At 43.3% G+C, this 144,179-nt stretch overlaps 1 protein-coding gene across 4 annotated transcripts; it reads left to right on the forward strand.

Annotated features, from left to right (window-relative positions):
* Positions 1–1,571: 1,571 nt before the first annotated feature.
* TRIM44 (tripartite motif containing 44) lies at positions 1,572–111,763 on the forward strand. 4 transcript variants are annotated; one of them, XM_035012576.1, is made up of 7 exons: positions 1,576–2,502; positions 23,149–23,226; positions 46,818–47,057; positions 59,257–59,276; positions 66,511–66,633; positions 67,141–67,222; positions 107,231–111,763. In XM_035012576.1, the coding sequence occupies exons 1-7, from the start codon at positions 1,834–1,836 to the stop codon at positions 107,240–107,242; spliced, it is 1,224 nt and encodes a 407-aa protein (XP_034868467.1). In that variant the 5' UTR covers positions 1,576–1,833; the 3' UTR covers positions 107,243–111,763. The 4 variants fall into 4 exon arrangements, with proteins under 4 accessions (XP_034868466.1, XP_034868468.1, XP_034868467.1 ...); XM_035012577.1 differs by lacking the exons at positions 66,511–66,633; positions 67,141–67,222 and adding an exon at positions 24,907–24,972 and having other exon boundaries at positions 1,575–2,502; XM_035012575.1 differs by lacking the exons at positions 59,257–59,276; positions 66,511–66,633; positions 67,141–67,222; positions 107,231–111,763 and adding exons at positions 24,907–24,972; positions 50,145–51,225 and having other exon boundaries at positions 1,572–2,502.
* The last annotated feature ends 32,416 nt before the right edge of the window (positions 111,764–144,179 follow it).

Here is a 144,179-nt window from a genome sequence, read left to right on the forward strand (position 1 = left end):
GTGGAGACAATGAAAATTATTTCAAATGATTTTTGTCCCACCCCATGCCCTAGCATTTTTGGGAAAATCATAGGGAAATGCTAGCTCAAAATTACCTAAGGGAAATCAGTTGAAAACAGATACTACTCCATTCCCCTCCATCTGCTCAACCACACCTCAGCCTCTCCCTGGACTAGATCAAAATGTCCTTTTCCTCTCCTAAATACAAAACAAAAGCTCCTAAATACAAACACAAAAGATATGGGGTGGATTTAGGGGTTGCTTATACTACCAGCAGCCAGCCAAAAATGCCCAATGTGTTAAAAATTAAGTTTAGGGGCGCCTGGCTGGCTCAGTGATGGAGCCTGCAACTCTTGATCTCAGGGTGGTGAGTTTGAGCCCAACGCTGGGTGTAGAAATTACTTAAATAAATACATCTTTTAAAAAATGTTTAAAACTTCCTTCAAAGTGTCATTATATGCACTAAATATAATTTGTGCCAATAATAATAGTTAAAATCTAGTGAATACTTCCAGAAGACAGGCACCTTTACATTTCATCCACAAAGGAGCCCCATCAGGTAGATATTATTATTTCCATTTTACATATCTTTTTAAAAAGTGGAAAACAGAATGATCAATTAACGTCTCCATGGTCACAAAGCCAATTAAGTTGTAGTACCAGGATTTGGGAGCCCTTAACAGTGGATCTTCCAAAACCAGCTTTTAAAATGCCACAAAAAGATCCGGCCTGATTCTGGGCACTTCGGTATTGGTTAATAAATAACAGTCCCTTTCATTTCTTTCGGAACCCAATCTGGATCTAGGTGGTCTCTTTACATAAAGGAAAATGGACAAATCCTCTCTCCCCACCTACCTCACCTGACATCTCAGAGGAACCCAAGGCAAGCACTCAGAAAAAGGCACAGAGGTTGCCACCCTAGAGATTCCAAGCCCCTAAGAAGCAGGAATGCAAACAGACTTTGCAAACAGACAAAGTGTAGTATTGCTTTGGATCGAAAATGTCTGTTTGCAGAGCCTGACTCTGAAATTCCCTGAGCCTGGGAGAACAAACACAACCCTTCCCGGGGCCCTCTGAAAATCCCAAGCGATCAGGTTCAGTCTGGTAAAAAAACAAAAAACAAAAAAAACCACTCAGTCCTGGCACCCTGCAGAACACCTGGCGGTGGGAACTGGGATGGGCGGCGACAAACTGGAAGGACCGAGACTGAAATGCACACGTACACCTGCCTAGCGGCCTTGAAAAGTCAGGTTGACACCCCCAGGGCCGTGGGAGAATTTGACCCCGCCTCCGGAGCGAGCGGGAGACCTCCTCCATCCTCCCCCTCCTTCCGGGGCGGCGGAGCGCCCCCTTCCCCCCACTCCCTCTCCCCCCCTCCCCCCGGGGAACGCGGAAAAGGGCCCTTGCCACTTTAAATGACTCAGGAAGTGAAAAGAGGCCGCTGACAGGGAAAGGGAAAGCGGAACCGGGGCGGCAGGGCCAGCGGCGCGGCGATCTCGCCGGGGGCAGCGCGAAGCAGGGCGGCGCGCGGCGCGGGGGCCGACGGGGGCGCGGGGCCGCCGCGCCGGAAGTGCCCGCGCCGCCGGAGGAAGCGCAGCGGGCGCCGAGCGGCCGAGCGGGCGGGAAGGCCCCTGGCTCCTCGGCCGGGCAGGGGCTGGCGGGAGCAGGCGGGAGCAGGCGGCAGCGGCGCCGCGGCCCCAAGCCTGCCTTGAGACCCGGCGCGACCAGTACCCGGGACGGGACCCGGGCGGGGAGGAAGTAGGGAGGAGGCCGCGCCGAAGCCAGGCGGCGAGCTCCGAGGCCCAGCGGCCTGGGCCGCGTCACCGCAGCCACATGGCCTCCGGAGCGGGCGCGGCCTTCGAGGAGCTGCCGCACGACGGCACGTGTGACGAGTGCGAGCCGGACGAGGCTCCGGGGGCCGAGGAGGTGTGCCGAGAGTGCGCCTTCTGCTACTGCCACCGCCACGCCGAGGCGCACAGGCAGAAGTTCCCCAGCCACCACCTGGCCCAGTACGTCCACGGCGCCGCCCAGGCCTGGACCGCCGGAGCCCCGGGGCAGGGCGACGCCAAGGAAGAAGCCGAGGCCAAGGTGGAGAATGAGCGGGACCTAGAGAGCGAGGTGGGGGAGGAGAGCGAGTCCGAGGAAGACAGTGAATCCGAAGAAGAGAGCGAGACGGAGGAAGAGAGCGAGGATGAGAGCGAGGATGAGAGTGAAGAGGACAGTGAGGAAGAAATGGAGGATGAGCAAGAGAGCGAAGCAGAGGAAGACAACCAAGAAGGAGAATCCGAGGCTGAGGGAGAAACGGAGGCAGAAAGTGAATTTGACCCAGAAATAGAAATGGAAGCGGAGAGAGTGGCCAAGAGGAAGTGTCCGGACCATGGGCTCGATTTGAGCACCTATTGCCAGGAAGATAAGCAACTCATCTGTGTCCTGTGCCCTGTCATTGGGACTCACCAGGGCCACCAGCTCTCCACCCTAGACGAAGCCTTCGAAGAACTAAGAGTAAGTATTGGGCATTCAGAGCATAGGCCTGGAGGTCTGTACACCTGGGTTTCAACTCAGGTGGCCTAGTTGTGGCCACATTCGCCTTCACCATGACCTTAAAAGTCTAGCCTGTTCAACTTAGTGAGGGCAGTGCTTATACCCTCTTTTTGGTTGAACTTTGAGAATCAGTTGAAAGTTCTGGACTCTGACCCGATGGGAAATATATGTACACGTGAAACCTAGTGTACAGCTTCTGGAAAACTGCAAGCCTCTGGTGTCTGGATCCCAGTTAAAGCATTCATTGGGAGTTTTGACCCCATTTAAGCCAATTGCCGCAGCACCGCCATCGTTGAGACTAGTGCCTTGACTTGGTAAGGCAGTCTCTCTGCGTACTTGAGAATATGGGAAACCGTGCTTCAGCCAGATGAACCCAAGCAGGTGGTTCCTCTGTAGTGAAGAGACCCCCTGACAAGCGGCGGTTTCTGTGTTAAGGTCATATGTGCCGCCAATTTCATTCAGGTTCTTCATGTGTGACAGTTATTTGGAAAGGAGGATGAGAGGTTGGAAACAAACTCGGAATGGGAGTTCCTGCGTCCTCCATCTCTGGCAGGAGGGCAGGACCTTTATCTATCTCGGACCTTGCTGATCCCCTAGAACAGTGTTTGGGAAGTCGTAGACATTAATTAATCTTTTTTGGGCCAACAAATTTTTACATGATTTGCCTTTTACTTATATTGTGGATCTTTACAGTCAGAGAAATTGCTGGAGTTAACCAGGGAGGAAAGTTTGAGCAGAGTGACCAGTTCATTAGTGAATGTTGTCATGTTATGACGATTTTTGTTTCCCTAAGTAACCTTGCAATTCCTGGCACTGGGATAACAAATACTTTGTTAATGAAAATTTCCTGTGTTGAGATTTTCCTTTTTTTTTTTATTGTAAAATACACAAAGTATATAAAAACGTTTGCACAGTCTAACAAAAAATTATAAAGCAAATTCTGATGTACCCTCTACCCAGATTAAGACAAAGAGTATTAGTAGCAATATTGAAGACCTATGCCCTTTCCAATTATAACCATTTCCCTTCCCTATAGGTAACCATTTTCTGGACTTCTGTGGTGATATTTCCTTGCTTATCTTTATAGTTTATCACATATATATGCATTCCTAAACTTACTTGAGCTTGACACAGTTGATGTCATATTGTGCATTCTTTTGGGTTTTGCTTCATTTTTTTAGCATTGTGTTTGTGAGATTCATCCAGTGGAGCTGTGGTTTGTTCATTTTCATTGTTGTGTAGAATTCCATTTAAGACTATGCCACAAGTTATCTCTTCTATCAGTGATGAACATTCGATTTCCAGATTCTGAGGTTTCCGCTTATTATAAACAATGTTGGTATAGACATTCTTGTTCATGTCTCCTGGTGAACATCTACATATATTTAAATGGAATGTAACCCTAGGATGAGATTGTTGGGTCACAGACTGTGCATATCTTAAATAGCACCAGATTTTGCCAACTATTTTCCAAAGTGGTTGTACCAGTTTGCATTGCCTTGAAGAGTGTATGAGAGTTCCTGTTATTCTGTATCATCACCAGCACTTGCTATTAGAGAATTTAAAATTTTTTGTCAATTTTGTGGATATGTACGGTATCTTCTTGTGGTTTAAATTTGCATTCCTCTAGTTACTAAGGACTTTGTGTATCTTTTATCTCTCTCCTTTTGTGAAGTGCCCCATTGAGGTTTTTTTGTTCATTTTTCTGTTAGGTTGTCTTTTTCTCATTAATTTATAGAAATGTATTCGGACTTCTTTGTTGTTTCTGTGGGTTGCAGATATCTTCTAGTCTGTTTTTTAAAACTGTGCCTTGAATAGAAGCTCTTCATTTTAATATAGTAGAATTTATCAATAATTGCCTTTATTGTTAGTGCTTTTTGTGTCTTGTTCCACTTAGGATTGCTTTTCCCATAGTGGAAATAGGGGCTCAATTTCATTTTTTCCTCTTGCAGGTAGCCAGTTGCTCTAGCAGCATTTATTGAAAAGCCTGTCTTTTCTACATGGATCTGCTGTGCCACCTGTCCATATGCCTGTGAATATGTTTCTTGGGTCTTCTGTTCTCTACCATTGACCTGTTAGCGTATCTCTGTGTGAAAAACATGTTTTCTTAGTTACCATAGCTTTGTAACATGTCTTAGTATCTGGTAGAGCAAGTTCTTCCACTTTGTTCTTCTAGAAAGTCTTGGCCTTTTACATTTCTTAGAAGCATACTATAAAGTTGTGTTAAGAAAGCCTGCAGAACGTTTTTCGTATTGTATTGAGTTTATAAACCAATATATAGAGAATTAACAGCATTCCAAGATAAAGTCTTCTCATATATTTAGGTCTAAATTGCCTCATGATAAAGTTTTATAATTTTTTTCTGAAAAATCTTGTATATCATTTTGACATTTATTGCTGGATACTTAAAATTCTACAGTATTGTACAAAATTTTAAAATTTTTGTTTTCTAATTGTATATAGGAATATGATTAACTTTTATGTATTGATTTTTATGTTAAGATGTCTGCTAAATTCTCATAAATATTCTAATAATTAATGTGTAGATTAATTCTAAGTACATGACCATATTATCTGCAGAGAGGGACAGTTTTTGTTTCTTTCCAGTCCTTATATGTGTTGTTTTTTTTCTTGCCCTAAGACTTTAGTTAGGACCTCCAATATAATATTGAATAGAAGTGATAGTGGGTATTCTGGTCTTGTTCTAATTGATGAATAATTTACATTTCACACATAAGTGTGATAGTAGTTTGGTTTTTTTCACAGATATATTTCATCAGATTAGGAAAATTCCCTTTTAATCCTAGCTTAAGAGTTTTTCTTTTTTTTTTAGATATTTTTTATTGATTTATTTGACAGAGAGATAGAGAGCGCAAGTAGGCAGAGCGGCAGGCAGAGGGAAAGGGAGAAGCAGGCTGTCCGCTGAGCAGGGAGCCCAATGCGGGGCTCGATCCCAGGACCCCAGGATCATGACCTGAGCCGAAGGCAGCCGCTTAACTGACTGAGCCGCCCAGGCGCCCCAAGAGTTTTTCTTAATATTCAGTGGCTACTGAATTTTGTCAGGTGGTTTTCCTGCATCTATTGGGGTGTTCATCTGATTTTACTAGGTTAATGTGGTAAGTTATGTTAATTGATTTTTTAAATTTAAAAATCAGTAATATGTTCACATGCCTCAAAAATCTCTAGTTCACCTTTGTCCTTTTCACCTGGTTTCTTCCCCAGCAACTATTGGTGACCACTTTTCTTAGTTTTTTGCACATCTTTCAAATGTTTCTTCTTCTATTTGTACACAGAAAGATGGGTGTGCATAAATATGGTCTTATTTTCATCCCTTCATGTCATTGTATTTTACAATTAAAGCAGCTTGGCATTTCTGGGATAAATGCAACTTGGTCATGGTGAAGTATCTTCATGTTTTTAATTTTGGTTTATTAATAATTTAGGATTTTTTTCATTTGTATTTATGGGAGAAATTAGCTTGTAAATTTTCTTCTTTGTACTGGGATTCTGCTATCCAGGTTATGTTGGCTTCATAGTATGAGTCACAGTGTATTGCTTCTCACATAGTTTCTCTCTTTTAATGCTCTGGAAGTGTTTGCTTAAGATTGGTATGTTTCTTCCTAGAATGATTGGTAGAACTGACCATGGAAGCTGTCTGGACCTGAAAAGAGAAAGAGAGAATTTTGTTACTTTGTTTTCTATTTTTGATTATGAATTCAATTTCTTTAATGGTCATAGGTCTGTCCAAGTTGTCTATTTTTCCTTAGGTCAGTTTTGATAAGTTACATTTTCCCAGAAGTTTGTCCATTTTGTTTAACTTTTCAAACGTACTAGTATAAATTTGTGAATCATATCCTCTATCTTTCTTCATACTGTAGCTATCCTCTTTATTCGTGTGGGAACAGTAAGCATGTTGGTCATAATCTGTTTTTGGTAATTCCAGTATGTGGAGACTTTATAGATCTCTTCTGCTGTTGTTTTTGATGGTATTTTTCATGTTTCTTTATTTCCTTTTGTGTTATGTTTGCACAACTCTTCATTGCCTTTGAAAATTATTTGTGGGGATTTCCTAAGCCTTGGCATGAAGCTGTATTCTTCGAAAGAGGATTGACTTTGCTTGTGCTAAGGCCTGAGAGTACAATTTGTTTAGAACCCCCTTAAACTAAATGAATTGCTTGAGATTTCTTGGATCAGATTTTCAGGAGGTACCTGCCTAAGTTTACAACTTCTTAAAGATTTCATTTTCATCCAGCCCTGCAGCTCCTCCCCTCCTTCTGTTCAGCTCCAAGGCAACACTCCCACAGTCCCCTTCAGAGGGTGAGATAGTGGCAAGTTTAGTTTGTTTTTACTCTAGGATTTTACTCTTTGGCAGGGGTGAGAGCATCCGAAGTCTGTGTGGAAAGGGCTCTTTTAAATGTCTCACCCTGGGGCACCTGGCCAGCTCAGTTGGTAGAATATCTGACTCTTTTATTTATTTATTTGACAGAGAGAGAGAGCGAGAGCAGGAACACAAGCAGGGGGGCGAGAGGGGGAGAAGCAGGCTTCCCGCGGGGCAGGGAGCCTGATGCGGGTCTCGATCCCAGGACCCTGGGATCATGACCTGAGCCGAAGGCAGACGCTTAACGACTGAGCCACCCAGGCGCCCCACATCTGACTCTTAAGGTTGTGAGTTTGAGCCCTACATTGGGTGTAGACATTACTTAAAAGACAAATTAAAAAACAGTAAGTGTCTCACTCTGAGCATGCCCCAGCTTTGCTTTCTCTTACCTTCTCCTCTTCCACCTCACTTTGTAACCCCTATCAAATGCACAGCTCAATTTCTTGCAGATCAGTAAATGTCCTCAGATCGAGAGCCGCTTCCCATACTCTTTTTTTTTTTTTTTAATTTATTTATTTTGAGAGAGAGCACAAGTGAGAGAGCACAAGAAGGGGGAGCAGCAGAGGGAGAGGGAGAAGCAGACTCCCCACTGAGCTGGAACCCAATATGGGGCTTGATCTCAGGACCCTGAGATCATGACCTGAGCTGAAGGTAGCCGCTCAACTAACTGAGCCACCCAGGCGCCCCTCCCGTACTCTTATGTTAACATTGGAACAGTATTGCTAACGAAACTGTGGACATTATTAGAATTTCACCAGTGTTTCCTCTAATTACCAGGATCCTGTGGTCACATTACATTTTTTTTTGCTTTTGATGAACTTGATAGTTTGGAGGAGTGCTAGTCAGGTGTTGTGTAGAATGTCTCTTAGTTTGGATTTGTCTGATGATTTTCTCATGGTGAAATTGGAATTAATGGGGTTTTGGGCGATATAAATTCTCTTTTTTGCTTTGCTTTTTTAACTTAGCAGTATGTCTTGGAAATCACTCCATAGATATGTCTATTTATTTATCTTTTTTTTTTTTTTGACAGCTACAAATACTCCATTGTATGTCATTTGTTAAATTCTTAATTAATGATAATGTGTTTTTCAACTCTAGGATGCTTATTTGGTTATTTTTTAAAGCTCTGTTTCTTTGAATCTTTTGGGGTCTGATTTTACATTTTCATAATTCTTCTCATATCTCATCATTTTTCGTCCAATACTAGACATTGTGTTTAAAAGAACTATAGACACTAGAATAGTATTTTCTTTTCTCCCCCTCAGAAGTGGTATGCCATTTACTCTACTAGGCAGCTAGGATGAGGGGCTGATTATTTTGATCCAGTAAAGCTTTGAGCTTGATCAGAGCTTGGTTGCAGCTTTAATTAGTTTCAGTTCACTCTGGTTTCAAATGTTTTGAGGCCAGTGTACATTTGCTTATTGGAAGAGAGTAAGGCTCTTGGAATATTGAAAGTAGCACAGCATGATGATGGTGAGGGAACAGGGTCTTGGTTACACTGCATTCATACAGCCAGTATTTATGGAGTATTGGCCAAGGGCAGGAGCTTCTAAGCATTGGGGATATAGCAGTGAGCAGAATGGAGAAAGTCCTGATTCTATTGGAGCTTACATTATATTAGAAGGAAATAGAGAAAAACCAATTAGCAAATAAACATGTAGTGAATGTTATAAAGAAAAAATGAAACAGTGTAGGATTAGAGAGGAACAGAAAGTATCCTAGCTCTGCCACTTGCTTTTTGACATTGGGCAAGCTATGTAACAGTTTGGTCTTATTTCCATATCTCTAAAATGGGTATGAAGTTATGAAATAAAACAGGATTTTCATGTGAATAAAATGGTTTAGTTTGTGATAAGACACTTTAACAATGCTTAACACATTGTAAGTTCTCAGTAAATGTTAGCTGCTGTTTTTATTATTAATATGAAGAGTCTGGTTAAACATACATGTTCTGATAGCTTCAAGCCTAACCAGGCTGTGAGTGGCTGGTATTGGTGGAGGAAGGCCAAATTGTTGCGAAGGGTTGCTGACACTTAGAGTAAAGCAGACTTCAGAATGGGCAGAGAACCAAGGTGAGACTGTATGGCAAGAGGGGCCTGAAGTTTCTGTCTCCAAAAGATTTTTGTGGGTCCAGATTTGAATTGCGCATGTATGCCAGCTCTATCATAGAAATATAGTTACACAGCCCAAATTATGATCTCTCATCTGATTTATAACCTCTCATCCAGATATGTAGGTTTCTCTTACCATAATTTCTGGCTCTGAAAATGGGTCATTGGGTCTGACAAAGGAACTTGATCTGGCTTATGGATTTATTCATATGAAAATTCTTATATTGTCAAGGGGATTTGCATTCATAGCTACGTTAATGAGTCATTTTTGTTGAACAATAAAAGTGCAATTAGATGTTCTCAGAACTCTAGGCCAGTAGTTTAAAAAATTGAACATAACCTACAATAGGGGAAGTATATTTTACATTGTAACCTTGTTTACACACACACACACACACTTTTAAATAACTCAAATGGAACACTGTATGCCTTACCGGATAGGATGTTTTCTGTTATTGTTCTATTCTGTTCAAAAAAATTCTGGATTCTCACACTAAAGTAATTATATTGCCTATTAATGGGTGTGTCCTGTGACTTGAAAAGTACGTGTCTAGTGCACTGTAGGATCACTGAAGGAAAGGTAGAGTTATAAAATGGCTAAAGGACAAGTAGGAAGCAGAGTTCAGCAGATGCTTATGAGCATCTGTGGAGTTCTTAACATGGCTTTATTATGTACAGATCCAAAGGGTTTCCCTTTGCCCTGGAGTGTGCCTTTAAGATGAGTATTTGGGGAGCAGAATGTTTGGTTAAGTGGCATTGGGAACAACTGCAGCGAAGAGCCGGTGAGGGAGCACTAGGAGCAGGGTGGTTCGAAGGATACAGGCATATGCTCAGAACAGCTGTGGCTCTAGGAGGGCTAGAAATGGAGGTATGTCACTGCTCTGTCCCATCATGGTTCATGACTCAGGCTCTTTAGTCAGCTCATAAGAAGCAGCTCTGGTAGGGAGGCAGAAGGTTGAAGGTCTGCCCAAAACATCTAATTATATTATTTTTAATTGTTTGAAAGGTTTGGGTTATCTTCTAATAAAACCATGAAGCCCTGGCTACAGAATGTTGCAGTATCTTATTTATTTGTTTAGAATAAGACAAACTAAGACTAAGGTCTTTAAAGGGAATGGCTTCCTGTCAGAGCAGCCCCATGTGGTTCTATGGAAAATTTCTGGGAGAGACCTACAGTTCTGGGATTGCCCATCTGAGTCTACCCTTCAGAATGTACTTACTTAACCTGTAGTAAGTCTTGGAGTTAATACAGTCACGAGGACAGACAGGGCCCTAGCTTTCATGGAGTTTTCCCTCTAGCTGGGGAGAAAGAGAGGTAATTTGGGATGGTAGTATGTGCTATGAAATCAGCATGTCCTGGTGAAGGAGTGAGTGGCATGGCAGCAGAGGGTTACATTTTGGTGAGGTAGTCTTGGAAAGCATCTCTGAGCATATGACATGTGGGCAGAGACCTGAATTTATGAGATCTAGCAAAGATCTAGGAAAACCCTTCTTTTGTGTTACCAATTGAGTACTGCTTGCGCAAAGTTCAGTGATTTGTAGCAGAGACGATTGCTTTGGTTCCTACAACTTTTCATAAAGGGATTGTTGGCTCTTGAAGTGAGAAGAATATCATAATTCTCGCTGTTTTAATGTTCTGTTAGCACAGGTAAAAATACTACCCTGTGGAGGGAGTATGAGCTTGTGGGGAGGTCCTGGAGGGCTTCTGCAGGGTTGAACATGGGAAAAGCTGTCTCACTGTGTCCTGTTAAAGCATGGACTCTTTGTATAATCTTCATTATTAAAATTATACCTTATAATCTAAAATTAAGAAAAATTCTGGGAGAAGAGTGGTTAAGGTAGAAAGAATAGTGAATGCAAAGTTCTAAGATAGAGGTGCGCTCGGAGTATTGGAGGGACAATAAAAAGGTCATTATGAAGCAGAGGGGAGTGAAGGAGGAGTAAGAGGTGAGGTCAGCAAAGTAAACAGCGTGTTTCTCACCTTGGTACCACATTTCTGAATCATCTGTGGAGGGCAGTTCTTTAGAAAATACCTCTGATTGGCCCTATCCACGCCAGGTAAATCAAAATCTCCAGGATTTGTCAGGTATTTTGTAGAATGTCCTTTTATTGGGATTCGTCTTTTGTTCATCTCATGATTAGACTAGAGTTAGTGGTTTTGGGGAGGAAGACCACAGAGTTAAGGGTGCATGCTATCAAGATGACTTATCACGGTTGGTGTCTGGGAGCCAGAACCGATTAAGAGCTGGCACTTACTATATTACTACTTATGTGGTAAGCACCGTTCTAAGCTCTTTATACATATTAATTTGATTCTCATAACAATCCTAGAGGTCCACTTTATTTATTTTTTAAAAAGATTTATTTATTTGAGAGAGAGAGAGCATGTGTGCAAGCACGAGCAGGAGCGGCAGAGAGGGAGAGAATCTCAAGCCGACTCTGCACTGAGCACAGAACCAATGCATCTTTACCATCATGACTTGAGCCTAAACCAAGAGTCGGATGCTTAACCAACTGTGCCACCAAGGTGCCCCAAAGTACATTTTATTATCTCTATTTTAAAGAGGAAGGAAACTGAAGCATAGGGAGATCACATAACTTGCCCAGGGTCATACAGTTGGAAAGTGGCAGAGCTTAGCTGGGAGTCTTAATAGCTGACTCTTGAGAAAAGGTCCAAGCTTTTCCTTCTCTCTCTCCCAAGAATCCAGTGCCTTCTTTTTCTCTTCCCTGACCTCTTGATCAAAATAGAATGGGTTACTGGGCATTATGTACTATTAGATTATTGCTTTTCAGGGTAAGGTTGCTGATGCAGTAGTCTTATTATTCTTTTTTTTAGTCTTATTATTCTTAAACCCCTCTGAGAATAAAGGACTGTGTGCGTGTGACGTCAGCTTTTCTTGACTACAGCCCACAATATAGAAGTTGCCCTGTCTATTCGTTGGTGTACCCACTTCTCCTCCCTTGCATCTGACCCAAGACTGAGAAGCCAAAGGTGGATCTGTGTCAGTGCTCATTGTGTCTTCTGCTTGAACTTACAGTTCAGTCTGAGATGACCAGCTCAGTTTCATATTCCTGTCCCAGTTGGTTCTTTTAATATCCAGAGCCACAGTCTAAACTTGTGTGGCAGGAAGGAGCACAGATGCTCGTGGACTGTCAGAAGAGAGGGGGCAGAATATATACAAGGAATAGGTGGAACAAAAGCTTTGGTCCTGATATGTGGGGTAGAGATGAGAATGGGGTAGGAAACACAGAATTCTGGCCCTGGCAGACTTAAATCCTTTGTATGTGTGTTTTGTTTTTGTTTTTGGGGTGTGTGTGTTTATGTGTTTGTGTGTGTATCACTGTCATAGATCAAGCCAACATGGCATCAGAGAATATTAATATTAATGTCCTTTTCATATGTCACAAAATGAATGAAGAATTAAAAAAATAAAATCCTTCAGATATGCTAAAGGCTCAATCCATAATGTAGGCCAGATAACCATATTCTTGTTGAACATTTAACTATATCTTAAACTCACTTCAGATGTGTTTAACTAGTTTTTGGTCAGGTAGCAAAGAAATCTGCTTTTAACTTCAATAAGTATTAGAGGAAACATTCATTTTAATGTGTACAAGCTATAGCATATAGTTGGCATTAAAGACTGGTATTTTAGGTTAATCTTATTTATCTGAATAATTTTTGAGCATTTATGGTGAGCTGTGTGACGAATATTGAGAATAAAGAAAAGTTTTTGACATTAGGAAGCTTATAGTTTAATAGGAAAGACAGTCTTTTCAGGTGCTTATTTGTGTATAAATAGAGGAGAGGGGCAAACAGTATACTATGGGGGCTCAAAGAAAAGAGAAACTAATTTCAGCTGAAAACATGGGATCAGGAAAGATTTCTCGGCAGGAATGGTATTCAAGGTGGACGGGATGGATAGGATTGTACTAGGTAAATACAGACTAGACTGCTAGGTAGCCTTCCTGTGTTCCCATAGCAACAGACTATATACATTAACTGTAGCATTAATTACAGTATACTCTGAGATGTTATTTCTTTCCATGTGCCCTGTGGGTTATAGTTACAAACTCTCCTACGGTTACTACTATAAGTTGTTTATCTTTGTTCCCAGTACCTAGCACAGTGCCTGTTGAGTAGTAGATGTACGTGGAATATTTGGTGAATATATGATATGAAATATCTAGTTTCTAGGGTGCTGATGAAGAACTGAAAGAGACAGTATTGCATAATGATTTAGTGTATCAATGTTTACATTAGTTCAGCTGCATCTAATATAATGAAATAATTTGGAAAAATCCAAAATAATCGCAACTCAAACAGATACTTATTTCTCTCTGTGTAAACGAAGTCTGGATGTAAGCAGTCTAAGGCTGGTGTGGAGGAACTGTGATGTTATTAGGAATCTACGCTCTTTCTAGCTCCACTCTGCCGCCCTTAGGGTATAGTTCTTGTCATGGACCAAGTTGACTGCTGGAGTTGAGCCAGCACATCCAAGTTCCAGGATAGCAGGCATAGGAAAGCGAAGAAGGACACACCCCTCCATTTTAAGGAAACCCTCCAGAAGTTGCACACATTGCTGCTTATGTTTCATTGGCTAGAATTCAGTCCTGTGGCCTTTTCTAGTTGCAAGGGAGTCTAGGAAACAGTCTTTTCTTCAGGCTACAGTGTGTCCAGCTAAAAGCTGGGGTCTGTTACTAAGGAAAAATGGGAGAATGAAATGAAGGACCAAGCAGTCTTGCATTAGTTGGCTTTGCAATCTATGGATTTGAGTATTTATTAGCTGTGTCATGTGGGATAATTCACTCAGCCTCTCTGAGTCTTGGTAACAGCATAGTAATTGCTGCTTCTTGTTGGGTTATAGTGAGGAACAAAGATCATACTTCTAAAGAGCTTAGCGTAGTGCCTGGAAGATAGTAAGCCCTCAGCCATGGGTGGCTCATTCTTATTACCATTTTAAAGCCATCTAAGGTTCTGTTCTGAGTTCAGTTCCAAACCAGTCAGTCTGGCAGCAGTAGAAGTTCTGGACACCAAGTTTCTTTGGGTGAAAAGTGTTCAGCCCCCTCTCCTTCTGCTCCTTCTGCTCCTTCTGCCTGCTTTATTCTGGTGGGTGGATATGCTGAAGAAAAACTTGTCTTGGAGAAGAGGCTCCTGTATGTTTCAGTGTCCTGCTGGTGCCTTATGCACTAGCTAACCAAAACACAGCTGGTAGGTCTAATTTTAGGTTCACAAGTCTTGCTGGTTGTCCTCTTTAAATTCTGTTTTACATTCTGAACTGTGGGAAATTTTTATAGAAGCAGAGGGGAGGCAGGGGCAATACATTATTTTCTGGTTAGGAAATAGCTTCCATTTTCTTTCCAGTAGGCAGTCATGGGAGAGATATTGTAGGCACCCTTCTGTTCTCTCTGTCCTTTGGGTCGGTGTAAACCCTGGTGGGGTGTAAGCTGTGAGTGGTAGACTCTGACTTCACGTGCGTGAAGAATGAAAATACTGGTCTTCAGCTGAGGTTATAAAACTGAGACAGTCTAGAAACTCTGCTGTTGTATTTTGAGGCTCTTTCCAGAGATGAGAATATAGTAGTAATAGTTATTGAGTGGTTTTAGGTCAGGTGCTTTTCATTCATTGTTTCGGTTGATCTCAGTACAACTCCCACAATAAGCTATGTTACTATGATTCTCATTTTACATGAGGAAACTGATACTCAAAGAGGTTGAACTTTGCGGAAGGTCACCTAGCTAGTAAGTAGAAGGACTAGGGTTTGAACCCAGGTCTGATGCCAAAGTACATGTTCTTTCTACCACCCCATGTTGCCTCTACTCCCCCATTTTAATTATTTCCACTTACATCTAAACTTTAAAGTTGTACCAACACAGTTTTCTGATGTTTACCTTCTGTATGAAAGTATTTAATACTTTCTGAATATTCTAAAACCGTTTTCTCTTCTACCTGAAGTTTTCTTCCTAGATATTTTACAAAGTATTTTGATTAATAACAGATTGTTTTGTCATTTTTTTCTGTTCATCCCTTCTCTATCTCAGTACTTGGTACTTAATAGTGCTTCAGTATGTTGTCATTCAATTAATAATAACAACAATGATAACTAAAACTTATTGAGAACTTAGTATGTACCAGGTTCTGTACTATAAGCTTCCTACATGTTTTTGTTTTTTTTTTTAATTTTATTTATTTATTTGACAGAGAGAGACTGAGAGAGAGGGAACACAAGCAAGGGGAGTGGGAGAGGGAGAAGCAGGCTTCCTGCCAAGCAGGGAGTTGCTTCCAGGGATAGCAACTTCAGATGTCTGTAGGGACCAGAAAGGTAACGTAAATCGGGAGGCAAACCAGGGTAACCATGGCAAACTGGAGAGAGCTTGCCTGGTGTAAAGCGGATAGCTGCTGCTTAGCTTCAGCCAATTGCTGCCATGTGGGAATGAGACGTGGGGCTCGATCCCAGGACACTGGGTTCATGACCTGAGCCAAAGGCAGACGCTTAATGGCTGAGCCACCCAGGCACCCCTAAGCTTCCTACATGTTATCTCATCTAATTTTTACCACAGTTCTTTGAGGTAAAGTATTTATTAAGATATTTTTATATAGTGGTTGAAGTTAGTAGCATGATGATTTTTTCCTTTGATCTATTCATTCAATCAGGTAGAGTGTTTGGAACAGTAGGGAATTTAACAGTGAGTAGTCCTAAGTTCCTGTTCTCATGGAGCTTATATGGTATGAGCAAAACAGACATAAGGAAGTTCAGCAGTAAATTATATTTCAAACGATGATAAGGTAAATACTAGGGATAACAAACTAGGGGAAGGAGGAGGAGAGTGACTGGGATGGGGGAATAAGAGGGAGGCTATTTAAGGACGTGAGAAGGAGTTGTTTGAGGTAGTGACTTGGGTAGACTTTGAGCCAGTGATGGGAAGATCTGGGGGCATAGTGGCCCAAGTGGAGGGAATAGCATGTGAAGAGGCTCTGAGGTGAAGGAAGCTTGCTGGGGAATAAAAAGGATGGCTGGAGAATAACTGAGTAAGGGTAAGGGATGAGGGAGTAGTAGTTGAGATCAGATTACCAAGTAGGTCGTGATGAGGACTTTGGATTTTCTTCTGAGTAGCCATAGACTATTCAAGCAAGGGAGTGAGTGAGTGACTTAGGTTCTTAGACTCTGACTCTGGTGTCTGTGTGGAGATGGACAGTAGGGTAGCAAGAAGGAGAACAGTGCTCTTGCTTGGCCTGAGCAGTAGTACAGATGGTGAAGAGTAGTTGGAGGTGGCATGTGTTTTAGAGTTAGCTTTAAAAGACTTGGCGATGGGTTTCTCAGAACCAAAAATGATTTTGGATCTGACCAACTGTATAAAAGTGGTTGCCTGACATAGGAGTAGACTTGGAGCTGGAAAATCAAGTAATATTGGTAAAGAATTTTTGTACATGGCATGGTGATAAAAAAATTCAGTTTCATTTCCTTTTGACAAGGCCTTTGCTTTCTGATTTGATTCCTTAGGAAGACTTGCTGTATATTCTTTTAGTCTGTTTCCACTGGTTTCCCCCCAAAAAAACTTTTTGTAAAAATAGAAAGTTGGGTTGATCTTTTTTTTTTCTTTTTAAAAGCATGTTACCAACACAAGGCCAGTGGGATAGGAAAAAACCCAAAACAGCCAGCCAGTATTCTTTCTGAACTCAGCATCTTCTGATTTTTTATAAAGAGAATTCAATATTTAGGAGCCAGCTTAGGATGTTTAAGTGATTAACATTTACAGTTCTACAGAGAAATTACTGTTCTTTTGGTGCCCAGCTGGTTATTAGCATTAGACTAGACTAACTCCCATTAAACAGAGATACTTCTTGTCAAGAGACAAAAGTCGGGAGATATTTCTTGTTCTGATGCCGCTTTCACCTACCATATTCCACCTTTGTTTCTGCTCCTCACACATTTTCAAAGGACGTTTACATTAAAATGAGCTATATTACTTTTTTTGTTTTGGGGGTAAGTGGATGAACATGTGTTTATGAGGTGTTCTCAACCCCTTTAAAGAAAGAGATCCCAGGTTTTTGGTGTTCAAATACAAGGACCCTTAGAGGTAGAAAACCTTCAGAGTGTTACCTCCAGGGATAGCAACTTCAGATGTCTGTAGGGACCAGAAAGGTAATGTAAATCGGGAGGCAAACCAGGGTAACCATGGCAAACTGGAGCTTGCCTGGTGTGAAGCGGATAGCTGCTGCTTAGCTTCAGCCAGTTGCTGCCATGTGGGAATAAGAGCCCAGTACAAACAGATCTTTCAGATTTTCAAAAGAAGCTAGAAATCTTTATTGCTAGGTCATATCTCCTGATTTTTAAATGCTGGCAACTAATTTAAAATTCCAAGTATGCTGTGTGGGATAACACTCTAAAAGTCCCCCCCCCAAAAAAGTTCTGTAGGCTGCAGGCTACAAATTTGTAGATTCTGATTTGGTCCATTTTCTTCCTTCACAGATTGAGAAATAGAAATCCAAAGATATAAAATGACTTTTCCAGGCTCACGTAGGTAGTGGCAGAAGTAGGAATAGAACCTGCGTCTTTTTTCTTTGTGCAATTGTCTTAACACAGAAAGTTAAACTTTTTTGGTACTCTGAGGAAAGCTAATGTCCCTTTCCCTAGAAAAGTACATGTACATTCCAAATTTTGTACACAGTTTTAGGGGTTTTAAACCCCTGAAGTCTGTACATAAACAGGTAAAGAACTCTCTCTTGTACCTGCCGGTTTATATGTTTGCAGTGTACAGGGAACAGTATTTAAGCAAACTCACGTAGAGAAGCACTGAAGAAGCCGTAGGTCTGTCCTCCCTTGCTCACTCCTACCTTTATGTATTCTAAATCTTAGACAGTAGGACTACCTTTAGCTAAGTCTAAGACTCTTCCTACTACTGTCTGCAGTACCAGTCCCTCCAATCATTTCTTTCAGGTGTTTTACATACATATATAGCACCCATGGAGAGTAACAGGTTTTTTTTTTTTTTTTATAAATGTTATTTATAGTATGTATCCTTTCGCAAGTTTAAAAAAATTCAGTATGTTTTGCCTTGTATCCAGGCACATAACAGATCTACTTCATTCTTTTTATTTGCTATATTATATTCCACACTTTGTTAATTCCAGAGCTTATTTAGCCACCCACTGTTGATAGATGTTTAGAATGTTTGCAGTTTGTTCAGTGCTACAATAAATATTTCTGTGCATGCCTCCTTGACACATGAGCTAGGTTTTCTTTTTTTTTTTTTAAGATTTTTTTTTTATTCATTTATTTGAGAGAGAATGAGCTAGAGATAGCATGAGAGGGGGGAGGGTCAGAGGGAGAAGCAGACTCCCTGCTGAGCAGGGAGCCCGATGCGGGACTCGATCCTGGGACTCCAGGATCATGACCTGAGCCGAAGGCAGTCGCCCAACCAACTGAGCCACCCAGGCGCCCTGAGCTAGGTTTTCTTAAGGGGATAGAGAGAGAAATGGACTGGCGAGGTATGTGATTTCAAAGTAGCTTCATCATTTTGTATCAGCAACATATGGAAGTCCCTAGTTTCTCCAAAGCCCCTCATCACTTGATATCAGATCAGAACTTTTTTTTTTCAGAACTTTTTTTTCAATATGATGGATAAGAAATATCTTAATTGCTAGTAAGTTTGTGCATCTTTTCTTTTAGTATGTATGTTAGCCATTTTGCATTTCTATTATATCATATCCTTTGTTTGGATTTCTTTTGGGCTTATTTGACTTTTTCTTATTTATAAGAATCCCTTTTGTATTTTCTTATGTATTGTTGACACCAACCTCTTCGGCTGTATATATTGTAAATCTTTTTCATTTGGATTGTTCTGATCCTGGTTTTGCTGCTGACTGACTAGCTTTGTGATTTGCGGGGCATTGTTTGACTTCCACAGAACCATTTTTGACCATTGTAAAGTGAGAATACACCACCTCTTAGTTACTGTGTAATTGTGAAATGCCAGTGACAGAGTGTATGAGCCCCGTGATTTTTAGGTTCCTCATTTGATTTCCGCGAGCCATTTCTCAGCTATAAATTGTGAATACACTAGTTTATAGGTTTATTGGGAAATGCCAGTGAAAGAGCATATAAAAGTGCTTTGGAGAATAAAGAATAACTTCAAGTGTAAGGCATTTGTCCTTTCTTTGGCTTTGTTATGACTCATCCCCAGGAGTTGGCTTTTGTGAAGCATGCTACATCTTCACAGATTAATCAAACTCTGAGAGGTAGGTGTCACAACATACCACTTGTTTCTTTTTATTCTACACTCTTTCAGGGCAGGGAAGAGGTGTGTAAACAAGGTATGTTCACATTGAACTCCTGTGTTCTTGGAACGTGTGAGGTGGGATGGAGGTGGAGAAGAACGGTATCAGGAGACTCTGACTTCATCACCCATAGTGCTGGCCGCAAGGGCTGACACAGTAGAATCAGGACACTTATGGAACCAAATGTCTATGAGGTTAGAATTAGCCTGCCCTTTCTTACTGTCGTGGTCCACCTCTCAATTAGAACACAGTTTTCAGAGGCAATTGTTCTATTCCACCACAAAAGGGAAGTATGAGGGTATAATTTCCGATCCTGGTTACCTTTTGATTGATGACTGCCCTTTGCAAACAGATAATTCACTAAAACATGATAACCACCCTTTGCTCTGGGGACACTCAAACTCAGATACCACCTTAGACCTAGATAACCCTGTGCCCCTACACTATGCTGCATGCTTTAGAGGGCCCTTCCTTTAGAGGGCCTATGCCCATACCCTTCTCGACTACTCTTCAAGTACCCAGGACCCAAGAATTACCTGACAAAATGTCGTGAACCTGCTTTTGAGGCCTGCAGAGCCTCTTTCTGAGTCTGTCCTCCCAAAGATGGATCAAGCCATTAGACTCTACCCCTGATGTGTGCATTACTGGGTCCCAGGTGTGACCAAGGTGACTGCTTAGTACACCTACAGCTTGGGTGTACTAGCTCGAACATCTGTATACTATACAAGGCTTTTTGAGGTACAGAAAGTGTGTGGGGAAAGAAAGGAGGTGAATCTGGGGCCAGCGTCATCCACTTATACTTTTGCTCCAGCCCTGCAGCTGTTGGAGGCAGGTCTGCCCAGTGGATCCTCTCCTTTCTGACCATCTGCTTATTTTATGGGTAGAAAAAAAAGCCATTGAGGAATGTTTTCTTCACCACCCATTTAGAAACTGGGTATCGCTGACTCAATGTAGACCCCAGTTAATCTCAGAATAATTCTCAAAACGGGGGTGGGGGTTGGAATGGGTGAATTTCCTGAAGGGAGAATATCAGTGCATCTTCCTCTGTCTCTCCCCTGGGTAGGCAGTGCTGCTGATGCTTGGTGAAAGGAGGGAGGATTCTGCTGACACACTGTATTTTTATGAAAGAAGGCTAAGGGTTCCCTTATCTCTCCACACAAGGCACATCTGCCTGCAAAAGTGTCGTCTGCTTCTGAGGGATGCCTTTGTCGTTCTGTGTCTTTTCTGAATGTTTTAAGGCACAGTTTTGGTGCATTCCTTTCTGTTCTCTAGAGCCAGGGGGAAAGTCAATATATCAGGGCTTTTGCTGAAGAACTTAAAATGGGCGCTGGCAGCTGGGATGTGGGGGAAGAGAGCTTTCCAGGGACAAGTGACCTGCTTGTTCAGCCAATGAGAAGCAGGTTACAGAAATGATATCACCAGACAGGCTTTATTGTCTGATCATCTCATAAAAGCAGGATTGTGTCTGGCAACTTAACCCTTTTTTAGGTACTTCAGCTCTCACCCACTCTCTGGTATGTGACCTCCAGATTCTTTTTCCCAGCTGTCTGCTGAGAGATCACAGAGATTAAAGATTTAAATTGGTGATGAAATTTGGAGAGTTGTAAACCATCATTTTAAAACTACAATTTATTAAAATTTAGAACCCCAACTAGAATGGGAATGTCAACTACACTGTTTGGAGAGCATATTAAAGCTCCCATCTAATCATGTTACACCAGGCTTTTGCTGGATAGACTTGGGAGAGAAAAGGAGTTAGAGGGAAAACAAGACTGAGCCGTTAGTCTATTTTAATCTACATAAAGGGGTCTTAGTAAGAATTTGCTGTTTTAGAGGAATTGGAATTGGTTCTGAACATTTGGAAAATATTACTGATTCTGAGACCAATTTTGAGTAACAGATATTTGTAGTGTTTGTTTATATTTTACCTCTTGATTATCCCTTCCCCCATAAAAAATGTCAGTCATTTTACTTCTTCATGCTTCCTTTCATCACTGGTAAGATGCAGGTGATGATCCTACCTGATCCTACACAGGAGTTGAGATAAGAAAATAAACGAATTTATGTGATTTTGGAGTGTGCTACGCACATGTATTATAGTTAGGTCATTCATGTCTTAAGATTGCATGTTCGTTCATTCATTTGTTCAGCAGACTTTTTCAAATCGTTCTTGATGCTGGGCACAGATACAGAGATAGAAGTTGTAGTTCTTACCCTTAAGGATTTTAAAACGTGGGGCGCCTGGGTGGCTCAGTCGTTAAGCATCTGCCTTTGTCTCAGGTCATGATCCCAGGGTCCTGGGATCGAGCCCCGTATTGGGCTCCCTGCTCAGCAGGAAGCCTGCTTCTCCCTCTCCCACTCCCCCTGCTTGTGTTCCCTCTCTTGTTGTGTCTCTCTCTGTCAAATAGGTAGATAAAATTAAAAAAAAAAAAAAAAAAAGGAGTTTAAAATATTGTGAGGCAAACAATAATAGAAATGTCTCATGAATCTATTGCATTTACCATGTTCCAGGCCCTTTTCTGAGCACCTTAGCATATATTAGTTCATTTAATCTTACTATAACGCTGTGAAATAAGTACTGTTATTAGCTTCATATTACAGATAAAGAAATAGAAGCATAGAAGAAAAAAAAGAAATAAAAGCATAGAGACGCTAAGTGACTTGCCTAAGGTCACACAGCTAGTTGGTAGAGTTGGGACTTGAATCCAGGCTGTGTGGCTCTAGAGTCTATTCTCTAAATCTCTGTTGACCAGTACAGTAGTTACTAGCTATATATAGCTTTGGAGGACTTGAAATGTGGTTTGTCTAAATTGAATTGGACTGATTTCAAAGACTTAGTATGAAAAAATGTATCTAATATCTCATTTTGAAATCACATGTTGCAGTGATAATATTTTGGATATACTAAGTTAAGTAAAATCTGTTAGAAATTAATTTCACTTTATTTTTGTGGCTACTAGAAAACTTAAAATTACATATGTGGCTTGCATTTGTGGCTTAACATTTCTCTTGGACTGTGCTACTCTAACTCGTTATAATGCAGGGGCACTTGGGTGGCTCAGTCGATTAAGCATCTGCCTCTCTCTCTCTCTCTGTCAAATAAATAAATAATATCTTAAAAAAATAAATCGTTATAATGCGGTAGTAATAACAGGAGACATTTGTTGAGCACTTACTATGTGCCACATACTGGGCAATACCTTGACACTGTTCTAGTTAAACCTCAAAATAACCCTGTTTATTATCCACATTTTAAGAAGGGGCAGGAGGTTTTGAGAAAGTCAGTAATTTACCTGAGGTTAGTCCACTCGTTAATGACAGACCCCAAACTTGAAACCTTGTATGTCTGACTCAAAAACCTGTACTCAACCAGTACACTGTAATACAATTTCCAATTAAATCTTAGGGCATTTTCTTTGTTTTTATTTCTATAAGAATATTTAATACTGCATACTTCTGTATCTGGTATGTAGACGTTCAAGATAAAAATCACTAGGTCATAAAGTGGACCTCCTAGATCAAAATCTCTTTTCAGAGCCTCAGCCCTCAGTGAACACTGGCACAGTTGAACCCTAAGATGAAGCAGTGAGTCAGCCTGTACAAATTGCATTTAATTTTCATTCCAGTAGTTCTCTCAGGTCACTGGGCAATTTATGTCATGACCCTCTTTGTCCAATAGAGAGAGGAAGAGGGGCAGTGGAGCTTTCCTTAGTCGTTTAGTTCTCTTGGCTAATAAGAAGAAAAAATTGCTTTCCATTTCATTGTTCCATGAAATGCTGTTTGTGTTTGAGAGAGCAACAAAACGCTGTCTAATGATCCCTGACTTTTCTTTCTTTTAGAGCAAAGACTCAGGTGGACTGAAGGCGGCTATGATAGAGTTGGTGGAAAGGTTGAAGTTCAAGAGCTCAGATCCTAAAGTAAGTATTGTTTTGGAATTGATTGGGTATTGTATTTCGTTCTCCCTGAGCTGAGTTCGAGGGATGTTAATGATCATCTATCTGAACATCGCATTGAGATCTAATTAAGCCTGCCTATCAGAGCAGTGTTTTAATATGCCTAGAGATAAGTCATCTGTTTTTTCCCTTCTGTGTTTTATGACTTACAACATATAATCATTAATTGTTTTCCCTGAACTGCAGACAAGTGCGTTTTTAATCTTCCTTTAACAGGCCTTTGAGACTACTGTCCTCTGTGTCCATTAAACTTAGTCAGAGGCATCCAAGGTACTGATCATCTTAATGCTGGGGCCTGGAACAGGCTCCAGACCCATCCAGTTGGTGTTCAGCACTAGTGTCTTGTCTTTCTCCCACTTACAGCAACCAGCAGCCACGGTGAATGCTTCTGTCCTCATGACCTGGAGTGTGGTCTGGGAAATGGCTTCAGCTTCCCAGCTTTCTTTGCAATATGTTGGGAGCTATAAGATTGATATTCTGGGAGACTCCATAGTGGGGTGGGGTGGACTGGGATCTGAGCATGCCGGAGGGAATCTGACTAACACAGCCTCCCTTCTCCTACCCAGAGACTTCCTGTGGCACTACTGGATATTGGTCCCAGCTGGCTCTGCCTGAGAGTCAAAGCCTGTTACAATCCAATAGGGAAAGGAGCACAATTTTGTTTGACTTTTTGTATCCCCACCCCCTTTCTTTTAATTTAAATTTCTTTATATGGGGAAAAGACTAGCATTTCTTGAGTACCCACTGAGAGAGCCAGAACACTGTGCTAGGAGCATTACATATCTTTTTTTAAAATTGTGGTAAAATATACATAATGAAATTTACCACTTTCACCATTTTTAAGTGTATAGTTCAGTGGCATTCAGTATTCCCATTGTTGTCCAACCATCATCACCATCACCATCCATCTCCAGAACTTCTTCAGTTATTCCAAACTGAAACTTTCTGCCCATTAAACACTAACTTCTTTTTCTCCCTCTGCTCTTGCGTACTTGTGATTTTTGTAACAACCTGGTAGAGTAGCTTATTATTCCCATTTTATTGATAAGGACACTAAGGCTTAAAGAGGTGGGGCCATTTGCCCTGAATCTAGTATAATTTATTTATTTATTTTTTGAATCTAGTATAATTTAGAGCTGGGATTCAAATTGACTCCAGTACCTGCGCTCTTTCTTTTATGTCACATGGCAGACCAAGCACTGGGGTTCATCTCCTTTCTACCATCTAATCCCGTTGTGCCCCGATTTTCTAATCTGAAACACTATCGAGGCGGAGCCACAGACAGTGACAGGCTTTTCAGAAGGTGGCTGCAGTCTCCTATCTACTAAATAACTTTCTCTTCATACAGCATTGAAAGTATTGGACATTGGTAATATCTCTTGCCTTCTGGTGTAGTTAGGACTCCAGAGATAGAGGGTATCTTGATAGAAAAAAGTTGGTGTAACCTTTATCAATTTTCTTAGCTCAAAGTAGAAAGACCCTTGGTATAAGTAGTTTTCCTTTAGTGAAGATGAACTAATTAATTATTAAGGATTACTGAAAGCTTTTTTTTTTTTTTACCGAGTTTTTCTGGTTTCTGGGGCAACAGCTATCCTGAAGGAGACAACTGTATTTTCTGTTTCTGCCACACCCCCATGCTTGTAGGCAGTGAAGAGCAAGAGGATGTATACAGATTACACTGAGTGGCTTCTGTGCATGATGATAATACAGGTAAAGTGCTTTGGGGTCCTTTATGAATGCATAGAGTGCCTCTAATAGGAAACTTGCCAGAGGTGAAAAAATTGAGTGGTCCCATGAGAGCAGCTTGTAGAAGTCTCAGGATTTTCCCATGGTGCATCATGAGCTAAAGGATATTTCTTAGGACCAGACTTGATCTTGGATATGTGCATACACACTCACCTCTTTTATCTTCTCTTTATCTTGTCCTGAATTATTTCCACCAATCTCCTTTATTTTCAGACCCCGTTCTGGTCTGCCATATGCATATACTGTATATACCTGGAGCCAGCTTGAAGAAGGTCCAAGTCATTGCAGAATGACTGCCAGATCACAAACAGGTGGGGGGAGGGTGGAAAATGGGACACTATATACATAGTTTTTGCAACAAATAGTTGTCTTCCAAGAGAAGTTTTTAGTCTGTTCTGCATTCCCTCAGAACTCTACCATCCCTTTTTTAAGTTGGCCTATTTAAGAAGGGCAGAATCTCTCAGGCTTTATGACCTGTCATTTCCTGGCACAGGAGCTTTTCATAGAAGCACTGATTTGAGTCATGGAGCACTGAGCGCTATCACTGCCTCACTTCCTCTAGAATTCCATAAAGCATCACAAAGCTTCATTAGTCCAGACACTGAAATCTACTGGGGACTGAGTTAATTTTTACCTCTGAGTTTTGTCAGAGAGGAGTGGAAGATGACTAGATTAACCATTTTTTTAAATTATAAAATAATATATGCTTATAGATTAAAAAATACAGATATTCATAAAGAAAAAGTCAAATTTCCCCCAAGCTAACCACTATTAACAATTTGGTGTGTAACCTTCTAGACATTCTTCCCTGTGGAAATATACCTCTAAGATTTTTTACAAGAATTATACTGCACCTATGGTTTTTATTACACAGAATATTTTGGACATTCTTCTGTGTCAATAATGTAGACTTAATTTTTCTTCTTAATGAGAAGCCTCATTTTGTCCAAAATATTTGTCACATGCCCTTTTTTCTTCCAGACCAGTTGTTCTTAACGTTTAATGTTCATAAAAATCACCTGGAGAACTTACAGAGTGCTGGGCCCACCCCCACAGTTGCTGATTCAGTGGGTCTGGGGTGACTAGAGGCTATGCTGACTCTGGTGATTTTCCTTCTCTCTTGTTTTGATTTTTTTTTTTTTTTTTCATTCCTTTCAGCAAATGGCCAGAAGAACCCTTGTAAATAAGTCTAAGTGATTTCAACTTCAAAAAAAGTGAGATCCATAAAAATCCAGGCTTAGAAAACCAACAAATTGAGTAGAGGTAGCAGAGGAGCAGGGGAGAGGAAAGGGAGGTGGCCTGTGGCTGCTTGAGAGGACAGGATTCCTGTAAAGTGCCATATCCAGCAGAGAAGCAGCAGGGCCCAAAGAGTGAGAGGAGTTCTGGTCAGGATTTACAAGGATCAAGACTCATGCCATGGGACAGGAGTGGGTTGAGTTCCAAAACCAGAGGAACAACAGGAGACACCAAATCCCAGCCACTAGGAGTGAGCCTGAGGACAGGAATCAGAGCCAGTGGTGGTTGGGAAATAAGGCACAGAACCAGATTAAGTTGTGTGCATGCACTACTGGGTTTTACCCCAAAGATACAAATGTAGGGATCTGAAGGGGTATGTGCACCCCAATGTTTATAGCAGCCATGTCCACAATAGCCAAACTATGGAAAGAACCCAGATGTCCATCAACAGATGAATGGATAAAAAAGATGTGGTGTGTACACACACACACACACACACACACGAATATTATGCAGCCATCAAAACCCCCGAAATCTTGCCATTTGCAATGACGTGGATGGAACTAGAGGGTATTATGCTAAATGAAATAAGTCAGTCAGAGAAAGACATGTATCATGTGATCTCACTGATACGAGGAATTCTTTTTTTTTTTAAAGATTTTATTTGACAGAGAGAGACACAGCGAGAGAGGGAACATAGCAGGGGGAGTGAGAGAGGGAGAAGCAGGCTTCCCGCCGAGCAGGGAGCCTGATGCGGGGCTCGATCCCAGGACCTGGAATCATGACCTGAGCCGAAGGCAGACGCTTAACGACTGAGCCACCCAGGCGCCCCACGAGGAATTCGTAATTTTAGGAAACAAACTGAGAGTTGCTGGAGTGGTGGGGGGTGGGAGGGATGGGGTGGCTGGGTGATAGACATTGGGGAAGGTAAGTGCTATGGTGAGCGCTGTGAATTGTGTAAGACTGATGAATCACAGACCTGTACCTCTGAAACAAATAATACATTATAAGTTAAAAAAAAGAGAGAGAGAGAGAAGATGGTAGGAAGGGAAAAATGAAGGGGGGGAGGTCAGAGGGGGAGACGAACCATGAGAAACTATGGACTCTGAGAAACAAACTGAGGGTTCTAGAGGGGAAGGGGTTGGGGGATGGGTTAGCCTGGTGATCGGTATTAAAGAGGGCACGTATTGAATGGAGCACTGCGTGTTACATGCAAACAATCATGGAACACCACAGCAAAAATTAATGATGTAATGTATGGTGATTAACATAACATAATTAAAAAAAAAAAGTTATGTGCATGCAGGTTGCTATGGTGAGCCCTGTTTTAAAGGATGCATATTTCCAGGGATCTAGAACTTTGTATATAATGGAGAGAGTATTTTTAATAACAAACAATCTTTGTTTAATTCAAAGTAGTCTTTTAAATAGTAAGCCATCCCAGTGTGTTTGATATTATCCAGTTTGCAAACATATTTTTTTCAGTCATACTTTTCAGAAACATTTATTGCACAAAGTAGGATTTTTGTCTGTAGATTTCTTATATTTATTATAGACTTTAGGGAAATTAAAAGATGTAGTTAATCAGGCATGTGCATGTCCGTGTCCATACCTGGATTTTTAAGAAATTGAAGGTATTCTGAGTTCTTTAAAACTCTCCTGTGAAGTGACTGTGCAGTTATCTTTCATATATACCCAGTGGAAACTGAAGCTCAGAAAACACATGGAGTCCCTTCCCTTCCTTCCCACTGCCCAGCCTCTCAGAAAGCACTGAACCAAAAACATAACATGCTAAACTCAATCCAACTAACATCTTACTATGCAGTTCATAACAGCCACTCTCTCTGTTAGTATTGATTGCTTTTCTTTCCATCTAACATGCGCTGTTCCTTGTTCCTATGGCTGGTGTGCTTGAAACAAACAGAAACACAGCTGTGTATCATGAAATCATAGTAATCTTACAAGAAGTTATTCTCAAGAAAAGTGCCTTAAACTCAAGCCAAGTGGCTCACATTATTCTCTCAGATTGAAGTGGGATTAAACATGGGACCTAGCCATACTAACACTGCCTAAAACATACCAGGTTTTTTTTTCTATATTCAATGTCTGAAGGTGTTCTTACTGAAGTTTAAAACCAGAGAATTGTCTAGCAACATGAAATTAAATAGATCTGAGAATTGTTTTATTTTTATTTAGCATTTACATGGCATTTTATAATTGCAAGAGAACTTTACAGTCCATTTTAGTAGCTGATATCCTTGACATGGAACATAGCCCAGTTCTTCACTCTCCTGTGCTAATCAGACTCTTGTTAAAATGATAGGTTCTGGGCTCCTGAGTGGCTCAGTTGGTTAAGCGTCTACCTTTGGCTCAGATCATGATCCGGGGTCCTGGGATCAAGCCCCATGTCAGGCTCTCCACTCAGTGGGGAGTTGGCCTCTCCCTCTGCCCCTCCCCCTGCTTGTGTTCTCTCTTTCTCTCAAATAAAATAAGTAAAATCTTAAGAAAATCTTAAAAAAAAAAATTTAAAAAAGACTCATTAAAGAAACGATAGGTTTTGCATGTACAAAGAGTAATGGATATAAGCAAAACCTACTTGAATTCTTGTTGTTAGTATCCTGTTATTTACCAGGGTCAAGCCAGGCTTCATGCTGGTCCTTGCCTTGTCCCAACACAGAAGCATTCACTGGGGCAGTGTTTATGCAGCCAACTGAAGCAGAGAATTGAGCTGCTTCAGTTATCAAGTTGATTCATTCAAAAGTGTTCCTTCGGTTGGAAAGTTATTAGAATTATTGACCTATTTCTACACTTTTCATAAAAAAAAGAAGATGTAAGTAGTAATCTTGAAGGGCATTCATAGTGTTTTATCTCTGTACCCTCAAGTCCTAGCCTGGTAGTTACTAGATGATGTAATAGTAATAGATATGCGTTATCTATTACAGTAACGCTATAAAAGAAATATTACTTGTCCTTTTTTATGGAGGAACAATCCAAGGTTTAGAGGGGGTAAAGAGCTTGCTAGTAAGTGACAGGACTAGGACTTCACATGTGTCATACTTCACGTTCTTCCCCTGCACACAATTGTTGAACCCATAGATGAGTAAATATAGAAGTATGTGCTGTCCTCATTAGCAGTATGACTCTTCACTGACTATTTTTCCCTTACATTCTCCTTCCTACCTGCCTTTACTAGATAGGGCAGCCCACAACCCCAGGGTCCAGGACTGGAGAATGGCCTTTTCCAACAGAAAGTATGGGGAGATGGAGAGGAGTTGTGACAGCCCAGAGCATTTAGCACTGGAAAAATGAAGAATTGAGGCTGGTGCTTCAGTAGTTTCCCATTAGTGATGGAGGACACCAGATGGGAAAATACCTGTGCTGTCTCAGGCCTGAGCTAGGCTCTGAGGCATGGAATCCACCAAGGAGCAAATGCAGCCCCTTTTCATCCTCTGTAAACACTTGGGTGGTAGAAAGGGGAGAAACAAGCTCTTTGCCCTTCTTCACCATACCCCTGCCTTTATCAAAACAAAATGAAACAACTTCCCCTTTTACCCATCCCCCAATTATAAGAGTGTTACATGCTGTCTAGAAAATTGTGGAAAAAACAGACCAGTATATATAGAAGAAAAAAAATCTCCCTGCAGTCGTTTGTAAACTTTGAGTACCTCTTTTTTCAATTTAATTTAATCTTATTTAAATTCAATTGATTAATATATGGTGTATTAATAGTTTAAGAGGTAGAATTCAGTGATCCATCAGTTGTATATAGCACCCAGTGCTCATTACGTCACGTGCCCTCCTTAATGCCCATCACCCAGTTACCCCATCCCCCCACCCACCTCCCCTCCAGCCACCCTCAGTTGGTTTCCTATAGTTAAGAGTCTCTTGTCGTTTATCTCCCTCTCTGATTTCGTCTTATTTTGTTTTTCCCTCCCTTCCCGTATGATCCTCTGTTTTGTTTCTTAAATTCCACATATGAGTGAGATCATATGATAGTTGTCTTTCTCTGACTTATTTAGCTTAGCATAATACCTCTAGTCCATCCACATGAGTACCTTTTTTTAAATGCAGATTCTTGAGCCTCACCCAGAATATCTAATTTGGTGGTTCTGAGACTGCTTTTTTAATATACAGCCTGGACGATTCTAATGCACATGGTCAATACATCACACTTTAAGACACACCTGTGAGAAAACTGGTTAATATCATGGTGCTTTGCCTTTCAAATAGAGATAACTATTATTCTGTGTGTGTGTAAGTATATATACAATTAGATAACTATATGTTTTTGTGTGTATAGACATGCATACATAGTTTGTATCCTGCTTTTTCCACCTGACATCATCCCTTATAAACATTTTTATCATTTGAATCCACTTCAGTCTTTGAACTGCAGCTTGGAAAACTAAAATCCTGAAGGCCAGTCTGCCATTATTGCCAAATGGAAGTTTTACCCATTATGGCATTTCTGTCTTCTTCCTAATAGCATAAGCACACTGAAGTTTGTTTTCCCCAGACATGCCAGTAACAGTCTAAGATTATTCAGAAATTTAGTTAATGCAAAGTCAGACACACAGTCATGCAGTCAGCCCCAAGCAGTCCTTTTGAAGCATCCCCCGCTGCTAGTCAGGCTGTCTCACAGGATGGGACTAAGTGAATACATGTAGGGCTCAGTGGGAAGTCTGAGGCCATCTGCAGTCCCCCGCTTTACAGCAGAGGAAACTGAGGTGCCAGGAGGCCAAGCGTTCCTGCCCGAGGTCACCCAGGCAGTAATAGCAGAGCTGGAGCAGGTTGATGGTTTTTAGGACTACAGTTCTGTAGTTCTCTCAATAAAGAGAAGTTTTCCATTTTTCAAGGATGTGGAAAAATTGGAAGTGGTACAGTCACTTTGGAAAACAGGCTGGCAGTTCCTCAGAAGGTTAAACATAGAGTTGCCATATGACCCAGCAATTCCATTTTTGGGTACATACACAAGAGAAATGAAAACATATCCACACAAAAACTGCACCCCAGTGTTCATAGCAGCATTATTCATACCACCCAGACTGTGGAAGCAACCCAGCAGATGACCGGGTAAGTAAAATCTGGTCTATCCACACAGCAGGACACTATTTGGCAGGAAGGAAGTGCGGTGTGGATACATGCTGCAATAAGGCTAACCCTTGAAAGTGGTGCTCAGTGGAAGAGGCCATTCCCAGAAGACCTCATACTGAGTGATTCCATTTGTGTGACATGTCCAGAGTAGGGCAGATTTCTACAGCTAGGAATAGACTTGTTTCCTGGGGCTGAGGGAGGTGGAGAAATGGGGTGGGGGTGATTGCTAAGGGCCGTGGAGTTTCTTTTTGGTGTGATGAAAATAAAATGTTCAAATTGATTGTGGGGTGATCGCACAGCTCTGAATATACTAAAACCCCTTTAAATGGGTGAATTGTATGATATGGGAATTCTGTCTCAATAAAGCTGCTGAGAGGGTGAGAGATTTCCTTCTGAATCACTTTTGTTAGCCCTTCACTTAAAGTTCCGCAGAAGGCTAAACATTGAGTGGCCATATGACCCAGTAATTCTATTCATCAGTGAATAGTCTTTCTTTCTCCTTTCTTCTAGGCAGGGATGAGGGGCAGAAACCCGATGTTAGCTTGTCAGGGAGAGGCAGTAGTCTATAGTTATTACCCGCGTGGGCTCTGGATCAGACCGCACCTGGTCACATTACCTCCAGTGTTGACCACCAGTTCGACCTCAGGCAGATCCTGTGCTTCATATCGTCATGTCTCAGGTTTTTCATTTTTTTCAGCTGTGAAAGAGGGGAAAATCGTATATACTTCATAGGGTCGTTAGGAAAATTAAATGAGATAATCCATTTAAAGTGCTTAGTATAGCATCCTGTTCAGGGTGGCGGCTGCTAGCCTTTTCCTAGTCCTGAGATCCACCCCCTCTTCCAGCAGAAGGCCAGGGGTCCATGGGGGCAGCAGTCCCACACCCATAGTTCAGGAGGCCTTCGGATCCTTGCTAGAAAAAGAAGCCACGTGTTTATAACTAACTAGATTCTATACTTAGATCAATTAACACTTCCTGGGATTAGTGACACTTTAAAGGACCACTGCTACCTCTTTTGAGTGATAATAGCATTCAGATAAATTGAGTTAAATCCCCACAGTTGGAGCCCCTTGGTTTGGCTGGCTGGCTGGCTGGCTGACTCTGGGCCTTGCGTGGCTGCCTCACCTAGGGTTAGTTCACTGTAGCTCCATTGCCCATTCAAGTTGAGGCAAATATATCTGCCTTGGGAGTTTACAGCTATGTGTCCATATGTTCCCAATAGAAACAAGAAATCAATGCATAGAAGCAATTATGCTTATTGTTATGGAGCAAATTCTCTAGTTAGCAAAACTGCCTGGTGCCAAATTAAAAGAAAAATAAATTAAGGGTCACAAAAGAAATTAAGTGTCACATTTAAGAGCCACATTAGGAGATATGTCCTCACTTTAAACACCACTGAGATTCTTGTTCTCTTCCTACTTCCCCTTCCTGCTTCTCCTGTAGCTTTACCCTTTGGTCATCCTCTTTCTCTTGGGCACCAGAGCTCTTAATTGAAGTACTGTATAAATAAGCTCTAGGCATTTTGAAATTAGGGTAGGCATGGTTTCTGAGCTGCCTGGTGGGCTGGAGCATTGTTAGAAAGCAAAGGGATTGAGCTTTAAATGGCTTAATAAAATTAACACGTTGTGATGTCCTTCTCCCCCTGCTCCAGCTCCTGTCTGCACTGACAGGAAACTTGATAATATACTCTCTGCCAAAGCTTGAAGGGCTTATTACGTGACCAACATGGGGAGGGGAGGGGAGCTGTCAGGACTCCCCCAAAGCAGCCACACTTCATGTTGCCAGTGCAGGATTGTATTTGACATTTAATTTAGGAGCCTGGGTGCTTAGATATAAAACTTTACTGTGATAATAGTGATAAAAACCACCCAGACTTTTATTTAAGGGCCTCCTCTCCTGTCTCCCTTCTTCCCCTTTTCCTGTTAGTTCAATCTCTCATTCAGCTATTAAATAAAACTCAGGTCTGCTCAAGGAAAAAGATGTTTTCTTTGATAACTTAAGGCTAGAGTTACAGAGTACAACTCTCAGTCTACCTCAGGTCTGTATGTAGATGCTTGTGTGTGTATATAAAAGGCAAAATTTGAGAATCACATCTTTCCTGACTGCTTTTAGCCAAAGGACAAAATCCATCTGTAGCTGTAGAGAATGTCCATTCAACCCAGTGATTTAGTTGATGACTACGCTTTGTTGAAGGGCTTCTGTTTAATTCTGTGGCCAGTGAAATAGAATCTTTGATAGCTCCTTAATTCCTAACTCAACCTGATTAGCTAGACATTATAATCTCCATTTTACAGATCAAGAAGCAAAGATTTAAGAGGTTTAATGACCTAAGGCTAATGATGCCAATAAATTGCCTTTCTGTGATTGCTATATAGAATTGTTAGTAGTTGTGGGAGGTTACTCACTTTTACCTATGGAAGATGGGTTGGGAATAGTATACCAGTAGAGAGTTTGTTCAGACTTTCGGGGAAAAAAACTATTGAGTATGACATGCTTGCTTTTACTATGGTGAAGAGCACAGGTGTTGGAGTCAGATGACCCGAGTCCTCTGGCACTTATTACCTGTTGATTTGCCTGAGCCTTTAGTGTCATCTGTAAGCTAGGGTTAATCATATTATACTTTTATTACTGAGTACCCTGAAAACAGAAACTGTTGAAGAGGAGATAAATAATGGAGGATCGGGCACCTGGATGGCTCAATCGGTTAAGCGTCTGCCTTCAGCTCAGGCCATGATCCTGGGACGGAGCCCTGCATCGGGCTCTCTGCTCAGTGAAGAGCCTGCTTCTCTCTCTGCCCTTAACCCCACTCATGCTCTCTCTCTCTCTCAAATAAATAAATAAAATCTTAAAAAAAAGAAAGAATGGAGGATGGTTAGCATGGCCTTTAGGGGCCCAAAAAGTATTTTAGCAACGGTAGTTAGTTAACAAGCCCTGTGGTTCTTAGGTAAGCAGATTGTTAGCTGCTCCAGGGATCTAATACGGTTTTGGTCTGCAGAAGAGAGACAATATGATAGAAGCAGGTTGTGAGGTTGACTATACCTACAGACTGTGTGTGGGAGCGAGGGGCAGAATGTGACCTATCCTTCGCACTCTGTGCTTTGCTGCAATATCATTGAAGTAGACTGTATCTGATTATATCAAACTAGAAAAGGCAAACATTGCTCCTTGACAGCTTGTGGCCATTTACTAAAACTGAGGCAAGGAGCCTCTGATTGACATCCTTAGTCTTCATGCCTAGGTCGTATGAGAAAGTCGTTCCTGTGTTCCTTTGGGAAATTAGCATCTGCACTCCCAAGGTTGTAGGCTCTTTCTCTAAGAAAACTAATTGGGGACTCTTTATCTGTGAAAGCTCAGTGGGAGGTACCATATGAAAAGCACACAATAAATGTTTGTGGTTACTGTTATCTGGACCAGCAGAATAGTTCTGCCGATGTTCCTATGTGCCCAGAGAATACTAAATTCTTTTTATGTATTATTTTGTGTAAACTTCACAAAAATACCTGTGAGAATGATATTATTACCTCTGTTTTACAAATAAAACTTTCACCTTTCTGAGCTTCAGAAGCATTGAGTTAGCAGAGTCAGTACTCACATCTCTTTCTCTGTCACAACAGACTCCATGAGGTTTACCATTTGGACAGCTGTAACAAAGAAGACTGAGACATACATCTCAGTGCCCTTTCCTGAGTGTTCCTGGTGGTGCACAGTTGTTTGGTTTCGATAGTACACAAATAATTGTGGCTTTGCAGGGAAAATGTTTGGATAGAGAAGTGGAATGAAGGTGGAGGGGTGAGTCTTGTTTTAAAATTGCTTTGAACTTCAGCAGATAATATAGACATGCTTTGTATATTCAAGTCTAAAAGGCTTAAAAATAATTTCTGTTTAGTTGCCCCTGAAACTTTCAGTGTCAGTTCCCACCTCCCACTTCCTATGGGATAATTTCTGAAGCAGAAACTGTCTTTCTAGCTTATGCACAGGTTAAGATGGAAGAAAGGCAAGAAAACAAAGTGAAATAGTTCTCACTCATTCTTTTTTTTTTTTTTTTAAGATTTTATTTATTTATTTGAGAGAGAGAGAGAACGAGAGACAGAGAGCAGGAGAGGGAGGAGGGTCAGAGGGAGGAGAAGCAGACTCCCCGCCGAGCAGGGAGCCCGATGCAGGACTCGATCCCGGGACTCCAGGATCATGACCTGAGCCGAAGGTAGACGCTTAACCATCTGAGCCACCCAGCTGCCCTAGTTCTCACTCATTCTTATTACAGGTCCTGGGTGTCTCTGGGGACTCCTTCTTCTACTTTCACATTTCTACAGGAGGGTCACCCAGAATTCTTTTTCTTTTCACTCAGGAAGAGTGGTGTTCAGAAGTTTGTGATTGCTTTCTTTATTGCCACCCTGGAGTCAGGCAAGATGAGAAGCATCTAAGAAGCAAGCAGTTGTATCGATTCAAAGGGAGCCTAGCATTCCTCTTGAACTTTTCTCTGGTGCATCCGGTTCAGTGCCATGACACTGGGTTCCACATCACGTTCTCATGGCGATAGAGTCATAGCAGCTGACAGCATGAACGGGCAGCCCTGGGAGGAGGGGATGCTTGGCAGGGATGCCACAGCCATAGTGGCTAAATCGCCATCTCTCACGGTAAGGGCTGGACCGCAGTCTGCTGTGACCCTGTCTCTCTCAGATGGCTTCATAGCTGATTAGCAGATTCGGTTCAAATGTTTGTTAGGATCTTTCCAATACAAAGCCTTTAGATAATATAGTCCTGAGTCTCTAATGCTGTGTGTGTGTTTGTGTGCGCGCACATGTGCATGTGTGCATGTACATGTATATTCATATTTATATTTGGGGGAGGGAAAACCATGAAAGGGAGGAGATTCAGAAGAAGCATACTACAGGTTCATATGCGTGAAGCCGTTGAAGAACAAGCGTACTTAGGCTCAAGGACCAAAATTTATAGTCTCAGGAAGAAGCACTTTGGCAGAAATAGAGGAAGGCTGGAGTATTCTGATTGAAATATGGGGCTCCTACCTGAGCTGAAGGTACAAGCCAAACCAAAGACTGTATAAGACAAAGCTAAGGTCTAAACACCAAGGAGGAGATAGAGGGGATCACCCGGAATCTCTTTCAGCAAGTTACAGGTGCAAATGAGAGTGGGAGTGGGCTAAAAGACCCTGGGGCAAGGGGGCAGGTGGAGCTAAGATGGAGCATTTGGGTCTAGAGACTGGGTAGAGAGATTTAGTGGAGAGTAGTCTGAGGGAATGCAAAGAAGGGGGTTTTCATAGATACAAGGGCAGACTTCTTCAGCCAGTGTGGTGGAGAGGCAGATGTGGGATGGCTTCTGACATTTAATGTACTGACCACCATTTTGTGCAAGAGCCCAAGCAAAGGTGTCATCGTTTCTCCTCCAGATGCTAAGTCAAGAGACCTGTTCCTGGTGGAGAAAATGAAACTGAGCTCCAGAATTTAGAGCCTAGGTGATTTCCTAAACCATGGTGTTGTTAAGGGGGAAGGCAGGGAATAGGACAAGGTCTGAATGGAAGATATGGAAGAATAATATTGTGGTTAAAAGGAAGCTTGTGTAGTCAAACTGTGTGGGTGCAGATCCCAGCTCTGCCACTTACTCTGTGTGTGAATTTGGGCAGGTTTCTCACCCCCTCTGAACCTCAGTCTCTTCATTGGTAAAATTGATAGAATAATAATTGTCACCACTTGGTATCTTTGTGACGATTAATTGAAGTAACACGTGAAATGCTTAATGGTAGTACCTACTATCTGGGCACTCAGAAAAGGCAGCAGTGATAACAATGAGGAGGAGGGAGAGGACTCAGTTTGAGGCTTAATGGTTCGAGTAATAGAAAAGTATCCAGGCAGAGACAGACATCAAAAGAAATTGTGAGACTGGAGGCCTGGAGAGAAAATCCAGGTGTAGGAGCCATCTCTGTGGAGGGAGGAGTTGAATTGCAAAAGTGGGTTGAAATCACTAAGATGGGAGTGTAGAGAGAAAGTGGTTTGGGCCCCAGAGGACATTTGACAACGTCTGGAGGTGAGGGGTGATGCTACTCACCACCTGTGTAGAGGCCAGGGGTGCTGCTGCATATTTCACAAGGCACAGGACATTTCCCTTACACAAAAAGCTATCAGCTCCAAGTATCAATAGTGCTGAGGTTGAAAAACCCTTGGTTTAGAGGAGTTTTTCTAGTCATCTAGAGAGAGTATGTAAAATTGTAGGGATGGAGCTGATAGAAAGCCAGAGGAGTCCAGGGTCACAGAAACCCTGGAAGGAAATTAAAGACTGAGGGGCATCAGTAGTGCTAAATGCTACGGACAGGTCAGTAGTGAGATTAAATAGAGTTGGCAACTAGTAGATTCTTTATTGGTGTTTATGACAGCAGGTTTTATGTGACCTTCTAAATAAGCTTGGTGGTTAAAGGTGGGAGAGAGGGCAATTTGCTTGATAGGGCAGCACTGTCAAAGGAAAAAGGTTATTTTATTCTCTTTACACTTTGTTTCATCTTTAGAATTTCTAAGGCAGATTTCTAGTCCCCCAAAGCCCCTCTTGTTTAGGTAACAATTGTGATTAGAGACAAATCCAGATCGGTGAGTTACTGCTCCAAGAATGCAAAATTTATGCAGTTGTATCATTTTAGAGATAAAAGGAAAACTGGCTCTTCATTTTTAGTAGCTCAGGAGCCTGAGGCTCTGAGAGATTCAGTGATTTGCCCCAGGTCACATAGCTGGTTGGTTCCAAAAGACAGGACTAACACTCAGGGCCTCTGACTTCTCATCCTGAGCACTCTCCTCTATGCCGAGTTGCTTTCCAGGGGTCTGATACTGGCTCTCAGGGGCTCAGTTTCCTTTTCAGTAGCAGGATGCTCTATGGAGTGGTTGTCAGAGCACTGACCTGGAACAGAGCTTACCTGAGGTGAATCTTTGCTCCATAGTTTACCTGCTGCATGACACTGGCCAGGTGACTTAAATCACTGTGGGCTTCAGTTTCCCTAACATAAAATGAAAATATCATTGCCTACTTGAAAGATGAGAAACACATACGTAATAGTCTCTGGCACACTGCCTACACATGGTAGCCCTTTATATTTTCATCTTCATTATTCATAAGGCCCTGTCTTTGTCATGGATTAAAGGATAAGAGAATGTCCAATGACGGAATCAGGCCAAAGTTAGGCATGCCTTCTCTTTTCACCCAGCATCGCTCCTAACTCCATCTCCCACTTTATTATATGAGCTGTATAATGAGGGTTAATGCCACTGTGCTTATATAATGTCCTGAAGCAGATGTCCCTCTAACATACTGTAAGAATGTCCATTTCTCATTGATGAGCCTGGTAGTTCTCTAAAGTAAGTGGCTTCACGCTTTGGTCACTCATTGGATCACCTAGTTAGATCTTTTTTAGAGTTTTTCAAGACACTAAAATCTGCTCTTTTGGGGAGCCTCAGGATGACTGAAGCTCCCATAGCAGAACCTTGTTCTTTTTTTTTTTTTTTAATATTTTATTTATTTATTTGACAGAGAGAGACACAGTGAGAGAGGGAACACAAGCAGAGGGAGTGGGAGAGGGAGAAGCAGGCTTCCCACAGAGCAGGAATCCCGATACGGGGCTCGATCCCAGGACCCTGGTATCATGACCTGAGCCGAAGGCAGAGGCTTAACGACTGAGCCACCCAGGCACCCCCATAGAAGAACCTTCAAATGACAGGAGCAGCATGTGCTAAGTGCTTGGCTGTTATGGAAGCCATTATTTTAATGGGCTTAAGTTGAAAAGGGCTTTAAGAAAACCTTTGATTTCTTATAGAAAAGGGAAGTCAGATTAGGAAGGATCTAGTATTAACTGGGAAGGCAAAGAATGAAAATGTTGACATGCTTGAGATGAAGGTTCAGGTGGAAGAACTATCCTGCGTGGCCCTTTGGATGGTCACTCCACCCCCATGCGCCCTTCCCCCACGTTCTCTAGGCTCTATTTCAGTGGCTATTTAGTTTTCTCTTTTGATTGTATTAATTTTTTTAAATAGACTTTTTTTAGAGCAGTTTTAGATTCGAAGTTGAGCAAAAAATACCGAGTTCCCATGTACCTCCTGCCTCCACACTCTTACCCTTATCCACTATCAACATCTCACAGCACAGTGGTAGATAAATTTGTTAACGATCAATGAACCTGTGTTGACTCATCATTATCACCCAAAGTCCGTAGTTTACATTAGGGTTCACTTTTGGTGTTGTATATTCAGTGGATTTGGACAAATGTATAGGATGTTATCTACCATGATAGTATTATACAGAGTATTTTCACTGCCCTAAAAAATCTCATACTCATCTTTCCTTCCTTCTAGACTTATGATATCTACGGATCTTTTTGCTATCTCCATAGCCTTTCCAGAGTGTCATATAATTGGAATCATACAATGTGTAGCCTTGTTTCATATTAAATTCTTTAATTTAGTAAGATGCATTTAAGGTTCCTTCATGTCTTTTCATGGCTTTCTAGCTCATTTCTTTTTAGTGTTGAGTAATATTTCATTGTGTAAATGTATCGCAGTTTAGTCATCTGTTCACCTAACTTCGAGACATCTTGGTTGCTTCCAGGTTTTGGCAGTTATGAATAAAGCTGCTGTAATACCCATGTGCAGGTTTTTGTTTGGACACACGTTTTCAACTCCTTTGGGTAAATACCAAGGAGCATAATTGCTGGATCATATGGTAAAAGTATGTTTAGTTTTGTAAGAAACTTCCTAACTATCTTCTAAAAGTGGCTGTACCATTTGGCATTCTCATCTCTCACCATTGTGCTCTATATCCTCGTCAGCATTTGGTGTTGTCAGTGTTTGGAATTTGGCCATTCTGTTGTTTTAATTTGCATTTTCCTAATGACATATGATGTTGAGCATCCTTCCTGTGCTTATTTGCCATCTGTATATCTTTGGTGAGATGTCTGTTCAGGTTGTTGGCCCATGTTTTAATTGGATTCTTTGTTTTATCATTGTATTTTAAGAGTTCTTTGTATATTTTGATAACAGTGCTTTATCAGATGTATCTTTTGCAAATATATCTGTGGCTAAGTCTGTGGCTTATCTTCTCATTCTTTTAACAGTGTCTTTCACAGAGAAATTTTTAATTTTAATGTAATCCAGTTTATCAAGTATTTCTTTCATGGATAGTGCCTTTGGAATTGTATTTAAAAAGTCATCACCATACCCAAAGTCATCTAGATTTTCTCCTGTGTTATCTTTTAGGAGTTTTATAGTTTTGCATTTTACATTTAGGTCTGTGATCCATTTTGAGTTAATTTTGGTGAACGATGAAAGTTCTATGGCTAGATTAATTTTTTTTGCACATGTGTGTCCAGTTGTAGCACTATTTGTTAAAAAGACTTTTTCTATTGTATTGCCTGTGCTTCTTTGTTCAAGATCAATTGACTGCATTTATGTGGGTCTATTTCTAGGCTCTGTATTCTGTTCTGTTGATATATTTGTTTGTTCTTTCCTCAGTTCCACACTGTCTTGATTACTGTAGCTTTATCATAATAAGTCTTAAAGTTAAGTAGTGTCCTCCAACTTTGTTCTTTTCCTTTGATATTATGTTGACTATTCTGCATCTTTTGCCTCTCCATGTAAACTTTAGAAGCATTTTATCAATATCCACAAAGTAACTTGTTGGGATGTTTTAGTGGAGTTGTAGTGTACCTATGGATCAAGTTGGGAGAACTGACATCTAACAATATTTAGTGTTCCTATCCATGAACATGGAATATCTTTATATTTATTTAGTTCTCCTTTGATTTCTTTCATCAGAATTTGGTAGTTTCCCTCATACATATTTTCTTAGGTTTATACCTAAGTATTTGATTTTGGGGGTACTAATGTAAATGGTATTGTTTTTATATTCAAATTCCAGTTGTTCATTGCTGGTATATAAGAAAGTGATTGATGTTTATATATGAACTCTGTATCTGGCAACCTTGCTGTAATTGCTTATTAGTTCCAGGAGTTTTTTTGTCAATTCTTTCAGATCTTCTACATAGACAGCCATGTTATTTGTGAACAAAGACAGCTTTATTTCTACTTTCCCAGTCTGTAAACCTTTTATTTCCTTTTTTGTCTTATTGCACTACCTAGCACTTTCCAATATGATGATGAAAAGGAGTTGTAAGAGGAGACATCCTTGCCTTGTTCCTGATCTTAGCAGGAAAACTATAGATTTTCACCAATTTTTTTTTTTTAAGATTTTATTTTTAAGCAATTTCTGCACCCAACGTGAAGCTTGAACTCACAACTCCAAGATCAGGAGTCACATGTTCCATCAACTGGGCCCTCCAGGCACCCCTATAGTTTTTCATTATTAAGTGTGATGTTAGCTGTAGATTGTAGATATTTTCATGAAGTTTCCCTATAATCTGGTTTGTTGAGAGTTTTTATCATAAATGAATCTTAGATTTTATCAAATGATTCTTCTGCATCTATTGATATGATAATGTGATTTTTCTTCTTTAGCCTGTTGACATGATAGGTTATATGAACTGATTTTCAAATGTTGAACCAGCCTTGCATGCCTGGGATAAATCCTGCTTGGTCATGCTGTATACTTTTTTTATACATTGTTGGGTTCAATTAGCTAATATCTTATTGAGGATTTAACTTTTTTAAGCTTCATTTATTTTTAAAAATTACTGTTCAAGAAAAAATAAGTGTTACACATTATTATAGAAAATTTGGACTGAAAGTGGAAAAAAAATACTCTTAATCCCATCACTCCGAAGTAATCACTCTCCATCATTTTGGTGTATTTCTTACAGTCTTTTGTAATAGAAATATTAATAACAGCAACAGTAAATGTTATTATTAGTAACTATTATTAGTTCTTTGGGTGGATACAGAGGTAGAGACCCCATGGTGCTGTATTTACACAGTGGAGTAATGAAAGGAGGTAAAGAGGATATACACGACTGCTTTTGTCTGCATTTTCTGATGAAGATGAGAAAATTGGTTTAAGGAAGAGATTAAATGGTCACTTTAATAACCTTTTCTTTTCTCAATACCCCCATTGTAAAATCCAAGCAACTGAGGCTTCTAACCAGGTTGTCAGGAAAATATTTGACCGCACTCAGAATGTTAGTAATGGAATGTAGTTCATAGTTCATATCTGCTGTATTTCTAGGCTAATAGTAGATAATTTTCCAAGCCTTAGGAATGAGCATTGGTTTTATTCACGAATAGTGGCTATTCTTCTCATACACAAAAGATCCTGAAAAAGGACTTTGTCCTCATCTCTTCCCTCACCTGCCCTCACTGGAGCCTGATAGAGATTTGGAAAGCACTGTCTTGGAGCAAAATGCCAGAATAAATACTGGAGGCTGTGCAGAAGCCTTAACTTTGAGATTCCCAACCTGAAAGTTTCCATGGACACTGGCATGTTGGGAAGGCACTGTGCTGGTGGGAGTGAAGACAGCTTGTAGCATCTGAAAAAATTGCATTTCCTGCTTTTTTATTTTTTCTATTTTAGAATAGTGGCCATTCAGAAGAGGAAAGGGGGAGTAAAAGTGGACTTCTTGACCTTTTGGGGAGGTATTTAGAGTCCTCACAAACTATTTCATACAGTTCACACTTTTTAAGATCGTTTTTGGAGTAGGCTCCTTTAAACTTACTTGCAAGGAATTTGGCTAGTAGAACAAGTATTTCTGAACTCTTCAACCAACGTAGACTCAAATGTTTTTCTTTTGTGTAGCTTCCTGCTCCTGACCCTGTTCCATCTTTCTCAGTTCATGTCAGCAACACCTTTCTGGAACAAATCTTTCTTAAGCTATGATGCTTTCTAACTAGTATGCCTTTTTTTTTTTTTTTTTAAAATAATTTGCCTATAATAGAAAACTAAATAAAATCTTAGTTTCCTACAAGCCAGCTAACTAGGAGTTAATGGCTTGCAACCCATGTCAAGCACATTGAATGGTGTTGTTTTTAACTATAAGCTCTTAATTCAAGGTTTTATGTGTTTAATTATGTATGTGTAAAGTGCCAGTCTGTATGCCTCTTGGGTTCAGCCTAGCATGGAAATATTAACTACAAGATCATATAGAAAGTAGCATGGGATGAAACTTAACTCTTCAGATGTGTATCATTTATCCCAAGATTCACTTGGAGGGGAATAACATCTCAGTGGGGATAATAACAGAGCTGCCTGTTGACCAAGGAAACATCTCAGTTAAGAAGAAATAAGTTTGAAGAACCTGAAGCAGGCAGAAAGGGATTATAACAGGCAATATATTGTAGCACAAAGTATACTGGACTGGACCAAAGGAAAGCTGGTTTCTAAGCTTGACATGTATGTGTGTGTATGTGTGTGGCCTATAAATTGAGGAAGTTGGACTCAGCTCTAATGAGAACAGTCAGATCTTCACTAGTTATGACTGTTCACATATAAGCCACCCAATTTTGCAAATTATAATGCTGTGTTTAAGTAATTTTAGTAAAATGCTATGTTTAAGTAATACAGATTTTCACCCTAATACAACGATAACAAAGATATATCAAATGGCTTGTAACCTAGGACTTTAAAGTTTCAACAACTTAGGGGCCAGTTGACCAAAGGGAGGAAGCTCCTATTAGGGTTTCATTTGTGTAGAGGACCCAGGTATCACAGGGGAGATTTTGCTGGAGGCCACTACCAGTGCCCTAGGAATTACTTTGAGGAGGGGGAGATTTTTCTTTTAACCAGAGTAGTTCTACTTTTGGTTCTGTTATGATTTAGGGTTCTACATTAAGATTTTGTTTAGGGTAAGTGAAGTTCTGTGCCTCTAAAAAAGCTTGTTCTGTGATACACCCAGGCTTCTCTTCTCTGCATATGTAGAATTTTCTTTTTACTGACACTGTATGTAATACAGTCAGGAGTATCAGACTGTCACTCTCACCTTTCAGGAGCTGTAGGATAGAGGCTGAAGAAATTCTAAGAAACCTACACAGAAATGATGTCAGTGGCTCTCCGGTAGCAGGGGCTGACAGAAAGGGTCTGCTGCTCTTGGAGAACCATGAAGTTTGTAGCAGAATGGAGTTTTGATGGCAGGGAGGTGAAATGAAGCTTGAAAGGGAGTTTTGAAAGCTGTTTCACTCCTGCCATTGGTAAGAGTCCTTTCTCCAGAGTAGTCAACCTACTATATGCCAGGTCCCCCAGGGAATCTCTCCTTTGGCCTCTGAATGTGAATGGAAGCTATGACCCAGAGATTTGTTCTTACCATTTTGAACTAGGTTGGAGAATATCTTTTTGTTGATTAGTAGAGAACGGGGGTGAAAAGGATAAAGGTTTTAGAGAGTAGATTATTCTGCCTTCAGTTCTTATTTGTGGCCTGATCTGTATAAGATAAACTGTACAAAATAAAGGTTGAGAAATCTGTGTAAAACAATGGGAAATAGAGAATTTGATTTTTTTTTTTTTTTTAAGCCCTATGATTTAGTCACCTACTGCAGTCTGGCCACACCTTTCCTGACTGATGTCAGCTTCTGACCTGAACCACATGTGTATGTGAGGGTTAGTGAAATAGGTTGCGAGTCAGTTTTTATTTTGTTCTCCATTTTTAGTCACTTGCAACTATTAAAGAGATTTTTGCAGGCATTCAGAAAAGTTCATCTCTTAGCTAAAATTTGCTACGTTTAGTCTCTAAGAGAAGGTCTTAGGTCTTTATAAGACCTAATTTATTTCAGAGTTTGAGATCCATTTATAAAAGGTCATCATAAAGTATAACAGCCTTGAAATAAACACACTAAAAATAAAAAGGAATTACATAAATAAGCACAAATCACAGTTCTCAATCTGATAAAGAATTTGCAGGGACATTAACAACATTTAACACTCCCCCTCCCCTTTTCCTGCGCACCAGGGAGAGTACCTGCAGAGAGTATAATGAATTCCTGAGGGCTTATGTCACTTAGTCACTTGATGTGTGAAGAGAGACTGTCCTACAGGCCTTATTTTGTATGGACGTTCTTATGGCAGTGTTACAAAAGCTGCTTAAAGTATCAAGCCTCTTTCAGTTTTTAAGAGGCTAATTAAAAATGGCCCCATCTTCCCCTCTTCTGTAGACTTTCTCTTCCTCAGTCTCCTTTTTAGGTTTTCCCAGTTTGGCTTTCCTTCCCGGAGACTGTTCTAGTGAACAGAGCACCAGACTGGGAGCAGGAAGATTGGTGTCCCCAGCATCTTCTCCAGGTGCCCTGCAGCTGCGGCTGTTCCCTTATCTGGCAAAGAAAGGGATTCGCTTAGGTGACAGCTATTTTCTCCTTCCTCCTTCTGTCCACTGCTCTACCTTTTCCCTTTTCCCTGCCATAGTTACCGTGCAGAGTTGTTTGAAAATATTTCTAAAATACACATAGTTGTGAGGAAGCATCAGTAAGTATAGTTACTGGTAAGATACAGAGTTTAGAAGTTCTTATTTTGGTAGTTTCTCACTTTGTTTACCTTATGCCCCAGCCAAATATATCCTGCAGCCATATTTTATTTGATCTGCTCAGTGGTTGCTATAAAATAAATCAATATATAAATATATAAATATATTTTTACTCATCAGAGAATAAACATTTTAAGGATTGGCATGATCTAATATTGGTGAAGGTATAAATAAATGCCTACTTTCACACATTGTTGTGGGAATGTAATTGGTACATCTTTTTTGGAGGGCAATTTGGCTTTATCAGTCAGTATTTTTAGAGTATATAATAAATGGACTTGGTGACTCTAAAAGTCTCTAAAAAAAATTCATATGCGAATATTAAGAGATATATCCAAGGATGTTCATTACTGTGTTGTTTGTAATAGCAAAAATTTGGAAATATCCTGTATTCCCATTAAGGGAAATATTTAATGGGTACGTTTATCTTTTTATTTATATATATAAATATTCATTGTATATATCCATATCATACAGACATTAAAAATAATATAATGAAGTTGATCTGTATGTACAAACATATTTTAAATAGAAAAGCAAGACCCAGAACCTAATGTTCACTATGACCCGTTTATATAAAAACAACATAATTGTCTGTGTATGTATATGTGTATAACTAGATAGAAAGGTGGCTGGAAGGATACATACCAAACTGTTAATAGTAATTACCCTCCAAAGAGAAAAATGGTATTCAGATGGAGAGAGAAGGGGAATTTCATTTTTTACAATTTACACTCACCTATTAAATTGTTAAAAAGTAATCAGGTATTGCTGGTGTAAAAGTGAACAAAAGGAAGAGCAAAAAGGGAAGGAGGAAAAGAAATTACTTCCTAAAGACTAAAAGAGGCAAAAGGATTACTAAGAAATTCATCAACAGTATTATGGGAACATTGTTTAGAGGATAGTCCCAAAATTTCAGGACCATGTAGGAACCATGGTTGGTTTATATTTTGGCCAGGGCTGCCTAGCATTTACAGTACAGTTCTATCCTTCCATTCTTTGTATGTCCAACTTACTATTTTTACTTGTTTATGTTCTGCAGGTAACCCGGGACCAGATGAAGGTGTTTATACAGCAGGAATTTAAGAAAGTTCAGAAAGTGATTGCTGATGAGGAGCAGAAGGCCCTTCATCTAGTGGACATCCAGGAAGCAATGGCCACTGCTCATGTGACTGAGATACTGGCAGACATCCAGTCCCACATGGACAGGTTGATGACTCAGATGGCCCAAGCCAAGGAACAACTTGATACCTCTAATGAATCAGCTGAGCCAAAGGCAGAGGTAAAGGAGAATGCCTGCAATTATTAGTAGCAGGAGGAATAGGAGGAAACTGACTGCTCTGTTTGTTAGCTCTGGAAATTCTCTTTTATGGTCCTTAAACATGAATGAATTGAAAGTTTAGGGTATAGGTGTTTAGACTGGTGTGTGAACCAGTGTGGAAGCATTGGCTGCTAGGGCCTGCACCCAGCAATTGGGCCTGGCAAAATATTTGTCTACCATGACTTAAAGGAGTATAGTCAGTAGGGCAAATACTAATCGCAGTTAAGGAGGGAAGCCAGAAATCAGAGCCAGAGAAGAAGGCAACTGACAGATTCCAAGTTGTGAAATGAGCCTATAAATAAAGTCGTCATAGGGATGAGAACAGGGTGAATGAGAATGTCAGGAAGTGGAGCATAAAGCAGGCCAGAATGAAAGGTTTTGGACTGATAGTGTGAATAGTAAAAAAGTGCCTTAGTCTGGTTTTTATATGGAGCCAACTGCATAAATTGGGGGCATAACTGTTAGATTAAAAGAGGCATGTGGCACTGGAAAGATCAAAAAAGGTGTGAATGAAAGACACAAAGTAAATGTTGAATCACTACATATGTGAGTCTCTGTATTCATTGTTATTTAGTAACAGGCAAAAAAAGTCTTAAACATTTTATCAAACAACATATTCAGGCATTTAGAATATAATTCTAAAATAAAATTTAAGATAGCTATTTAAAAAAATATTATAGAACTTATATTTCACCCACTGGGGAGAAGCTTTTGTTCATAAGGTTTCATAGTGTTATGTTGAAAATTCTGGTCAGGCTTATGCCTTCTAGAAGAAAACCTAGGGGAGTCCCATGGACTCTCCAGGACTGCTACAGACTCACTGAGCTTACTGCTTAGCTAGCAGTCTTGCCTTGGCCCAGGAGAGCCTAGATACAGAATAAATGAGCCGACAGAACAGCCAGGTTATCATTCAAGAGGCAGGTATTGTCTGAGCCATCCTGACAAAATGTCAGAGACCGTTGGACAGTTATCTGCTTCACTCATCCAAGGTTCTTGATTAATTTTCATCAGTGTGTGAAAAGAATAGAATGTCTTGTTCTTTTCATTTTATCCTCCGCAGGATGAAGAAAATATGTGCCTAAATAAGTTTCTAGATAGGCAAGAGAGCATTCTATATTCATCATTTAATTTAACCCTTATATATCAGCATTCATTATTTCTGTTTTACAGATGGGATATTGAGATGCAGAGAACTACAGAGACATTGAGCCAGTGTCATTTAGTTAGTAGAAAACAGAGCCAGGATTCAGATTGAAGTCTGTTCTATCCCAATGCCTATGTGTTTTCCCTACTATGTGCAATATGTCAAGTGTTCCATTTATATAAGTGGGAAAAATGAAGAGAATCAGTGCCCTAGACGGCTCTGTGTTCCTGAGACCTTTTATTTTATTTTTTTAAAGATTTTTGATTTATTTATCTTTGTGAGAAAGAGAGCGTAAGAGAGCACGAGTCGGGGGAGGGGCAGAAGGAGAAGCCGACTCCTTGCTGAGCAGGAAGCCCGATGTGGGACTCAATCCCAGGACCCCAGGATCATGACCTGAGCCAAAGGCAGACGCTTAATTGACTGACCCCCCAGGCGCTCTCCTGAGACCTTTTATAGTGTGGAGGTGGTCACTTTGTGTCTTAAACAAAAAAGTCAACCAGAATTAACTCAAAGGGATCAATGGCATGACTGTGTCCCAAATTCCCCCCAAATCGGAACCCCACATTTATTCTCTGTGTTGAGTAGGTTGTTTTTTCAAAAATAAAGATTTATTTTTGAGAGCGAGCCCCCTCTCTTTTATTTTCATTTCAAGTAATGAATTTAGTCCCTCCCCAGTATTAACCATCCTCTAAGCGCTTCATCTGCTCAACTGCGCTATGCTTGTTAACTCTGATGGAATTACTCCTAGGGATGCAAAACTGGCAAGGCCAAAGGACCAGGCTGTGGACAAAATAAGCTATTAAAGACAAAAAGTAGCATTCAGCTGGCTAGAGCTTTTACAAAGAACTGTTCTCATCTGATAGCCTCTCGCTCCAGCTAATCTAGTAATTTACTGATCAGTTCAAATCTCCAGTACCTCTTTTTCACTCAGCAGAGGAATTCTTTTCTTCCTTTTGCATGTTACGGATTTTTTTTAATCACCTGCATTTCGTATTTGGCCAAAAGAGTCTTCCTCCCAACATTTTATTACGGAAATTTTTGAACATATAGCAAAGTTGAAAAGATTTTACAGATTACACCCATACACTTCCACCTAGATTCTTCCATTAACATTTTAATATACTTGAATCATGATTTACACATAGCCGTCTTTCCAGCCTTCCACTCTTTAATGCATCTTATTTTTTTGATGCATTTAAAATCGGATTGCAGATACTGATTCTGAACAAGATGGAGTAAACATATTTCACTTTATTACTTCCACTAATCACAACAAAAATTCCTGGACAAAATACATGTATATATGTGTATATTTATAAAAGATTTTATTTATTTGAGAGAGAAAGAGCATGAGCGGGAGGAGGGGCAGAGGGAGAGGAAGAAGCAGACTCCCCGCTGACCTGGAAGCCAACGCAGGGCTTGATCCCAGGACCCTGAGATCGTTACCCTAGCCGAAGTCAGATGCTTAATCAACTGAGCCACCCAGGCGCCCCTGGACAAAATATTTAAGTCACCTACCAGAAGACTCTCAAAAGTGAGAAAAGATGGTTCTGACCAGGGATCTTGGGATTTGAGGAACTACATGGCAGTGAGTTCCCTGGGATTTTTCTTGCTTCCTGTGTATATCCTGGCCTGGGTGCCTTGCAAACTGGAAACTATAATGAGCACAGACAGAAAGAAAATCTCCAAGAAAAGCCTGCTCTCTGTAGCCAAAGAACTAGGAAAAGGGCATTTCAGCTATAGAGAAATGTTTTGACCAATCCTGCCTATTCTGGAAACACACCATGAATAAAACTATACCCTTTCCCAGCCCCAGTTGGCACTGCAGGAGTGGAGCCAGTGGGGTGGAAACCTATCTGTTGTCTTCTCCTGCAGTAATGAGTTATCATTCCTTTTCCCTGGAGCCTTTAGGTAAAAGTCTGACTTCTGTCATCACCCCTGCCCCTCTCAGGAGTCAGTGGTGCCTGTCTCCCTTGGAGCCTAAAGGTAAACTCTTACTTCTACCCCTGCCCTGCAGTATCAGGAAGGAAATAGTATCCCTCCCCTTTGGAGACTGTAGATGGAGCTCTAACTCCTCCCTCCCACCCCTGCATTAACTAGGCAGTGTATATCCCCAACTGGGTCAGTGAGTAGAACCTTATCTTCCACTCTTGTCCTATAGTAATGAGTTGGTACCCTCCTTCTCCCTAGCCAGCACTGTGGAGATGATAGCATGGAGTTTTGTCATCTGAGGGGGGCAGATCAGAATAGCATTGCAGAATCATTTAAACTATATTGATATTTGAACCACAATCCACAAACCTGATCCAGGACATGTGTTCTGCTTCTTTCTTCTTTTTTTTTAAATCATTTTTACTTTCGTTTTATTTTGTTTTATTTTTTTAAATTGAAGTATAGCTGACACACAGTGTTCAATTAACGTAATAGGACAGGTGTTCTGAATTTAAATATGTTGACTTCTTGCTAGAATAGAAGATTTAAATAGGAACCAGATTCTTAAATACTCAAAATGTTCAGGATACAGTCCCAAATCAGTCATTATAGCAAGAACCAATAAATCTCAACTCTAATGAGAAAAGACTATCTAATGAGAAAAGATGCCACCGCCAAGATGACACAGAGTATAGAATTATTAGACAAGGATTTTAAAGCTACTGTTTTGAAAATGACTTAGCAATAACAAACTCTGGAAACAAATGAAAAATAAAAATCTCAGCAAAGAAGTAGAAGATATAAAGAAGGGCCAAATGAAAATTTTAGAACAGGAAAATACAATAACTGACATAAAAGATTCACTGGATTGGCTCAGTGGCAAATTGGAGATAAGAGAGGAAAGAATTGGTGAATTTGAAGATAGAGATCCAATCTGAACAACCAAGAAAAAAGATTGAAAACTAACTGAAATTGAGTCTTCAGGACCTGTGGGACAATGAAAGAAGATCTAACGTACACGTCACCCATGTCAGTAGGGGAGGAAAAGGATTGCGGTGCTGAAAAAATTGAAGAAATAATGGCTCAAAACTTCTAAGATTTGGTTGAAAGATATAAACTTAGAGATTTAAGAAGTTGAGTGAACCCAAGCAAGATAAATTCTAAGAAATCCATACCTAGACACATCAAAATCAAAGTAATGAAAAGGAAGGACAAAGAAAAAAGTCTTGAAAGCAAATTAGCCAGAGAGAAATGACACAATTAGCTATGGGGAACAATAATTTGAATGAATGTAGTATATATAAGATATTTGCTCTATATCTATTGAAATGATTATATGGGGTTTTTTTTCATTATTTTATTGTAATGGCTGATTATATTGGTTAATTTTACAATGTTAAATCAACCTTGCATTCTTGAAATAAACTCCCACTTCATTATTATGTATAATTTGGGTTCATTTCGTTAGTTTTTTATTTTATTTTTTTTAAAGATATTATGTATTTGAGAGAAAACAAAGACACAGAGAGAACACAAGGTGGGGGGGAGGAGAGAGGGAGAAGCAGACTCCCCGCTGAGCAGGGAGCCCACTCCATCCAAAGACCCTGGGATCATGACCTGAGCCAAAAGTAGGCATTTAACGGAATGAGCCACCCAGGTGCCCCTCAATTCGTTAATTTTTTAAAAAGATTTTTAGGTCTGTGTTCAATGAGGGATATTCATCTGTAGTTTTATATTTTTATAACATCATTGTCAGGCTTTGGTATTAGGGTTAGCTGGCTTCAGAAAACAAGCTGAGAAGTATTCCCTTGTCATCTATTTTCTGAAAGTTTATGTACAATTCGTGTTATTTCTCCCTTAAATAGTTGGTAGTATTTACCAGCAGAATCATCTGTCCTGGAGTTCTTTATGTGAAGGTTTTTGATAACCAATTTAATTTCTTTAATATAGAGCTATTCAAATTTTGTTTGATCTCATGTTTATTTAAATTTTAATTTGTGTTATATTTAAATTGTGTTATTTAAATTTGTGTTGTAACTTTCAAAGAATTTGTTGGTTTTATTTAAGTTGTACTTTTTAGTGTAAAGTTGTTCATACTGTTTTCTTGTGATTTTTTTAACTGTCTGTAGCATCTAGAATGATAACCCATCTTTCATTTCTGATGTTGATAATTTGTGATTTTCTCTTTTTTCCTTGACAATCTAATTACCATTTTATTAATTTTGTTAGTCTTAAAGAACTTTTTGATTTGCTAATTTTTTCTTTGTTTTCCATTTTGTTTATATGTGCTCTTATTTCCTTTTTTCTGCTTATTTTGAGTTTACTTGTCCTTTTTTCTAGCTTTGTAGATGGTTGATTTTACTACTTTTTTATGTCAGCTTTCAAAGCTATACTTTTCTCTCTAGGCACTGCTTTAGTTGAATCCTAAACTTTGGCAATGTTTTATTTTCACTTATCATTCAGTTTGAAATATTATTCATTTACTTTGATTTTTTTTCTCTTTACTCATTGATTATTTATGTCTTGTTTAGTTTCCAAATACTAGGGATTTTCTTACATGTCATACTGTTAATCATTTCTGATTTTTTCCATTGTGATCAGAGAACATGTTTTGAGTGGTTTCAAGCTTTTAACATTTATTAAGATTTGTTTTATGGCCCAGCATATGGTCTATCTTGGTGAATGCATTTGTGCACCTATTTTATAGTTTGGGGTGTGGTGTTCTATTAAATATCAATTAGGTTTTCAAATAACTTATATTTTTACTGATTTTTGTGCCTAGTTCTGTCAACTGCTGAGAGGTGTTAAATTTCTAAGGATGATTAAGGAATTATCTCTCCCTTTAATTTTATCAACTTCAGATATCTTGAAAGTCTCTTTAAGCAAATACATACTTATGATTGTTCTGTCTTTCTGATGAACTGACCCTTTAATCGTTACGAAAGTCCCTCTTTTTCTCTGATAATACTGTTTGTCTTCATGTCTGTTTTATCTAACGTTAGTAGAGCCGATCCAGTCTTATGCTTACTGCTCTCATGGTATGTCCCCATCAATTTGTTTTTGGTCTGTTGTTAAAGTGTTTGTCTCCTAGGCAGCATATGGCTGGGTTCTTATAATCTTTTATCCATTCTGATAATCTCTGCCTTTTAATTGAAGTGTGCAGTCCATTAACATTTAATGTTATTATTAATATGGTTAAATTTAAGTCAGCCATTTCATGATTTGTTTACTGCTTGTCCCTCTATTTCTATTCCTCTTGTCTTTTCCTGCCTTCTTTTAGACTTTTGAAACAGTTATTTGAATTCCATTTTAATACATTTTTTGACCTTTTAGCTCTATTACTTTGTTCTTATTTTGTAATGATTTCTGTGTGGATTATAACATATGTATTATAATATATGTAGCATATATAATATACATAGAAATCCTTTAATTTTCTGTCTACTAAAAATTAATACAGTACAACTTCACATAAAATGTAGATACCTTGAGGGGCGCCTGGTTGACTCAGTTGGTTAAGCGTCTGCATTTGGCTCAGGTCAAGATCTGGGAGTCCTGGGGTCAAGTGCCATGTTGGGCTCCCTGCTCAGCGGGGAGCCTGCTTCTCCCTCTGCCCTCCACTCTACTTGTGCTCTCTCGCTTGCTCTCTCTCTCTCAAATAAATAAATAAAATCTTCAAAAAAAAATGTAGATAGCTTGAAACTATATAGGCCAATTAACACTCTTTTTATGCCCTTTTGTTATAGTTGTCAAGTAGAAAATCTACATGTTATAAATACTGCAAGACAGTTACAATTTTAAACAATCATATGTTTCTAAAGAAATTAAGGAAAGTATAATCATAATTTTATATCTGTATATATATAGTTTTTAAGCAAGTTTGTAATAGTTGCATAACTGTAAATTTAAAGTCATTGAATATACACTTAAAACAGGTAATTTTATGGTATTATAAATTATACCTCAGTAAAGCTGCTAAAAACAAAAATTGTAAATAGTCCACCTGCTCAAGTACTATTTGCCTTTGATATCTGAAAATCATTTTAAAACCAGTCCATTAACACAATATGTTTTAAGAAATCTTTAGTACAGATGAATTTGACTAGGCTAAGCAGAATCACAGAGCTTCTGGTTGAAGAAGTCCAGAGATTACAAGGTTTCCTGATGACATTTCTTTTTAAAAATGTGTTTTTAATAAATCTTTTTGGGTCCTCTTATAGAATATAGCATACAGGACAAGTTTCAGTACTATTCCCCAGATCTAATGAGATGTGGTGTTTCTCCTCTTCAAATAACTAAATAAAGTTATTTCCTTCTTATTCATTTTGGAATGCTAAAAACTTATAGACAGAGCAGAAAGTAAACACACTAAATTGATGGTTATTATTGGGTTATTTTTTTCCTTTTTTTTTCTTTTTTGTGTATGTATTTTGTTTTTTTCCCCAACTTTATTGAGAGAAAATAGACATATATATAAGTTTAAGGTATACAGTGTGATTATTTCGATACACATATATACTGCAAAATGATATCCACAGTAAGGTTAGTTAATATCTTCATCCCCTCATGATATTTTTTTCTTAACAGTATATTTAAAATTTTCCTCGTATTACCAGAAATTCTTAATAAACATAATGTTTGAATCCTGAATCAATGATACAAACTTAACTTTTATGTAATTTTAAGTTTTTTCCAACTTCCTTACTGCTATTTATTACATTATAGTGCATGCCTTTGTTTATAAATCGTAATTACTGAGTCAAAAGTATGGACGTTTCTTAGGCTCTTGTACATATTTGTTAACTATTCCCAGAACAGTTACATCAGTGTATATTTTCATCACCAGTTTTGACAGTCTCTCATTTTTTTGCCTGAATTTTATAAACTTCTTTGCCAAAGTCAAGTACTCAAAAATGGTGTTTATTTTTATTTGCATGTCATGAGTACTTCCATCTTTTGTCTAGTTTTGAGAGAAGAGTACTGAACTATGTGAGATAATTTTAGGAAAAGTTCAGATGAGCAAATCATTAAAAATGATACGTGCATATCCTAAACATTTATTTTAAACTTGAAATATCTATCTGTATATTTCTTTGATTTTTGACTCAGGCCTTTGAGTATGCGGGTTTGCCGCTTGGAGTGGAATGTTATGTTTCTGCCATAAACCACATCTATACTGCACTGTTTATAAGGTCCAATTTCAGGATAACATTCAAAGCAAGCTGAATGTGGAATCCTAGACTTTTATACCTTATTTTTTCTAATATTTTGCATGTGTCTCACCTACATCAAAGTTAACAGCAATTTTTTTTTTAAACATTTTATTTATTTATTTGACAGAGACACAGCGAGAGTGGGAACACAAGCAGGGGGAATGGAAGAGGGAGAAGCAGGCTTCCCGCTGAGCAGGGAGCCTGATGTGGGGCTCGATCCCAGGACCCTAGTATCATGTCATGACCTGAGCCGAAGGCAGACGGTTAACGACTGAGCCACCCAGGCGCCCCAAAGTTGACAGCAATTTTTAAGTAACTCATCTTTATTGAATGCTTTGGAAGCATTCAGCTTAGTTTTCATGGAGGCAGTGTTTCCCTCTTGCATTCACTTTTTGTTATTTAATAAAATGTGTTGTCATAATTACAAGCTCAACTGATTTAAACAGCCTTAGGAACAAAATTATCTGCTTCTTGGTGAACAGACATTTCCACTGGTGGAAGTAGAAACAAGGTGGTAAGATACTAGAATGTAGCCTACCAGCCAAGAGCGTTGAGGATATTTGATGGAGGGATTTGGGAACATTGCTTAACCTGACAAGTCATTTAAATAGAAACTGGTATTTAGCAAACTTTCAGTTCTAATATTGTCTGAAACCAAGATTTACTCGGGGGGGGGGGGTAGAAATTAATCTTAAATCCTACTTATATCTTGCCTTCCCTCCTTTCCATTTTTGAATAATTGTTATTTTTTTTTAAGATTTTTTTTTTTTATTTATTGGAGAGAGAATGCATGAGCAACGGGGAGGAGTAGAGGGGAGAGGGAGAAGAAGACTCCCTGCTCTACAGGGAGCCTGATACAGGACTCGATCCCAGGACCCTGGGATCATGACCTGAGCCAAAGGCAGACGCTCAACAGACTGAGCCACCCAGGTGCCCCATTTTTGAATAATTATTAATTATGTGCCTTATGCTGTGTAAGGTACAGTGAATAAAGAGATTAACAGTACAGTTTCTCTTCTCAAGGAATTGAAATCCAAAGAGGGAGACACTGTATGCTGCTGTCACTTGGTTTTCTGCTTTAAGTACCAGCCTAGGAGTATGAGCCATACAGTTGTGGAGGACAGAGTAGGATTACTCCACTCAGTCTGTCAGTGAGAAAAAAATTTCCAAATGAGGCTTGATCTTCCAGAATGGACAGGAATTAGCTTAGGCTTTCAGAATAGGAGGGAATAGCGTGCACATCTTTTACAAGGAAGATTAGCAATCTTCTGAGTGTCTGCTGCCCTATTCAGAATTGCCATATGTATGTGTGTTTGTTCTTTCATTCATTTATTCATTCCTTAACAGTGAAACTCTCACCCTGGTCTTCCCGCATGCTTTGTGATAGTGATTATTGCTTCTGAACAGCCACGTATCTATAAGCTGTAGAAATGGATGAATGTGAAGCACAGTCTTGTGTCCCATCTTCTCTGTCCTTCCTCACTCTTCCCTAGAGACGTTATTAATTAATTCAGGGAAAGTACAATAATGAGCACCATCTGTTGAACATTTATAATGTACCAAACATTTTCTTAGTGTTTTACATATTTTCTCATTTATTTTAATCTGTATTGCCACCCTGTAAGGTAGGAATTAGAATCTCCATGTGTAGATCAGGAAACTGAACCTGGAAAAGTTAAGGCAAACTGCCAAAAGCTTTGCTGTTGGAATTGATGAATGTAAATTTGAAGCCATGTTTCTCTAAATCAGAAAGTCCATCTCTTAACCACTGTGCCAAGATTTACAGTTGTGAGGACTCACTCTAAATCACAGGAGAGTGTTTGGATACTTTTTTCCGTAAGGTTCTCCTAGACAATTATGTTTGAATATCCAAAGATAATTGAAAACTTGTGTTGAGGTTTAATTAAGTCACTGATAGTTATGTAGCTCAAATTTAAATTATATGAATTTTTTCTTACTAGATTGTAGTTCCCATAAGACATGCCAGTCATTCAAAATGGAAAGAAAGCTCCCACCATCCCTATACCCTCCTTGCACTACCCGCCCCACTTCTCTCTCATTAGAGTGTGGATGATTAGTGCCCTGACCAGTACTGCAAATCCTGAACAGTCTACTAAAAGCCCTCCTTATCCAACCTCCAATGTATAATCTGACTTAAATCACCTTTCTAGCTATAACTGTCCTTAGATGCTTCTGCCCTGGCACTCTCCCTTTACTTCAGTTGCACTACCAACCCTCCAACCCCACACCACGGCCACTTCCGCCACAACCCCTGTCCGAGACACACATAAACACATCCCCATTCTCTAGTATCCTCAAACTCAAAATTCCTTTAACATACTTTTTTTTTTTTTTTTTTAAACATTGCTGTGCGTTTGCTCTTGCTTGTCCAGTGCCCTTCCCACTCATCTTCTGTTGCCAACCTGGGGAAGTCCTGCTTATCCCTTAAGTTCCAATATAAATGTCACCTCTGTGAAGCCCTCCCTTCCCCTTTCTCCAGAAGAGGCTGTGTTTATCACTTTCCTTCTGACTTTCAAACATTCTGTTTATGTCTTTGGTAGAGCCCTTAACATAATTCATTTTCTTTCTCTTCCTGTGTTTCCCCTGTTCCTGAATGGGAGTTCCTAGGTTAAGTTATTATCTTTTACCCTTAGTGTTGACCTATAGTAGCTTATCATACTGAATTGTTACTGATAGTGATAATAACCTTTATTAAGTGCATCCTGTGTCTTAGGCACTGTGCTTGATGTTTATACATATTAATTCATTTAATCCTCCTTTCGTCCTATGATACAGGGACGGTTATTACCCCATTTTACAAAGTAGGAAATTAAAATTAAGTGAGGCAAAATAACGTGACCAATGTAATACAGCAAATGAGTGATGGAGTCAAGATTTGAACCTAGAGTGTCTGACTCCAGAGTTCATTCTTTATACCTATAGGAACAATCAAATTGATTAAGTGCTCTGGGGAGTTAACAACTAGGAGATACATTCTCCATTGAGACCAACCCTGAAAGGCTAAAAAGAAGGATGTAAAATACCCCATCACCAAAAGAAGGAGTGAGGTCCCGTGGAGAAGGCTTAAGAATCATTTGAAAAATTTTGTGTGATCACAAGAAGAGAGTCAAAGGACTCTGCTCTGATCACCGGTGAAGTTAGATTCAGAGCATGCAGTACCTGGACAGCTACCCCTCACACATTGTTTTTATAGACAGTGAATGAGAAAAAGTGAAAAGCCAGTGTTGGGCTGAGGGATGTTGTAGATCATCAAATGCCAGAGCTCCCCTTTTATAAAGGAGAAGACCAAGGTTCAGATTAATTAATTAACTTGCCCAAGGGCACATAGCTAATAAATAATAGAGCTTGGACTAGAGTCCCAATTTTCTGAGTCCCAGTTCAGTGCCCTTTTTACCACAGTGTGCCCTATATTAGAGTTGCTATGTTCATATTTGGAGAGAAAAATGCTAGCCCAGGACAGAAATGACTCTTTGAAGGAAACAGCTTGATGCTTTTGGAGCTGGTCAGCTTTTGCCTAAGACCTGCTGCTATTTTGGGTTCTCAGTTTGCTCAGAACTAAATACTGCCAGCCATACAAATAAAAAGGCAAGGCTATTATTTAGGCCTCCTAGGTCTGTGCATTCACTTACCTGCTTGCAAAGGCAAATTATCAGTTGATCTCTGCTGGACAGTTCGAGCATAGGATTATATTAGCCCTGGTCTTAGCCCTTGGACATCTGCTGGTTTGTCTGTGTTAAAGTAAATGCACAAGCCTTGCTTTCAGGTTGCAAGAGGGGAGGGAAAAGAAAGAAACCTAAATCTGTCTCTACCAGTGTTGATTTCTAATGCTGTTTCTTTCTGTTTCTTTCAGGGTGACGAGGAAGGACCCAGGTAAGATCACATTATTGCTGCTTGTCTATTCTCAGAATTGAAGTAGAGTGACATTTGTGGCCTTTTAATGCCCCATGAAATATGGACAGCCAAAGAACAGCACAGAAAAGGGATCAACATCTTAAGTCAGGGCTTTGAAAATCTTATTTTGTAAGACTCCCATCTCCTTCCCCATCTGTGCCATTTCCTGCCTGTAACCTTCAGATAAAGGTAGACTTTAAAGTATGTAATGACAGTAACTCCAGAATACCTTGCTCGGAAGAGTAGGCACTATATTTAAATGGTAATTAGGCTATCAGGTGGACTGCCTAGATAAACTTTTGCATTGTTCTTTCTTGACTGGAATTGGATTGCCTTTTTTAATGGGCTTTGGGTCCAATATTCTTTGTTTCTGACGTATAACATTTTTGCATCTGACTCGAGACACTGATACCGTGAATCCTAGGTCATAGGTATTACGTTTCTTAACTTGGTTTAGGAAAAAGAAGATGCTCCTTTCTGCTTCTGTGTCACCACATGAAATGTGAAAGTGTATTTCATTATTGCCTCAGCCTTGCAGTAAACCTGGAGTTTGGTTTCCTTACTTTTGCTGTCATGCTGCTCAGTGAGAACAGGCTCTAGGAAATGCTGCAGCTTTGCCATCCACACAGTCAAGGGGCATTTGTACAAAGTAAAATAAAATGTGCAGGTGGGTCCTGTGTCACATAGGATCAAGAACTGTTCAGGCTGGGAAGTGTCAGAGAGTTCAGTTAGGCCGCTGCTATTCAAGCTTTAGTTTTAGCAGAAGTGGCCCCCCCCTTTTTTTTAAATGAGCTTTAAGTAGAACCCCAGTATACAAAGAGTTTTTTCTGGCTAAAGTTGGGGGCCAGATCCATTGGTGAACCTTCTCTCTTCAATACAATAGACCCTGAGGGGCTTCTGCAGAAACCTAGGGTTCCAAAGAACTCAGTTTGAAAATCACTTATCTAGTTCAAATTTCTCATTGGAAGAAGGTACATGAATTGTCCAAGGTTACCTTACTGGAACCAAAATTCAGTCCTTTGGTTTATAAACCAACAAAGAAAGTTTCTTCTTTTTTCCTTCTCCGTCCCCACACCCTCTGCCAGTTTCTTGGTGCCAGACATTATTCCACATCTGCATCTCTTGGTGCTTCTCTCCTTTGAGAACTATGGTTCTCAGCCTAGATCTAGCTCCTTGTCTACTGTGGCTAAAGCCACAGGCACCCTGCTTTAGAACTGCAAAGCCTCAGGGAATTTCTTCAAATTCACCTTCCAGCCGTTCTCAGGAACAGGCTCCCTCGGAATTACAGTTCATTTCTTTCCTCCCTCTCTCCTTCCTTCCACTCCCTCCCTTTCTTTTCTCATGACCTACTATGTGTCGGGCACTGTGTTACTCACTGGGTATATAGTACCCAGTATTCCTGTCCTTGTGGGAGAAATAAGCATATCACTGGGCCCTTATACTGTGGGACAAGTGCTATGATTGAGGGAAGTTTAGGCTGCTTTGTTGTTGGAGGGTAAGGGAAGGCTTACCCTAAAAGGTCATATATAAACAGGGCTCTGAAAGATGAGAAGGCAGGCAAAGGAGGAGCAGGGGGTAGGGGGTAGGGTTGTTCTAGGTAGATGGAACAACTTGTGCAGAAGCTCTAGACAAGAGAAGAGTGGAAGAAAGAAAGCAGAATCCAGATCCTTTAGGGCCTTATAGGCCTTCTAAGGTGTTTGAGCTCTGTCTTGCAGGCAATGGGAAAGCTTAAAAGAATTGTAAACAGGAATTAACCTGAGTAGATTTGCATTTTGGAAGTCTCCCCTGCCTTAACTGGAAGTGGATTAACACCAGAGGGTGGGAGACTAGTTAGACTAAAGTAGTGATGATGGGAGCCTAAATCCACATCTTTTCTAGTTATTGACCAGGTGTTTACCATTTTGCACAGACCTTTGGTTTCGACAGACTCTAAATTATCTCCTTGGCACTCCCATCTCTCCTACTGTCTAGACTAGCTCTAGCTCCTTAAAATCCAGGCCAAACAGAGCCCTAGACTTTCTTCTTCCCCAGAAAGAGCGTTCAGACAAGACCAGTGTAATGAAAACACCTTAGCAGATGTCATGTAGCTTAGAGGAACCTGATTAGGATGAACACACTCATTTGTCTTCATGGTTACATGTCAGAGTCACGTTGAGTAGAAGAATACAGGGACTTTATGAAGAGATTAACTTGCTTCAAAGATACTATTTAGTGTAGGTACTGGTTTTAGAGTTTAATTGCAGATACCTTCATGTCATTTTGACAAGATAGTCGTGAAGCATAGAGTTTCTTTACTAGCAACCAAAATATCAAGCTGTCTCCTTCGAGCTAGGCTATCGTGGATGTCAGCAGGGAATCTGTTATACCAGGACTTGATAGAATCCTCTTTTGGTACAATGACAGAACCCTTTTTTGGTATAATGAACCCTTTGGTACAATGAAGAGCATGTTCTAATTTGACAGAAAGAAGAAAACGAAGTCAAATTTTCTTTTTAAACTTTAAATTTATATTTGTTGGTTCCATTCAGTTTGTGTTGACTACCATTTGTCTCCGTTAATTCCAATTAACACTTCAGGGCAGATTGCCTTTGATCTGAAATTCTCTCATTTATGATACACGTTTTCCATCTCAATAAGCCAGAGTTTTGTTCCAGAGGCTTCTGTATTGCTGAAAGTATTGAATGAAAGTATTGAATGAAGGGAAGTGTGGGTGTGCCTGCACAGGGGATGGAAGAGAATGAATTGGGAGACTCTGTGTCCAGGCCTCTTGGATTGGGACACTTGTGTCTCCCTTGCTGGCATTCTTTCCATTCAGCCGCTTGTCCACCATCCGCACCCAAGTCCAGTGAGACTGCGCTCCAGCCACTCCACAGGAACAAAGGGAAATCGTGCTATGGGTACATATTTGTCTATAATAGAGCTTGTGTCCTCCCTCCTGCCAGCCTCCCTGCCTTCTTTCCTCCTTTTGGTTCTGATTCCCCAAGCCATTTGATGTGAAGCGTCCCAATATTGTGCTGTTGGTCATGTCTGTTCCTGGTCCTGAATTTTATTGTGTAGTTGTCCTGCTGATAAATAACAATAATCATAGCTATCATTTATTGAAGGTTTACTGTGTACGGTATTTTATATCACTTCTCATTTAATCCTCATGTAAAGCTTATGATGTAATTATTAGCTCACTTGTAAAATGAGGAAATTAATGCTCAGAAAGATTAACTTGCCCTAGATCACAGAGCCAGTAAGTAGCAGAGCTAGGATTTGAATCTACTCTGGCTTCAGGGTTCATGCCCTCCACCGCTGTTTGGACTGTCTACCCCTACCTGCCCTCATCTGCCAGCGCATTTCTTTCTGTGACCCTGAAGGAAAGCCAGGAGGATTCACGCATACTCTCAGAGGATTGCTTTGCTCTTATTTCTCTAACCTGGGAGGTCTCACTTGCTTTGACATTGACTTGCTAGGGCCTCTGTTTTCTGCAAGCTACTTCTCCTTTCCTTAGCCTCTGTCATTATAAAGGGGTATTTCTTCATTTCACCCTCACACAGTGCCCTTTCAGGGTCAGCAGCAAAAGGAGTACTTTCAGACTCCCTGGGGAGCAGACAGCCAAGCCTTCCTTTGACCCTGCAGAATTCCCTGCCTGTTGCCCCTGTGTTTGGTGGTTTACTCTTCAGATCCATTCTAGTTACATAGATGGCAAGGATTCTTGGAGGGCATGGACGAACAGAAATCCTAATCTGTAGAATATGGATATTAACCACCATGGAGTTATCTTTTAAGAGGGTGTCTTTGAAGCCCAGAGTGGTTTTTTTTTTTTTTTCCCCAAGCAAAAAAAAAGCAATTTACACTTTTGGCAGCAATTTTCTGTCTCTCTGTGCTATTATGGGAGATCTTGTGTTCACTCCCTCACAGATTGGCTCCTCAACTCCTACTGGAGCCTGCTGAGAAATAATATATATTCGAGGAGAGGGGGTGGCAGTAGGATATGCTGCCTCGAAGCTGTTTTGTAGTGGGAGGAAGTCATAGAGGGAAGGACCCTGAAACCCTTGTGCTCAGAGGAAAAAGGAGCAAGATCAGTATTAAATCTTGATTTGCTATTAAGATTTTCTGTGCTTTTTTTTTTTCTTAAACTTAGAGGGAAATGGCTTTTTAATAGTAACAACCATATTTGGGACTTCTGTAGAATATTTTATCTTCAGAGCTGGCTCTTATTCAGGCAGAAAGCTCCTGCTGAGATCAGTGTGAATCTGACCCATGCTGAGTCTGTGATCAAACAGGCAGCGAGTTCTGAAGGAGTAGGAGCTCAAGGAGAGTCAGCAGACCTATTCTATTCTTGGTCTTGGTCTGCCTGAGACTGACTATGAGACCTTGGGCTAGTCATTCAACCTCGTTGCCTCTTTGTAGGCTGTTTTTATTTCCCTGTAAACACTAGCCTTTCTTTCCCCTGCTCCCCACCCAGTTTTTTTGGGCTAACGTTGTGTGAAGCAATAGTCATATCACATATGGAGTGGAAGGAATCTGCCTATAGATTCTGTAATTTAGTAGATTTTTAAAAAATATTCTCAATTTTGTTTCTTTAAAAATTTTCTTGGGGCTGTATACTAGGTACTCTCCCCCCTCCCCCAAATAATAACCATGTGTTCTTAAATACGACATTTCTCTTCTTGACAATTTAGTTTGGAAACATAAAAAGAAACTAAGTCAATTAGATATGACATTTCTCTTCTTGACAACTTAGTTTGGAAACATAAAAAGGAACTAAGTCAGTGATACACTTAGGTTTCTTTTGTCCCCTGATTTCAAATTCCTGGTTTGGTTTTTGCATTGTCTTCATTTCGGAAGACCTAGCTAGAAGCCAAAGAACATGGCTCTGATAATTGTGGCATGGAATGGAGATGTCAGGGCTGTTTATTACACAGAAGTGGGATTCCAGTATCTCAGTTGGCCTTCAGCGTACAGAATCTCTTGATCACATTTCCCTGTTTCGGAACCTGGGCTGACTTTGTTTTCCCCTGCTGATATCAATTATTTATCCTCTACTCATCCAGACGAAGGATAAAGCTATGTTATGCATTATGCTGCCTACCTATAATAAAAGCAAGCCTCCTTTGCTAAAGTAATTGCTTTTCAGAAATTTACCTGTGATAGTCACTTTATTTTATTTTGTGCATATTGGTATATAACCAGAGAATCCATTCACAGCTGGAAAATTCAGCCAAGGTGCCTCTAGTTTACTTCCATCTGTCTCACACTAGAAATGCTGGCAAGGAGCATCCTGTATTCTAACATGCATCTGCCTGCCTTTTCTGGCTTCGTAATGCTAAAAAAGAAAAGAAAAGAAAAATGAAAGGCCCAGTAGAAGGGGCCTGAATATCACTTTGCATGCTATGGTTTTCCTCGAAACATTTGTATATATTATCTCATTTATTTCTCTTAGCAGTCCTAATAGGTGGTTAATACATTACCTAGAGTTGCAGAGAGGTTATATATACATGAGATGGCACAGCTAAAAGTGGTAGAACTGGTGTTCAAACTCACGTCGTCTGACTCAAGCATGTGGACTCTTAATCATAACGGTGCTCTATAATGAGTATGTTGGATGTAGAGTAGGGTACAACTAATGCAGAGTAGAGAATCAGAAAAGAGCATTTGTGCTGGACCCTGAAGAGTGGGGAGAGGGGGGCTTTTCCAGTTGGAAACGGTAGGAAGGGCACCCAAGCAGAGACCAGCATGCCTGAAAGCTCAGAGGAAGAACACATGTGCTGTGTGGGGAATGCTGAGGCACTGCGTACCTGGGCTATGGCAGGAAAGGAGACTGAAAGATGGGTGAGTCCACCTTGAGGCGGGTCTCACGTGTTATACTGAGGTGCCAAAAGGTTTGTACTACCCCTTTGTCCTTTCTTTAGAAGAAGTGGGCAGAATCGTGAATCTTACGGGTCTCTTCCTGTAGTCACATCTTGTGATTTGTTGCGGGTGAATTGTTTGCTTTCTTCGTGCCTCAGTTTCCCCATCAAAATAGCACACTCTGTTTACTTAAAGGGCAGGTATGCTATGAAGCATTGAAAGTGTTCTCCTTTTGAGTTTCTTTTTTTAGTTGGAAAAACAAGCAACTAGCTAAAGTAGCTGAAGAGGGAAATTGTTTGATTTATATCTTCTACCCCTATTTTGACAGCACCTGCCTCCTTCAAATTTAAAATCAGGTTTGGCAAGTAGTTATCTAGTTCCTTCCAAATTAATAGAGAAAAGGAATACTAAAGCCTCAACATTTTCCAAATAGATTTAAGACCAAAGGCATTTTTTAAAAGCTAGTTTAAGAATTAAATCGATGTTACATTTGTCCCTGAATTAGATCTGGTGCTGAAGAGTCTGGCTGTGGCCTAGTTCTCTTCTTCCTTGTTTGTCTTCATAGCCATTCTGGACTGGCTCTAAACAATCAGTTTTAGGAAGTCACAAAAACTCCAGTCTGTGTTTTAAGAATAACTAAATTTGATGTCATTACTTATGCCCCCTCAACTGTGGCAGCCACAGTGAAATTGTGGTTAGTGGTATCTTGTCATTTTAGGAGAAACCTGCTAGCCTCTAGCATCTTCTCACTTCTTCCCAGTGAGAGGCAGGCAAGAGGTCAGTAATTCCATTTTCCCAACAGCTTCCAAGGATCTTCCCCTTTTTTGTAGCTCCATGTGGCTGAACTGCATTCGCCTCTATACCCAGAAACCCGCAGCAGGCATCTGTAGCAGATGCTGGGAGCAGAAGCTGGTGTGTTCCTGTGTTTTGGTTTGTTTTTGTTGTTTTTTCTTTTTTCTCTTTCAAAGAAGTTTAGAGTCAATGAATGTAGGTTTCTTTAAAACTACAACTCCAGGAAGGTAGCTTCAGAACATTAAGAGAGATGGCCAAAGGCTGAGATAAAACTTGGGTAGCCTACATGGTGAGGTCTTTGCCAAGGAGCAGTGTTCATATATGTGCCTGTGCTCGTTTGGACCTAGGACCTAACTATGAGTGGTTGTACGTTCATAAAAGAAATACTTCCTTATCCACAGGCAGGGGTTTCAGGGAAGAAAAGCACTTTCTTATAGAAATGCCTCATCCCCCCGCCCCCCGCCCAGCACCACTACCAATTGTTCCCCGTAGGTTGCAGTGTGGTTGTAAAACGGAAAAGCATTTTGTTTCCTTGGTGAGTACCTGTCTCCTTCCACTCTGGTTCCATCAATTCTATTTAAAGGAAAGTGAGATTGAGCACGAGGAACACAGCCCAGAGAAGGAGGAGCTGCGAGAGTTGCAGTGAAGGTCGGGAGAGAAGCATTTCTCAGCTGTCCCTGGCTGCTCGGCGCTTCTTGGTCTCAAGGTGAGGGGCAGCGAGCTGTCACACCCCAGCTGCACAGGGACTGCCCCTCAGGCAGAGACCGCTGAAAGCTGACCGCGCTGCCAGCTTTGCCCTGGCTTTACAGCTGTCCGGGGCTGACAGCTGCTCAGGTGCAGTAGTGATACCTGCTTCTGTGCTGGACAGTATAAATAGGAGCCAGACCCACATATATTCTTCAGAGCTTCAGAACCCCTCTGTGAGCTGTAGTTACTCCGTTCTTCTTTTTACAGATGAAGAAATTAATATTACAGGAGGTTATATGATTAAGCCATGGTCACACAGTCAGAAAGTGAGTCCACCAGGATTAGAACCCAGATCTCTCAGGCTTAAAATTCTATGCTTTCAACCACTGCATTATACTGCCTTTCTCAGGGGATGCAAGATTCATATCTTCCAACATCTTGGCTGGGAATAAGTGACAACCCAACAGGGATTTGGCATTTTTATCAGGAAATTTTTTCATTTTCTTTGTTGAATGGCGAAAAGCAGTTTGCCTGAGACAGAAGTTGAGATGGAGCTTGCCAGGAAAATGCCTAAGGTGGAACGAACCAGAACTTCTCTCCCCAGACAGGTAAACAGGAGTTTATTCCCTGGCTTTTGTCGAGCCAGCAACTACCATCGCCTCTTCTAAAAGAGCCACTGTTCACCCAGTGGCAGGTGCAGGCCAGCTGTTGTCATGGCAACGGCAGGAGAGGCGAGCATGTTTAATTCCAGAACTGATAATTAACTGGGGGGTGGGGTGGGGGCAGGGAGAGAAATGGGGGGATAATTGTTTCAGGAGGGAAAACTTAGCAATTACCGGCAAGCTGCATAGATGAAAAGGCCAGGGACAGATGCTCCAGCTCAGCATGCCCCTAGAATTCAGCACTCATCCCCTCTGGTTAGGAATTTTTGATAAACTGAAATGAAGGGTCAAGTCCCCACCCAACCAAGACTCTTTAAGGAACCAGATGAGGAAAGAAGAATGTTACATAAAAGTGCAGGGGGTCAGAGGAATGACTACCCTAAATGATAACACCCAGCCAGGAGCAATCTAGAAATGCTATCTAAACTCTGCGGGAAGAATTCGTGCTTGGGGAGAAAGCATACCTGTTTTGAGTTTTGACTTCTGTGGGTGGAATGAGGGAGACTGGCTTATTAGAGAGTAAAAAGGAAGATGTGTAGAGACGATGCACTTGTTGAGGTACTTGATCATTGTGGCTATTAGTCTATAAGCCCTCAGAGACTGTAATATTGAAAGTAAGCTAAGCATTCCATGTGGATTATCCATCTCATTTAATCCTTACAGCAGCCTAGCACAAAGGTGTTTATTATTTTCATATCGGACTTTGATATATTCAGTACCTTGCCCAACGTAAGGCAGAGCTTGTAAGTCACTGTACTGAATCCTATTGTCCTGTTGATTTGTATTTATAAAATAAAACCTGTATTACTCTGTAGGGAAGTCATGGTCCCAATCTAGAATAAAATCAGACTTAAGTAGATACAAACAATTTACAGTAAAAAGGAAAATAATATTTTTTCTAGTGGAGGTAAGGTCAGCTGCGACATAAAAATTATTGAAGGAGATATATTGGAGAATATCCTGCCATGCTTCTGAGATCTAACACACTCCTAGCTTATAGATTAATCCTATGTCTCCAGTGCTGATCAGGTGAATAAATATGAATTATGGTTCCTTCCTTCCTTTTTTTTTTTTTTTAAAGATTTTATTTATTTATTTGAGACAGAGAGAATGAGAGACAGAGAGCATGAGAGGGAGGAGGGTCAGAGGGAGCCCGATGCGGGACTAGATCCCGGGATTCCAGGATCATGACCTGAGCCGAAGGCAGTCGCTTAACCAACTGAAACACCCAGGCGCCCCTATGGTTCCTTCCTAACTTGTTCTGTGGCTCAGAATGGGTTAAGGCTTGGAAGAGGAGGTGACTTGGGGACATTATATACAAATACGCAGGCTTAGAACTCCTCTAATGAAAAATATTTTTTTAAGTAATCTCTCCACCCAACATGGGGCTCGAACTCACAACCCCAAGATCAAGAGTTGCATGCTTTTCTGACTGAGCCAGCCAGGTGCTCCTAATGATGTATTTTAATCAAACTTCCATGTTTGTGTAGTTTTCATTGGGAAAAAAATGTCATAGTGTGTAGCAAGACTTTCCTGTATTCGTGTGTGTGTGGGGGGGGAGGTGGGTGGAGAGGGAAAGAGAGGATCAGGGAGAGAGAGAGAGATTTTTACTTTAAAATGATAAGTCTTGGTGGGGGTGGCTGAGTCTCAGTCTCCTGGCTGGCTCAGTCAGTAGAGCATGTGACTCTTGATCTCAGGGTTGTGAGTTTGAGCCCCACATTGGGTGTAGAGATTAAATAACAGCTACAACAACAGAAGTGAGGAGTCTCTGTGGAAAGAGAAACATAGCATTTATCTAGCAGTATCTAGAGAGCACCTTCTTCGTTCCAGGTGTTGTCTTTGGTGCCAGGAATACAGTTTTCTTTCTTCTTTTTTTTTTTTTAATTTAAGATTTTATTTATTCATTTGACAGAGAGCACAAACAGGGGGAACGACAGGCAGAGGGAGAGGGAGAAGCAGGCTCCCTGCTGAGAAGGGAGCCCAATGCGCAGCTGGATCCCAGGACTCTGGCAGATGCTTAACCGACTGAGCTACCCAGGTGTCCCAGGAATAATTTTCAACAAAACATTCAAGGTCCGTGTCCTCAAAGAGTTTATATCCTAGAGTCTCAAGTAAGGACTGAGAAATGTAAGTGGTATGTAATTTAAAAACACATTTTAAAAAACCCATTGGTTTCTCTCTTAAAACCAATTATAGGAAATAAAACTTGCCCAGTCCTTCTGGCTGGGAAGAAAATATGCAGAAGATAGAATAAAAGAGAAGTATAGGTTGATAATCACTACTTAAAACTGTGAGTTTCCCCTCAATTTTCCAGAGGCTTAACAAACTCTAATAAGTTGATGTTGCCTTTGCAAGTGAAACAATTAATATCAAAATTTGGGAGTTCGATTGACACAATAATTATGCTAGAAAATGTAATTTTGCCTGCATAATAGAGGTGGGATTATCTCAAGGAGCTCTCATTAATGTGCTGTTCATTAACAAAGAGCAGAGTAACCTTTCTCTTACTAGATTAGTACAGGGTCATGATGCAAAAGGCTGTTGGAATAATTCTCAGTCTTTTGTTCTAAGAAAATAAATTAAGCACTGTCTAGAAGTCTGGATATGGAAATTGAAATCATTGAAGACAGAAAAACAGTGTGGCCACTCATACTGAAATCGACATAACCTTCTTTCCTTTCTGCAAGTTTCATCCCTTTATCCATTTATTTAACAGATTTTACCAAGTGTCTGCCATGTACCAAGCAGTGCTAGCTGTTGGAGCTATAGTAGAAGTCAAAACCAAAAAAAGTCCTTGTTTACGCATAGCGATTGGTCTCTCCTCCACATTTCAGGGGCATACATCTGTTCTGTCTACTCAACTCTCTGCAAGCTTAAAGAATCAGCAACCTACTTTAAAAAAAAAAATGCATGTCACACGCGGTTATAAATGGAAATCCCCGAATGTGAGGTTTCCCAGGTATATTAGACTGAACACTAGTTATTTGGATTGTTGAGTTTACCCTTCTCAACTAGGGTTCCATTGTCCAGTAAGTGTGGCACGTGCTGCTGGCTGACCCACCTCTTGGACTTCCACAAGTACCGTGGTATAATAAAGAGTTTGAGAAGCCTTGTGATAATGAGTCCTGTCTCTTTGTTTAGCCCAGCATTCCCAAACTTACTGATTATAAGGCTCTTTTAACTCCTGTCACATAAATATACTCTAGCTGCCATGTTCCTCAACTGGAGGAATGTAGCTCATTCTCCACTATACGTTGAGACCTGATACTAAAAATTTGCCACCCAGAAAGAGATGTAAGGCAATATATTAGGAGTCCACATCTTTCAGGCTGAAATCTCCCCCTCATTGTACTTCAAGTAACTGGGATTTTTGAACTGTTATTATTAATGTAATTTATTTCCAGTATAATTGGAAGTGTAGTTAACAGGGGTTCAGATAATTAAAGCTGATAAACATTCCTGAGAAAAAGAAGCCTAGAAAGGGCCACTGGGATATATTTTTAAATTGACATGGGAAAAAAAAAAAAACAATTTGGATGTCCGTAATTTCATTAAAAATAAGATATCCATCATAAATAAGCTTTTTGTTCTTTTCGTCTTAATGTAACTCCTTTCACTTTTTAACAAAATGTTGCGGTACCAGTGTATATACCAAGCACCCAGCACATTGCCTAGTACGGAGTAGACCCTTAAATATTGATTGAAGGAAGGAATAAATGAATGAATCAGACAATGACAAGGAGCATTACTAAATACAAAATAATGGAGAGCAAGGTCATTTTTGGTTTGTTTGTACACTGATATAAACAGTGTATAAAGTAGGCTTATCCTTTTGTCACATGATAGTGCCTCTTACATGCAGTAGGAATCATGTGCTTATCACAGATTTGGAGGAACTAAGAAAATAACTTATATAAGAATATTTTGCCAACTGTTAAGTGCTGCATCCAAGGGTAGTTGTGGTTTTTTTTCACTAAGATTATGGAAGTGCTCAGCATTCTACTTCAGAAATTTCCTTGATACGACCAAGCACTAATGCCAAATGGATTATACACCAGGATCACAGTATTTTTATTTAAAGGCCAAGAGAGGGGCGCCTGGGTGGCTCAGTTGGTTAGGCGTCATGAGATTGAGCCCCGTGTCGGGCTCTGTGCTCAGCACAGAATCTGCTTGGGATTCTCTCTCCCTCTCCCTCTTTCCCTCCCACTCATGCTCTCTCTCACTCTCTCTCAAAATAAATAAATCTTTAAAGAAAAATAAAGGCCAAGAGAGATAGGCAATGAAACCAAGATGTCAGGCCTTCAATGGAACTCTCTGTCCCTGAATTTCCTCATCAGTCATCTTGGGGCAGTGGCACCCACTCTGTATTAAGGAGCAAGTGAGATAATATATGTGAATGGTAATATGTAAGAAATGCAAAGAAGAAATGGAAATGATGCTCTGTGCCCTTCAGAAGTATAAAGCACTAAACAAGTGAAACAGAATTGGATGATATAAAGTCTTTTTATAATGGTATTTGTTAAGAACATTATTGCATTCCAACTTGAGGTTCATATATTCATTTAAATCAATACCAAAAAAATTTTTTTAAGATGAATGAATAAACGTTTACCAGAAGTAATGAAGGAAACAAGAAGATTGACCTTGATTCAGCACCTTTACAATTTAAAAGGTGCACATAGACTTCTCATTTCCTTATTCTAACAAGACTGAGAGATGGTTTTGCTATCCTCCTATTACATAATCAGCAGATTGGATGAGAGTAAGTGACTTGTCCAGGGTTTCCCAGTTAGAGCTGGAAGTGGTGAGAGTTAGCCCCATTTGAAGTAAGGCCTTCTTACTTACATTCTTCACCTTTGTTCTCATAGCTACTTTGGTTCAAAACATAATTCTTATGCTCTCCTCCCTCTTCAGTGTGCTTCTTTGCCCTTCACTTCACCTTCTCAGTAAATGGTATCATCATGTCTCAATATCAGTGTTCAGTATCTCTCTTTTCTTCACACTCCATGTCCAGTTAATCAGCAAATCCTGTCAGATTTGCCCCCAAATATACATCAAATCCAAGGACTTCTTAACACCACCACCCCACCATCCTGGTCCAATCATATACTTTCTCCCGAAGAATCTTCCTGCTTCTTTAAACAGGTGTGGTGTTCCTTCTGACTTCAGGGCCTCTGTGCTTGTGTTCCCTTCTGCCCACATGTTCATCCCCAGGTCTTCACACATAGTTCGCTCTCTCACTTTATGTAGGCTTCTACCAAAATATTACCTCTTTAGATCTCTAGTCCATACCCTGCTTTGATTTTCTGCATACACTTGTTACTACATGAAAATATATTATGTATTTAACATAGTATTTTCTTTCTTCCCCACTAGAAAATAAGTGTCATGAGGGTAAAAGCTTTGCCTTTTTCACCACTGTATATTAGTGCCTGGAACATCATAGGCACACAGTTCAATTTTTGAATGAATAAATAGTTCTGCAAAATCCATTTTGAGTTGTGGAGGGAACCCCGGTTTGGAATAGGAAACCCTTAGATTCACTTGAGAGCATTCTGAATTTGTCACCTTGTCAGGTCATCTACCTTCAGCTGTTATTTGTGGGTCTGCTTTTGTTGTCCACAGAACTCCACAGAATGAGAATAACAAGGTCATAGGATTCAGAGTGGGAGGAGTGAGGGGAGATGAAATGAGCAAACGTATATGCACCCTTTGAAAAGACATGGAAGAGAAACCTGTGCGTGACTTTCTGAGACTGAGCTGCTCAAGGGCAGCGCTGGTAGGGGACTTTTCTTCCGTGCTGCTCTGGAGTTCCATACCCATAAGGCTTGCCAGAGACTATACTGGCAATGTTAACATTCTTAAGCCTAGGCTCTTTCATTCATCCTCAAACCCTAGCCTAAAGAACACCTTGCCCAAGCCAGAGGGTTCCCAAGTGACTATCAAAATAATGCTTATGCATCATACTTTTTGCTTAGAACCAACTACTAAAGTATCTAGGGGTGGCTCACTGACCCAGGCTACCTTAACGATAAGAAAGTCTTCTCTTGATTATTTTCAGTCTTGTTTTGTTTCTCCGAACATGCCCGTGTTTAAATAAATGAGTAGCACTGTCATTTCTCCAACCAGATCTAACCTTACTGCTGTTTGGGATGGGCAAGCCTCATCCTCTGCAGTTACCAAATTGATTTAAAGGAACTGACCCTCCTGTCGGAAACGCTGTGTGTCGACACTTCCGGCAATTAGGGCTCCTTTCAGAGACTCCTACTCTTCTATCTTTCTGCCCCTGGCTACTCAGCCTTTATGTGGTCTTAGTAGTTCCAGCATCCTTCTCCCTGTACCTCATCGAAGGGGCCTTCTTGCTTACCCTTGGACCCACATAAGCACTTGTCATTCTGAACCATTTCTTTCTCAATAGAAGCTGACCGGTAAGGCAGTGAAATTTCTAGTTGCTGTAAGTTGTGTTGACAGTTGTAGCGTGAATCCTGCAGCAATGAAGGTCCTTACCAGATAAGTAAAATCTAGCTGTTCACAGAAAAGAAGGACAGGAGGATGGTTTGTTGGTGAAGAGGAAGGACTGGATTATTCTAAGAGCCTGACCTGCTGCTGCTAGCCCCTTCAGATGGAGGGGAAGCAGTATAGGTAGGGGGAGGAGTGGTTACCTCCTGGAGCAGGTTCTGGAGCCAGCGTGATGGCTGAGACCGATTGTAGTACCAAGAGGAGTTTCAGTGGAGGAAGCTGTCTCTCTAAAGTCTGGAGCTGAGAGAATCATGCCTTCCTGCTTCCACTGTAGGTCCTTTCCTTCTTTCCGAACTGAATCAAATTACAAATGTCGGATCTGTGTCAAAGTAACCTAACATAATAGAAACCACTTACTGAATACTTACTAAGCGCCTTGCATGTATGTGAACATTGCCCTGAGCCTTCAGGCTTTGTGTTAGTGGGAATTTTTCAGGTACATAAAAGAGAAGTAAGGAGAAATTTCGTAAAGGAGAAGTTCTTGTGAGAATGCTCAGGTAAGTAAAGAGCACAGGGAAGAGTCAGTCTCCTTGCAGGCCTCGTGGACACACACACCACCATTCTGGATCTAGTGCCACGCTCCTGACCAGTGTCCCAGCTGCCTCTTCAGCAGCGGCTTCTCTGGCTTCCCTCCAGCGCTCTGCTGTTATGGAGACTCAGCTCTCTGTCTGCTTTTTAACCGTACCACTCCTACCTTTCCTTCAAGGTCCAACTCCACTCCCTCTTCTTCCATGAATCCTTCTTTGATCCTCTCTCTGGTTTTTATGGTTTATCTCTGGACTTAGCACTTTCTTCTCTGTATTGTAATCAGGTGTGTGCTCTGTCACACCAACAGCCTATGAGCCCCGGCAGCATCTGTGCTTGATTTTTCTTTCTCTCAGTAATGCGGGGCAGGACTGTTATACTATTTGCTAATGACATGCATGAGCAATATTTTGCCATGTTCCAGACTTGGAGAATGACTACTGACCAGGACTCATGAGCCTTTGGCCATTCCTTAGATAATAATGATTGTGGCCATAATAGCTGACACTGATTGAAGGCTTACTGTGTGCCAGGCACTGTCCTAAGGGTGTATGTGTCACGATTTCATTTAATTCTTACAGTAGCCCCTTAAGGGTAGAGGCTGTTACCGTCCCCATTTTCCAGATGAGGAAAATGAAATATGGAAAGATTTGAATAATGTGCCCCAGGTCACACAGCCAGTAAATGGGAGAGAGCTAAGGTTTGAACCAGAGCCATCTGGATAGCCACCTCTCTCTACTGCCTTCTCGAATCACCATTGTAGGCTTGCACTAAAATAAATATGTTAACAAATAAACAAAAATTTAAAATATTTAGTAAATTAATATTAAATAAATGAAATGTCTCTCTTGGACATGTGCTCTAATGAGGGGCTTTAACCTAATTATTTGAGGCTAGTTTCTTGGCTGTTTTCACTTCAAGCTGCACACTTGCCCCATCTGCTGTGTTTGGGCCTTCTGAGAGGGCAGAGTTGTGGCAGGGAGAGCTTTGGAGGGAGTAAACTGCGCTCTCAGGACTGTGGCAGCAGAGCCTCTGGAGAGATTTGTGCAGTGCTCTTTGCCAGTCCTTGGCCGGTAACAGGCAGCAGAGGTGCCATCGTGCCCGCGGCTGCCCATTAGGCTTCAGACTTGTGTGTGCGTGCGCAAGGAGCTTGGAGAACAGCGGCCCATCTGAGCCAGCCTCAGTGCAAGCTACTGTCTGGAAAAGCAGGGGCGAGGTCAGATGTATCATCACAAGGTATTTCCCAAGATAAACAGACTTTTTGTTCTGACTCCTGCTTTCCCAGCTTGAGGCCTGGCTGTTTCCTCTTTCTTCTTTTAAAACAATCTTTCCTGAAGGCGTTTCTCTTCCTTCCTGCCTTTGAGTGATTAGGGCTGACATCTGGGAAGAAGGAAGTGGTCTCCTCCTTCAAAGGGCATGTCTCCGTGAGACCTGAAAGTTGTTTAAAATGAAGATGTTGCCGCTGAAGTTCTGAGTCAAGGTGTGGAGTGCGCACGCCAGACTTCTGGCTCAGGGGACCGGAAATAAGAAAGGTGATTCTTGCCATGAATCAGCTATCATCAGTCAGTAAACAAGTCTTTCCGGAGTCTTACCCAGGTGATTAGGCTTGTGGTAGGATGCCAGTTGCTTACAACCAAGAGGAAATGGTGGGGGATAGTCAAGACTGTAATATATGAAGAAATAAGACAACAGTGAGATAATACCATTATTAAAAACCAAATGTGTGTTTCAAACTCTCATAATTTTAAGAGTTCTCGGAATCAGTGTGATGCACTGGTTAAAGAATGTGGGCTTTGGGATCAGAGGTTCTGGGTCTGAATTCCAGCTCATCACCTAGTGGTTTTGGAACCGTAGTCCTGCTGTTTAAACTAGGCCTTGGTTTTCTCATCTGCAAGATGGAGATGCTGGTAGTGTCTAAAGTAAGGTTACTGTGAGGATTAATGAGATGATATATTTACTCAGTTAACAAAAAAGGTCTGTGGAGTGTCTTCTTTGTGCAAGGCAGTGTTGTAAGTGTATGGGGGATGCCCATGCCCCTGAAATCTCAGTGGCTACAACAACGACAGACATTTCTTTCTCTCACTCACTACATGTCCACTGTGGATCAGCTTTAGCTCTGCTCCCTTCTCCTCCATTCTAAGACCAAGGCTAAGGAGCAGCTCCTATGTGGAACATGCCAGCAAAGGGAAAAGAGCAATGGCAAAACCGTGCACCCCACCCCAGCAGAGCAGGGTATGGCTGTTGGGGCAGTGTGTGACGTGATTTCAGATGGAGAGGAGTCTTGGCCCAAACATCGTTGCAGTGATTCAAGTGAAAGATCTTGAAGTTCTAGGCCTGGATAAGAACAGGAGCAATGGGGAGAGGAGAATAGCTGGGGGCCACATGGGCTAGGCCAGGAGATGGAGAGTATGGAGTGAATGGGTGTATTTGAGGAATAAAGGAGAAAGCTGGAGCTCATTCGGGAGCCCTGGCTTCCACGCCCAGCACGGCCACTACTTCCTTAGGTACACTCGGACAAGTCATTGAGCCTCGCTGGGCTTCAGTTTGAACATTTATAAAATGAGAGGCCTGAGTCTGATGTGGCCCCTTAGGTGCCTTCCAGCTCTATCCCTCTATGACTCTAAGACTCCAAGGTCTTTGTCTTAGGAGACCACAGACTGTGGGGAGTCATGCTGTTGGGAGGAAATGTTGGTTTGGAGAGGAAGATGTAATAACTCCGTTCTGCATTTGTCTCAGTGCACTGGATTACGTGCCTTTCACTGTACCTCTGCTCATAGCCTTCACTTTCTCTTGGGCTTTGTTGTGAATCTGAAACAGGAGCTAGAATTTATTTTTCATCTCCAAAGTGGGATCCATAGACACACAGGGCCTTGAGGTCATGGGACTTACGTAGCCTTGTGCACAGTGTGTCTCCAGCATCTTTGGTATGCTAGCATCTTTATATGCTTCTTTCAGCATATTTCATGTTATGATAACATGTTCACAGTGTTAGCCTGGGAGTCTGCTCGGGGAGAAAACTTATTTCCCCCCACCCCCATATATCCTCAGAATGAGAAATTTCTGACAACTCTTCCTCCCTTCCACACTTCTGCCTCTCTTAGCCATTATTTGCCCCTTCCCTTGGGAAGAGGGGTAACTTGTCTGATTGGTGAGAGTCTGGCGTTCATTTGGCTTTTCTTCTCTGTTGTGCAGGGTTCATATGTTAACAATCACCGCACTGAAGAGACAACATGGCCATATCTTTATCTCTTCTCTTTTGCATCTCTTGGATCAATTGGTTCAGGCAGGATGGGCCATCCTTGCTCTTCTGCTCTCCTTTGCAGTAAGCAGATTAGGAAGGAACTGCCTCTGATGGACCCAGATAGGTCTTTGTTCCAGCACTTCCATCAGTGACTAGATGAGTAAGTTGAGTCACTCTTTCCCTGAGATTCAGAAAACGTTGATATAGTGGCAGGAGGCACCTCGTGTAGCCTCAGACACCATCCTCGGTCAGCATGACATTTTATTAATTGAGTCTCCATTAACAAAAGTAGCACCTTGATTTAGCTCCTTAAGTCTTTGCTCTCCTTGTTTGAAATGAGAATACGGTGAATAAGTGACACCGTGACCTTCAACAGAACACTTCTGACGTCACATCACAGTTCATGGCTTTCTAGCCCCCATCCTCAGCTTTTCCAGGGGGAAAGTGCAGCCGTGAAAGAGGAGACTGTTCTTCACTGTGCATCAGAGGAAGTAGTTTATTTACAAAGCTAAGTTTCCGTCAGCCAGTGTCTGCTTGACCTGGAAGCTGTGTTTCTAGGAAACGTAGTGCAGCTCTGGGTCTGGCATTTAACCACTTCAGCCGGAATGCTGAATGTGGTGCTTTTCTCGTGTGGTCGTTTCAGTTAAATGACTACTTTGACTTTTCAGTATTGACGTTATTGTGCAGTCTAAGCTCACCAAAGATGAGAGTTGTACCTAATGAGTTTGAGGTTTCTAACCTCTTTCCTATCTCCAACACCAGGCAGTGTTTTGAAATATACCTTTTAACTGGCAGATACTTAAATCCTGACGTGATAATGGCACGTTGTCTTTGTTTTTAACTATAGGCTTTTTTAAAGTTACAGGCTCACTCAATTGAAATGGTTAAACCAATTTGTGTGCATCGTTGTGACCTCAGTTGATTTGTTACAGAAAAAGTTTCAGTCTTGATCACTGTCTCCAGGAATCCTCAGGAGACACAGCTAGCGGGCCTTGGCTTACTCCACCCGCACGTGTGCCAGACAGGCTGCGAGGCGCAGTAGGAATAAAGGACGAGCCACGGACCTGCTCTCAAGGCACTTACAGGCCAGTTGAGAACTGGAACTCGTGAGCAGAGAATTACACTGTACCAGTATGAGAACCAAACTGGGAAGATGTCACAGATGGTGACCCATTCAAACCAGCAGCCTGCTCAGAGCTTTACAGCTGGAAGTGGATTGGGGAAGGGTGGAGAATGGACTCAGAATAGTAAACTCTGTTCATTACAAGGGGATTTGGAGCTACGGTTCGTTCACCAGGGGAAACCGTATGCTATATGACTAGTTATGTCCTTGGAACAGGGAGCTCGATGCAGGGCTCGATCCCGGGACCCTGGGATCATGACCTGAGCCGAAGGCAGACGCTTAACGACTGAGCCACCCAGGCGCCCCTAAAAGAAAGAGATTTAGTTTCTTTTTAACAGCCTCCTAGTCTTCAGCTGTTCTGTGTTCTAACTGCGGCTTCTTATTAGAGACTGCTGGTAAGGAGCAGAAACCCACCCAGACTAGTTCAGATCCACAGTGGGGCATGGAAAGGGCATTTCACAGAACCCCATTCAAGGAAGTGTTCCTGTGCCTGGTGGAGACAGGATGGAAACTGGTTAAGACTCTCAGGCTCCATTTTTGTCTGTCCTTCCTGCTTCTCTTTCCCCATGACAGAGCAGCCCCTTGTGTTTACTCCTGTCCCTCATCTTCCCTTATAATTCCTGCTCGCCCTGGCACTGCTTCGGATCCAGCTGTACAGCGGTTTTCTGAGGCAGGATTCAAAATTGCCTCATCACAGTCTCAAGAGAAAACCCAGCTAATTCACGTCTAGTAATTAGCTGCCCTTGAGTTAGGTGGTCATACCTCACGCAGACAGCTCCAGTAACAAAGGGTATGTGGGGGTGGAGGAAGAGACCTGTGGTTTGCAGGCTTCTCCTCCCCAAGGAGGGGGCAGGGCCCAGCAGAGTAAATTGGGAAAGGTAAGCAAAATTGAATGAAATTCTGCTATGCTACCCTAGAGGCAAACTAGTACATAATCTAAGATGATAATTTAGTCTTTCTTAACACAGTTTTTGATAATTAGACAAGAGAGTACCCCTAAGTGCCTACATCTAGTGTCCCATCGCAGACAAATTCCATTCCATTTCTTATTCAGCTAACATTTCACAGAAAAACAGAATAGTGATCACTCATGTGGCTCCTAATAGCACACTGTTTTCATTTGCTGTGACCTCTTACAGGCCAGGGTGTATGAGAAAAACAATTTGAAATCTCAGGAGCTACTTCCATGTCTTGCTAATTGGGTGACTATGAACAGTTCCAACTTCTTAGAACATGTTCCTTGATTCACAGAATGGGCTTGACTTGTTCCTCACCGGCCTCCCTGAGTGCTTTGCGAGGAGCAAATGATAATTTTGTGAATAGTAGAGCACTGTACAGATGAAGTCAGTTATTAATAAATTATGTTAGAGACAGTAACAAAGATACAGGTTTTTTGTTTGGCATTTAACATGAGGTGCTAAGGAATAGACCCTCTGGCATCTGCTTACCTAAGGCAGGCCATGGCTTCAGGCAAGATCCGTAAACACCAAGTTTCTGGCTCTCCACCTTTACGTCTCAGGGCTGTCATCAAGCACTTGGAGTTCCTTGGATGAAAGGTGTAATGAAAGGTACTAGGTGCATGCGCCTCCATCAGTGTGCATATATCGTCATGGCTCCGGGTCATGATAGAGGGCCTTTTGTTCATTTTGGAGGTGGTAATGTTTTAATCATTATAATGGTGTTACATGGGCTGTTACCTGGGGTGCTTCTTTTAATTAGATGGTGATGGTGAGGAAGAAACATGGATCACAAATTATTTCCATTTTGCAAACAAGTAAAAAAAACAATAATTTGTTGAAGGTCATTCAACTAGTAAGTTCAAGAGCTAGGATTCAATCCAGTTCTGCCTGAATCAGATTCCCACATTTTTCCACTATGCGTCACTGCCACCAGATCTTAGAGCTCAGTTTAGTCCAATGATTTCTAATGGGGGCTCCCAAATCCCAAGAGGATCTATGAAGCTAGAAATAAAAGTCTGTGGACTGTTTTCAGTATTTCAGAAATTGTAATGGGAAATCTTCCATTTAACTATAACAGGGCATAGTTATGTTAGCTGTTTCCCCTCCTTCTGACCTAATTTGTCAGTTATTGATTATTTAATTCATACAAGAAAACTAATTAAATATTCAAAAATGCTATTTGTTAGACCAGATTTTCTAATTCTGAAGCTCCTGGAGGGCATATAGGGGTCATTAGTGGTTAAAAAATTGTGAAATATAGTCTGATCCAAAGACTGTAAACTGATGGGTCATCAGCCAAATCTAGCCTAAGGAAGTGTTTTGTTTGGCTCATAAAGTATTTTTTTAATTTATGAGTTACGAGCATTTAAAAATTGGACAATTCCACATGAAAAAATAGATATTTTTAGCTTCTTTTGAAAATTCAAACATGCTGACAATATTAGATCCATATTTTCCCATGACATTGGCTAGCCGGCCCCTTAGATAGGGCATGCTCTTTCCAATTTACCAGTCTTCACCTGGCCCAGTTTATTCATTTGTTCACATTACCTGCCAGATCCCTAGAAGCATCTGTGATGTCTGGGCTAGTCCAGTCTCCTCATTTTGTTGCTTGGTTTTATTTTTTTATTTTTTTTAAAGATTTATTTACTTGACAGAGAGAGACACAGCGAGAGAGGGAACACAAGCAGGGGGAGTGGGAGAGGGAGAAGCAGGCTTCCTGCCGAGCAGGGAGCCCGATGCGGGGCTCAATCCCAGGACCCTGGGACCATGACCTGAGCCGAAGGCAGGCGCTTAACAACTGAGCCACCCAGGTGCCCCTTGTTGCTTGGTTTTAAAGTTAAACCCATTCCCTGGTTGTAATCACTCACATCTTTTGTACCCTGTACAGTTTTGTGTCTTGGTCTTCTTATGTTGTTATTTTAAGGTCTTTCATACCACCTTGTCTATTTGGCTGTACTATATCTTTGAGAACAGGAGCCACATGCTCATCATCAGTTCAGCAAGCACTGTTGGCATAGTTTGGGGGGTTGGGAATGCAAAGAAGAGTAAGATGGAAATCCTACCCTGAGGAAGATCACAGCCCAGCCTTGTTTCTTTTTAATTCAGGAAAGCGGCTATCACCTTGATAAGTACCAAATGCATGTTCAAGGCCTACTTAACTGGAGTATTGTGATTAACAGGGTGGGGTTTGATGTCAGAAAGATAGGTCGGAGCACTGACCCCCACCCTTTATTGCCCACTTAAGCAATTTATGTAAACTCTTCAGCTTTAGTTTTCTGGCCTATTAAATGGGGATAATCTTGATGCCTGTGGGGTGAAATGCAGATTGAATGACCTGATGCTCTTAAGGGGTTAGGCATGGTGCTTAACATTTGGTAACTGCCAGTGTGTGCTGATTCTGATTACTAGGGCTAGACATGCAGTTGGCACTCAATTAATGCCTGTTGAATTAACAGATGAGTGGGCGGAATAAATTCAGTGTGAAGAATTGACTGTGTTTAAATAGGCAAATAGCTGTCAAGGATGATGTCACCAAAAGTGTCTGTGGCAGGCCTGGCGAACACAGATTTTTGATGGCTTTGAATGTTCTGGTTTTAATGAGCCTAGAGGAAGCACATGTTGTGGCTCAGCACCCAGAGTTTTTTAAAGCGGATTTATAAGCTTACCTCTGTGGAATAACATCAACCCTCGGTTTAATATAAGTTGATACAAAGTTGAGAAGAGAGGAATAAATCTCTACTAATCTTGCAAAGTAGACTTGTGCTTAGTGTTTTGAAAATGTACTCAGGACTTCAAAATTGGCCAGTAGGCTAAGACTCCCTGAAACAGCAGGTAGACGTTATCTCTGTGAACAATCATCATGGTTGCTAAGGTGACTGCCCAAATGGGAAAAAGCATCAGACCACTTTCCCAGAGCTACTGGACTGCTTCCTCTTTTTTACAGCCTGAAAGGACAGGCTGAGGGGAACGGACTTACTTACTGTGCTATCACTGTCTCATTTGATTGTTATACTGATCCTCTGAAACACTTTACTATACAGATGACAAAACTGAAGCTCAGAGAGATTAAGGGACATGTTCCAATTCTCGTACATCTTGTAAGTGGCAGGACAGGACAATGGTTCTTTCCATAACCACACAGAGCCTCTCAGAGCCAGCCTCACCATCTCAAAAGTATTCATTGTGGCCACCAAACCCATCCTCATTCCCACTCCCAAAAGGAAGCTCAAATAAAGGCCAGCAAAGTAGATTTACTAAGCTGCTCATTTTCTTCTTACTTCTATTCAGCACATGTTTTTTAAGCATCCATATTATGCCCAGCACAGCCCCTGTTGCTGAGGATACAGGGTGAACAAGACAGAGATGAGGTCCTTTCTCAGGTAGAATTTAACTCCAGTGGAAAGAGATAGACCAAAAAACAAAAACAAAAAAAGAAACAAAAGCACTAGTAAACCACTAAATACACAAAATAATCTCAGATATCATTGTTAGGAAATGAAATAAAATGATTTGATTAAAAGGGACCGGAGAGAAGAAACTACTGTAGACAAGGTGTTCAAAGAAGAGCTGAGGAGGCCACTTCGGAGCTGAAACCTGACTGAACAAAGGACCTAGTCAAGCAACAGTGCACACGGGGAGCATTGCAGGCAAAGGGAACAGGAAGTTCAGACTAGAGTCTGGCCTCTGGTGAAGACCACCTCACCTCTTAGACATTTTTTAATGTGCTTAACAGAGCAGTGTTTCTGATAAATAATCTGAATGATGATATTTTATTGTTTGATACTATTATTTTTCTGGGTATTTTGGCAATGGGGCTAGTAATCTTACTTTAAGAAAGCTGTGATCTATACAAGTCACGGACCTAAGTTGGCTTTATAGGAAAAAGGTGGACACAGGGTTTACATCTGTTTCCTGGGAGAGAACCACATACCCTAGGCTCTGCCTGGGCAGTGGAGCACTGCATTCGAGGCTGGTAAGGATCCAGATATGGCAGGATCAGCGGGAAGCCTCTAGAAGCCCCAGTCACACAGAACTTAGATACCTAGGAAGGGAGCCGCTGGATGATGTGAACATTTGTTTTGCTGCCAAATGAGATTATTCCCAGGATGTTTTTGGTTATCACAAGGGGGAAATTCTAAAACAACAAAGAGGGAAATAAAATTATATATATATTTTTTGTAGAAAAGTAGGGACTAAATACACAGCCTAAAATAATTTAGGGAGTAGAAATAGGGGGAGTACCATGAACTCAAACAAGGTTCGAGTGGAATAACTTTTAAAACAGTAAAAACCACTGCCTAGACCAATACTTCCCTAACCTAGACACCCTGAACATAGTAATAGGAGTTAGAAAGCTCTTTACCATGTTTCAGAAATATGAATGGGTAATAGGGCTAGACAGGCTATCATTTACTCCGTGCCTTTCAGGTCACTCTTTCATTGGCTTATTCAGTATTGCAACAAACCCTTAATGAGATATCCACTGTGTGCCAGGTATAATGCAAAGTGCTAGGAAATTTTTTAAATGACTAAAATAAGAATCCTTGCTGTTGAGACATTTTAACCATCTGGAGAACAAAGAGACAAGTAAATGGATCATTACAAAGCAGTGTAACATGTACCAATAGAGGTGTTTATGGAGTGTTTTGAGAAGTCCACACAGTGGGGCTAGGGATAGGGTTTTGGAAAGCTTCCTAGAGGAGATCTTATTAAATCTAAGTTTAAAGGACATATATAAATTAGCCAGATGCGTCCAAGGGAATGAAATTCTTGGCAGAGGAGTGATCGTATATTTATATGAAAGGCTTTTAATTCTCCAGAGTACTTTTATGCATTGTATCAGAATTGTGTTCAGCTTTGAGGAAAACTCTGGTATCAGTAGCTTAAGCAAACAGAGGTTTATTTGTTTCACCTATTAAGTTTGGAGGGAGGTGACTGCTGGCTTTGGTTCAGTGCCTAATGATGTCAATACTGCCACGTGTCTCTGAGACTCCCTGGGCTTGTTGCCTTATGATTGAAAAGGGGCTGCAGCTTTGAGTATCGTATCTGTGTTCAAGCATGAAACAGGGGTCAGAAAAAGGGCCATATCTATTAATCAGAAAAGTAAACATATCCCCAAGGAGCACCCCCACCCAAACCAGAAGACTTATCCTTCCATGTCATGGGCTTGGACCAGGCACATGCCCCCTACCCCTCACTGCAGTAGAGGCTTTGTGTGCAGATACTTAACCCTTCTACCCTCCAGAGTAGAAACCAGCAAGGGAAGCAAGTTAGCAGTCACTAAATCAACCCAACAGTAGTATCTGCCACACACATTTCATTTTACTTGCTCCTCATGATAAGCTTATAAGTAGGAAGAGCAGGTGTTATGGCTCCACTTTAGAGAAGAAGAAACTGAGATCCTGCAATCACAGAGCTGTACCTTTATGTAGCAATAATAACACAAAAAATGAAAGCTAATGTTGATTGTGTGCTTAGTACAACCCAGACTATGCTAAGCACTTTGCATTGTTCTCTTACTTCCTCCTCTTGCAGTCCTGAGAGGGAGGCTCTCCTTAATTGATAGGTGAGCAATCTGAGGTGTAGGAAGATGTTGGCCTAACTCGCATGGGATCACAAAGCTAGGGTAGCGCAGAGCCAGGACTCCAATGTCAGTTCTCCAGAATGCCAGCCAGATGCTCTTCTTGCCTATTCTACCTTTAAACTCTCGTAACTGTCTCCCTGTGGATCCAGTAAGTGTGCCATCTCACTCTAATGGCCCAGAGCCCTTGAAGCCTCCCCATGCCCCTGTTACTCATGTTAATTTATTTGACCCACTCCTATTTCTTCATTATTGCTTTTATGAACAGAGAATCCAGCAACACATTATTTAAAATGTCCTGCCATTATGAATGCATTTCCTTTCATTGTAATAGCACCGACCATAATGAGTACATTTTGTATCCGTGCAGATGTCACTGGTGTTTTTGATGCTCCATTCTAATTTATGTTGGAAAATGAATACCTAAAGTATTGCCCAGGCTCCCATTACTCCAGAGGAAATGAGGGACACCCTGTGTGTATGCATAGGTTTTTGCATTCATGCAGCAGATAGAATGTTTTGGTCAGAATGAATTGTGTGCCTGAAATGAGTCTGGCCCTTTCCTGGAAGGACACACTGGAGGTAATTCGCCGTGCATGTCAGCAAACCTGTGCAAGCAGGTTTCTTTATGAATGTGTGTTTGGGCCAGCTGAAGGGGCACAAATTATAGTCCGATTTTGTTAGAAAGGGAAGATGGAAAGCTTAGCTGATTGAGGGATCCAGGTTCTGGGGTATCCCAAGATGATCTTGCCTTCATGTGCACAGCCGGCAAGGTTGCTATTATGCTTGGTGCCAACAAAATCACCCCATCAGTCAGCCACACACTGTCACTGCCTTTTTGACGTTGAGGGTGAATAGTGACACAGGGCCCCTGGGGAACATACGGTGCTTGGTTTGGGGCTAGTTGCATGAACTGATCTTTACGTTGAGAGTCTGTCTGTGAAGTAGAGGGGTGATTATAGGCATAGAATTTGAAATGCCAGATTGTGGTAGAATGTGGCTCCTTTGTGGAGAGAGGCTGAGGTACTCAGCTATCCAAGAAATGGTTTTCCCTATGTTTGAAACAATATGTGGGCCATAAGTCTCTAGACCTTGAGCCTGTCTGTCTGTCGGGGATACTTACGGTGGTATCTTTTTAGATACATCTATGCCAAACATTTCCAAGGCTCAGGATTGCGGTGGTGAAAGGGTACCTGGAAGATAATCTGTGAGACCCATTCTTAGGAATCTTCATTTATAACTAAGCTAAAAAGGAGGTAACACGGTGGTTTACGGAATAGAAGAATAGCCTAAATGTCTATAAAATCCTACATTTTTATATCACCTATTCCAACTAAATCTTTTAAATATCAGGAGTTGCCCCTTGGTAAAAATTGTCTACTCAGTTTAGGACTACTGACTTAGTATACACACAGATATGCGATATACACATAGATGAAGGGGTCTGGAAATGTTTTTCTTTTAACAGAAAAGGGCAAGACCCTTTCTAAAATTTGGCTTGGGGGAGAGCAGAATTTTTCTTTATATCTAAGTGATCTTAAATCGCACCAGGTTTTTATTGCTAAAAAATCTATCAGAATCTAGACTGGAATTTCAATATTTGTCCTTTTCTGTTTCATAGGGAATGCTTTCCCCTCTGAGTCTCTGCAGCCTTAACTTTTGCACAGTGCATCACCTGGCTCTTCTGTCAATACCCAAAAGACAGACTTGAAAGAACTCGTTTTTCCAAATCTACCTAGAAATCTAAGCCCAGATAAGACCAATGCAATAACCTTAAAGAAGTTATTGTTCTTTGCTTCCTTGATGCCAGTAATCTACTAACACTTGTCCTATACTGAAAAGTCTACTGTTTTATAGGAGATTCTGTAGGAATGTTGTGTTTAAAACACAAATGGATCTGGTTCTGAGTTGAATTTCTGTGTCCCATATTCTCCATTATTGCAAACTCAAATGCCAGTAATGCCCGCTGCAGCCTCTAAAAGGGAACAGCAAGAGGCAAACACTTTCGGAGCTCTGCACGTCTGGGCAGTCTGTGTCATTGTTCACCATTTGCTCAGGGGCAGCAATGTGAAGCACATTTTACTTTTGCCCAGGGACAGGGTTAGTCTCTGAAAGGAGTGCAGAAACGAGGGTGCAGCTAGAAGCCGTGTCCTACAGCGGTGGCTTTAGGTTTCCATGGACAGATCACAGAAGAAGATGCAGTTTACCACCAGAGCCGTTTTGAGTCAGAAGTGTAGGAGACTGAAACCCAAGAACCTCTGGGTCTCCACGCCACTGTTGGGGTTAGAGTGGGGAACCAGGGTGAGAACAAAGTATCTGCCCGGTGCTCCTTCCAGTAGCTGCTACCTGCTCGGTGAAGTGCAGGGAGCCAGGCTGCACTGCTCTCCCGAGGAGCCGCCCATCTGAAGAGGGTACCTCTAGCAAACGTGCCTTCAGGGGACTATAGAACCAGAGGCAAAGCCATTTGCATTAATTCATCCTACACATGTCTTTTGCCTCCTAAAATGTTCAGGGTTCCTGCTATATGCGTATATAAGTTTCTGGTCTCTAAATAGCTGTGCTTAGAGTCTACTCTGAGTTGATTGAGCAGCAAGGGAGAGGACCAGGCCCAGGGAGAATATGGCTTGCTCTTTCCTGAATCAAGTTGTCTGCGCTTCCACGGCCATTCTGTTATAGTTGTCCTTAGCCATGAAACAAATGCAAGGGCTTTACGTTTTTCCTCAACAGTAAATGGCACCAACTGAATGAGAACAGGTTGATGCCAAATCTGTGTGGTTTTTGAAACCATTTATCTGAAATAAAGCAGAAATTACTCTTAATAGCTATCATATATGTTGACCTGTGCCAGCTATAACTAAGGACTCTAATAAGGTATCTTATTTAGTGTTCACATAGGGTTTATTGGACCCATTTTACATGAGGATTTAAAACGTAGAGAGGAAAGTGACGTTCCCAACGTGACAGTAGCTACTTATTTCAGAGCCCAGTCCTTCTCTTTCACATGGTCGTTGACAACTAGAAGACTGAAGAAAGAGTCCCTCGAAGAGACTCCGCTAGCCCACTTAAGAGAGCTGAGTTCCCTCCTCCTTTAAGCAAGTGCACAGGAAAGGCCACGGGGCTCCCCACACCAGCCACGCTAGTGCCTGATGCACCCTGTGGTAAGAGCTGCCGGCAGGCGGCTCAGCACCATGCACACTCGGCAAGGGGCCCAGCCCAGCCCAGCATTGTCTTTGGTGGGAAGAACAGTGGCTTTGCAGTGGGACAAACCTGGGCTCCAAACGTGAACAGGTCACTGACCTTTCTGAGCCTCAGTTTCCACATCTGTAAAACGGGGAGGCATAATGCCTTCTTCACAGAGATGCAGTCCACGTGGGATGAGAGATTGTATATAACTACCAAATATGATGCATGCTCACTAGATGATTTTTTAAAAAGATACATAGTGCTTAAAATGTCATTTTACTCTGTGTTAACAAAAGGTTTCCTAGTCACCCTGAAGTGTTTTGGCTCCAGCAGGAGCAGGGTTGAACGATGCAGTGTTCTGCAGTTTCCCCAAAGGCAGGTTCATTCTTTAGAACCAGTTCTGCTTTTTATGGCCTGTTTTTCCCTCCAAGGTCGGAGGTGGGCCGATGCCTTCCCTTCTGCCCTCCCTATCCTATAGCTCTTCCCCAAGAATTCTCTCACCTCCCTTTTATGATTTCCTTAAGTGCTTTTGATGGCTGCTTGACACTAGAAAGATATTCCCAGCAGGCATTAGTTTGTAATTGCCGCTTGTTGCTTGATGTGAACTTGTGGCTGGCTTCTGGGAAAGCAGTGGGGCCTGGAGGGGGGAGGCAGGCTCTGCGCCCACAAAGTGAGGCGATGGGCCCCCGATCGGCTGGCGGGCCACCAGAGGAGGGGCTCCACACATCCCCTCATGCCTTTTGCCACCTCTGTCCTGCGGGCCTGGAAGTGTGACTGGTAGAGGATTATGGTACGGGCAAACTCCCACATTCTTAGCCCCAACCAAAAAAGCAAAACAGAAACACAGATAAAGACCAGAGGCTGCTAGGAGTACACGTCCGCAGTGTTTGTGTTACCACTGAGAGAAGGAATGCGGTGTCCTTAGGGTCACCCTGTATGCACCAGAGCCAGCCAGCCCTCATTCCGGGGCCTGCCATCTGGGAACCTAGGCAGCCTCCCACTAAAACCTAAATAGGACTGTCCTCACCAAGGGGAAGGTGATTGAGGTACAAGAAATGGAGGCAAAATGCGAATCCCTTCTATCTTCATTTCACAAATAGACTCACAGCTGCTAAGCAGGGTTGGAAGTGTTTAGTCACAAGATACGCCCTCGAGCAACAGCTCTTGGTCTAGAGGAGGAAAAGCCAAGAATCCTACAGGGTTAATCCCACCGCAAGAGACACGCGGAGTAGCCGGTGACCAGTGCCAGGGAAATGCCTTTCACGTCAAGTGCTTCGTGCCTAGTCATGTGCCCCTGGCTCCCTTGTACCTTACGGTCTGTGCCCTAAACCCCACAGCCAGGACTTTACGAAGAGGCTTCGGTGCCCACCACTGTTCACAGCCTCCATCCTGATCTCAGGCCTGCCCCCCTTGCACTCCACTTCCTGGCCTGCCTGGCCCTTACCAAGCTTGGACTTTGTGATGAATTGTCCTGTTCGTGGACACGGCTCACTGCTTAAGGCTGCCACTCTGCCCCTTGCGCCAGCTCTGCCCCTGCCGCATATCCATGGCGGTCGTTAGTGCGTATTTCCCTACGGAGGCGGCCTCTGGCTCGGCTGGCCTCACCGGCCCTCCAGACTGTACCTGTGTCCCACTCCCCCGGGAGCAGTGGCACACCGCTAAGGTCCCCGCGGCCCGACGGGCCGCACCAGGCTCTGTGAGTCTGAGGGGTGAATGCGGAATAGTCTCTGGAGGCCAGAGGGTTCCGCACAACGTGCGTGGAGGACGTACCTTTGAAGGCCGGGTCTGATTTGGGTAGGCCAAGGGAGAGGATACTGCTGTTCCAGGCTGGAGCAAGGGAGGTCCTTGTTGTGACTTGTTAACAGCTCTTAAAGCCGTCAGTGTGAGGGAGGAGTTTAGAACTGGAGCTGCCACCGAGATTTAAGGATTATCTGTGGATTTCAATGCCATTACTGTTCTTCACTGGAGGGGAGGGGAGGAGGAGTTGGAATGAAAGAGAAAATAAAGCCTCTGATACAGAGTTATGTCAGATTCATGGAGTCCTACCCTCCTCCTCCAGGCAGTTTTTTCATTCCTATGGTGGGCCTGATTTGCGCGTCTGCTTTTAACCCCCAGCAGGAGCGCCCTTTACAGCCATGTTGTGACCGTTCGTTCCAGTTGAGATGAGTAAGAGCTAAGTGGGTGAGCATCTTTTCTTTTCCAGAGACTGGTCGTTCCCACGTTGGTTGCTGGGCCCCTACAGTTAATCTAGCCCCATTTCTAAAGCCTGGTCTTGCTGTTCTCTCCAGTGGGCAAGAAGAGGTATAGGATTAGCCACCAGAGCCCTTCGTCCCAGCATCACTCCAAGCACTGTCAGCAGTCAGACTTACATCCTAAGAGCAACAGCCCAGAGGCAATTATGTGAGGTAAAGGATGTGTTAACCTTATTGTGGCAGACATTTTAAAGCCTCTATACTACGTGTGCCGGATTATGAGAGCGTACCTTAAACTCGCACTGTGGTACATGCCAGTTAGAGCTCAGTAAAGCTGGGGGAAGTGAGACCCCAGAGATCGGAGAAGCAATTTGGGAAGGAAAAGAACCTTGTCCTTCCAGCTGAGCATAAAGCGAGCAGTTCCGTAGGCTTTGCTGAAACTCCCATCTACAGAATTGTCCTCTTTTTTTAAACTTCTTTTTTTTCTTTCTTGCATGTATTTCAGTCAAGGGCCCTAAAAATGGTTCGTAGAGAGGAGTGACTCTATTGTTTCACAGCAAATGTTTTTTAATTTAAAAACAACCCCTGAAAGGATTCACTCATCTTTTCCCCAAAGTGGTTAGCTGGAATGTTTATTTTGCTGTCATTCCCTCCCTCCACCCCTCTGGCGCCGGGCTGAGTGAAGACTGCAGTGGAACGTTTTAAATAGCGAGTGGGTGAGTGGGTGGGGAAAGCAAAAGATCTCTACGCTTCTTGTTAATTTCTCATGCCGGCGTCGAAGGGCCGTCTGATACGTGTACTCTCCTATATGCGATGGAGTTCTGATTGGGACTCAGAAGTGAGAGCCCGAGCCATCATCTAATCCAGGAAGGAGGAAGGGAGCAGAGCAAGGCGGAGTGGAAGTCTGATGTGTCAGGCACTGTCTTACACACCATTTCCTGAGAGAAGCAGTCACTTCAGGAGCATTTACCATGTGCCATATGCTTTTACTTTCATAAAGAACCTGGAATCATCAACCCTGTTTAACTGATGAGGAAACTGAGGCCCAGTGGAGTAAGTTTTGCCCAGGGGGACCCAGTTAATAAGTGGGAGGACTGGATTCAAACCTTGGTTTCTCTGTGCCCTTCCTGCTCTTCTCTGTCTGAAAGCCAGGGTGAAAAGTCTGACAGCAGTGAGCCATCTAGATGTAGACATTTACCTCTCAACTCCGCAGCTTTGGAGGGTGACTGGGCCTTATTCAATACTAAGGGGAACATTCCCCTGGTGCCCTTTGGGGTATTTGGATTATCTTGCTCTGGCTAAGCCCTGAAATTGGGCCAGTGAAGAGCAATTGCTTTTCAGGTATCATGAGTAAATGTTATGACATCTGATTTGTGTTGAGAAGTGAGCCGTAATCAAGTTCTCCTGCAAATGGATGGGACAGGTCTGAAGTGGTGGGACGATGTCATTTGAGTGTCACAGCTGAGCTGGCCTCAGAAAAAACCAGGAGGAAGGCAGAATGTGTCTTTAATGATCTTTAGTGCTTCCTTCAGCACCCTCTGCTTAGACCCTAAACCTGGCCCTTTAAAGATGAGCATTTCTCTTTCCCTAGCAAAACTTAACCATCTACCTTGTCCCATTAGCTTCTAAGAGGACAGCTGGCTCACCCAGAAACTCATCTGTGTTCAAGTGGCGTATGGTAGCCCCATGACCTACTCTTGTCTTATGATACCTACTGATTTTTTCATTCTGGGGGCTCAGCCAGAAGTGCAGTACCTCAGACTAAAGAAACAGCTTTGATAAGTTCTTCAGGTTTAGTGGTTTATGGGGAGATGTTTTGAACATGACAAAGGCCACAGCTGCCTTTTACCCAATGTCATATGTGCCAGTACCTAGGGCAGCCCTTTGATTCAGAGCAGTGGGCTTTGTTCAGTCTTGAGATTGGGTGATGATATGCGAAGGGTGGAGACCTGCAGTGTCCCTTCCTCTTTTCTCTCTTTGTTTTGGGCTCTCTCCTGTTTGGTGTATTCATATGTTTTAGGTCATCTTCTTCTCTTCTGGCCAGGCTAGTGCCTGTCTGTCATCTGACAGAACTGATGTGGAATCCAGGGAGAGCCTCTGGTAAGATTGGCTGAATGTAAATTGGATGTGATGTTCATCTCCTTGGCTCTCTGCACCCATAGGGGCAGATTCCTACAGTCCAGACCTAATGGCTGTATCACGAGCTTTTGCAAGAGTAGGGTGCGGATAGCTTTCTTACCTTCTCCATTTCCTGAGGGGTCTCCTAACAAGAGTGTTCACTGCAAGGGCAGGGATAGGACAGGGTAATGAATAGGGAACCAGGCCTCCATCTGAATGGTTTCCTTTTACAAACCTCTGCTTCGTAGTTACACTCAGAGAAGGTGAGCTGGTGGGGGTGCCTGAGCTACTGATAGGCACAAGAAATCTCCTTGTAGTTCACTGTCTCCCTAGTTCCAAGCCCTCTCACTGTCCCCGGCATAGGCCTTAGACTCTGGGACAAGTGAGTCTGACTTTGGCGAAGAAGGAGCCCTCGGCTGTGCTTGGGAGTGCGTCCGCTCCCTGCAGACCCCGGCATCATACATGGGTGCCTCGGATAGCCTTCCAAGCTGAGAGTCAGACTTGCACTGATGCTCCACAGTCGCACTGGAGCAGCCCGGTGCCCGCCTGGCCGCCACGCAGGCTTTATGCTGAGCCACCGCTGGCTGTTTGTCTTTTCTTGCTTCTCTGAGATATCTGTGTGTGCCACCTCGGGGAATGCCACACGGAACCCGGGCTATTTTAAACATAGGCCTGGTTCCCACTGTGCGTGCTGGCAGTGCGGTAGACGCCACATGGAGCCCTGACGCCCTTCTCATCTCCTGCTCGGTCCCGCCCACACGCCTCCCATCTTCCTAGGAGACGCTTCAAGCGTGACCCCTGGAGAGCAGTATTGGGAGCTGCTCGGGAGATACTCTGTCTCTTGGGGCGCCCCCTCACACTCTGTGTGCAGCCGCTGTGAGCAGCTCACGGCTCCCTGGACGTGCCGAGCGGGCGCATGTCTTCAGGACTTTGTTCAGGCTGCTCCCCCCACCTGCCATGCCCTCCTCTCGCCCCATGGGCTTCCTGGAACATTCCAATCCGTCTGCCCACATTGAGTGGCAGTCTTTGCTGACTCTACAGGTGGAATTTACCATCTCTTCCTCTTCTCATAGAGCACTGGCTGCATTCTTTGCCAGTCCGAGAGCTCCAGCTGAGTGCCCTCTGTCTTCCCCTCCCTGGCATGTAGTGGGGGCTCAGCCACCGTGAGGCAAAATAGAAGCAGTCGGCTTAGGGATGGGGAGCAATCTAAAAACAGTTGAATTTGGTAGAGTGCCCATTACTTGGTAGTAAGCAAGCTAAACACTTGAGCTCATTTAGTATTCCTGTCCACTCTAGCAGGGATATCCTGGTATTTCCCGTCTCGGTTGCCCTTCAGCACACATACGCCCGTCGTTCTCTGTCCAGCATCCTGCTTTACCTTCTCCACAGTACTTTCCTCTATTTGAAATTATCCGTTTCCTGTTTATTAGATGTCTCCTTCACTAGAAGTGAAGCTCCATGAGAATTGGGACCTTGTCAGACTTGCTCACTACCGTGATGCCAGTGCCCAGGACAGCGCCTCATATCCTGTGGGTGCTCAATAAGCATTTGTTCACTGAAATAGTGAATGAATGCATGACACCCTGTGTCACAGACAAGCAGATTAAAGCGTACAGAGGTTCAGTAGCTGTGCCAAAGTCACCCAGCTCAGAAGGGCCTAGATGGGAATCCTGGTGTTACTCCGGCGTGGACGATCCTGACAGATTATACTACCTCCTTTAGGCGTTTTCCAAGAAAATAGGTCTTATGCTCTTAGGAGAAAAGTCTGCTTTTCTTCTGGTCATAGTTACTGCCTTGAAGGCCAGTCTTCCCCACCTTGCACTTTACCTGCTAACTCCTTTCTCCTAGGCCAGTGCAGGTTGTGTGAGATCCTGTGTGACAGCCACCAAAATGCCTCCTAAGTGCCAGGCGTGGTGCTAAACACTGGGGGTAAAATGGTGAATGGGAAGCAGAGTCAGCCTCCCAGGAGCTCAAGCGGCAAAGACATTTACAATATAACCACACCAAGGGGTGGTGAATCCCTGAACCCCGGGAGGCGGCAAGGACAGAGCAGGGACCCATCAGACTACCTTCATCGTCAGTTCTCCGTAGGCAGACAAGGGAGCGTCATCCCAACTGAACTCCTATTTTGTATCTTCTAGTGGCGGGGCGGGGGGTGGGGGTGGGGAATCAGCTGAAACCTTGGAAGAGTTTCTCTGCATCCTAATTAAAAGAGTGAGAAGTGGGTGCCTCTCACCTCAGGACAGGGTTGAAACTGAAACTGGTATCTGACCCAGAGACCTTCTGCCCTGAGTCCACGGGACGGTGTCTTGGGACTGTGTGCCAGAGCCCACAGGAACCAAAGCAAGAATCCGAGGGAAACCACTACATTGCAGCCAGGTGGCTACAGGAATGTCCCAGGCAGATCACAGTTGTAAACGCAGAAGACATCTAGCCATACCCTTTTTTTTTTTTTTTTTTTTTAAAGAGACTATTGGGATGCCCTAAAGCAGGGAGGAAGTTTTCTGGTAATTGGCGTCCAAGCTGGAGCTCGAGTCTGCCAAGGCCTTGGATGATCTTTAGCGATCCGCAGAGGTTCCCACCTCTGCTACTGGCAGTGAGGAATGCAGCCAAGCTGACGGGACAAGCGCCCTCCTGCGCGGCCTTCACCACCACCGAGGGCTCCCCCCAATCCCCGCCCAGGGGGAGGAACACGGGCCAGGCCGCGGGTGTCGTTCCAGCCCTGCCTAGCTTTGGGACTTTGGGATGTCACTTCACTTCTGTGCTCCTCGTGTTTTTTCATCTGTAAAATGGAGTGTTCATTCTGTTAGGGTTATTACTATGAAAACCGAATGTGAAAATGTTAGTAAGGTGATGAGTTCAGAGCCTAGCGAATAATAATGATAGCACCCATTTAGTGAGTCCTTCCATGTATCACTGTCTTCATTTTACACATGTGGAAACCTTCGTTTAAAGAGGCATCCCTCAAAAACTAATGACGTACTCTATGTTGGCTAATTGCACATAATGAATGAATGAGTGAATGAATGAGGCATCCCACCGAAGGTCATATGCTAATGTGTGCTGGACCGTGGTCTTGAAGGCACATCTCTGATTCGTAGTTGTGTGCTTGTCCCACTGTCCCCACCATAAGGACAGCTAACCCTGCTCTCCCACATGCACAGCCACGCCTCAGCTGGCTTTCCTACTAGGGAGGGAGGGGAACAGTGATAACCACCCCTTTACTTCTTTCTTGGCCTGGGTGTCATTCTCCCTTCACAGACCATTAGGGTGAAGGACGGATGGTTAAAGTCTTAGAACCCAAGCCTGCCTTGAGCACAGCTCACAGCTGGATTGTGGAGGGCTGGAAGTTGCCAAACGTGCAGCTGTTTTATAAGGAAGCCAGATGAGAACATTTTCTCCAGCAGATGAATTGGTTCTTTAGATTTCCTTGCCTGGGAAGGGCTGGACCTGAGCTTGCTTCTGCTTTGCCCTCAGTGAAACAGCATTCCTTGGACACACCCAGCCTTTACCAGTAAGGCTTAGTCATTTGTAAGAGCAATCCTGTTTATGATAACAGCATTTTCATCCATACCTGGTGCCTCCCTCCACCCCTTGTGGGTCTATGTGCCTGGTGATTGCGGTGACATTTAGAAAAGAAATAGAGCCTCTAGAAATAAGCTGTCCACGAGATGCCTGGGCAGTATTTCTAAGACCAGCAAACTGCCCACAGTTAGCCTGGGAAAGCTTGGAAGGCTTCTAGATCAATAATACCTTAAGGAGTTGTTTTGATAATTCACTTAGTCATTCATTCAAAAAATATTTGGTGAGCTTTCACTGGTGCCAGGCACATTATCCAGTACTGGTGATGTAGCAGGGGACAAAATACTTAAGGACCCTTAGAATCTCAGAATAACTTTAGATAGTGACAAGTGCTGTAAAGACAGTCCAACAGCCTGACCCCACAGTGCGGGGCTGGGGTGGCTGCTCGAGACTGCTTGGTCAGGGGAGGCCTCAGAGAAGGTGGCATTGAAGCTGAGACCTGAATGTTAAGGAGCCAGCCAGTCATTCCAAGGCATGAGGGGAGGAGCTTCTGGAACAGAACAGCAAATGCCAAGGCCTTCATGCAGGAACAAGCTCTACTTATTTGAGGGGCGGAAAGAAAGCCAGTGTGCCGGCAGGTGTCCCGAAATAGGTTAGAGAGGTAAGCAGAGGCCAAATCATGTAGGGATTTGGGGCCATGGGGCTTTCTTCTAAGGCTGTAGGAAGCCATTAAAGGATTTTTAAGTGGGGCCGTGGCATAATCGGTTGCACATTTAAGAAGTATTACTCTGAATGCAGCTTGAAAATGGAACAGTAGTGAAGTAAGGGTACAAGTAGGAAGGCCAGACCGGTCAGAAGCCCGTGGCAGTCATTCCAGCAAGAGATGGTGGCGGCCGTGGAGAAGTGGAGGGGACAGGCAGGGGACAGAACTTGCTGTGGACCCGATGGGATAGGGAGACGGTGCTTCTAATGTTTTGAGCGCAATCGTCGGCACATGGAAAGTACTGAATAAGCTATAGGTGTTTGCTGCCATTATTAACAAATGGCCTCTTACCAAACACCAAGGGAGCAGGCTCGGGAAGGAATCTGGAGCCCCTTCAAGTGACAGTGTGATGCCTCCAGCACTTGTGTCACATCAGTGTTAGCTGCTCTCTTCTGTTAATAAATGGCGTTCCGGGGCGCCTGGGGGCTCAGTCATTAGGCATCTGCCTTCGGCTCAGGTCATGGTCCCAGGGTCCTGGGATCGAGTCCCGCATCGGGCTCCCTGCTCGGCGGGAAGCCTGCTTCTCCCTCTCCCACTCCCCCTGCTTGTGTTCCGTCTCTCTCTAGGTCTCTCTCTGTCAAATAAATAAACAAAATCTTAAAAAAAAAAAAAAAAAGAATAAAGGTACAAGAACAGTCGACACAATTTAAATAAATAAATAATAAATAAATAAATAAATGGCATTCTTCGAGAAAATGGGGCTTGCAGGTTTGACGATGCTTTCAGGAACCGAGATGTTGACTTCCAGTATGTATGTATATGTGTGTGTGTGTGTGTGTGTGTGTGTGTATACGCCAGACACTCTATATATGCTCATCCCCACTTAATCTTTTCTGCAACTCTTCCAGGTAGGCACCAAATTGTCCTCATTTCCAGGTAGGAGCACTGAGCTCACAATCCCACAGCTAGTAAATGGCAAAGTTGTGACCCAAGCCTAGGTGCTTCTAACTCACACTTCACATTTATAACCCTCTGCAATATAAGATAGTCGCAGGAGGTCTTGAGAGTTGGGTTTGCTTCCAGTTTCCAACTTCCGGACTTCAATTCAAGGTCACCGTGGGACTCAAAACTACTGAGAACTAATCTGGAATACTTAGGGAAAAAAAAAAAAGCCTACTATTCATACAGAGATTAGAGATTAGTGTCAAGTGTGTATTTATTTATTGATCCTTTCTCCCTCTCCCTTTGGTAACCTGTAAGATACAGCAGCTGAGGCAACAGGAAATTTGAAGTCCAGCATTTTATTAAATGTTATGTTTTAAGATTTCTGTGGAAGGAAGCTGCTTGAGAGAGATTGGATTTCCATTATTTACTTGCCAAGAAAAAATGAGAAAACTGGGTGGTGGGGGGAGGGGTTTCCTGAAGGTATAGGGAGCAGGGAAGGTAAGCCGTTGGGCTATTTTCTGCTTCTAGTTCCTCCACCCCCTGGAGTTGCCTGGGCTCTAATAGGGGTTTAGGAAAAGTTCCTTTCCAGCCCTCACCGCAGGAGGTTGTCAGGTGAAATCCCGCTGTGCTGGAGGAAGGAAGGGAGGTTGAGGAAGGCCCACAGAAAGAGAAATGTCCCCATGGCATCTTCCTCTTGAAGTTCAATGGGAACCCGAATGATAACAAGGAAGTTATTTCAGAGAGGAGACGCACACACACACAACATACACCCCATCCCCACAGACACTTTGCAGCTGCCTAGTGTCGGCAAGGATGTGGGGAAAGGGGGCACTCTCAGGATTGTAAATCAGTATAAGGTGGTGTCTCAAGGGCAATTTAACAATAATAGATCAAATACCTTTAAAAGTACATCTCCTTTGCTTGTTGGAGGAAATACCTGATTGTAGGACTGGGGAAGGAAATCTACACGATGAGCCCGGAGCATTTTGTAGTGCCAGAAAGTAAGGAAGTACTCAGAACAAACCCCATGCAAACCCCACGCTGATGAGGATATGTCTGGGGCCATAGGAACTGATGAAAAGAGCTCCCAAAGGCCAAAGCTGAACAATCTGAGCAACAATAAACAGAGTAGTATTGGGTTATGACCCAAAGTGTAAAAATAAACATCCATGAGTCCATAGTGTTCTAAGTAAACTATTGAATAAATAAAGGAGAAGAGACAGATGTCCTTTTCAGAAGAATTTACAATAATGTATGCAAATATTCTACCCTCCATGATGGGGAGAACAGCTCCTCACTCCATAGGTGTGATTTGCTCAGAGTGACTGCCTTCCAAAACGTACAGTTTGGGAAGCAGGGAAAGAGTAACTTTCCAGTGAGAAATGCTAACAAGCACAGCCTGGGCCAAGCGATCAAGGTCAGCATCTGCAGTGCTAGGTCAGACTGACAGTGTGTGTCCTGGCTATGATGTGATGAGAATGGTAGGGTCCCTCTGTGGTTCCCTCTCAAAAGGCCTCTAACCATGGCCTAATCAGGACAAAAACATCAGACAAATCCCAACCAAGGGACACTCTACAAAATCTCTGCCCAGTACTCCTCAGAACTGTCAGGGTAATCAAAAATAAAGAATCTGAGAAACTGTCATAGCCGAGAAGAGACCAAGGAGACATGATGACTAAATGTAGTGTGGTTCTTGGGTAGAATCTGGACCGGCATGAGAGCCTCGGGGGAAAACTAAAGAAATCTGAATAAAATATAGACCTCAGTTAATGGTAGCATACCAATATTGTAACAAACGGACTTTACTAACATGAGATGTTAATAGTGGAGGAAACTACGTGTTGGAACCCTTGATGCTATTTTTGTCATTTTTCTGTAGATCTGAAGTTGCTGTAAGAAGGTTTATGACCCAGGGCGCCTGGGTGGCTCAGTTGGTTAAGCGACTGCCTTCGGCTCAGGTCATGATCCTGGAGTCCCGGGATCGAGTCCCGCATCGGGCTCCCTGCTCGGCAGGGAGCCTGCTTCTCCCTCTGAACCTACCCCCTCTCATGTGCTCTCTCTCTCTCATTCTCTCTGTCTCAAATAAATAAATAAAATCTTTAAAAAAAAAAAAAAAGGTTTATGACCCAGGCGTTTCCCTTCCCACTCCCTTTGGAAATAACTAAGGATGAACCTAAAGACTCATCCACATGGATATGTGTCACAGAGGTGTGGGTAATAAATGAAAAGGTAGAAATAATTTAAATATTCAGTAGTGGGTACGGTAAGTCCATACAATTCAGTCATGAATCACAATCTTATAGAAATATATTTCTTAATAAGGAAAGGTATTTATGATTGTTAGTTGAGTGGAAAAATCAGATTATGAAAGAGCCTGCAAAATATATATTTTTTATATATGCATGAGGGGGTATAGATAAATGTATTTCAGTGTGTTAATCGTAATTATCACTGATGCATAATGCTATGGATTTTTCTTTTCATGGAAGCAGTATTTGCTTGTTACAGAAAGTACAGATCAGCAAAAAATAAAATGTTACTTTCTGAAGTAAAAAAAAAAAAGTTGGAAATGATTCCATTATAAATCCAGCAGCAGCAACAGGAGACTCGATCCTAAAGAAGGCAGTTCTTTTTTTTTTTTTTTTTTTTTTAAGATTTTATTTATTTATTTGACGGGGAGAGAGTGAGAGCAGGAACACAAGCAGGGGGAGTGGGAGAGGGAGAAGCAGGCTTCCGTGGAGCAGGGAGCCCGATGTGGGGCTCGATCCCAGGACTCTGGGATCATGACCTGAGCCAAAGGCAGATGCTTAACGACTGAGCCACCCAGGCGCTCCAAGAAGGCAGTTCTGAGAGCAGATGGAATGTTGGCAGGCTAGCAAGCCTGCCTGTTACTTCTGTTCACGTGTCTCCCTATAGAAGCGCACTGCCTGAACAGACCCTCGGGCACCCTCCATCTTCCATAGAAACAGGCCACCACCCACTTAGCCCTTGTGGGGTGCAAGGAGGGTACCCCCTGTAAACACAGTAAACAGGTTGCAAGGTGCGTGGAGATCAATCTTGGCAGTGAGGTCCAGTGTGGACCTGAGGCCAAGCTGGAGCCCCAAGCCTCTTTCAGAAGCGCCTACGTGGGTCTATAAGGCAGAGGCAGCTGGAGAGCTGAGAGACAAACCCAGGGTGGGTTGCCTTCTCCTTCTGTAGCAATCCTGTCAGTACCTAGCATTGTTTTGTCTTAGAATTTGTGTGTACCTTCCATCTCATCATAACAACCCTTGGAGGTAGGTATTGCACAGTGCACAGAACATTAAGTCAGCCCTCTGTGAATAATGGTTATTATTGAAGAGAAGGTTCATGGGATAAAGTAGAATGCAATGTGGAGAGAAGGGTCCTTCTCCCTGTCTTTCCTATGATTTGAGAAGGAAGATGCGGCCAGGCTGGAGCTATGTGAGACTTTTTAAGACCAACAATAAATGAGGCTTTTGAGGCTCATAGGCTCATGGGCCCATGGGGCTTTTGCTCCCAACAGACTTTTGCTCTTGGCTTTGTACTAGGTCCTGACCAGCCTGGTGTTTGGGCCCTGCCAGAGAAAGAGGTGAAAGAACCACGACCATTTAGGCCAGCCTTCAGATTGAGCTGGGGAGGAACAGGGAGAAGGACGCACAACAAAAGCAGATGAGAGCCAGTGAATTAGCAAATATGTAAGTCAGAAAGGAGCTTATTAGCTTTTGTCTGGTTTGCAATTTTCCTAAATTGTACTCGTAATGCAACACATCCTGATTCCCAGAGTCACCAGCAAAGCCAGGACTAAAACTTTGAAGTCCTCTCATGTTTTCTCAGTTAACCCAGGATAAACGGAGGACATTTTGCCTTATTTTATATTTAGACCTCATTTAGTTCCCTAGGCGGCAGCTACAGATAGAAGTTCTGATTCCTTCCAGCACTGTGACCCCCCTCGCCCCAGGCTGGGCTGCTGGGGCAGTGACAGGGGACACAGAAGTAGCAGCTCTGCTCCCTCTGGTGGAGGAGTGTCTCTGGGTCGGGGCGGGTGGTCCATCCCCAAAGGCAGACTGACTGCACACCTCCCAACACTGGGTGGCCACAGCCTCGGATGGTGAACGGACACTGCCCGTGAGCTCCTTGACAAGACCCGCGTGGCTGCATTCTGGGAGAATACTAAATCTATCTTTTCGAATCTAACCTTCCTCCCTTGTTGATACCTCTTAATTTCTCTATCCTCTTGAGTTGAATAATCCTTTTACAGCAATAATGAATTAATAAATAGCCAAAGATTCAGCAGATAGGAGTGATGCCAAATCAAATTAAGTTGTATTATATTCTCAGAAAAAGAAACTATTAAACTTGCGAGGTCAGAGTGCCTTCCACCTCATTTATTAACGTCCTCTCATAAGCTGCCATCTCTGGGGAAGAAGTGGAAAGGCTGGGCTGCCTATCTGTGTGGACTGGCTGGAAAATTGCCAGGCAAGGAAACACGCCTCCATCGCAGCCGCTTTGTCAGCAGGTGTTTGGGGGCTGGCCGTGACGGGGGCCGTGGCATACCTCTAACAGCTTCTCAGTTTCGCAGGATTCCTCATCTGACAGTGTGGCAGCTGTGGGGCCACATGTGTGACTCAGTGTGTCGGCTGGCTGCTGGCTGGGGCTCCCTAGTCCCATCCCGCGCTCCCCCCCGCCCCACAGTGTGCCCCGACCCCAGCCCCCGGCCAGGGAAGTGGTAAATGGCACACCACTCTCCCAGTCAGGATTTGGGAGCCCTCAGTTCCTCAGCTAAACTTTGTGTTCTTATACCCCCTAAAATTTAGAAAAAACTGCGTGCCTCCTTGCGCATTTTAAAGTTAACTCCTGAAATGACAAATCAAGTGGAGATAGTTGAAAAGGGTGTGATATCTGACATATTACATGGTCTGAGCTTTACATAAGTTTTTGGCAAAGCTTTGGCACTACTTATTAAATGTACAGGCAAGATTCACTAGATAATCTAATTGGCAAAGGTTTTTATGGTCAAACCATCCAGCCAAATCAGTCTTGCTTTCTGTCAGGCCCAAGTCTGATTTCATTTTTTCAACTGAAATAAACTTATTAGTACATACCTCATGACCACCATCTGACTTCTGAATGTGAATTCTTAAGGTCTGTGGACAGACGGGAGCACGCAACCGTGCCAAGAGTTTATTGACTGGGCAAAATAAATATTTCTTGCTCTGCTCTCATAGGACTCCTCTTAGAAGGAAGGCATTTTCAAATTGTCCCCTGGTAAGATTCAGGCGGGGGAGAGGTATGCATTTCTTTTCTGAAGTGCAGTACGGTGATTGTGAAAATGGGAGTGGCTGCTGAGAGAATGTATAGATCCCAGGCATGTTCTTGGAAAGGTCAGTTGTAAGAAGGGGTGTGTATGGAAGTTTAAGGATCTGAACGTGTATTTCCTTAAGAATACACATGCCCAGATACCCCCTGGGAAGTCATTACGTACCACAAAGATACATGTGTCCCAGCCTTAAAACCACTGCTTTTAGATACGAGCACTCTCACCCTCCATCTGTCTATGACGGAGGCCAGTTAACTAGGCTTTGCTCAATATTTGTCCTCACCAGGGTTTGGCAGAGACCTGTCAGGTGGAAGGATCAGAGCCATTGAACTCAGCCTTTCTTTCTCTTCAGTACCTGTGTTTCATTTTGTCTGGAGTTGTCATTAAAAAAACAAAACACAACACTCCCCAAGCAAGCAAAGAAGAGCACTATTGCTCTCCAGAAAGCTAAGGGCATCTGGGGATAGGAACACATTTGCTCTAGAGGGTAGTGTTTCAGATGCCAGGACCAGGAACACTGAAGAGAAGTCAGGAGGAGGAGCTGCTGATTTAGGATAAGAAGGAAGGTGGGTTGAAGAAGAGAGTCCCCATTGTTAATCATTTATACTGCATGATGTAAATAGAACTTCCACAGTAAACCTATAAGATAGATAGAATTACCATGAGGAAACTGAGACTCAGAGAGGTTGGGTAACTCACCCAAGGTTCCACAGCTCATTAGTGCCAGAGCAGAGATTTGAACCTAGTTCAGTCTTGGTGACCTCGGAGCCATTATATAATACTGCCGCTCTCGTCGGTAAATACCTACTACAGAGTGGTCTGTCCTTCATTCTTTCTCTTTGTTTTTAATGAAGTTTTTAATTTTAATTCCAGTATAGTTAACATGAATGGGCTGTCTTTCTAACACCATTAGTTCATTCTCACAACAGCAACAGTGACCTCAACGACAACACAGTAGAAAGAATTTCAGTAACCTCTGAGTACTGATTCAATTATAAATCTAAATGTGGCTGGTAGATGGGTCAGGGGAGGATGGTAAGTGGCCAAGGTAGAAGGCTGTGTTACTTCCCTTGGAGAAAGTAAAGACTTTTATAGACTATTTAAGATAAAATCTTACGAACACAGACCAGCTTATATACAAAGTGAAGAAGCATTCGGGAGATGCTGTCTCATACTAATGATATTGTGTAACCCTCCAGGAGAGACCACACACAGGGTGAGCAGAGTTCTGTTATCCATTCACTTAAGATCCTTTTTCTTCTTCATTATTGTGAAAAGCAGTTTGCTAGTTCATTATGAAAATGAATATGCTGTATTTGAAGATGCCAGTTGTGGGAAAATAATTCTCTCCCCCACCATTTCTCTTTTTCCCTCCCTCTCTCCTTCCCTCCCCTTCCCCCCTCCCCCTTCTCTCTCCCCCTCCCCTTCCCCCCTCCCCTACTAGGCTGTAAAGTCTGTGAGGGCAACTACTGTGTCCATCATTCATTGTTGTGCCTAGCATCATAGTAGACAGTCAATAAATGTTTAGCAAACGAAAGAATCAGTGATTCGCCAGAATCCCAAGATCTCATGCTTTTAAACCCTGAGATGAACTTTATCAGACTCAAGAACAGATCTCTTTGAGGGTCATGAGAAAAGATTTTATCAGTCAGGACTTCTGATCTTTTCCCCAAGCCAACTGTACAAGTCTTAGAGTAGAGAACCTGGCAACTAGGAAAACACTTAATTTATTCTCAATTTTATTATACTCAGTTTGGGGGGGAAGGGTTGTTGACCTTTTTGTGAATATGATGAAAATTATGGCCTTTCTCAAACAAAGGAACACACAGACAAAATTTTGTGTACAATTTAAGTAGATTCATGAACCCTTTAAACTATGCATCTCAAGAATGCTGAGAAGTGAACCGCAGCTTAAGGAAAGGGTGCAGTCATCATGCTGGACCTCCCGTATTTGGAGGAAAATTGACAAGAGAACAATAGAGCTTGCTTTGGATATAATACCAAAGGGGAGAATATGGCGCCAGTTCCAACTGTGCCTTGATTCTGGTGAGACACTTTCATAAAAGACCCTTTGTTCCCTTTGGGACAGATGCCACCAAACACTGCTTTTTTAATGACAGTCCACTGTCCAGCCCTTCCCAGCATGCACCCTTCATCCTGTGATTGGACACCAGGCAGGAAGAGGGAATGGAAGTAGGGCAGAGCTTTGGATCATGAAGGTTGCTGAGTTGGTTCTTTTGGCTCCTAGAGCACCCTTCCGTTCATTTCAGGCTCCGTGTCTTGAAATGTTTTCGCCCGTACCAGAAGTACTACAAGTCTATTGCCTAGGATATTTTCCCTTAAAGTCTATCCCAAATGGATGCAAAAAAGCAGATTTTATATAGACAGATAATCCCTTGTGAGATAAAAAATTTCTCCGTCGTAGCTGGGAGCCGATGCACCCCAGGCCTTCCCTCTTCTCCAGCTCCTGTCTCTACCAGAGGAAGGAGAGTTTTCCTCCCTTCCAAACACCCCCACTTGATTACTTCAGACTTTATCCAGCCAGAACTCATCCTTGAGGTTTAAGGACACAGACGTTACTGGTGACTGAGGATTTTCTGTCTCAGCTTTACTTTCTTCATCTGCAAAGTGGGGATAACAACACCAGTCCCTGCGTCCTGGGATTGTGGTGAGGAACAGTAGAAAGTGGAGCGCTCAGCTCAGTGTCCCCGGCACACAGTAGGCACTTGATCAAGTTGGCTCTTACTCTTTTAAGGATAGTGGCCTCTAGAAGTGGAGGAGGAGAAACTGGGCAAGCTCGCTACTTTCGTCCTTCTCAGTGTGCTCGCTTCTGCCCCTTTCCCTGTCTGGCCCTGCCTTTTCCTCCACCCCAATCCCTGGATCAGCAGGACCAAGCCAGGGAGGCTCTAACCTTAGACACCCGTGGGCCTGGCCATGCCCCTGGGACTCATAGCTCACGTTTTGGCCACTGAAATATCACTGACGTTTTGGACGCCCTGGCCAGGGCAATCATGACTGACTATTCCTTTCAGCTCCCTCCTTCCCTCCCTTCCTCTTGCTTTGATTTCTCACTCCCTTTTTGAAAACAACAATTTATTGAACACTTCTCTACTAGTAACACTAACACTTCTCTGCTAATCCTAGTGCTGGTGCTGATAAACAGTGTTGCTACTTTTTTACGCTCTAGTTGGAGGTAGAGGGGAGAGTAAATAGCAGACAATGTATAGGATGTAATAAGGACAATTAATGAAATAAAATGGAGAATAACGAGGGAATCCTACTTAGGTAGAATACTTTCTCTAAAGAGGCGACATTCGAATCCTGTGGCTGTCCTGGGCAGGAATTGAAACCTTGGCTTGATTCCAAGTGAGAAGCTCTGTTGGGAGTGCCAAGTGGTAGCTTCTCCCGTTTTTCTCTCCTAACAATAGAGGGTTTCAGGCTAAGCGGAAGTCAAACTCCTGATTTTTACCAGCTCTATTTTGTCAAGTAAGCTTAAAAAATATTATGACTCTCACCTGTGCCTTTACAGATACTCACCATGTACCAGGCATTGTACATTTTTTTTTTTAAAGATTTTATTTATTTATTTGAGAGAGAGAATGAGATAGAGAGCATGAGACAGGGGAGGGTCAGAGGGAGGAGCAGACTCCCCGCCGAGCAGGGAGCCCGATGCGGGACTTGATCCCGGGACTCCAGGATCATGACCTGAGCCGAAGGCAGTCGCTTAACCAACTGAGCCACCCAGGCGCCCCCAGGCATTGTACATTTTACATGTATCCTCTGATTTAATTCTCCAGTGACCCAAGGAAGTATATCTTATTATCAAAATTATCCCTGGAGTCAAATAAAGAAACCAGAACTTAGAGCAGCTAATTAACTTGCCCATGGCCCACGGCCCAACAGAGGTAGTGTTAGGACCGGGATCCGGGTAGGTCTGAGAACAGAGCCTGTGTCTTCAGCCAGTAGACTGGGCTGCTCCCTTCTTTGATGTCTTAACTCACCTCGTTCTCCTTTCCTCTGCAGCGGTGCCAGTGAAGAAGAGGACACATGAAGGCTTGCCATCCCCCGTGGAGACTCATCCCTTCCCCCTGTGTGTATGTGACGGCGTGTATGTAGTGGCTTCTGAGTTCTGTGAAAGCTGCCCAGCAACAAACGTACTCCTACCGGACACATCCCCAGATCCACAGCAGGCACATATCTCTCCAAGGGATGACCAATTTTATTGTTACTGACTGCTTTTCATTCTCTTGTTGTGGTAGCTCAAGAAAAAGTGCCCCTATGATCAACCAGGAGCAGTTAATTAAGAAGCGTCCTTCAGGTAGTCCCTCAATGGCTGCTTTGAACTTACTCAGGAAAGCCAGCCCCCGTGATATTGTATACCCAGATAGCATTACTTTATCTGGAAGGATCTGGAATAATCCTGAAGGGCAGTCAGAATTTTTTCCCTACCTGCTAATAAAATCCCCCTTTATTTAAATTGCAGCATGAAATAGTGGGGGGCACGGTAGGGCTTTGTAGATAGTGTCTAAAAGTCCAATTATACATTTGTGAAAATGTGGCTCCACGAAGTAAGATGGGTGGCGTGAAGATGGGGTTGGAGAAAGAGTTAAAAGTTCGAAATACAGGGATATTTTTAGTACATGAGGTTATCCAGCACTTCAAATCCATAATTCAGTGCTGTGGAAATGAAAAAAATGATTGAAGAGGTAGAAAGGAAATGACTTTAAAAAAAAAAAAAAAAGGACCAAAGAGATCTGATTAAAAGTTGAAATCAGTATTTCTGAACTCAAATTGCCTGAGTTTCCAAAATAGTCACTAAAGGATCTGATGGAACCTGAATTATTTGGGTGCTTTCTGCCGGTTTTCTGGGTCTTGTCGCAACATGAAGGCCGGGATGTGTATTACCAAGTGGGGATTTTCAGTGTAGGTTTTTGTCACTCCTGCTCCAGCCCCCTTGGCCTCATTTGGCTTAAAGGCAGTGTAGAGAGAGTTCTCGTCACTCTGGTGTGCTGAATCAAGCCCTGTCTCCTGGCAGGTACACCCTCCTTTCCCTCCAGCTGGAACCCCTCTTTGCATGGCACCCCGCCCCAGGCCTTCAGCCCCGCCCCCATACCCAGGTTCTTCCCTCTCAAGTACCCTGAGCAGAGACATCCCACAGTTGGACTTCCAACCTTTCCCCCTTGCCAAGTCACATTTCCTTACAACCAGGTTTTCTCCTCCCAAGTAAGCAGTGATTACCAGGGAATACCAACCTGCAAGTTAAAAAGCCTGCATTTTCTGAAACATCAGTTTTACCGAAATGGTTTGGAGTCGGGGGATGACCTTCTTTTTTGATAAAACAGCTACATTATGAAAGAGAGTGTTCATACACACAGTTAAGATAGAGTGGGACACTTCAGAGGGAATGCTTATTTGCAAGTGGGGTACGTGGTCCCTCTCCTCTGCCTTTAGTGGTATTTTGGTGTTCACTTCCGAGAAGTACAATTGGAACTGTATCCAAGCAGCTGACTCGGGGCCTAGACCTCTAGTCGCCTCTGAAGCAAAACTAAAGGCGCCTGCACTGGGAGAAGTCCCTCTTCCAGCCTGCCTGCCTGTGACCTGTGTACCTGGCACAGAGCATTAGGGCCAGCTGGTGTGTGTGTGTGTGCAGGATGGTTTTGAGGCAGAAACAGTACTTACTGTAAGAATCCTATTTATGTCATTGTTCAATCCTGTGCATGCTATAAAATTATTTCTTTGGGGCCAGGAAGCTACCAGGCGTATATGCTTCTGCGTTAAGATTATCCTAGCTCACTAAATATGTTAGGATGTTGGGACTGAGAGTACTTTGGGCTGTTAAAAAAAAAAAGTATTTTTCTCTCAAACTGGTGGCCAACAAATGGCTAAGACAATTTCGGTGCTTTACCTGTCCTCCTGCAAAGACTGGAGAATTTGGCATACCACTAATTACAACCCGCAACCGTATCCCACAGAACTACCCATAAAGAAGGACAAGTGGCCACTCTTATAAGAGTTTAAAAGCCAGAAGATGAAGAAGATTTTAGGTTCTGGATGCTTGTGTTTGTCTTTCCCCAATAATTATTGTTTCATCTCTAAATAACAGCCTTATCTTCACAATGGATAGACCATTGGCTCCTCCCTACCTGATTGTATGTTATTAGTTAAAATCAGTATTTGGGAAACCCAAGCATTTATGCAGCGGATATGAACGGAAATATAAAAATACATGCCAGCTTGTCTCAATATATTATCATTATATTATCATATCTCTGTAATCCTCAAGGAAAGCCCTTTTGCTTTTACTTAAGATTTCAGATTTGCTTTATGGGCTCCCGCGGTCTTCAGCACCTGATAAAACTTTAACCAGGGAAGCATTAAACAGAGCAGCAGCTTCTGCCCAGGCTCCGGAGTCCCTGCCAACAGCATTTCTCAGTGTAAGAACTAGGGTGCTTCCTGCAGTGGGGCCAGCTTCCCCCAGAGCTGGAGGATGCGGCTCGGCCTTAAGCTCCTGCCAGGTGAGTAAGTTAGAGTGCTCAGCAGTGTGTGCCGACTGGCTGCAGGCTCTAGGTTTGCAGAAACCCCCAGGGAGACGTCATCAAGGGCAGCAGGTAATGAATGTCTCCAGAATGAATTGGGTCCTCACAGCAGTCCCTGGCTACCTTCCAGATTTGGGTTCTCTGGAGGCTGAGAGTGGGTTGGTCCTTTGATTCGATGTCCTGAAATCCAGGGCAATTCCAAGAGGTTCTCTTAGGAGTCTCAGCTCTGACAGCCCAGGAGGGGAAATGACCTGTATTGAGGACCAGCTGTGAGCCAGGCCCTGTACTGGGCCCCATTTGTCAGATGATAGAACGGATGTGGAGTAATAGAGCCCCTTGCCTTGAGTTACACAGCTAGGAAATACTGGAGCTCTTCCTAACTTTGTGGTGGTCCGTGGTACATCTACAGTACAGAGGGAGGAAAAGGCTTCCGGTTCCCCCACTGCAGTCTGACTATCCCACTTTATGGATTCTTTTTCAAAGTTACGTTTCATGGCTACCGTTTGGGCTCAGAAATGGCATCAAGGTGGCCTCACTCTTCCACCTTAGCAGGTCTGTGAAGTGCACATTGCTAACTTGAGCCTGCCCCCAGGAGTTGGGGAGACCTTTCCTTTTTGGTGCCATCCCCCATAAATAAAGTGTCTCTAGGCCTTCAAGAGTATAGAAGTTCTAAGAAATAGTAAAAGTGGAGGGTGTTCTGCTCTTAAGTTTATCTGAAAATGTCTGGTGCTGCAGTCCTGCAGAAAAGGAAATCTTCATATTTGAGCCCAGCCGCTGCTGTGCTCTGTGAGGCTGTGTTAACTCAGAGTCCAGTGAATCTAGACTTTCCTGCTGACACTGGTGTGTATATGCGCACACATACACGATATGCGTGCATCTGTATATACACACACGTAAACATATGCACGCACACGCAGTTTAAGAACTACGGGGAATCCAGAACAGCCCCTCATTACCTTGCATACCCCTGCAGAGGTTTCTGCCAGCCCTGATCACAAGCGTCACCAGATAGCCGGAGCTTCGGTGCTTGCTTACAAGAAGAACAGCTCCTTGGCGACGGTTGTCAGCTCCTAAAGCGCTGAGCCAACATGGCGCCCCTGAGGGGACTTCCCAGGCTGCTCCAAGATGTCTAACGGTTTGGGTGACCCGGGGATCTGTCCACTCTGGGCAGGCCTGAGGGCACAGCTGCTGAGTTTATGACTTGTGGTTGTGGCAGGGCATAGGAAGCCCTCTCCCCCACCTAGAAAATATTCCCTTTCTAATACCTGAAATTCCATACTCAACATAATGGCCGCTCAGTACATGCTTTGTAATAAGAAAATCGGTTGCATGTTTCCTGTGTGCCTAGCACATCTGGAAGTTTCTATTTAAAACACAAATCTCATTTTGGATGAACTTGGCCCAGCCTTAGGAGAGAAAGAAGGCCCATAGGGGAGAGTTGAGATCTCATTACCATTGCCTCTACCCAGCGGTGTTCTAAAGCCCCCACCCCAGCCCATTCCAAGACCCAGAGGCCCAGGGGATCTGCCTGGTAGAAGAGTAGCATTTGAAACTGAGAACACACCAGAAACAGCAGAGCAAGTGCCAGAGCAGGAAAAGGAAGACGAATTAAGACACTTGTGGGTATACTGGTGCAAAAGTTGCCACAGAGCCCTGGGCTTGATAGGACCTTGAGGGGACAGTAGATTTATATTAACAGGAGTCAAACCTGACCAGTCTTTGTACAGTGACAGGCCACACTGCATGGGGGTGGGGGGGGGCAACCGACGAGCCCTTTGTCCTCTGCCTGTTTTCCCGTGCACAGTCACATTCCCTCCTTAGTCACCTTCCTCTTTCACCCTTCACATTAAACAAGGGGACACGCGATCTTTCAAGGGAATTACACATTTGAGTTAATGTTTCAGTATATCATTTTCATACTGTAAATTATTTTGTAAGAGAGATTTACCGCTATCCCAGGATGTTTGGACTCAGTGCCCCTGTGCATTTGGAAATCAATAAACTATTACTGGAAATACCATTTGTCTCTGAGAGTTGTGCACAAAGGACCCTGCTAGGTGTAAATATTCATGATGATCTCCACTCTTAACTGTGGTAAAGCTGGAGATGATGGTGTTTGGTTATTAATACAGGATACTCATTTACTCCTGACTTCTCCGGAGCGACTTAGGAGATCTCTGGGAAGGGACACGCGAGCACATGTAATGTCGTTATTTAGAAATATGTTTTCGCCTCAAAGTAAAACAGTCTGTGCCTAGGTTAAAGTTTCTGAACAAAGTTAGATTATAACCTGAAGAATACTTGATCCTGAATGATGTTTTCAAATAACATTAAAGCTTTACCATTTGGGTTAACCTGGTTTTAATTTTTATCATATTTTCTAGAAATAAAAACTCTTTGTAGAGCAAATTACAGGTAGGCTAGCAAAATCATCTTGGTGGAACGTTAGTTAGAGCTACCCATTTGTTATAATTGATACAGAGGTAGAATCAAGCTGTCAATGAAGTAGTTCTGGTCCAGTTTGTCATACGAGGACCAGAGGCTGCACTGAAACCAACAGTCCTATACACAGAGGCAAAATGCAAACACCCAACATGGTCGATGATGCTGTGTGAGCCAGAAGGCGCCAAGTCCTGCCTGAAGGCCTGGAAATTCACTGCTTAAAAGCCCGCCCTGCCCCTCCCCCGCCCCCACCCAGCAGGTGTGTCTGGAGGAGCTATGGTTCAGGAACCCTGCTCTAAATTTGCTTTGAACCAATCCGTCTCCATCAGACCTCGTTAGTTAGCCGGGGGGACTGTGTGAACTTCAGAGACATTGTCCAAGATGAGCTGAGTCCATCGCTGAAGGTCAGCCAACGAGCCACATGGATAGAGCCGGGACAGCAGACTTTCTGTCTCCTGGAGCGATCATTAGGTCCTCCCTCCTCCCTCCCCAGTGGCCAAGGTCACTTCTGCCTGGTGGGGTGGGATTGCCAAGCCCTGGGGCACTGGGGAGTCTCAGCGTTTTAACAAACCACAATGTGTGTGGAGGTTTTCTTCCCTACTGCCTGGTGCCAGCATCTCAACACCACATCCCATTGCCCCAGGCCTCTCTCATTTTATTGTCTTCCCCTCTGAGAGCTGCAACTCTCTATTTTGTTTCATTGATCTTCGCCTGGTCCAACTTACAGGTGGCCCCATTTCCTTTACACTCCCAAAAGGGTGGAATTGCAGCTTGTCTGGAGTATCTCCTGGACTTGACGAGGCATCAGAGGCTCCGACACCCAGCACAGTCAGAGGAGAAAATGTCACAGGAAAAAACAAACAACAAAAAGACTGCTCTAAGTCCGTAACTGGCCACCGTGGGTATGTGTCTGTACTTGTTAAATACTGCAATCTCCAGGGTTAAATCCTTTTGTTAATAACTCTAGCTACCACTTAGGGAGCTCTTTCTTTGGGCCAGGCGCTGGCCTAGTTGCTTTTCATTGTCTTACTGAATTCTCAGAGCACTGGTATTACCATCTCCTATTTTATTGCACAGGAATCAGATTTAGAGAGTTAAATACTCTGCCCAAAGTCACATCCTAATATATGGGAAGCCAGGATTTAAATCTGGCTCTTCACAGGCCTTGCAACCCTTGCTCTCAATCTCTCCTTCTGAGCGGCATGGGGTCCACCTTGGATTGGTGAATAAACACTCACAGCGTGGCTTTGGGGCAGAGGACTTCGCCCTTCGTGTTAGGCCTTGCTTTGTACCACCTGCAAAGTACAGTGTACGGTGAGGGAAGGGGGCTAAGGATGGCAAGGAAATCCTCTTCGGACCTGAAACTGCACTTCTGGAGGAAGGGAACTATTAGATTTTCTGTGTCTCCTTTATTTCAAGGCCATAAATAATGAAATCACCAGGAGAGGCAAAGTCAGGGCCTCTTCTGCCATAGTCTTAAAATCCTGTAAGTCAGCCAACTCTGACATTGAGTCTGATTTAATGAAACATCTTGAAGACGTCTCCCCCAGGCTGACGTGGGGCCAGCTTCATATTCTTGGAAAGGGACTGCAGAAGGAGCTTGTCTACGGTGTAGTCCGCTTACTGAGTGAGCCATCATGGCTACGGCCCACAGCGGACCATGTGCCTCACAAGCCTCACACCAGCTCAGGGACTCAGGAGCAGCTCATTTACCTGTGGCTCAGCCGCCTGTGAGCTTCACCTCGCCTTATGTCCATAACAGGAAACCAACAAGTGCTTTGACAATGAGTAATTGAGTCGGAACTGGAAAAATCTAGCACCTCTGCTAGACCCACTCAAGAGTGAGCATACCAGGCTCTTCCCAGTTGAAATAAATACCATGAAGCACATACGTGAGAGACAGTCCATACATCTCCCCATCGAGCCATTACTCAGAAACCATTCCTACATCACACATAATTCTACATGTTAGGTGGTTTCCAAGCCTAGAGCAGATGAAACGCAAGGGTGAGGAACAGACTTCTAAAGGAAATTCAGGTCAAGAAGGAAAAAGAACAATAGCGGGGACAAAAAAATGTCATGTATACCAAAGAGCTTAAAAAGCACTGTCTAGGGGAGTGGATAGTGCCCAAAACAGCTCCACATCCAGCTCAACCCCTACAGGGGACTGTTGTATTATAGGACAGTGTAACCATATTCCAAATGACGACCCTGAGCTTCATGCCTAAAGAAAGGAAATGATGCTCAGAAGAAGGCAAGAATGTGCATATCAACCTTTTAGAAGTGTTTCTATCACAAATGGTAGAAAACAACACAAAACAAATACACTTTAGGGGTGAAAAGCAATCAACCTCTGACCATCCAGAGCATGTAGCTAAACAAAATAAAACAAAACATCCCCCTACCTGAGGTTTTACTGTTCCTTGAGGCTCTTGTATTTAGGGAGGTTTTTTCATAGCTTTATAAGTGACTTTCATGCTACAGTGCTTTGCATATAATGTCATGAACAATGGAAGTGCCAAGCTTCTAATGTGATGAATAAAACTAATAACCAGAATACAGGTCAGATTCTGTTACAACAAATACTGCTACTATAAAAATCACTTAAGCATCCCTGTTATCTTTAAGGCCCTATCAATTGCCCATTTATTTCAAGCAATAGTCATTACAACAAAATTGGGAGTATAATAAAAAGAAACTGGACCCTCACCACAAGTTGGGTGTAAGACAATTTAACCTGTAATAACAGATTCTCCCTTGTATTTCTCCAATTCTTTGCTGCAGGAAGAATACACCTTGCATAGACATAATACCAGCCTGGGAAGCTGGTGTTTAGCAGTTGTTGCTAGGAGAAGAAAACTCAGAAGCAAAGGACATGTGGAGTTGTGTGGCGAGCCCTCTCTAGGGAATTTGGTCTCCGGGTCCACTTTTGACCTTAATCCATGCTGGAGCCATCAACCACAGAGTCCCTTGCTTCTAATAGTGATGTAATGCATATATTAAGCCCTGGAATGAAGACATGATTCATTTCCCATGGATCACTGAGCACTTTGTGGCAACCTGGCCCTGCTCTGATGACCCTAAGATAAAGAAATCCAGAAGCATGCGACTGGAACTATCCTTTTTCCCATGATGCACTGCTGTCAACACCGCATAATTGTAAAAGCACATTCCACATTGATTATATATAGAAATGATCTAAGTTAGCTGCATTCCATTTGGCATACGGGCAAGGATTTTTCCATGCCTATCCATCTTCTTTTGGTGGCAATGATCAGTTTTGTCATTTGCTACATTTTTTCCTTCCTTCCTTCCCTCTGTCCTTCCTTCCTTCCCTCTGTCCTTCCTTCCCTCCCTCCCTCCTTCCTTCCTTCCTTCCTTCCTTCCTTCCTTCCTTCCTTCCTTCCCTCCTTCCCTCCTTCCCTCCCACTTCCCTCCCTTCCTTCCCTCCTTCCTCTTTCTGTCTTTCTCTCCCTTTTACTTAAGTATTAATGACTACATTGCACCCAACATTTTGTAGCACCCTTAGCACAGAAGGGATTAAATCGTATTTCTTTTTTTCTTTTCTTTTTCTTTCTTTAAAGGTTTTATTTATTTATTTGACAGAGAGACACAGCGAAAGAGGAAACAAGCAGGGGGAGTGGGAGAGGGAGAAGCAGGCTTCCCGCAGAGCAGAGAGCCTGATGCGGGGCTCGATCCCAGGACCCTGGGACCATGACCTGAGCCGAAGGCGGACGCTTAACGACTGAGCCATCCAGGCGCCCGGGATTAAATCGTATTTCACTTCTGAATAGTACAATCAGCATAGGATGAGCAGCAGAGAGGAAAATTGTCCACCTTTTCCCGATGTTATAATGCCTGGCTTGGACCCCAGATTCATGTCATACTCTGAAGAAGTTCATAAATTCTGGGCACCACTCAGATTGAGGAGGCAGGCAGTGTCCCTTCATACCTCAGGGTGAAATGAGGGGTCTGTGGAAGTTACGCCATTTCAGAATCTGTTCAGCTCTGCTTGTTTTCTCCCGCAAGCCAAAGGGTAGTTAAACATTTACACGTCCCAGACCGGGAGACCAGGTTAAGGAGAGCTTTGAACACTTCGCTTGGCTCTTGGAAAACATCAAGTCCAAGTGTGGTTCTCCGGCTTGAAGGTGGCTGTTTACTGCTCACCATTTTTATTAAGACATCTAGAGATTGTAGGTCTAATTAGGAAATAATTTTTCTCTATTTCGTTTCTCCCCACATATTTGGCCTTCTGGGAACTTTTGGGCCCAAATGGATGGCTATATCCTGGTATCAAACTCAGACTATTCCAAAGGGAAAGAACCAGGACAGAGGAGCAAGATTGCTCTTTGGCTTGGTGGTGGTGGCGGTGGTGGTGGGGACATCAGTGGAGTGGTTGTAGGTGGAGGTGATGATAAAGAAACCACTAGTTAAGAATAAAAATGGGCATTTTCTCAGCACTTAAACCAATTTCCCATTTGCTAACAGGTTCTGATCTCTTTTCCGTGGAAAATACTGGCCTGTCTGATCAAACAAGGGCATTCCTTCTGAGATCATACCTCGCACACTTATGACCAGACTACACTTGCCTGTTACTTTACTCAAAACTAGGTTTCCTGTTAAGCTCCCTTCCCCACCTCTGGCATAAGGACAAGACATGCGGAGGAAGAATTAGGTCACCTGGGGTCCACTGTTGCATATGGTTTAGAAGCCAAAATTTCTAGAAGTCTTTCACCATTTCTGCGATGGTGAGAAAATCCATCTGGAGTGTTTATGCTCCTCTTGATAGCCAAGCCATAAACTTGCTTTTATATTGTGCTATGAGGTTAGTCGCTGCCCTCAGAAAAGACAATTTCACGATGACTTACTCCCAATAATCACCAGAACAGTCTCACGAGGACATGCATACTGCTGCATTCCTTAGGGCCTGGCACATTGTCAAATGGCAAACTTAGCAGAGCAAATAAGAGCCCTGGCCTGGCTCACAAGGCCGTCAGAAGTGATCCAGAGTTCAGGCTTCCCCCTGCCTTTTAGCCTCCCACCCTCCTCCCTCTCCACCTCCACCTCCTCTCCTTCCGGTCCCTCCATCTGGAAACCATGAGCCTCGTGGATTCCAGACACAAACTCTCAGATTTCGGATGTTTGGGAAATTTCTCTGCTTGGGTCATTCTTCAAGGGTAAGACAATTCAATTTGGGCAGAAAAACAGCTGAGAGCCTTCCACAGAAAACAAGGTGTGGTGTTTATCCATCCCCTCTGCCAACTCGGCTCCAAACTCACAACTATGTCTAAAGTCAGAAAAAGTATTGAGATTCACCCACTCCCCCCGCCCCTGGGAGAGAATAGAATGGGAAAACAAAGTCTCCACTCGTAAAAACATATTTTTCTCCCTTGTGAGGTTTAAACACGACTGGTATCAGATAATAGGACATAATTGATTTTGTGTGTGTTATTGGGGAGGGGAGGGGTCTCTGGAGGGTAGCCCTACCAGTGATGGAATGAAGTAAAAGGTAAAATTTAGGGAGATTGTTAATTGTTAGGGAGAAATTGTTAACATTACAAGCCACTTAACCCCAGTGTGGAATCTCCAGGAAAAAGCAATGTGTGGACTTTGGAAAATTGAAATGAGCTTGCTCTGGATACTGGGTTTTAGAAGCAGACAAACTTGGTTCTGGTACTAGCTCTGCCTTGAACTAACTCTGAGGGGTTAAAGGAGCAGCTAGATCTACAGGGTTCAGCACAGCACCTGAACTTGGTAAGTAGTGGCTTGTGATTCCTATTTATTGTGATGGCCATCACGCATCAAAATGGAGTCGTCTTGGCAGACAGAGCCCGCCCTTAGCTTGCCCCAGACTAGCTTCTTTGCTCAGCTACTTCACAGCCCTCGCTACCACACCCAGCCAATTACACTTTCATATCACTTACGTACATTTATTCGTCCATACGGTTACTGACTATAACTTTCTGAAGGTTGTATTGTTTGTTCGCCGCCGTATTACCGATGCTGACAAAATGGCTTGCTGCAAAATAGATGTTTGAAAACATCGTGACTCACATTTGATAGCATTCATTTCCAGAGTCATTCCAGAGATTACATCTTGACGCAGAAAACCGGGAGCCACCCTTAGCTACATTGACGGCCGCATGAGTGTCCAAAGCACATGGGGCCACCCAAAGGCACCTGCTCTTCCCGGGAGAAGGGGGACGAGAGCTGGGAAACCTAGCTGCTCTCCCCACCGTGCCATTAACAACCTGTGCAGCATTTGGCAAGTCAGCTTCCCTGTCTAAATGCTCCTAAAATGAGGGGTAGAGTCTGCTAGATTGGAGGATCTCTCCACCTCGGCCAGCTCTAACACTGTAAGATCTTAGCAAAGTGAGAAGTGACAGTAGGAATGGAAACAGCCTTCCTCGAAGAATCCCCAACTCTTCTTCCTTCTTCCTCTCCATGACTGTGTATGTGTGATGTGTATGTGTGTGTCCATGGGTGAAACGTGTGGGTTCACGTATGTGCACGTGCTGGGGCTATGCCAGGAGAACTGGACTCATACGTAGACTTGATGGAGATCAGCGATTCCCCCAAATGCTTTGGGGAACTTTCGTGTACCCCCAAAATTCATATGTTGCAATTCTCACCCCCAGGGTGACGGAATTAGGAGGAGGTATTTGTGGAATAATTAGGTCATAAAGGTGGAGCCCTGATGAATGGGATCAGTGCCCTTAGAAAAGAGACCCCAGGGAGCTGGCTCCCTTGTCCCTTCCTCCACGCGAGGACACAGTGTGAAATCAGCAGGCTGCCACCCAGAGATCCCTCACCAGAACCTGACTGTGATCTCGGACTTCAGCCTCCAGAACTGTGAGGAATCGACCTTTGTTGATAAACCATCCAGTTTAGGTGTTTGGTTATCGCGGCCCGAGCAGACGGAGACCACAAATGCGCATGAGCCATGAGACAATGCAGTGTAGTCGAGTGACTCGGGAAGTGGATCCGGAGGCCACACAAAGTTGAACTGGTTTCTTCCCTGTGGGACTTCTCGGACTTTTTCATATGCTCATGAGCATCAGGGAATGTCAAGAAGGGGTCAGGGTATGGTTTTCTGGTGATCCCTTGTAACAATGATAGAAAACAGATTTAGAGAGGCGTCCCAAAGACCTCATTTTACCGGTGAACAAACTGAGGTTTAAAGAGAATAAATGACTCACCTAAGGTCATATGGCTGCTGGGGTACCCGAGTTCGTATCCAGATTTGGCCACTATCTCCCAGAAGAGAAAGTCTGGCTCTCGACCCAAGAGCCCACATTAGAACATTCTGGGAGTCACCCTGAGCTTCCTTCTTTGATACTGAAAGGAAGCACGCTTTCCACGGGCTGGGGTTTCTCGTTTCAGGGCTCGCACAGACATGAGCGTTTACCACAAGTGAGTCATTCTGGTGCGAGTGGCACCATCTGGAATGTGGGGTGCAGCCCTGACAAGCTGTGGTTCTCTCTCTAGCTCTCTTCGTCCACCCCTGCCCCCCATCCCCGCATCCTGGGGGGATGGTTGCGGCGAGTGGAGGCGGCACTGGCCTGCCTCCCGAAGACGTCTGGCCCCACAGTGCACCGGGCCCAGGGTGAAGGTGCTCAGGAAGGAAGCCTTGTGCGTTGGCAGCCTCTTCACTCCAGCTGAATGGTCACATCCTTTTTCTGAGGTGTAAGGTCGCTAAAAATTGGGAGCTTGTGCCCGGCCTCTAACAGAGTTGACCATGGACCATTTTCAGATGCCTTATCTGGCACTTAGCATCAGGGCACTGGGACGTGCCCCCAAGAGGCAGCGTGTATAATACCAGAGGGAAATGTGGGTATTTATATACATACCCACTGGAGGTCACGGCCCCCACCTGCCTACCACACTTAGAAGCAAAAGCCCTGACCCTCTTTTTAGAAAAGGCCACTGAGCGACCACCTGTTCTCATTCCAGCACCCACAAGCTTCCCACCCCCACCCACTTCCAAATGGCTTGCAAAGTATTTCTTCCAACTCCATGCAATTGTCTCCCTGAAAGGAGTTCATAGAAATGCAGTTGTCCACCGCACTACAACTTTAGTGAGGTTTTTACACAACCCCCCCTCCCCAGCCAGAATGGTCGTGCATCATGTGTAGTGTGCGTGTGTGTGTGTGTGTGTGTGTGATCAGGCTGGTGATTTAGTCGTGACCCTGTTCTTTATATACAAAGTGTGCGTGACCCCCTCCATGCGGTTGCGGGCTTTCTTGGACGGAGTCCATGCCCTTCTGAGGCAAGAGGAGACACAGGTGGTATTTTCTTAGGAGATTAGTAGATCCACTGGAATGTAACAAGAGCATTTAGCAATGGTAAGGAATAAATATCCCCACTTGCCGGGACAGCTGTCTTCCCTCCGCCTCCTCCTTCTCACCCCTTTCCTTAAGCCCACTCTGACCCTTTTCCTCCCAGGGACGAAGGTGCATCACCCAGAGGAGCTCATGGACACAAGCGTGCCCGGAAGAAGCCATCACCCGAGTGGTCCCCGGTTCTCCTTGTGACGTTTCATACTTAGAGAGGGATTCTGTTTCTAGGAATGCACAATACCTATGGCCTTGAACTGCATTTACCCACCATCCCATTTCATGTACTCTCAGTTTGACACAGCAGAACACCGAGACAGCCAGCTAATTTAATGGAGGGGAAAACCACGTCAAGCAGCTATTTGGGAGAGGTTAAATAGAACAACTACAAAACTGATTGAATTATGCATCTGAAAAAGAGGTTTTGTAGGCACAGCTGGAGTGAAATCCTCCTGTGACCTTGAGCCTAAGGTCTTGTATCAACACCAAAGTCAAAGATTTGTCAATGAAGACTCAAGATGGCGACACTTCCACCAATAAGCTTCCCATTGGCTTCTTTTCATGGACAAGTTCACTATGCCTTTTGCTCAAGCTTTCTCTTCCTGAAATGGAGGTGGGTTCTTTTTTGAGTGGAATAATGAATCAGAAAGCCTGGGCCTCGCATGTATTAAGTCACCTTATTTAATTTTTTAAAAGATTTATTTATTTATTTTAGAGAAAGAGAGAGAAAGCACAAGCAGGAGGGGCAGAGGGAGAGAGAGAATCCCAAGCAGACTCCACACTGAGCACAGAGCCCAATGTGGGGCTCCATCCCAGGACCCTGAGATCACAACCTGAGCCGAAACCAAGAGTCAGACGCTTAACTGATGCACTACTCAGGTGCCCCTAAGTCACTTTAAATGAGTAACTTACATGCCCTGTGTCTCCATTTCCCCATCTCTAAAATGGGGATGATAATAATAGAACCTGCCATACTGAGTTGATGAGATAATCAAATAAGATAATGCACAAAAAGCGCTTAATACACTGCCTGGCACGTATGAGCCCTCAAGAAATAAAAGTTATGATTAATATTAGCATTATTATAGCAAATTGATTGATGAAGTATAAAAAAGATTTTTGGAAGGAAATTTGGTGGTATCCAATCCCATTTCTAGAAATCTCTCTAGCAAAGAAATACGACACATCTATAAAGCTTTTTGCATAAGAATGTTCATGTAGCATTGTTTCTAATGGCGAAAATGTGGTAATGACCTAAGTATCCATCAACAGGGTAGTAGCTAAGTATCTTAGAGTCCATCCATGTAACGGAACACTCCACAGAAAACTGAGGGTGGGTTTCTCACTGCCCGCTCAATGCAGCCAACAGTGCTTTTGAAAATCACCAAGTCCTCTGTGTTTAGATTGGCAATCACAGCTTTCCTTCCTGCAATCACAGAACATTCTCGGGATGCTAATGAGATGATGATTTTGTTTTACTGGGAAGAGTGGATTTGCATCACTCAAGTCAAACTGAAGAGGCACAAGCCCTGAAGAGGAAGGGATTGAAGGGCTTGGCTGAAAGATACCCTTATGTCCAGTGTAACCCTGTGACCTTCAAATCATGGGGCCACAAGGGTGGACCAGATGAGTCAAGGCCCTGACTCTTGACCATTGGAAACCGTCCTTGGAGCTTTCTGCCATGAGAGGAAGAAGGAAGAAGAGTTCATCTGCTCAACCACGTTAAAGCAGAGAAAAATGGAAGGACTCTCCCCATCCCTCGTGGCTTCCCACCCCCACCCTGTGGTTTACCCATTCACTGCAGCCCAAACCACCAGTTTGGGAGTTTATCTGGCACCTCAGCCTCTTGGCCACTCTCCAACCTCTGCTCCTCCAAAATGGGTTCTTCATTCTTGCTCTGATTTCTACCTGCCAGGAACACAAATCAGGATCCTCTTCCTCAAAACAAAAGCTGCGCTTGCTTCATCTGAGATTCTTGTTTTGTTTGGGTTTTCTTCTGTCCCTCCCCGGGCTGCTCTGTGCTTCCTTTACCCTGGACTCCATTTTCCTTGCAGAGGCAGGCCCCATTTTCTTTCGGTTTCATGAAAGAATAAGAGGAAGCCTGTTCAGACCACAAAAAGGAAAAGCATTGTAATTCTAGACATTCCTTATACCTGCAGATTCCACCTTCCATTATGGTGGTTCCATCACATATATGGTTGAGCACTCCATTTTGACCTTGAGCCTTCAGAGTCCTTCCTCCTTGCTTTTGAGAGGCAGAATAGAAAAGCTGGGGAGAAAGCTTCTGCCCCACTGGAGGTTAGAACATTCAACCCACAATGAGTTTGAAAGCATCGTGAAGAACAATGCAACATTCTACATGCTGTTAGCAATGAAGGGTGAGCTGGTGGGACAGATTCAAGCTCTAAACTCTGAAGGGAGATTATGATCCTCAGTTGCCCCTCAAGAGCCATTGTTCTCCATTGTAAGTCAAGTTCGACCTTTCTTCTTGCTCCCATTTTGGCACACGTTTTGATGAACAGTGACACCTAAAAATAAATTAAGGCAACACTGAATCCTTGGCATCTCCGCTCTCCTGCCCCTGTAGCTAAAGTCCCCATTATTAGGAACCAGAGATTGTGTTTGCCCATGCAGTGCCAGATTAGGCCAGCAGGGGTCTGACATTAGTTGCTTTTAACCCACAACGACAGGCTCTCCGCGGTGACGGCGAGGTGAAGGAACTTGAAGTGAGAAGCTAACAGCCATGGTTTGAGAGAGCAGAACTCTTAGGTATAAACAGCGCATCCATTTCTGTAGGAAGACTATAAACAGTTCATCCCACAGGGCTTTGATTTTTCCTTATCCGTGATGAAGTGCCTGATTTAATCTGGTTTTCGTGTTTACCCAGAAAATACATTCATAAAGGGAGCTACCTTAATCCAGGAACTTGGACCACCCAGATTTCAGTCTGAAACAATCCACAAATTGCTGTTCAGTCCCTAAAGAAGATGCGGTGAGGCCCAATGTTGTTGTTAATCAAAAAGTATCTAAAAAAGCAAATTAAATGTCTCCAATTTGTAGACACTGTTGTAAAGATGGTTTTGAAGTTTGGTATTTCAAACAATGAGTTTTTACGATTTCCTTAAATACATTTTTATTGTGGATGATTAGTTGTGATGATTATTAGTTACGGTAATTAGGAAATACCTAAGGAAAGGATTGTGCTTTCCAGTTTTCAAAGCCGTTTCACACATTACCTCATCTGGTCCTCTATTAGAAGAAAGAAATTAGTAGCCTCATTTTATAGCCAATGAAATTGAAGCTTAGAAAGGGCAAGAGAGTTGCCTGAGATCACACAGCTAGTCACAGAACTGGCAATTTTTCATGCCAGTGCATCAAAGTCCATGTATATTAAAGGACTTTTACATGTGCAAACATTTATATAATGCAACTCTATTATGAATGGTACTTTTTTCAGCAATTAACCTAATTTTACTTATTACCATCTATTTATATCTTGTTGCTATGCTGGGAAGTAATAATACTGAATTTCCTTACATTATGGAGCACATGCTTTTCATTAAGTTGCACGTTCCCTCCCTTCACATGGCCCTGTTGTGTTCTGCTCTTTGATGAGACGGCAGGAAGTGGCAAGAATCCAATCCTGCGGGATTCACAGATCGTCCCCTTTTCAACCGGCCACCTCTTCCTGACAGAGAAGAGCAAACTGTTTGCTGACCGTGACTACCAAGGGCTAGTGCTTGTCTCCTAGGACCCGTTGAGGACAAGCACAGGGAGCCTAGCCTGCACACACTCACGCTGCCGCGCGGCGCTGCACCTCACGTCTGTCCCCAGGTAGCCTGGCCCACCGTGTTCACAGTCACTAGGGCGCCAACCACAGGACACCTCCAGATGGCACAAAGCGGTAGCAGGAAGCACTCAGAACTGTCCCTGCGAGGAGCCTGGGTGCTTGTGAGGACTAAAGGAAAAGGGATAGGCTGTTACGCCCTGGAGAAGAGAGGAGGAAGCAAAGTCACGAACTATGGATTTCAAAAAACTTTTTAGACAACGTTATGATTTTGATACCAACCACTCTGAGCTGCGCGGGTACTCTCAGAGAGAGCCTCGCTTCGTTTTCTCCGCTCCCCTTCATTTTGAGGTTTAGTGACCCAGACACCATCAAGGGAAGAGACCTTGAGCTCCTCCGCCGCCTGAGACCCTACTCTGAACGTGCACTCTGCAAACCGTCACTGAACCGGGCACTTTGGGTCATGCACCCCGGGGCAGCTAGACTTGTCCCCAGACTTGCAGCCGGCCCCGCCCCTCCGGGAAACAGAAGCGGCCCTGCCTCCCGGCTCAGGGCCCGCCCTGATTGGCCTAAGGGAAGCCCCGCCCCCTCCATCAGCGAGGGCTTCCGAATGAGCACGTGACCTGCAGGGGCTTCTGGAGATTTCCCCACGCACCGGAGAAAGCCGCAAGGGGCTGTCTCTTTTCTTTCCACAAATGGTACGTGGCTGTGGGCCAAGCTTCTGAGCCGGAAGCACAGGTAGGGGTGCAAAGTGGAAAGGCGAGGCGGCTTGGGACTCACTGCGGCTTGCCCACAGAGTGCTCTGACATCAAGCTCTAACCCTCACAGCAGCCTGCTTGGGAAGCCTGGGGAAGGCCTTTCTGCAAATGAGGAAACCCAGGCCGAGGGCGGTACAGAGAGATGCCTTCAGATCAGTTAAGGAGAGCTAGAGTTCAACCCAGCCCAGCTCCATCTGCCCCCCCAAACCTGGGCACCCTTCATCACCCCGATCAGTCACTTGTCCAGACGGGAGGAAGTTAGAGCAGACCCTCAGCACAGGTCAAACCAGGGAACTCACACACCCCAGCTGCATCTCCTTCCCTCCTCCCCAGCTCCCCACCTTCTCCACACAACTCCCCTGCTCAGAATGCCGGTGGCTGCCCTCTCCCGCCAAGGAAATTCTTTCTGTCCTTCCAAAGCGCACCTCTAGGCTGACTTCCGGTTCTGCCTGTGAAGGGCACCTCATCTCCTCCCGCCCATGCCAAGCTCTCCTCCATCTGAACGCATCACCTCTTCGTCTGTGCCCAAGGTTTAGCAATTCCCCAAGTTTGTGCCATTCTTCGGGTTTTGACTTACCAACATTTAACTCTTGCTGTCGACCATCAGGTGCTTCTGAGACCTATTTCTGGCATATGTATACATCGCCCTATCTTCAGGAGTGAGGGCTGACATTGTGGCGGGGGGGGGGGCGGTCCTCCATTCAGGTACTTGCCCTCTCTGTTTTTTTGTTCCCCAGTGCTTTGTGAACCCAAGAGGCTCTTCCCCTGTCCCATGGGTGCCAGTTTCCACCCTCTAGATCCTCGCTCAGGCCATTGCCCCTGCCTGCAGTGCTCTCCCTTTCTTCCTTCCTACCCAGTAGTACATTAATTTGTGTCTTTTGTCTCCTTTAATGACCTGAGGATTCAATGAGGGAAAGATCCTAGTCAGTCTCATCTTTATATCCTCACGGCACCCAGCACAGGGCCTGACACATAGGAGACATTCGATATATGAATTTTCACAAATTCATTTGTGAAATGAATGACTTCTGCTCAGGTGTGAGAAGATTGCAGGTACATGTATTAACAGGACCTAGGAAAAAACTTTTCTTTGGACTGGATCTCCCAAGGAGGTAGTATTTTACAGTCGATGTGGTCTCACACTTTTCAAAGCTATTTAAATGATTATCAGTCTCTCTCATCTTTTTTATTTTTTCTTTAAGATTTGTTTATTTGAGACAGAGAGAGTGTGCAAGTGGGAGGGAGGGGCAGAGGGAGGGAGAGAATCTTTAAGCGGACCCCCTGCTGAGCTCAAAGCTCAGTCCTAAGACCCATGAGATCACGACCCAAGCTGAAACCAAGAGTCTGATGCTCAACCGACTGAGCCACCCAGGCACCCCTCTCTCATGTATTTTAAATAACACTTCAATTTTGGCTCTTGCCCATAGGCAGTTTGGCAAAACCTAACTTGTAACACTGATAAATCAAACCCAGGGTGTGCACATGTCTGTGGTAACCTCCCCCCCAACACACACACCCCTAAAGCCTCAGATAAGGCTGGAAAAGTAGGTACAGGGTGGGGGAGGGTAACTGAACTCCACAGACACCTCCAAGACCTTGTTGCACTAAACAGCTTTGACCTCCTCTCCTGAGCAGATGTTAGGAACAAGGAAATACGAGAAACTGAAGTTTGGCTCACTCTCCCTGCTTTACCACCAGCAACCAATAGTAGAAAGTTGAGAATACTCAAAAGGCACAGAAAGATGGAACAAACTCTCACCTACCGTCTTCCCTCCCCTGCCAGCTTTGAGTTATAATCATAGGAAATGATGCAGTGTTTTAAGAAAGTCCTCTCGGAGGGACAGTCTGGCCTAATGGTTAAAAACCACAGCCACTGGAGGCAAACAGACCTGAGGTCAGATGCAAACTCTGCCACTTTCAGTGGAGGGTCATCTCTTTCCTTTGACCGTGAGGGTGGGGCCCTCGTGAATGGGACTAATACCCTCATAAAGGAGACCCCACGTCTCTCCCTAGCCCCTTCTGTCATATGAGGACACAGTGAGAAGTCTGTGACCCAGAAGAGGGCCCTCATCCAACCATGCTGGCATCCTGATCATGGACTTCCAGCCCCCAGATCTGTTAGCAATGAATTTCTACTGCTTATAAGCTTCCCAGCTTATGGCTGTTTTTTTTTTTTTCCCCCAGAGCAAAGAGACTGGGGTGGGCTTTGAGCACATTTCTGAGCTTCTCAAAGCTCTGGTTTCCTCATCTGGAGAACCTACCTCACAAGGGTTTGGACTAAAGTTATAAATAGAAAGATGCTCCATAAATGGGATCTCACGGGTGCTGGCCCACTCTCTCCTGGAACCTCACTTTGCAAACAAGGTAGGTAGGGAGCTACCCTCTCTGCTGTCTCCTACCACACTCCCAGACAGAGAAATAACACAGAGAACTTGTCCCTATGTTTGAGACTCTTTTGCTGTCTCCTCCAAGGGTTCACTGCCTGTCACACTGCTCATACCCCCGGGGGCTCTCTCTGTCCTACTCAGGGTGCTGTGGAGGCATGGGTTAGCGTGTGGCCTTCGGAGAGAGAGTATAAGGATTTGAATTCTGGCTCCATCTGGGATGTCCGACCTTTCTGCTAGCCCTGAACTGTCCCGGTTTTAGCACTCGAAGTCCCACATCCCAGGAAACCTCTCGGTGCCAGGCAAAGCAGGACATTTGGTCATCCACACTCCACTGCTTAATAGGCTATAGTCCTGGTTAACATTCTCTCTCTGCACCTTGGGGGTTTGAACAATTCTGCACTCCTCCTGGGTGTTGGAAGGAAAGGAGTGAGTGCGTGGAGTGTCCTGTCCCAGAGATTCACTCTATGTTCGGGGTCTGCCTAACCCCTTAAGTCCACCAAAGAGCTCACCGCCAGGAGGCCCAGGCCCCATCTCAGGCGGAGCTGCCCTTAAGGGGCCATGAAGAGACTCATCTCAAGTTCTTCTCTTCCCTTCTGGTGGGAGGGAGCTTCGACATGACCACACTGGGGCAGACACTCTGTGGACACCCCCACCTATGTTTCTGAGTCCTCCTCTAAATCCACACTCTCCCCAAGAGGAGTGAACCCAAGGACAAAGGAGGCCACCGGGGTTGAAGGAAATGAGAAAAAGTCTTTCTGGGCTATCAGGTGGAGGCTGGAGGTGAGGGGAAGGTGAAGAGAAATGGGGCAGCTGCCTCTCTTTAATGAGAGTGGAGCGGTTGTCTTCCTCGGGAGCGCGTCATCAGCACTAATGAACCTGGAAATCAATCCTGTTGCTGTGCGGGGGAGGGGGGGAGGGTTGGAGCGAGTCAGCCAGCAGCCCAGGCTTTATGACTCAACCCCCTGCAGGGAACCTTCCAGTTCCCCTTCCAGGTCGACATGAAGATAAGAGGAGCGGTTCCTTCTCTCTGGGTGGCTCTCTTCATTTATTGCTCAGCACTTTACGGTTTGCTGTGTGGTTAGAATTTTGCAACAGCTCTTCAAGGTAGACAGTAACAATACCTCCATTTTCCAGATGGAAAAAAAAAAAATATAAAGCCTAGAAAGTCAAAGGGGTTTTCACAGCGTCTCAGCTACCATACAGGGGGTGCTAAAGAGCAGTGGTCTTCAAACATTGCTATCTCAGGGCCCCATTAGAAAAATGTTCTGAGCAATACCCCCAAGAGATGTGCATAAAACTCATTTATAAAATGCAGCATGGCTATCGTGTTACTCTATTAAGTGTACTATAAAACATGAAGATAAACATTAAGGATGAATGAGATCAGACATAGGAACACAAGGTCAAATATTTGCTTCTCTCACCCCAGTAGATCATCGTGTACCATCAGTGAGCGATGTGGGCCCTTTGGAGAGACAAACCCATGTGCCTTCTGGAGCCAAGCAGGCGACACAAACAAGTGGAGTGGCCTGAGTGTAAGGGAACCATAGTTCAGGCAGGTAAGGAATGGCCACTGGTTTGCAGCCTCAGTGTTGGGGCGATAGGGAGTGGTGAGGACTGTGGCCAAGTGAGAGCAAATGTCCCATTTAAAGGAGTCAGCTGTCACTTAGCTTCAGTTGATTGTGGCCACATGAGAATATGGGCCCAGGGTTTTCAATCTTCCACTTTTTTTTTTTTTTAAGACTTTATTTATTTATTTGACAGAGAGAGACACAGCGAGAGAGGGAACACAAGCAGGGGGAGTGGGAGAGGGAGAAGCAGGCTTCCCGCCGAGCAGGGAGCCTGATGCGGGGCTCGATCCCAGGATCCTGAGATCATGACCTGAGCCGAAGGCAGACGCTTAACATCTGAGCCACCCAGGCGCCCCCAATCTTCCACTTTTTAACAGAAGTCGGAAATTCGGGTTTTTATGTGAAATTACACTTAAAGTGTTGGCCACTGATTTCATTTTCTCGCAAAATTTTTGGGATCCGAGTGGGTCAAAATCAGCTTGCAGGCCCCTGAAGGGCAACCACTGGAATAAAAGAAGGAACTTGGCCTTTGTACCCAGTCTTGCTTTTGAATCCTCTTTCTACCTAACAAGTAAGGTAACCTCTCTGTGCTTCTGTTTTGGAGCCAGGAAAATGAACATAATAATACCCTCCTTGGAGGGTTATGATGTGCGTGAAGCTCTGAGGACCATGCCTGGCACATAATGGAGCCTCTATCAAGTAATACCTGTCGTCAGCGGGGGCCCACCGAGCACTCAGCCCTGCTCCCTGACACCCTAGTTTTCTTGCCACTCCGAAAAAGGCTGAAACAGAACACCCCCATCCCCGGCCGCTAAATTCCAATCTACGCTTTGCAAAATTCATTCTCCTGCCAGAAAGGTAGCGCTTTCCACCCTGGTCTCATGGTTCCCGAGAAGAATAGAGAAGCGAAAGGAAGGAGCAGGCTCTCTCCCAAGTAGGCGGCTGCGGGGGCTGGGGGGGTGTTAAGGAGCCAGAAACAAGCGCGGGAATGGGCGCTCATCCTGGCTTGGCCACTAACAAGCTATGGGAACTTGGACAAATGGCTGAGCGACTCCGGGTCTCCGTCCGACTGTGTAGAGGTGGGCGGTGATGTCCACCTCGGAGAGCCATCAGGAGGCTGTAAAGTTGTACCTTGTCCCAGCTATTCTCTGTCAACCCCACCACAGATCTTCCGGCCTTGTGCCCGGGAGTTTGACTGCAGTAGCACGTCCCCCCCCGCCGCCCCCGTCCTCTGGTCCCCCGGAGGAATCGGCGGAGGAAATGCGCCAACAGGTGAGCAGTGGGTAGAAGGAAAGAGGGGTGCAGCTTCCCTTCCCCAGCCCCCTATGCGCAGTGGCCAGTGGCGGTGTCCCCTGTCTGGGGCCACAGCTCCCGCCAGGCATCCGCTCCTGCAGCCCCTGCTCCCACTCTCTGCGTGTGCTGGATCCACTTCTCCCTCTTCCTCTGCCGGCCCCAGGGGCGGCGGGGCTCCCCAGCATGGCTGGCCCCAGGGGACCCCACCACCCCTTGTCGGGCTCCCTTAAGCCTGCCGCCCCTGCGCCAATGGAGCCTCCCCCAGCCTCCCCCGACCCTGACTGTGCCATCTTTCTTGCCAAGACCCTGACCATTACACATACATAGCACGCATGGTTTTACCTTGGAGCTTTGGATGCGGAAGGCACTCAGTGTTGCTGGAATTAATTTGAAATCATAAGCTTTCCTGCTTCACCCTCAGGCTGCCAGAAAATCCAATTATCCAGATCCCTCATTCCCCGAGTGCCCCGTCCATTGAAATCCAGATACATCGATGGGCGATTCATTCATTCACAAAGTTTGTTGTACAACTCTGAAGGACCGGGCCCTGAACCAGGTTCTAAAGATCTGGGTGAGACTGAGCAAGCAGTGTCCTTGTCTTTTTAGAATGTATAGTCCCATGAAATGATGTGGGAAATGTTCCCTGAGCGACAACCTCTGGACTGGCCAGAGCTCCCTGTGGGTCCGAGGGCCCAAAGGGGCTCCCACGGGACTCTGTGAACTTGTGGTTAATGTTTGCAGCCAGCAGCCTGAGTTGCTGACCCAACTCCTATTTGGGACTTGTAGCCACCTTCTAGTTGGGCAGCCATGGAGAACAGCTCTGGTTAATAAGACAAATGTAAATTATCAGGACGGGGCTCCCAAGGAAGGCTTTGATTTCCTTACAAATAGAAACAGACTCCGTGGGTATAAACCTTTGCTCCCATTATGCCCCCTCCCTTTTACCTGCCTAGAACAAAGATGTGATACTTGGAGGCACCGTGACTGCCTTGGGACTGAGATGACAAGCCAGCCCCCTAAGGGTGGCAGAAGGGGAGAACGCAGCTATCGCTGAGCTGACGCATGGGTCCTGGACTGCTTACTCTGGATTTGCGTCATACTGCCCCCATTTGCTTAAACCATAGGTAGGCAGGTAATGTTACATATATTCAAGGGAATCCATATCTGAAGGAAATTCTCAAGATGGTCTGATTCAACTCCTTCCCTTATATATGGAAACTGAGGCAGAGTGAGGGAAGGAACTTGCCCTGAATCCCAGTCAGAAGAGAACTCAAATCTCCCAGCCAGTCCCAGTCCACATTTACATGCTCCTGACCCCTGTGCAAAGATTTATGAGCTTTATGTGTATGTTTCCACTGTTTGCCTAGTTCACAGGCCCTTTGGAAACAGAGCTCATATCTTTGGTCCTGTTTAGCCCCCTAAAAAACCCTAAAAAACTGACATGTAGATTCATGAGCAATAATACATGCTTCTTATATGAGCTACTGAGTTGTTGGGGGGGGGTTGTTACACAGCAAGAGCTAACTGCTACATACCATTTACTATAGGACAGATCTATGCTGAGAGCTTCACAAAAATATGCCCATTTGTACAACAAGCCCATGAAGTGGATATTGTCATCCTTGTTGTGTAGATGAAGAAACAGAGATGTGGAACATTTCAGTAACTTGTCCTTCGTCACACAGTAAGAAGTGGATCCAGGATTTTAACCCAAGCATTCTGATTCTAGAACCATCTTACGAACTCCTTTCTTTCAGTGACCTCTGCCTTTTGATCCTTTGAAGGCTGGTTTGGCTCTGAAATCTTAGGAATAATTTTTTTAAGGTCTTCTCACAGTACCCCCCAGAACCTCTTAGGGGACAGAGGATGAATGATTTTGGACAGTGCCAGAGTGGACATTCTGAACAAGGCTGATCTGGCCAACATCTCCATTTCCTCTTTCCCACAAGTCCTGTTGGTGCTGCCCATGAAGTCCATCTGGACTCAGGACACTTCTCCTCACCTCTTTGCTTCCCAGCACAGCCCAGCCTACTACCCCCTTTCACCTGGGTCACCATAGCAGCCTCTTAGCTGGCCTCCTTGCCTCCAGTCTTCCCCAGCGTGGCTCTTCCTTCATAGCAGCTGGAGTGATCTTTTGGAAATTAAAGCCAGATTATAGCAATCTACACTTCGATACCCTTCCTATTTGTCCGGGAGGGCTGCCATGACAGGACACCACAGACTGCGTGACTTACACAACAGATCTACTTTCTCACAGTTATGGAGGCTGGAAGTCAAAGATCAGGGCGTCAGCTGTTTTGGTTTCTTCTTAAGCCACTCTCCTTGACTTGTGGATGGCCGTGTCCTCACATGGTCTTTTCTCTATGCATGTGCATCTCTGGTGTCTCTTTCTGTGTCCAAATTTCCTTTTCTTATAAGGACATCTGTCATATGACATCGGGGCCCACCATAATGGCCTCATTTCAACTTCATCACCTCCCCAAATGCTCTGTCTCCAGATACAGCCACATTCTGAGGTACAGGGAGTTAGGTCTTCAACATATTAATTTGGGGGGGGGGTATAATTCATCCCTTTTATAACACCTATAAATAACACCTTGTCACAATGTCCCAACAAACTTAGAATAGAACCCCAGGTCCATACCACATCCGCTTAGGGGCCGTGTGATCTGGGCCTGGCCACATCTACAGCCTTATCCCCGTCTACTCTTCCCATGCTCAGTGTTCTCCCGTCACAGTGGCCTCCTAGTTCCTCGTGGCCACAGCGCATGCTCCTGCCTTCACACCTTTGCGCTTTCTACTTCTTTTGCCTAGAAGAGTCCTTCACCCCCAGACACCTACAAAGGCTTACTCTGCCTTTGTGCTTGTTTACTTTGCCCAAATATTACCTCCATGATGGTCTAGCTTCTTACTTTGCTCTCTTTTTCTTTGGAACATTTATTACTGCCTGCCAGTATCTTATGTTTATTTATTGTTCTACAGTCTCCCCCATCAGAACATCAGCTCCATGAGACAAAGACTTCATTTGTTTTGTTCCCAGATAAATCCCCAGGGCCTGGCTTTAGCAGTCCTACACACACAAATGTGCCCATAAATGTTTGAAAGAAAATGAAATGAAATGAATGAACAAATGAAAGAAATGAAATAGAAAAGGATGAAATTATGAGAAGGGATGAATAAAGAGAAATTAAAAATGAGAGAAAGCCCCATGCAAGTTGGAAAGAAAATCCTTTTTCATGTCATGATGACCTTTATTCTTAATTCCAATGTTTGACCTAAGAGTAAATCACTTATCTTCCAGAAGCCCATTAAGCATCCCAGAACTTTTAGCAGAAAGCTTCTCCCCAAGTTGTCATCAACTGATCCCAAATGCAAGGACCCGAAATTTGCAAAGGTTTTTCTCCCTACTTTTCTTCTTTCTCACCTGCAACAGATAGCCCCAAGCCAAGATGCACCCCCACGACATTGACAATGAATCTAGATGGCCCCCAGCTTACAGTGGTTCAACAGAAGATTTTTTGAGTTTATGATGGTGTGAAAGTGATATGTATTTGATAGAAACTGTACTTCGCATTTGGATCTTTTCCCAGGCTAGTGATAAGTGGTGCAATCCTCTTTGGTGATGCTGGGCAGGGCAGCCTCAGCTCCCCATCAGCCTCGCGATCACGATACACTCACAACCATCCTGTACCCACACAACTGTTCTGTTCATCACTTCCAGTGCAGTATTCAATAAATTACATGAGATAGCCAATACTTTATTGTAAAATAGGCTTTGTGTGTGAGGATTTTGCCCAACTGTAGATGTAAGTGTTCTGAGCACGTTTAAGGTAGGGTAGGCTAAGCTATGGTGTTTGGTAGGTTAGGTGTATTACGTGCATTTTTTTGACTTATATCTTCAACTTACAATGGGATTATTGGGATATAGCCCCACTGTAAGTTGAGCAAGATCTACAATTGAGAAACTACTACACAAACGAATCTCTTTATTATGGGTAAAGAAATTCAGATCATTTAAAGACAGAAAAATGGGGGAGGGGATGTATACAAAACTCCTGCACTCCTCACAAGGAGGGCCCAGTGCCCTTCACTCAAATCTGAGTTGACCCATTTCTCTAGCTCTGGTAGCAGCTTCTGGAATTGAAGGCAAGGACAAGGAAGTGAGAAGTAAAGAGAACCAACTTTTTTTTTAAGTTTTTCATTTTAATTTCAGTACAGTTAACATACAGTGTTATATCCGTTTCAAGTGTACAATATAGTCATTCAGTGCTCATCGTGATAAATGTACTCTTAATCCCCTTCACCTGTTTCCCCCATCCCCCCACCCAACTCCCCTCTGGTATTAAGAAACAAAACAAAGGAATAAAGGGAGAAAGGAGAGAGAGAGAGAGATGAACCAACTTTTTTTTTTAATTCAACAACTATTTTACAGGACTCAAGATATAGCGGCCTCCCCTTGGAGAAATCAAACCCTAATCTCCAGCAGAACAGGATCTAGAAGCACCTTCTTTCTTCTCGTCCTGTAGATACACTTGATGGAGGGCATCTATTTGAATCCTCACCACAAACATGCAGGAAAGATGTCTCTTCTCTTATTGACAAGGTAACTAAGGCCCAGAGATACGAAGTACAAAGATAAAAGGGGGCAGGATCTGAACGTAGGTCAGGCTGTTTCCAAACCGTGTGATCTTCCCAGTGCTGACCAGAGTGGGTAAACCTTACAAGCTCAACTCATTTCATCCACATTGACTTTTCCAAGTCTCTGGACTTTGAACTTCCCTGCCAGTTACAGTCTCATTAATTCAACAGTCTTTACTGATTATCTCCTAAGTGCCAAGAACTGTGCTTTGCCCAGTGGCTTCCAGAGAACGATGAGTGAACAATGATGATGATATAATTTAAGTGGAGAGAAAGCAACTCCTATGGGGTGTCAGAGCTCTTTCTCAAATTGAGTTACTTTTTCACTATTGAATAAATTGTAATTTGAAAAGCTGGTAAAAGTGCCTTCTTTTGGTGAGTCAAGCCAATCAATATGTGCAACTTAAAATTCTCCTTTTGGCTTTTCTCCTTTTCAGGCAGACTGGAGAAAATGGAAGCATTTGAGGCCTGAGATGACTGGGCTGAACTTCTTAATGGAGTGATTTTTTTTTTTTTTTTTTTAAGTGATTTGTTTCTGGAGAATAGGCAGTCCAGGGCAAGCTAAGTGGACTGAGTTCCTGGAGAGAGCGGAAGACAGGGCTTGCCTGATGTCTGTCCACCTGTCATGGGGGAAGGGAGGGGGAAAACAGCCCCTGCAGAAATCTGCTTGGAGACGCATCCACTCCCATGGGCCCCACGGACCCATCCCTGACAGCCATCATAGGTATTGATCAACCACAAGAGCAGATTTCTAGAATAATACGTGCCCGTTATAGGACACACATATTCACATGCAAAACTTGGACTCTCTGGCTCCAAGATCTTAAGGGGGTTATTTCTGGGTGGTGGGAACGTGAGTGGCTTTTTTTCCTTCCTGCTTCTCTGGAGTGCCTCGCTTTTCCTCTGTAGTCTTATATCACTTAACGATCCATAGGTGTCATCACAACACATACCACACCCCCTTCGCTCTGTCTCCACATTCCCTCCACCCTCTTTCCCCTGTCATTCCCTTCCCACGCTTGATTTTAGCCAAAAGGTGGAGAAGCGACGTCATTGCCTTTTCAAAGTGATGATTTAAAAAAAAAAAGGTCTCTCTCCCGCATATCCTCCGAGAATACAATGGCAGGAAGCAGGTAGCCCAGGACAGTAAGGCCCAATTTCCAGGTCCTGAGCTCCAGGAACAGGGAGCCCGAGTCAGGCGGCCGGGACCACGGATCCAGAGTATGACCTTTGAAGCAGAGATTCAGAGACTTGCCCGTTTCTTCATTTGTCCCGTGGAGAGACCACTGTCTTCCTCCCCACAGGTGCGTAATGAGGCCCAGATGAAATTGGGAATGCGGAGGTGTTCCGAAGGGTCGCCAGTCCTGCAGAATGTTTCACCATCTTAATGTCTCTGCCATCTGTCTCGCCCCCAGCTTCCCCCATGCCTGCTCTCATGGAGGCCTTCACCGCCCCATCCCTGATCTTTGGTCTCCCCGTCTTCCCTCCTTCCACACCTCAGTCCCGACGCCCAGGGAACCTTGTAAAACCCACCCTTCAGCTAGGTGCATCCCTCTACAAAAACTCCAGTGAGGCTCCTTGACCAGGACAAAACCCCAAATCCTTAGTCTGGGGGTGGTGGGCAGAACCCTACTGTGACACTCATCCAGTCTCCTGTGAGCGCCCAGAAGCCGGTCAACGGGATGAACTGCCATTCTCATAATTACGAAACAGCAGAAGGGGGATGACGCAGGTGGGCCTGACTGAATCACATGAGCCCCGAACGAGCAGTGTTTTCTCCAGCCGTTCGCAGGGGAGGAGGGTTCCACAGGGAGTGAGGGGGCAGGAGCTTTGGTCCCCAGCCACAAGGGACTGAATTCAGCCAGCAGCCTGATTTTTTTCCCCAGAACCTCCAGAGGAGAGCCCTGCCTGGCCCAAACCATGAGTTTGGCCTTGTGAGACCTTAACCAGAGACCCCAGGTGAGCCTACCTGGACCCCTGCCCCACAGAACTGTGATATAATAAATGGGTGTCATTTCAATCAGCTAAATGTTTAGTAATTTGGTATGCAAGGTCTTGGGTGAAACAGCTTTACCAAAATACCGTAGCCCAGGTGGCTTAAATAACAGAAATTTGTTTCTCGTTCTGGAAGCTGGGAAGTCCAAGATGAGGGTGCCAGCAGGGTCATGTCCTGGTGAGGACCCTTCTCCTGGTTTGCAGACGGTCGCCTTCCTGTTGTGTGGTCACATGGTGGAGAGAGAGATTGTCTCCCTGGAGTCTCTTTTTACGGCGCACCGATCCCATTCATGAGGGCTCCCAAAGGCCTCATCCCCAAATGCCGTCACCCTGGGGATTAGGCTTCAAGGTATGAACTGGGGAGGAGATACAAACATTCAGTCTGTAATGTGTGGCAGTAGAAAATTAATACATTTGATATTTTGAGGCCTTAAGCGCTCTTATCCAGGCTTCTTCTCCAATCCACTTCTCAAACATGAGCTGGGAGTGATTGTGGGATTTGAATCTGGACTCGGATCACTTGCTGCCAAGTTACATGGCATCTCTTTCTTCCATGTCCTTGTCTATATATTTAGGATATTTACAGAACCTTCCTCATGAGATTCTTGGGAGGATTAGATACGATAATCCAGCAGAGGGCTTGGTACAATATCCGGCAAAAAAGCAAATGCTGCATAAATTAATTTTTCTTTGTACTGTTATTACATTCTCTGCAGATATTCCCTTTACATCAAATGGGTTTATTTATTAACCTCGGCAAAGACACTTTTCTTGGCTTACATCATGCCTTCTCCCTTTCCTCTACTCCTCAAATACCCATCCTGCCAGGTGTTGCTCGGATTCCTCCCTCCTCCATGAAGCCTTCCCTGACCACCTCCAGCTCATGGTGGCCTATCCTTTATACTAACTTCCAGAATACCAGAGGCTGGTGCAGATTTTTAGCCCGTTTCATACCTAGTCACTTTAAATTATTATTTTTTATTATAAAAGAAATGCCTGTGTGTTAGAGTTAAGTGGGGAAATCCACAAAAGTTCAAGCAGGAAATAACCCACCTGCTACCACTGTTCGTAATATTTCCTCCCAGACTTCCTGTTTCGCTTGTTTGTGTAGAGATAAACAGGTATGGACACAGTTACCTTTCTGAGAATAAATCTCTGCCCTAGTCGACCAGGGCATCCATCTGCCCGAGAAGAGATTAGGATTTGTTCACAGAAGGAATTCAAAGGGTAAATATAATGTGACATTCAGCTTTAATCATGCAAAATAGGATCATGCTGGAAACCAGGGCATTAAAAGATGTTTTAGCCAAGTTTCCTCTATTGGTTAGTTTTCTATGGCGGCTACAGCAAATTACCAGACACTTAGTGTCTTAAAACAACACACATCCATTCTCCCACAGTTCTGGATGCCAGAAGTGTGAAGGGAGTCTTAGGGGGCACAAAGTTGTTGTTAGGGTCCCTTCTGGAGGCTCCGGGGGAGGCCGATCCTTTCCTCTTCTAGCTTCTAGAATAGCCCGCATTCCCTGGCTCACAGCTGCATGTCTCTCATCTCGGCTTCCATCCTGACATCACCTTCTCCCGACTCTGACGCTCCTGCCTCCCTCTCATAGGGATCCCTGTGATCACACTGGGCTCACCTGGGTCATCCAAGATAATCTCCCTATTGTAAGATGCTTAACTTAATCATGTTTGCCAAATCCCTTTTGCTATGGAAGGGAACACATTCATAGGTTCCAGAGATTAGGACATAGGCCTCTTTGGAGAGCCACTATTCTGGCTGCCACATTACCCTAGAAAACAGAGCCTGGGGGGAAGGATTACACGCTGACCATTGTATTGTGCTGTAGAAACCTAGAGCAGGAAGATGAGGGCAGAGGGAGGCAAAGCAGCAGACTGCAAAGCAATGCGAGACGGTGACTCCTGAACTGACCCAGCCTCAGAATGAGCTGAAGAGAGCAGGCTGTCAGGTGAATTGTTCATCCGGGTGGAGGTCTCCTGGCACGTTGTATGGAGCAGCTAGCTGTCTCTGGGAGCAGTCAGGTGAAAAGAGGGATGAGACAGAATGTATCTGTCCTTTTCCCTCCCCTGCCTCATTTCCCCTTGATCAAGTTCTGGTCCACGTGGGGTTAATCCTGGCACGTTTCTGAGCTGCATCGTTTGGGCCCCTTTGAGAGTGATTTGGAAGGCCAGATGCTACGCCCTTTGCTGTGATGTGGTATCTGAGTCTGGAAGTGATGGAAAGAACCAGAGGCTCTGGTTCTGCATGTGATCAGGCTCAGGAGGCCTACAGAGGCTCGAGGGTCAACACAGAGCCATCAGCTGAGGGCCCAGGCTGCTGAGGAAGCCGGCAGAATCTGGTAGAGCAGGTGAAGTCCAGAGGATCTGAGGAAGTACCCAAGGTATTTCCAACGCATTTCAGCCCTTGAGTCCCTCGGGTCCATCATACGCTCCCATTATCTCCTCTTCCATAGGACGTGAGGCGTGCAGTTGTATTTCGAGAATCAGATGTCCTCATTCCTCCCTGAGAGGGTGGGTAAAATTCTAGTCCCCATGGTCAAGGCCGTAAAACTGAATGCAAGATTAACAGAACGAGCTCATCACCTCCATCCACTACCACCCATCCGAGGTCTCTCTCACCCTTGGCCTGCACCTCTGCTTGCCTACAGTGCTGGAGCTTGGGACGCCGTGCCGGTTAAATGGGAGGAGATAATTTGACGCTAAAATTTTATTATCTTCTCTCCAGGTGGCTCTCCTGGTGTTACAACTCCAATCTGGAAATTGGTTCTGCGTTGTGTCAGAATAGCAATGAGGATATCCCTTTCATGCCCACTGCGTAGGGTGAGGTGGCCAAAGGCATGGGCCCTCAGCGTCAGGCACTGTTGCCTTTTGCAGGTCGGTCGTTAGCCACCATTTCAGTCACGGTTCCCTGTTGCTCAGTGTCACGGGACCCAAACAGCTCTGCAAACAGGAATAATCAGCAGCTACGCCGTGGGGTCGAGGGGAGTTCAGGGCACCAGTGAGGAGCCATGGGTGTTGTGGAGGGAGCCTAAGGCTGGGAAGCTGAGCGGAGAGCAGTTATTAAAATAAAATTCCTTTAGCCATAGCTACCATTTCCTGAGCCCCTGTGTGCCCCCAGCAGTGGGAGACCCTCTTTTCAAAGAGTTGATAGGAAAAACTGCATCAAAATAACCACAGGATCTAAGATAAAAATTGTCTGCACTCCAGTCACCTAATTAAGTCAATATTTTTATTTTTTCCCCCCATACCTATATGGTGCTTCCTAGTCATTATCACATCACAGAGACAACTTAGGATACTAATTTCCACAATTTCACTTTAATTTTTACCATACATGATATTTCTCTTTTGTGAAAATCACAGTTTATCTCTTTCTCCCAACTTTCCCTCCCTACCCCCCGACCCTGGAACCAGTACGAACAGCCTGAAAGTATCTCCTATGTCTTTCTCTGTGTGCGTTGAAAATAGTGACACAAACGGCAGAGATTCACTTCCCGCTCATGACCGGGGGGAGGCGCTGTTTGTACCGTGTTGTGTCCGTGTCTGCTTGCAGGTGCGCGGACCCTCCCCGCGGCCGCGTGACCGAAGCCCCTGGGGTCCTCCTCAGTTAACACATGAAGAAACCGAGGCCCAACAGGTGCATAATATTCAAAAATATAAGCAAACATGTAGACATAAACCAAGGAAGTCTCTTTGGCTCCCCGAAAGAAGCACAGAGAAAAAGTGGGGCAGACTTTTTCACTGCAGCGGCTTATCAAGTACAGTACATCACTGTCACCCTCTCCGGGTCAATAGACGCAGCTCTAACTCGTGTTTTAGGAGCAACACAACGCCCCGTTGTATGAATGCACCATCATTTACTGGCCCTTATTGATAGGCGTTTATGTTGTTTCCTTTTGGGGCGGGGGGGGGGGGCAGTACAAACATTGTAGCAATAAATAACTCAGAATATAAATCCTTAGCTACCAGTGCTTTTATTTCTCTAGGATAGAGTTTATGGCTGTTCGTGCCGAACCTGGAATCCTCCATATAAAATGACAGGCACACCCATGAGCTGAACCAAAGCATCAGACTCTTGAAATATTGTGAGCCCCTCTGAGATCAGGGAGAGAAGAGAGACCATTTATATGGCCAAGGGGATGATAGCCAAAGAATGCACACAGCCCTGGGGCCCCTGAGCTGGCCCAAGAGGAGGCCAGTAGGGGTCCAGGCTCCACACCTACTCAAGCTATTTGCAAGGTCCTTGGACATCGCCAGGGCACGCAAAGCTAGAGCCATCCTGCTGCCCCCAGCACCAAGGTATCCACCTGCTAGTCTCAGAGTGCTCATTCCAAAGAAGACAGGAGAAAAAACAATGAAACCACACCTCTCTCCTTCTGGCTTCCCTGGGAACTCTGGTTGTGCGCTGGGGGACCCACATTCAACTCTGTACCAGATACTCCTGCTTTATGGTTGTGTCACTCGGTGGGGTAACATCATGGTGGCAAAAAGTGGAAGAAAATATAAGAGATAAATGAGAGGGGAGACAAGTAGCAATTAGAGAGAATAGATGTTTTTGACCTGCCTCGGGGAAGGGGAAAATATTTAAATAAAATTTACAATAATCTCATATTTAGAAAAACAAGTAGGAAAGCATCTTCAAATAACAATAACATTTAAAAACTGAGTACAGGCACTTAAAGTTTTTTTTTTCTTGCATAACAAAAAGCCCAGAGGTAGGCAGCTGCTGGATCAGCAGCTTGACAATGCCAGGTCCATTGTCTCCATGCAGTTTCTGGGTCAAAGGGAAGATGCATTAGTAATTTTGCTCAATGCCCCCAAATTCCGGATATGGATCATACCATTTAAAATAGAACCTATATCATAGATGAAAGATAAATATTCTTAACAGATAAAGAGCTTCTAAACATTGAGAACAAAACCACCAGCAACGCTGCAGAAAAATGGTCAGGGTATATGAATGGTTTGCAGAGGGGAATGCAAATGACCCTTAAATATATGGGAAGAGGCTCAACTTTCTCAGAATATGAAAAATGAAAGTTAAAACTCTACTGAGATAGGATTTCCTTCCTATCAGATTGGCAAAAATCCAAAGTCTGACAACATGTTCCATTAATAAAATTCTCAGAAACAGGTTCTTATAAGTTGCTGAAATACAAAAGGATACAACCCCATGGAGGGGAATTCGGACCATCTAGAAAAATTACAAATTCACCTACCTTTTGACATAGCAATTCTACTTCTATGGATCTAGCTCAAAAAATAAACTGGTAAAAACATAAAATGAGATAGCACAAGGATATGCACTGCCAATAATTGTGATAGTAAAAGAATGGAAACAGTCCAAAAGTCCATCACGGCCACTGGATGAAAACATTATGGTGCGTTCATACAATGGAGTATTATAAAACTACAAAAATAAATAAGAAGGACCTCTATTACACTTATGTGAAATAGTTTCCAGAATATATTGTTAGGAAAAGTTCAGAACAGTACTTATGGTATGCTATCTTTTATTTGAGAAAGGGGGATATATGAATATAGAAACATTTGCTTATCTTATTAATAGGTAATAATGGGGGGCTCTTGGGGGGCTCAGTCAGTTAGGCGACCAACTCTTGATTTCGGCTCAGGTCATGATCTCAAGGTCGTGAGATTGAGCCCCGAGTTGGGCTCCATGCTGAATATGGAATCTGCTTAAGATTCTCTCTCTCCCTGTCCCTCTGCCCCTCCCCCACCCCTTTTGCGTGCACACACTCTCTAAAAAAAAAAAGGTAATAATGGAAGAATAAACCAAAAACCAATAAGAATGGGGACCTATAAGGAGAGAGAAGGAACAGGATAGAAGGGCAGGGATGGAACCTAGACTTAACTACATGTAATTTGTTGTATAATTTAGAGCGATGTAAATATTTTAATTCAAATGTAAAATTAAATAAAGATGAAAAGAAGATTTATAAAATTTGGGTAAATGGAAACAATATTTGTATATTAGGTTGGTGGTTCAGCCACCTGAAGAAGAGGTATTGCAAATGACTCTAGAAAACCATATTTTGCCAGTATATCCTTTTTAAAAAAGATTTTATTTATTTATTTAGAGAGAGAGCATGAGGGGCAGAGGGAGTGGGAAAATCTCAAGCAGATGCCATGTTGAGCACAGAGCCTGACACAGGGCTCGATCTCACAACCCTGAGATCATGACGTGAGTCAAAATCAAGAGTCAGACGTTCAACCAACAGAGCCACCCAGGTGTCCCGGCAGTATATCCTTAATGGGATATATCCTAAGGACAAAAAAGGACCATGAGGAATCTTAAAACTGCTTTCAGTGGTATATCAATCAGGATAGACTAGATTATTTCTATTGTGATAACAAATAACCCCAAATCTTGGTGCCTTTCAACTACTAAAATTGCTTTTTCCCCACACTACACGTTTATTGTACGTTAGCTACAGCTCTGATGTATGTCCTCTTCCCCCCGTGACCCAAGTGGGGGAACAGCATCTGTCTGGAATATTTGCTAGTCATTGAGGCAGAAGAAAAAAATCCCCAGGCTCATAAAACCTCTTCCTGGAAGTGACCACCACTCTTATTCCATCTTTTATTGGCCAGAGATCTGAGTTCAAAACCTCAAGGATCTATGTTCCTCTCTCAGCAAGAAGCACTGCAGAGACGTGCACCAAACGGGAGTGAAGATTAATACAGTCTGACACAGAGAGCGGTATGATTAGTATTTGTATTTTGGAACTACCACATTCATACTGTAGGATCGGCAAATAAGTACTTTTAGGAACGTCGCTGCAAACCAAGATTTTCAGCATAAGAGACGACAGACACAAGCATAAGCCTAAATAAGACCCTGTAATCTTCCATTTTAATTGGGAATATCAATATGAACTCATAATTTATTTCTAAAAGAGAGAGAACTACCTCTGCTGTCCAAGGAAAAGTTTTTAAAGCAATGGCAACCTTGTGGCAATGACTATATTTAATGCCTCAATTGTGATCTGAATACTATTTCCTTCTAAAAGAAACCAGGGTACACCTGAGCTAGTCTTTGTGCACCCCAGACCTACTCAATCCTGCTTGCCCCCAGTCCTCCAGGCCTCGGTTGCTTGCCCTGCTTCCTGGCCAGAGCATTCGTGTGTAGGCTCCTACTACTTCTGTGACTGCAAAGACATGCTCACTGTTGTTGCTACTACATCCACCAG

The sequence above is a fragment of the Mirounga leonina genome, unplaced genomic scaffold, assembly GCF_011800145.1.
Source record: "Mirounga leonina isolate KUSES-001 unplaced genomic scaffold, KU_Mleo_1.0 Mir_166, whole genome shotgun sequence".
Lineage (NCBI taxonomy): Eukaryota > Metazoa > Chordata > Mammalia > Carnivora > Phocidae > Mirounga > Mirounga leonina.

Coding starts and splice junctions, on each gene's coding strand:
- TRIM44 (XM_035012575.1), top strand. CDS start 1,834: ATGGCCTCCGGAGCGGGCGCGGCCTTCGAGGAGCTGCCGCACGACGGC. Junction 23,227..24,906: donor TCAAGAGCTCAGATCCTAAA/GTAAGTATTGTT, acceptor CCATGCTTGTAG/GCAGTGAAGAGCAAGAGGAT. Junction 47,058..50,144: donor CAGCTGAGCCAAAGGCAGAG/GTAAAGGAGAAT, acceptor TTTTCCCTGGAG/CCTTTAGGTAAAAGTCTGAC.